This window comes from Chelonoidis abingdonii, chromosome 2, assembly GCF_003597395.2.
Source record: "Chelonoidis abingdonii isolate Lonesome George chromosome 2, CheloAbing_2.0, whole genome shotgun sequence".
In the NCBI taxonomy this organism is placed as follows: Eukaryota; Metazoa; Chordata; order Testudines; family Testudinidae; genus Chelonoidis; species Chelonoidis abingdonii.
In genome coordinates, this window is record NC_133770.1 from 223,375,273 (window position 1) to 223,499,286 (window position 124,014).

The 124,014-nt window shown below is 41.0% G+C and overlaps 1 protein-coding gene across 1 annotated transcript; it reads right to left on the bottom strand.

The window, feature by feature from the left end:
- Positions 1 to 16,204: 16,204 nt before the first annotated feature.
- Positions 16,205 to 93,366, bottom strand: KLHL14 (kelch like family member 14). The gene is made up of 8 exons (XM_032765265.1): positions 92,438 to 93,366; positions 76,885 to 77,006; positions 38,902 to 38,991; positions 34,592 to 34,670; positions 26,252 to 26,442; positions 25,983 to 26,141; positions 18,136 to 18,293; positions 16,205 to 16,345 (listed from the first exon to the last, which is right to left on the bottom strand). Exons 1-8 carry the CDS (start codon positions 93,364 to 93,366, stop codon positions 16,205 to 16,207), a joined length of 1,869 nt encoding a protein of 622 aa, XP_032621156.1.
- Positions 93,367 to 124,014: the final 30,648 nt, after the last annotated feature.

The window sequence follows — 124,014 nt, forward strand, 5'->3', positions numbered from 1 at the left end:
TTTTGCATGGTAACTTCACGAACTGGACAAGACTTCTTACCTGGGCTGCAACTTCTTATCCCAACTCTTGTTGGTCAACCAATTAGCTGTAGCTGGGGAGGCAGCTACTTTGTCCCACAATCCCTTAGTGGCTATTTATACACCCCATCACACATGCCTTTGGCCAGGTGGAGTTGAGAAAATCCCCTCCCCCCCCCAAAAAAAATTCATAGGATACAATAAGCGCTATCATATATGACTCTATTTTCTGAAGAACTATAGCCTGGCCTTCCTTTTTGTGAGCAGTGTGACTCCCTTACAATTACATCAGTAATTAATTTGGCCCAGTGTGTTTCTACCCACTGTTACAGCTCTCACTGCAAGTGAAATTAAGTATCCTGTTGATAGGTCTCATGACAAAGATTGCAGGCTGCCCTGGATTGCACCTAATCAGTGCTTGTCTTCTTTCTTCAAAATGACAGTTACAATACTGATCACTATGGTAATCTCCAATCACCTTATAAATCAATTAGAAATTAATCTTATCTGGGAAAAGCAGAGGACAGTTCATTCTCTAATTAGACCCAAACAAGTAAGGCGACCAAATTAAGATTCTTTTTCAGAATGAGTTCCAGATATCAAGATGAAATTCTTCAGCTCTCCGCCCAGCAGTAAATGATGAAACTGTCATTGGTGAAATCTGAAACCCAGGTTCTGAAATGCAAGGTGGAATTCAGGAATGAACTGACAACATAAACTGATCTTAAGTAAAATTCTGGAAAGGTATAAGAGAAAACACTTGTGAATTCCCTCATCCTCAATAGATTAGCTGAACTATCAATTTATGTTGATGAGAACCTATGTTAGTTTGAGACTTCATTCTTCATCATTTTGGGGCTAGGATGTGTTAATGTGATATATGACTTATTTTTGCATGGCCCCCTTTCAGGCCTTGAACCCTAGTACCATATTAGCCTCACACTTCTGGGCCATAATCTTTTGGGTTGCAAGAGAAAAGGAGCTCATAGGTTCACCTTAGCTCCACTTCCAAATGCCTAGCCAACACTTCAGGCATTCTTTGCTCAAGAGAGGGTAAAGGCTGCAATAGAAGAATTTTGCGATTGAACGCTGGGCTGCAGAGGCACTGATGTGTAGAAAGCTTGCACAGCCTGTAGCTTCATTAAACCTGTGGTAATTAACCAATGGCACTGTCTCTCCCTTTCCTGGGCATGAAGCCCACCCTCCAGTTTTTGCAAAGGAAGAGAAAATACAAATAAAGGTATTCCCCACATGATGAGAACACGATGTAGAAAATGGAAAAAACTGATACATTATGGTTGGGAGACAAGAAATTCAGTTTTAATTCCCCCTGAAACTATAACACAGCAGTATGGGCCTGATTCAGCTCCTATTGAAGTCAATGGGCAAACTCCCTCTGACTGCAATGGTGCAGAATCATGCTCTATATTAACATAATAGGTTAGATTTACCCCTGAGCCAGAGACCCACTATATCCTGAGTGGCTCCACTCCTAGAGAGGCAAGCAGTGTTCCTGTCACTGCTCTCACTAAGGGAAGGAAGGTCAGTGTAAGGTTTTGCTGGGGGCTGTATAGGGAGGTGTGCCAGGGAAGGCTGCAGAATCAGCACATCTCCTGGCTACACATCCTTCCTGGCTAATATTTCCCACTTTGTAGGCTGTGCTGGTCCCTGGTAGGCTAGCCCCTATGTAGAAGGAAGGTTGTGGATGCCTTGTGCCATTATCTTTTCCACTCTAGTGTAAACCAAGGCTGAACCTAGCCCAGGCCCTTCATCTATATACGTGGAATATGGTTTATAGCCGGACAGCCACATTTTGGTCTATTGTTAAAAGCAAGAGAGCACATGGTTTTCAAATACATATATTATTATTTCCCAGCCAATTTTTTGATACCTTAAAAAAACATAAATTCCTCACTGAGAGCTGAGCTGCTCACATGCCAGGTCCAGAACCTTTAAAATGAAACGTTTCAGTGTCATTGGAGTACAAATATTTTTGAAAACTTTGAACATCTTTTTTTAACATGCACAAACCACTTTTTTTTTTTTTTTTTTTTTTGCATTTGGCTACTTCACGAACTGCAAGACAGACTTCTTCAGACTTTTCTAAAAATGCTTTCCTAGGGTGGAGAATCAACATGTGACCCTTCCTCCAATATTTATTTTGGAATGTTGCAAGCTCTTGATAATACAGAGGGCCCCAGCCTGCAAACTTTTACTACCAGGGATAGTGCTTCCTACCAGGAATAGCTGCATTAGATTCAAGAGATAATACTGGATAGCGCCAATGCCTGAAATGAAAAGACAAAAATCATGACATTTATTTGTCTTATCATTTCAGGTATTGGCACAATCCAGTAGCTCTTGAAATCACTGGAATATGTGATGGCAAAGCAAAAGCGAATGCCCAGAGCACATTTCAGGATGGTAATACTGTGACAGACATAACTATTCACAAATGTGCTTCATCTTACCCTAGTAAGAGAAGCAAAAGAGCTTAAACGAAAGATGGCTTTTCTAAATGCCCATCCACGGAAAAAACTGTCACTTTCTGACAACAGACCTGATCCTTATTCGTGTGAGTAAACACTACTGACGTAAGTAAAGTTTGCGGGTCTGAGAATACTGAATATCTGGATTTTAGCTTTATTCCTCACCTTTGATGGGGAATCTGACACGACTATTAAGAAGTGAATATATCACTTATTGAAAAATGCTGAAATATCTGTCCCAATCAGCTCTAGACTGGGCAAGTTATATGAAGACCTAAATATGATGGAAATAAAGAACTTTAAATCTCTTGAGTCTGAGGATTTACTTCTTCCCTTAAGCTAATCATTCTATCATGATTTCGACCTGCAGTGTAATGTGCTCTCCTACTATGGTTATATACAGCCTCCTTGTGGTTATGCTCCCAGCTGTGACTAATAGGATCTTCAGAAGCTAGAGGTGTGATTTCTTAGAAAGAGTTTCAAAGAACTTCACTATTACCCATAAGTTTACAGTAGTGAAAAAAAGTGGGAACAGTGACCTTACGAACCTTATATATACAAAATAAAGCTCTATGCATTTTCACTTGGTTATTCATAGACCTGTATTTGGCATGTATGTAACTACAGTAGGACAGCACGAAAGCACACACACATACAAAATTTGGATGCACATAATTACATCACAAGCAACAAGAAAATTTGTTCCTTGAGCCAAGTGATACAGCTCAGCAGTCTAAGGAGTCAATGTTCACAATCTGAACAAGTTTGGTATATATTTATTTAGTTAATGTGAAATATCCTTAATCGGCCAAAGGTTTTTTTGGGAAAAGAGTTCTATGGAATTACTTTGCACAAATATAAACGAAAACTGAAGCAAATGGCAAACTGCTAGAAACTGCATGTCATAACTATAAAGGGAAGGGTAACAACCCTCCTGTACACAATACTATAAAAACCTTCCTGGCCAGAGGCACCAAAATCCTTTTACCTGTAAAGGGTTAAGAAGCTGAGGTAACCGGCTGACACCTGACCCAAAGGACCAACAAGGGGACAAGATACTTTCAAATCTTGAAGGAGGGGGAGGCTTTTGTTTGTGCTTTTTGTTTTGGTGCATGTTTGCTCTTGGGACTAAGAGGGACTGGAGATCAATCCATGTTCTCCACATCTTGTAAGTAACAGCCAGGCAAGGCGTGTTAGTTTTATCAACTTGTAATTGTTCCTTTGCTAGAGGGTTTAACTCTGTTTGCTGTAACTTTGAACCTAAGGCTAGAGGGGGTTCCTCTGGGCTCTTTGAATCTGATTACCCTGTAAAGTTATTTCCATCCTGATTTTACAGAGATGAACTTTACTTTTTCTTTTAATAGAATTCTTTTTTTAAGAACCTGATTGATTTTTCCATTGTCCAAAGATCCAGGGCTTTGGGTCTTTGATCACTTTGTAACCAATTGGTTGGGATATTAGTCTCAAATCTGCCCAGGAAAGGAGGGGTTAGGGACTTGGGAAATATTTGGCGGAAGGCAGAGTTCCAAGTGGCTCTCCCCTAAGATTTGGAACATGCTTGTGGGTGGCAGCTTACTGTTCACCTAAACTGGTAAATAAGCTTAGGGGGTCTTTCATGTGGGTCCCCACATCTGTACCCTAAACTTCAGAGTGGGGAAGGAACCCTGACTGCATAAAACACATGGGAATGAGATGCAAAGCAAGAGAGCCATGAGTGTAATTCTTCCAGTATGTTTATTCTAGATTATATTTGTTTTTATTTTTTTTGCTGTGAATTTAGTGCTAATGAAATGGATTGACACCCTGAAGGAGAAGTTGTGTTGTCCACTGAATATGCAAACGTGGGCAGTTGGAGCTGCCCTATGCTGCATCACCAGTGTTCCTCAGCACTGTTTAGAAGAAATCATTTCTAGAGGAGAAGAGAGTGATCCGTCTCTATGCCCATTCAAACCTTGGCTGTGATGGTTGATTATTAGTACTAGCAATGATGGTGGTGTCTGTGAGGTGTCTGTGAGGTGTCTACCTCTCCCCTGGAAACTGAATGGAGAACACTAAACTCAATGTCCATTGTCCACCGAACAGCTACTAGATAAGAACGTTGTTACTGCCAATCTGTTTGGGGACAGGGGTGTTGGAACAATTTGTACAGTGGGGATGCTGAAAGCCATTGAACAAAACTGCAAACCCTATATAATATGGAAACCACTTCAAGCCGGGGGTGCTGCTTCAGCCCCCAGCATCCATAGTTCCAGAACCTATGTTTGGGGACCTAAGGTGCTACTGCAATAACCACCACCAGCTGGGCTGAAATTTGAACCAGTGTCTTAGAAGCAAAAGGCTCCATCGTCCATTACCAATCTGATGTAGACTGTTCTATGTAAATTGTAATGATGATATGGATTACATGGGAAATTTTTTGGTGCAAGTACCTCTAGATTTGCACAATCCTGAATACACTGACAGTGCTTAATAACAACTACCTCTTGAATCAAGGAGTTTCTGGTTTTCCAGGTTTTTGCTTTACTTATGGGGACTACAGATAATTACTGCTGTAATTGCCTTAAGAAACGTAAACATGTATTTCCTTTGAATTCTTGCATTTTGAAAGCCACAGTTACTGTGAACTCCTCAAACAGGTAAAAATAACTTTGGAAGTGCCCCATATTAGATTTGTGGGATTTTGACACATTTATAACACCATTGGAAAGAAAAGAAGGCAACTCAAAATTGAAGGAGTTATAGAGGAATTTGCAAGATACTTGTAGCTAATTCACCTCAGCCATTAATAAACATTTCTTCTGTTACCATTGTGATGATTAATTGCAGTTTTCTGAACTGAGACCAGAATCCCAGGTCTGATGATGCTACTTTCCATAAATCCAACTGATTACTTTTTCAATGTTGGTGGAGAACATTAATTTGGGAGAAAGCAAAATTTGTTAAACAACTAAGTAGTTTCCCCTGTATCTGTTCACATCCATTTGGTTTTATTTCTAGGGCCATTTAAATACAAGAGCAACGAATCCTAAGTTGACGGTGCTACTAGAACAAGAATTCTAATTTGGGTCTACGGGGAGGCAGACTGTACTAACAACAAAGAGAGCTGGGTTAGCTAAGGGTTAGGCTCCTGCATTTGTTGTCAGTGATGCCATGCAGGTGATGAGTGGAGTTACTGTGGGAAGCGTGCCAGTAACTCAGTACTTACTCACCATATTGGCGGGTAAGATGGTGACTTTCTTTGTTCTTCAAAGAAGCAGTAAAGTGATACAATAACAGATTGCAATTGAAGGGGAAAACAAAACAATTAGGAAATCAGTATTTGTATTCAGTCACTTACAATTAAAATAACACAATGGTTGACCACATCTCTAAGTGTACACACTTGTCTTTCGCTTCAGTAAGGGATACAAATATAACAGCCCCACAAGACTCCTCTAGTTTTATTTTGTAATTCATTGATGCTTTATTAATCAACGGAAGATGCATTCATTGAACTGGATTAATCCTGCATAAGTAATTTTGATATTTCCTGCTGAAGTTATTTTTCATTTCTGTGAACAAATCATTTATTTGGATTTTCATATATCAGGATCACAGAGATTCGCCACAGTCAGATTTTAATTTTAGCTACATCTGAGCTGGCTTATATATTAAGGCACATAGTTTTGCATGAGAGCATCTTCTAAAATCTGTAATTGGTGTGGAACGCCGACATGCACAGAATACATCTGACAAGGTCCAGGGAGTTAGGTTCAGTTCCACTGATCAACATCTATGCTGCAGATTAACTGAATCTTTTATGGCATTACAAGCCCTCTAGAATTCATTAGTGTAGTTTCCTTTACCACTAACCACCCTGACCTCCAGCACTACCATTGCTATTTCTTTGGTCTGACTGTTAAAGGCCTAAACAAACCAAAGGGCAAAACATCTCCTCTTTTATTGCTGGTATATAATTGAAAACAGGATCTGTATCTTCAATTGTACAGCAGAATATATTTTGATAACTTAAGGCTAGTGCTCTTGTATTGCCACTTGTCTGGGGTTTCTGTCTCCACTCACATACACCCAGCATACTCAGTTTAAGGAGGATCTGTAAAATGAGATGACCCTTTCAACAAAGATAACTACAGTACTACATTGGTGAGTCAGTCAGATTCAATCCTTTGTGAGGTATTGCATGAGTTTTCCTCATAGGTTGCCCTGAGAGGCAAGGAGACCATGCACGCCTGCATTTTAGTAGCCGGAAAACACAAAATAAATACATGCTAATAATAGCCTTACATTTGGTTGCCTACACAAAACTTCAGGGCTTCATTTTTCAGTGGAAATTGTGGGTGCTTAGCACCTTTCAGGATGGCAATTAGCTGGTGGAAGACATGTCCCGAAAGAGCAGACCATGTCCCCTTTCAGGGCATGTGTGTGGGCTGACAGGTTAGCAAGGCTCTCTCTTCTCTTGTGCTTCCTGAGCACTATGGAGGGATACTACCCTGCTTGCATATAGAGGGGAAAATGTCTCATCTTCCCTTCTCCCCTCTCCCTTCCCACTGTGACACCAGCAGACACGATTTTGTCCTTTTTGTGACTCATAGCTATAACATTTTAAATGAATTGGCTTTGGAAAGCAGAACGGCAGTTGTCACAAATCTGCTCACATTACTTCATTTCTCTCCTCTTCTGGTATTTCCCTTTGCTTCTCCTCCACTCTGCTCTTCATTCCTCCTGTCCTCCAGTTTGTATCTTGGAACCACCTCTCCTTCTTTTCTTGTCATCTCGTCTCATTAGTTTCTCCTCTGACCCTGATCCAGGAGACGTTGTCCCCTTCTAAACCTCCCTTCTTACTTTTCCTCTGACTAGTGTCTTTCTCCTCTCTCAGGACTTGCTCCTATTTCTTCCTTTCATTTCCATGTGCTCCTCCTAGCCCCTGTTCCTTCTTTTCTGTATCTGTCCCATCTCTCCTCTTTGTTTCCAGTTTCTCTTATGTTTTGCTTTTTCTCCTACATAAAATATAAGAATAAAATCCTCTCCTCACTCTCCTTTTTCTTCCCTTCTCCTGTCACATTCTGTACTCAACATATACACTTAAAAAAATCCTCCTCATTGTGTCTCTCAATCCATTTTCTTATCTGCCACCACTCTTCCCTTCTGTGCTGAAGATTTTTACAGGCTTCCATGTCCTCTTTAGAACAGGGATTTTAAAAACTTCACTGTGCCCCTCAGCCCTCTAACAACACCACTATTGCTGCTGATCGGATAGCACACCTGGTAACATCCATCCCTTTCCTCCTCCTACAGCCCAAGGCTACCACCTGTCCCAGCTCCTTAACCTCTCACCTGCATTAGTGCTTCTAAGCTAATGAATGAAATACACATAATCAGAAGTGTTAATCACAGTTTTAGGGAAATTTTGAAGAGGGACAAAAAAAATCCCCATGAGTACAAATGAGCGTTTGGATTTAATTTAATGAGGATCCTTTTCATTTAATTTATTATGAAATGGATGAAATTAATTTTTCCTTTCCCAATGGGCAGAGTAAATGACACTCAGACCCGAAGAAGTGTATTTCAGAAGTGTGCAATGGAATTAGTATTTTCCTGGGGTCAAATTCTGCCCTCAGACATGCATGTGGGGGCTTTCTCTGATTTAAACATAGGCCAAGCATGTGCATTCAAGGTAAGAATTTGATTAATTACATTTAGAGCATAGAGTATATCACTCTTGGAGAACAGTGAAACGGTTATGCATATCTGCAAAATAAAAATGTTTACACATCTGCATGATAAAAAACTTCCAAAGAATTTAATGTAGATATTATTTATACATACACTTTATAAGTAGGAATATGGCAGACAGTTGAATTAGTACATAAAGTTTTATTTAAAGTTTTCGCCCTACAAGCAAGCTTCATTTACACATTCTAATACTGTACAAAATTTACATTCTTTTGACTTATTCAGTTAGCAATTTCCTTGGTCATGCCTTTCTGAAACATAAAGATTTACATACAAGCCTCATAAATCTTTAAATTATCTTGGTAAAAAAAGAACCATTTAAAAGGACAACAAATACCCTTTTAAAATGGTACATTTTAGTAGAGACAGGTAACAGTCACTGGTTTATGGCAGACCTTATCCTGATCTTAAATGTCATTCTAGGTTTCCTCATTTAATACTGTAACATGTTTCCTTTTCATATATATTTATATACTTTAAACAGAAATGAAAAAAGTCATGATTGCACCAAATATATTTTACAAGGGATCCCTTGGATATGAACAATACAAATAAATACAAAACCAACTAAAATTGCACTCTATAGCAGAAATGGATTGAGATTTCAGGATATACACTCCACCTTTATGAGTTCCTTAGTGTGATGCTATCTGTGGCTTTGGAAAATAATTTGTTTAAACAACTTTGTCTGCATGGGCAGCTGCCTCACCAATTCCTTTATTGCATTTGTACAGCCTCAGTCTCTACTGAATGACTCCAGTTTTACTTCAGAGTAATTCTGCTGCATGCAAGAGAGCTACATTGTCATAAAGCTGGAGTGATGCCATGGAGAAATGGCCCCACAATATTTATTCTCCATTGTTTATATCACTCTCTCGGAAGCCTGAATGTTTAGTTTAATTTCCAACCAAATTTGTCCTTTTTCTATTTCTATATATGTAAAAAACACAATGATTTCCCCCCTCTGCCTATTCCTACTGCAGCAGAAGCTAACGTACAGTAGCTGTTCGCTTCTTGTTTATGTACCATCATCAATTTATATAGACAAATATTCACAGCTTTGCAAATTCTCAGCCTGATCCCTACTGCCTTTCACAGTGTAAGCATTTACAACTTTACAAATGAAGGGCCAGATCATGAACTGGTGTAAACTGGAGTGCCTTTACTGATTTTCATGGAGCTATGCCAATTTACATCGGCCGAGGAGCTGGCCTGAGTGCAAAGTAGATGTAAAACACCAGTGATTCAGAATGGAAAAAGTGGTTACTAACCTTCCATAACTGTTGTTCTTCGCCATGCATTGCTAATGTCCATTCCATTGTAGGTGTGTGTGCTTGCCACATGCACTGGTGCTGGAAGTTTCCCCCCTCAGTGGTATCCGTAGGGGACTGGCTCTGGCGGCCTCTGGAGTGGTGTGCATATGCACCAGTATAAGGGGCACCGCCACGCCCCTTTTCAGTTCCTTCTTGTTGGATCTCCAAAAGAGAGGAAGGAGGGTGGGTCATGGAATGGACATGAGCAACATATCTCAAAGAACAGTTATGAAAGGATAGTAACTGTTTTTTCTCCTTTGAGTGCTTGCTCATGTCCGTTCAATGTTAGGTGACTCCCAAGCAGTATCTCCGGAGGCAGGTAGGAGTTCATGGATATGTTAATTGCAACACAGTTCTGCCAAAGCCAGCATCATCTCTGGCCCGCTGGGTGATGGCATAGCGGATTGTTAAGGTGTACACTGATGACCACGTTGTGGCCCTGCAGATATCCTGGACAGGGACTTGTGCCAGGAAGGCTGCTGACAATGCCTGAGCTTTAGTTGAATGGACCGTCACTATTGGTGGAGGTACGACCTGCGCCAACTCATAGCAAGTACGGATTCAGGCAGTAATCCAAGAGGAAAGCCTCTGAAAAGACACTGGGAGGCCTTTCATCCTGTCAGCTACTGCAACGAAGAGTTGAGTTGATCTGAGAAAGGGCTTTGTATGCTCTCAGTAGAACACCAGAGCCCATCAGACACCCAGGATGTGAAAACGCTTCTCCTCATTGGACGCGTGAGGCTTCAGACAGACCACCAGGAGGAAAATATCCTGGTTAACATGGAAAGGTGACACCACCTTTGGCAGGAAAGCAGGACGGGGACGCAACTGAACCTTGTCCTCGTAGGACACTGTATATGGGAGCTCTGACGTAAGGGCTTTAATTTCGGTGTCAGAGAGTTATCTGCTGTCGAGCCCTTGGAGGGAGCAGAATTGATGACACTTCCTGTTCCATCTGGTGGCAAACAGGTCCACTTGGGGAGTTCACTGCCTCTGGAAGATCATTCTGGCAATCTCCAAGTGGAGGGACCACTCATGGTGAGAACAGAATGACCTGCTGAGGTGATTTGCCAGTCTGTTTCGGACTCCAGGAAAATGTAGAGCCTCGATGTGTATGACATGCTGGGTACAGAATTCCCACAGTTGGAGGACTTCCCGACAGCGGGCTGAGGACCATGCTCCTCCTTGCCTGATGACATAGAACATGGAGACCATATTGTCCATCAACAGCTGAACTGCTTGATGGGATAGTTGCAGGAGGAACACTTCGCATGCCAAACAGATGGCCCCGAGCTCCCTGATGTTGATGTGCAGTGCCAACTCTTCCTGGGACAACTTTTGGGTCCTTAGCAATTCGAGGTGGGCTCCCCAGCCAAGGTCTGACACTAGCACCAATGTGGTTTTTGGGGTTGCAAAAGGTACTCCTTCAGACAAGTTTACTGGGTTGGACCACCATTTCAGAGCAGTAAGTACTCGCTGCAGAATTGTTAAGGACTTTGTCCGAGTGGTGCCTGGCTGGGGTGTAGACTGACGCCAGCTACATCTGATGGGGTCTGAGCCTCAGTTGCGCATGTCAAAGTACATAAGTGCCCTACATAAATACACACTGCCATGTGCCCTAGCAGTCTGAGGCATACCCTGGCTGTGGTGATAGGGTGACTCGTCAGTTGGGTGATGAGACCAGACATTGTCTTGAATCTGGGTTCCGGGAGAAAGGCCCTGACTCAGGTAGAGTCCGGAACTGCCCCGATGAACTCTATTCTTTGCACTGGGACCAATGTGGATTTTTGTTCATTTATCAAGAGACCCAGTGCTTGGCATGTGGCTTGCACCAACTGAACGCTGCAACAGACTTTAATCGCGAATGACCCTTGATAAGCCAATCATTGAGGTATGGGTAGATTTGAATGCCCTGGCACCTGAGGTAGGCTGTGACCACTGACATGCACTTTGTGAACACTCATGGCGCTATAGCCAGGCCAAATGGAAGCACCCACTCAAACCGCAGGAATCTTCTGTGTCCTTGGAAAATGGTAATACGTGTCCTTCAAGTCGAGGGCGGCATGCCAGTCTCCAGGATCCAGGGAGGGGACAATGGAGGCCAGAGAGACCATTTGGAACTTCAACTTCTTGAGATACTTGTTGAGGCCTTGCAAGTCCAGTATGGGGCACAGCCCCCCTTTGGGCTTCAGAATGAGAAAACACCAAGAATAAAACCCTTTCCCTCTTAGGTGCAAGGGGACTTCTTCTATGGCCCCAACTCGCAGGAGGGCTTGCACCTCTTGGGTGAGAAGTTGCTCGTGAGAAGGGTCCCTGAAGAAGGACAGGGAAGGGTGGTGGTAGTGGGGAGTAGAAATAAATTGTAGGATATACTCCACTGCCACAGTGCTAAGGACCCACTAGTCCAATGTTATAGCGGCCCAAGTGGGGAGGAAAGGAAAAAGGCAGTTTGAAAACAAGAGGGGTACAGGATCCTAGCTGCAGACTGGGAGGTGGCCCTCAGGCATACCCTCAAACGCCCGCTTGTTACCAGGCGGGTAGCGGGAGGAGCCTGAGTGGGAAGAAAGAGCTGGTTGTTGGCCTCGTCTGCACTTATGGCCCTTGCCCTTCCTGTGGTAGGGCTCCAGACGGGGCCTGACTGGCTAGTCTTTGAGGTTGCTGCGGTCTGAATCTCTTTCTAGTGGGGGTCGGTGTATAGAGACCCAGGGAACGTAGAGTAGCCCCAGAGTCCTTGAGCCCATGTAAACTTGCGTCTTGTGTCCTGGATTGATTGCTGAGCCTTCGTCGATAGCCCGGAAGACATCAGCCACGACACTTGTCTCATTGACACGGCTATTGTGATGGACCTGGCAGCTGAGTCCACCGTGTCGGAGGTGGCCTGAAGGGCTGCCCTTGCCACATTTCTCCCTTCATCCAAAATGGCCAGGAACTCTTGACTGGTGTCTTCCGACAGCGAGTCTGCAAACTTGGCCACAGACTGCCACACATTGAAATCATACCTTCCGAGTAAGGCCTGATGGTTTGCCATTCATAATTGGAGGTTGGCAGATGAATAATTTTTTCTGCCAAATAAGTCCAATCTCTTGCCATCCTTGTTTTTGGTAACTGGGCTGGGTTGCCCTTGTCTGTCCCTCTCGTTGGCCGCAGAGACCACTAAAGAGTTTGGGGCTGGGTGAGAATACAGGTATTCAAACCCTTTTGCAGGAAATGGGCAGGAGAGAAGATGGGGTCTTCCATAAGGCTTTTACCAGCTTTACTACCCTTCATGTACCTGGAGCACCATGCTAGATGGGGCTACCCCAGCCAGAATGTCGAATAAAGTGTCAGAGAGTTCCACCAACTCCTCTGCTTCCAATCCCAAGTTTGCCGCCACTCTCTTCAGCAGCTGCTGGTGTGTCTTGGCATCATCCTGCCGCACTGTCTTGGACAGTCCTGTCACCGCCTCATTGGGTGAGGATGATGAGGAGCCGAAGGAGGGGGAGGGGCTGGCTCAGCGTCCCTTGCACGGTTGGTCTTCACCGAGGCCAGAGGGTGCTTCTGGGCCCCTTGATCAGATCCCTCTTCTAATTCCAGGGGAGGGCGGGAGATTGTTGCCAACCTCCTCCCTGACGCCCCTGACACTGAGTGCTGCATCTGTGTCTCCGATACCTGGGGAAACCCCCATGGGTTCCAAAAGTACGATGGGGTTGGCCATTGGCCCTGGGGCCATGCACTGGCTGGTGGCCCTGGAGGAGCCCTCCCAGATCTGGTTGCGTGTGGCTGGACAGAGGGACTTGCTATCTCCTAAGCCTCTAAGCCTGAGGAGGAAAGTTTCTGCCGGGGGGAACAATGCGGTGCCGATGCTGCACCCCTGGCCCCTCCATGCCTGCTATCCCAGTGACTGTGGCTGGGGGACAGGTCCTGGTGCCATCTGTCCGGGGACTGACAGCAGAGCTTGGCAGATTGGCCATGGTACACCGGCAATCGACATCTAGAGCTCAGGGACCCCAGAGATTGTTGCTGTGAGTCCGGCGATCTGTGTCTTGGTGCCAGGGACCAGCTTGTGGTCCCAGCAATTGGTGTCATGGTCCTGGTGGACTTTGTTGCCCCAAGGAGTGATGCCTCCTCTCCAGCAACTGGTGCCATGATTCCAGGTACCAGTGGCATGCTACGGATCTGCATTGACCATAGGGCAAGCGATGCCACACCTCAGAGGACCGATGCCAAGAGTACAGCGAACAGTGCCAGGAACTCTGGTCGGTATGGGCAGGTCAGAAGCACCTCTCGGAGGATCCTGCTTCGACATCAACTCCTGCAGTGCCAGGGAGCAATGCTGCACAGACAGAGACTGTTGCACAGACCCCGGTGTCGGCTTCACTCTAGAGACAACTATGCCTTGATGGGGCGTCGGTAGCACCAGCAAAGATGTGATGCCTTTTGTAGCCTGGAAGGCCTCCAGCATGGATGGAACCTACAGGTGCTGGGAACCTCTGCCACTACCAGGGGTGGCTGGTGGGTCCCTTGGAGGGCTGGGTTGCCTAGCTGGCGATGCAGGTGCCTGGCTGGGCTCCGGAGACATGCTGTCTCACATGGGCCTATGCTCCTCTTCGGACTTTTCCTTTTCAGTACGGGATGTCACAGAACGCCCTGTCCCAGTGTGCTTCCTTTGCATTTTAGCAGGTACTGGGGACTGGGACCAGCACTGGGAGGCCAGTGCTGGTGGCACACTTCATGCTGATGCCACTGGAGTGGAGTCTGATCTCAGCGGTTTGGAGACCGGCACGAGGGCCGACTCCATGAGGAGCGGTCTCAGTCTTATGTCCTGCTCCTTTTTAGTTCTTGGTTTGAAGCTCTTGCAGATGTGACACATCGCTAACACGGGTTTCCCCCCGACATTTCAAGCAGCTTTGATGAGGGTCGCTGATCGGCATAGGCTTTTTGCAGTGATCACAAAGCTTGAGGCCCGGGGACTGAGGCATGCCCCGTCCCTAGGCTAAGTCCCATAGGGGACTATCTAACTTAGTTAGTTAATAGTATTACAGTTATTAAGAGAACAAAAGAACTACTCATCTAAGAACTATTTACACAATAAATAATAGGAAGAACACTGGGTAAGAGTACTTGCCGAAGCAAGGAGATGTTCCAGTACCATCACTGGCAGTAAGAAGGAATTGAGGGGGCCAGTGCTGCCTCTTATACTGGCGCATATGCATGCCACTCCAGAGGGTGTCAGAGCCGGTCCCCTACAGATACTACTCAAGGAAAAATTTCCGGCACTGGTGCATGTGGTGAGCACACACATCTAACATGGAATGGACATGAACAAGCACTTGAAGAAGTATTTTATGTGCACTGTGTACAGGTCAAAATCCTTACGCAAGCCAAGAGGCAGTGGAGAACCAGGCACAGTGTTTGTTAGTCAATTACTGCTGCAAAAGGAAGATATAAGCATAAAAACACATAGGGCCTGATTTGCTACTGCCTTGCACCCTATGTAATCAAGTACAACTGTGTAAAGTGGGTGTAACTGCAACTTTTCTGATCTGGTAGCATTTTGACTCATTTTACCAGATGTAAATAACTAAACAAGGTATAAGGTAGTGGAGAATCCAGCCCTGTATTTTTCTGGATCAATAGAGAAAACCCTTCAAATTATGAACATCTGAAGGTAAACCAGAGATGAGGATTTTAGCCACTTACCAGAGACCCTTCAATTCTATGCATACTAATTTAAAAGTCTAAAGAGGTATCATCATGCTCAAATTCAGTGTTCTTGTCTTTGAAAGCAAATAGTAAGTGTGTTCACTTCTAATGTTAGTGAAAATGAAGATAAATTCTTGTATGTTTACTGTATTAATGTGTTGTCTTTTAACTGCTTATGAGAAAAACTTACTTTGTAAACCCAGAATTTGAGGTTTAGGCCAAGATTTCAGTCACACTAGCTATAAAAACATTCATTCCATTGATTTTAGTGGAGTGGTTCTGCATTTATACCAGTGTAACTAAGAGCAGAATTTGTTCCTAATCCTTAAAATCACTATTGCAAGAAGTGCTCTTCACTACACTTACACATGGGGACTTTGAAGGCAGAGTGTATGAGAAGCCAAGTTGTGCAAAAATGGAATGACATTTCTTTACCTTTTATGATCTTTTGATGCTGTGCAGCTTGCAGAGCATATGAAGTAGCTGTAGGTTAGGATTACAGAGGGGAAGACAGTTCTGTAATGCAGAGTGAGCTTTTCAGTGTCTGAGTTTTGAAGCATTCATGACACAATATCTTCATGACTTCACATAGATCACATGCAGGTAGAATATAATGCATAAAACTGATCTTGTCTTTTCAGGCTGTATTTGCACATTTAGCCTCATTTTTAAAAGTTAAAATCCATGTGAAGAATATTTCTGTAGTGAGAAAAAAGTTAAAATCAGTCTGAAATGGCAGTCTGTCAGCATGTAATGTTCGGTGTGTTCTAGCTACTTGCTTCACAAGACACCGGCATCTATCTGAGATGAGACTTTTTGTTTCCAGTTTGCTTTTAAAGCATAAATCTGAAGTAAGGGGTCAATTATAGTAGTTTTGTTTTGCCAGGAATTCTGTTCTATTAAAATATTTACGTCACCCGTTATTACTTTCCAGAATGTAATATTGTTCATTTCAGTGCTTCTCGAATATTATTTGTTGTACGGTACACAGGCTGGCAGTATGACAGTCGAACATGCAGGACCTGCAAGTGGCTCAGCTACATCTCCTTCTAGTTCTGTCCAGGTTCCTTTCTCAGGACTGTAGCAAATAGTAGAAGATTTGTAGGCTCCCTATGACAGAACAAAATCTTATTGAAACATTGTGAGAGCAAAACTTGAGACACATTAAAGAGGCTCAATTGTCATAAAGTGTTGAACACTCACCCTCTCAAAATCAAGTCAGTCTGTATCCACAAAAGAATGAGGAATCTGGTGGCACCTTAAAGACTAACAGCTTTATTTGGGCATAAGCTTTCTGCTAATGCCCTAATAAATCTGTTAGTCTTTAAGGTGCCACCGAACTCCTCATTGTTGCTCTAAAAGTGTCTTTAGTGAGGTATACAAGTATTGAGGGACCCAAAATCACTACTCAATTTTGCCAAATTACACCCCTCTTTTGTATCACTGCACCTTGTACAAATTAAAATAATGTATTCTAAAATATCTTATCTTAAAAGGAAATTGAAATACTGAAAAAATGCTAAAAGTTCCCTACAAGTGACTGATGCTCAGATTAAAAAAAACTCTGAAGCTGTCTTAAATCAATCCACGTCCTCTTCCCCAACTTCATTAGCGCATATACTCATATACATCATGCAAATAACATTACCAAAGCTTTGCTTCTTTTTTCTAAAGTCAACTATAAAGGGGCTGATCTTTCTCTTATCTGGTAGTAAATCGAAGGTCAATAGAGCTACCATGCTGTACAACTAGTGTAAGTTTGAGGAGAACCTGGCTCAATGTGTCTGAAAAAATATTTCAGTCCAAGTCAATGGGACTATTCATGTAAGTAAGGGAAGCAAGATCTCAAACATACATTAAAATTACACTTGTTTAATAACAACAAAATGTACATGTAGGACTACATTTTCCAAAAAATTGCAAGTATTCTAACCTATAAAAACGTACATAGGTGCCAAAAGGCAATTGTGCAGGCAGATACACACTTGCAAATAGGCACTTTACACAGAAAGTTCCATCAAGTTTAAGTTCCACTTAATTTTATGTAGTACTTTATGGGCCCAATCATGTACCACTGACGTCAATCCTGACTTCAAAGCACTGTATGACATCAACTAAACCTCACAATAACAGAATAAAACAGGTAGGTAAGTACTAGTAGTCTCCTTTAGGGAAATTAGAATGTGAAGTGACTTGTGCCAGGCCATGCAGGGAGCCAGCGGAAGAGCTGGGATTATAATCCCAGAGCTTTTGATACCCAACTATGTGCTAAATCCTTTAGACGACAACATTTCACAGCACCTGTTTTGCATGCCCAATCCCCAGGGTTCAGTGCAACTTCTTGTTTTACATATATGTGTGTATTTTATGGATGTAACTTAAGCAACAGTGTTTGCAGGCTAAGGCCCAGAGTTGTAATGCTATTTAAGCACTGCAGCTCTCAGCATTGCAATGCTTAATTGATTTAGGAGCTTAAGTCCCATTTTCAAAAGTGTGTTAGGCACTTTAAATCTCACTGTCAGTTGATGTCCTAATTGCCTATATCACTTCTGTAAATGAGATTTAGGCTCCTAAATCACTTTGGCAGTGCAACACTAAGTGGAGCATGCCTATATAGTTTTAAAAATCTGTAACTTAGCCCTTAATCTATATTTTTATAATAAAATAAATTTGGAAATGAAATAAGATTATTTCCATCAGAAAATCAATAGGTAATGTCAGCTTTACAAACCAAGCTGTAAATCAGCCTCAAGAACATTTTCAATGCATCCAAGATTTTGACGGCCCTTGATTTATATTTTCAGCATTCCTTAGAAGGAAAAAAAAGAACAGGCACAACTTTTTTTCAGACAGTAACTAAAAATTGTATGAGGAGCCATTTTCAGAAAACAGGTACACACCATACTCCAACTGTAGCCTCCAACAAGGTAAATACTATCATCAAGAACTGTGCATCCAGGGCCACTGCGACCTTCCAAAATAGGAGTCTGAAGAATATTCCACTGGTCACCTTTTGGATCATAGCATTCCACAAGCATCACATCAAGATGGGAGAAACCTAAACAAAATATTTAGAAAATAACTTAAAGCAGGCATCTTTAAGTTTCTAGATCCTTTTTAAAAGCCACATTTATTTCAAAAGTACAACTGCGGCCACCTCTAATAGTTCCTGATGAATGATAATAGTAATAGGAATAGGAATTTTCTAAAAAATATGAAAGTCAGGAGCTGCAAAGTCTGGATCTGAAATTCTGTGGTGAATTTGTATGCAGCGTTTTGGTTTGGGCCCATACCTATTTAAACAAAGTGAAAATACACAGTAACTGTTCCAATACCAACCTCAACTCCCCAACCACTATCCTGCATTTAACTTCCACAATCACCTGCTATCCAGGAATAAAGATATCGTACTGGCCTGTCAGCTGCAAAACTATCCACTCCCCATTACAGAGATCTCCCACAGGCCAGTGACCACATTGTCTTATATTAACCTCCAAAAATGGGCCACACACAACAACTATATATGGAGCCCAATTTTATGCTATTAACCTTACTTATATAGTTCAGAAGTCCAATGCCACCAAAACCAGTGGTCAACTTTTTCCACATCCACCCTGATCATATGATGAAAGACTCCCAAATAGCCTACCCTTACAATAAAGGCCTAAAATATTCCTGTACTTGATACAAGCCAGCAGGATAGCTGCAGATGTTATCATAATGCAAAAATCTAAGTTAGTCAGGGAAAACTGGCATTTATTTCATTCAGCCACTAGTGAGGGTCTTCCACCTGTAACTGGAGGAGAGGTGAGAGTAAATGGACAGAAAGATAAAAGCTAGTGATGGGAAAAGTTCTGAGTATTTCGAGACTTTCCAATGTTTAAGGTTTTGAAAAACTAAAATTTCTTTATGTTCAATTGTTTGTTTTTTAACTTTAACTTAGAACTTCCTGACTTCAAATGTTTGGGGTTTTGCTTTTTACAAATATTTTATTTACAACAATGTTTTAAATTAATAAATATTAAGACAGAACCGTAGCACTTTCTCAATGAATCTTTTTTATAAGGAAATTTCTCTATCTTTCAAAAAAATAAAAATAAAATTATTCTATTTCTTCCTAACACTAGTAAGTTTAGAAGAAAGTCATTTTAGAAACGAATGATGAAAAATCTTATCCAATGTACAGATATGTAAGCCAGCTCCTCTAATGTTTATTTCTTTAACTATTTCAATTTATATTAACTCTTTAAAAAGCACCTAACCCAAGGTCCCTGTAATGAATCAAAAATACAACCGCATAACAAACCTAACCAAACCAGAGGCTTCTCTTCATCCCAAACTAGAAAATAACTAAGAAATGATGAAAGCAGACCCCAAGTTAAGAAATGATGAAAGCAGATCCCAAACAATATTCCTCCTCACCAACCAATTATTCCATCCTAGAAGTGGGGGCAGTGTTCCCTGAAGATCAACAGATCCAAGCTATTCTGGACAAACATGGGATGGGGAGTAAGTTTCAAAATTTAGGTTGCCTCAAGTAGAATGTCTTGCTAGTAGCTACTATTTTATACAGATGGGGTTCCAGCTTGAGCACCAATGCTGACTTCTGCAGCAATAATGCACGGCGAGAAGCTGTTCCTAAAGTAGACAGGTTCCAAGCCATTTAGGATTCTATCATTCAAAACCAACATCTTAAACCTCACCCAGAAACCACAGATAGGCAATGCAGAAGCACTGGTGTCATATGCTTCCAGAAAAATACTCTGCTTAATAAGCAGGCTGCCATATTCTGAACAAGCTTCAGTTTTCAGCTGATTTAAGGTGTGGCCTCATTAGTGTGCATTGCAGCAGTCGTGAAGGAGCAAAGACTTGGATTATGGTGACACAGACTATATCCACAAAAAGAATGGTCACTCTCTCCTGATGGAGATGAAAAAAAGCCTTCCTGGTCACTGCTGCTTTGTAATCATTAAACAGCAGCTGGGGTGCAACGATGCCCCCAGATTGTGAAAAGGTGGGTACAAGTCTTCCAAGCAAGAGATAGATATAATGCTCTCTCTCTCTCTCTGGTTGCTTCCTGCAACCAAATCAGTATCACCCCAGTTTTACTGGCATTGATCTCAGCCAGCTAGACCTCGTCCATGCCCCAATCTCCCCCAGACATTGAGTAAAGCATTCAACAGCACTGACTGGATCAGATAAGATAGTGAAGGAGAGATGGGTATCAACAAAATGAACATACTGAAGCCCATGCCTCCCCACTAATGCTCCTACTGGCCTCATGTACACAAGGATGGAAACAGGGAGGGAGACAAGATGGAGCCCTATGGAACACCACATATGAGCTCCCTTAGAGGTGATGAGTGATTACTTGAAGCCACCATCAGGGAATGCTCAGCAAGGAAAGAATGAAGAAACCACATAAGAAAAGCCTTATGATACCACTCTTGTCAGGAGAAGGGCACCTACTAATGCCACCACCACTGTTGTACTTGTACCATTTGGAGGTCTGTATCCAGATTGTCAAGGAGATCTGAGGTATCTAGGTCTCTGAGATTGATTCTCCGCTGCCATGTACCTTGTGGAATCATTTACAATTGTGCAAAGTAAGTGCAAAGATATTGTAAAACTATATAAAATTGGAATGATAGCACTTATGCCCACTTTGCACAAATGTAAATGACTACACAAGATACAAGCAAAATGGGAGAATCAAGATCTGAATGTGGAAGCCTACAGACAATATATATGTAAACAAAGAATTAGGTACTCAAAAAAGGCAAAACTAGATCTGTGCTGCAGCTTTCATTGGGGATCAATGCATCACACAATTCTGAGATCTTCACGTGAAGCCATTTTGAGTTAAGAGTGGACAAAAGAAGTCAGAATGATTTTTTTAAAGTGTAAATCCACTCTTTTTTGATAACAGCTTGTTAGATTGGCAACAATAATGTCTCTTCTTTCAGTGATCAAGTCTGCAAATTTTTTAGAAGGGGTCAAAATGTGGTTTAGAATTGGCATCATCTTACAGTCTAGACTGTGGAATCTACTATGGTTCTATAATACTTATAATGTCCCTCTGAGGTAAATTGTATACTGTCGCTTTACGGATGAGTAAATTGAGGCTCAGGGACATTAAATGATTTGCCCAAGTTCACACAGGAATTGAGTTGATCAGCTAGAAATAGATAACAGGAGTACATGCTCCCATTACATGCTCTATTCTTTAGACAACATTTCCTCTTATCAAATATCTTAAATCTCAAGAGAGCCCAAACAATTTTAGGAACACTGCAATAAAATTACAGTCTTAGTAATACACCAATATGATTTGTTTTATATTGCTATCTTCTTTCTCATCAAAGGGAACAGAAAACAGAAAAGAGAAGGAGAATATAAGACTTTCTGCGAAAGGGCACTTGGTGATATAGTAGCCCATAACAATGACGCTTGCAAAATTATTAGTTTATGTCAGGAATGAACAGGTGTGATGAAATGATTTTGCATCACAGCAGAATTTTCAAGGGACCATAATGAGGCCAACCCAGTGTGATAGATTCATAGATTCTAGGATTGGAAGGGACCTCATGGCAGGATCAAATACTGTCTAGACCATCCCAGATAGACATTTATCTAACCTACTCTTAAATATCTCCAGAGATGGAGATTCCACAATCTTACCTAGGCAATTTATTCCAGTGTTTAACCACCCTGCAGTTAGGAACTTTTTCCTAATGTCCAACGTAAACTTCCCTTGCTGCAGTTTAAGCCCATTGCGTCTTGTTCTATCCTTAGGGCTAAGATGAACAAGTTTTCTCCCTCCTCCTTAGACATCCTTTAGATACTGAAAACTGCATCATGTCCCCTCTCAGTCTTCTCTTTTCCAGACTAAACAAACCCAGTTCTTTCAGCCTTCCTTCATAGGTCATGTCTCTAGACCTTTAATCATTCTTGTTGCTCTTCTCTGGACCCTCTCCAATTTCTCCACATCTTTCTTGAAATGGTGCCCAGAACTGGACACAATACTCCAGTTGAGGCCTAACAGCGCAGGGTAGAGCGAAGGAATGACTTCTCCTGTCTTGCTCACAACACACCGGTTAATGCATCCCAGAATCATGTTGTTTTTTTTTTGCCACAGCATCACACTGTTGACTCATATTTAGCCTGTGGTGCACTATAACCCCCAAATCCCTCTCTGCTGTACTCCTTCCTAGACAGTCTCTTCCCATTCTGTATGTGTGAAACTGATTGTTACTTCCTAAGTGGAGCACTTTGCATTTATCTTTATTTAACTTCACCTTGTTTACCTCAGACCATTTCTTCAATTTGTCCAGATCATTTTGAATTATGACCCTATCCTCCAAAGCAGCTGCAATTCCTCCCAGTTTGGTATCATCTGCAAACTTAAAAAGTGTACTTTCTATGCCAATATCTAAGGCAGTGGTTCTCAAACTTTTGTACTGGTGATCCCTTTCACACAGCAAGTCTCTGAGTGCGATCTCCCTTATAAATTAAAAATACTTTTTAATATATTTAACGCCATTATAAATGCTGGGGGAAAAGTGGGGTTTGGGGTGGAGGCTGACAGCTCACGACCCCCCCACATAATAAACTCACGACCCCCTGAGGGGTGACGATCCCCAGTTTAAGAACCCCTGATCTAAGTTGTTGATGAAGATATTGAATAGGGCCCGTCCCAGTGTGCCCTGAATCTGTCAGAGACCCCGCTCAACATTATAGTACACCCACAATTAGTTATGATGAGATAAAGACACTGACACTAGCAGAGATCCAGCTTCACAAATGAGTGCTTTGCCATTGAGCTATCAGAGCATCTTTACTACCCCAAGTATTTGTTGCAGAATCAACACTATAATCCACTCTCCCTTCACTTACAGTTCTTCTTTGAGCTCCTCATCACTGGGCAAATAAGAAGAAATGTTTTCCAAAGAACTCTTTCTCAAAACAACAGACTGCATTTTGGAAGCAAAGATGGCAAATATCCCACAACAGAGAGCAACTCAGCCATAGCTGAAGCACAGAAGGCAACAACATGGTACAGCAGAAAATACGATTGTAACATGTTCCATTTTATTTGTCTGATGAAATTGAGAGATGCCACCAGGGAGATCAGAACTGTGGTCACAACTTCCTGAGTAAAGAGACCTTACTAAAGTGTGTATTACAGTTCCATTTAATTGTAATCAACACACATTCAAATATACTTTAATCAACATTTTGCTATTCTATGGAATATATGAGTCAAGGAACACAAAGCACTTTGTTTACAACCCTCACATTGAGTAGGCCAGATCTTAAGGCCGAATCCTCAGCTGGCATATATCAGTGATATTCCAATGGAGTGATGCTCTCTATTTATTAAACTGAGGATCTGACCCTCTATTTATAAAACATTAAGAGTCCAATGCTGAAACCCTTCTGGGAGCAATATTAAAAATATGGAACTGCACTCTCTTTAGTTAAATGTACATAGTGTTGCAACTCTGTTCTTTACTTATTGCTTTCCTCTATTGCAGGGAAGGACAAAATAGAGCCTAAAAGAAGAAATGAAGAGGGGAACAGTTCCAGTTTTTACATACCTCTTAATTTTGTTATTCCAATAGAAAATAGAATGGTGGAGCTCTGTAGAAATAACACTAGAATGACACTTAAACTGCTACAGCTGTGCAGCTTGTGTAGACATGACAGTGACAGCACAGGTAGTTAATCACTCCCATCACTGTAGTTAATCCATCTCCCCGAGAGGCAGTAGCTAGATTGACAGATGACTTCTTCCGTCAATTTAGCACCGTCTACACTAGGGGTTAGAGTGGCTTAACTACATCACTCAGAAGTGTGGATTTTCCACATCTCTGAGCAACGTAGCTGGGTCAACCTCACTTTTTAGTATAGAACTGTTTTAAAGATCAACATTTCAAAGTACTCAAAGACCAGTATTTTCAAAAAGTGGGCCTGATTTTCAGGTGTGTGGTATATAGAGAGCTTCCACTCCTTCTTTTGGCCTGTCCCACCTCAGAATGCGCCTGTAGGCTGCACAGAACTGGCTAATCTAGTTCTGTACTTGGCATAGAGGCACAATCTAATAACACAGTGGTATTTACTGAGGAGACTTTATGCTTCCCTGTGGTCCCTATATGTGCTTAGTGAGCTAAGGTGCTTCAGCCAACTATGAATATAGGGGAAAATTTTCCAAAGTGCATGAGGCTATGTTTACAAACAAAGATATGATTGTATCACAGGTAGTCATAATCTTGTTGACATTAATCCAGCTAGTATAGGTAACAATAGCAGTGTAAATGTAGTGGCACAGGCTTTAGCACAGACTAGCAACCAGAGTACATACCCAAGCTCCCTACAGGGATTGTGCTCTGGTTGCTAGCACATGCTGAAGTTGTGTCTTCATAACAGGGTCGTCCATAACAGGGTCATAGCAGTACAGCAAAGGGACATATTCTCAATCATGAACACCTCTTACAAAGGAAATATACTTTCATTAATGAAATGTAAATGAAGATGTCACCTTGCAACAGCAATTTGCCTGTGAAATTTTGTATGTCTACACTGTTACGCTACATTTACACTACAAGCTAGTGGTGCAATTCCCCTGCTCGTATACACATACTAAAACTGGTAGGTATGGACTCGGCATGGCTCAGCCTGCTTCTGCGGCCTGTGCTATTGTGGCTACATTGCTATTTTATACTTGCGTTATTTCAATGAGAAGTAGCTTGAGTATGTGTAAACAAGCAGGCCAATCCCACCCTTTGCTCATAGTGTACACGTAGCCCTATTTTCCCCATATTAGTTTGATTAAAGCTAAGCATGCTACAATCATACCTTCACTTGTAATGTAGACATACCCAAAGTGACTTAAGGTCTCATTGGGACTTAGGCTCGTAAGTTATTTAGGCACTTTTGAAAATTTTACCCATAGTCATTTTTACTGCTTCTTTTGCACTGTCAGTTAGTTTCCCCTTTTGTCTGTGTGGCTCTTTCATGCTGCAATGGGGGAGACAAAACAAACAAATTTGATTATAAAATGACAGACACTGTCAGGGAGACAGGAGCAGGAGAGGTGCATGAAACTTCTTTAAACTCATTTTTTAAACTGTCTAGATTACACAGCATCCTTTTAACATTAATGGGAGTGGCATGCACATATTCAAAAAAGAACACTGGATGCCTATACACTAGTCATTAAAGAAAAGCTTTTAAAAGATGAAAACAAGAGACCTTTAAGCAGAATTAATAAAGAATTTAAATTCACAGGCTACATTTAATATTAAAAAGAGATTTTAATTCTCTAGTCCTAATATTTAATGGATGGTTTTTCATTAAATCAGGGGGTTGTTTCTCTGTGAGGCTGTGAATAAAACTCTTACTTCACATCTTGGAAAATGATTTAGAGGAAAATATTGCTGTTACATTTGGGTCAAAGAATAATCTCTTTGTTTCACTGAATTCATGGTAATGACAAATTGTCCATGCTTTTGAGTAATAGAAGTTCCTGTTTTTTTATTATCTAAAGCATTCATTACTCATATATTTAATGTACTGTTATAATGTTGAAATAATTTGCATAAGATGTTTTTAAAACTGCTGGTTCAAGCATCCTGTTAAATTGTGTTTCAGGGTTTTTAAACTTAGTTTAACAATGACTACCTAACAGAAATATCCTCTGTCCAGAGACAGGCATTGAAATGTTGTTTTGCTATAAAAAGGTGACCTTTCAAATGGTTTCCTCCAATTGCATACAGTCGATCATTCATTACAGCCAAAGTGTGGATAGCTCGCTTTGTGTTCATGTCCTGTTTTCGGGCCCAGACGTCCATTACAGGATCGTAGCAGTACAGCCAGGGGACATATTCTCCATTATGAACACCCCCTATAAAGGAAATGTACCTTCATTAATTAAATGTAAATGAAGATGTTGCCTTGCAACAGGAATTTGCCTATGAAGTTTTGTATGTAGCAGTAATACGAAAAGAGACTTGCCCGAAATATATATCTTGCCATTGTGCACTGCTCCTGCATGCGCTGCCAGAGGTTGCGGTAAAGAAGATACATAACGCCATTCATTTGTCTCTAAATTATAGCATTCCACACTGGATAAGTAGCCAGTTTCATTTCTTCCACCAATCACATACAAGTTCTTATCAAGCCGACATGCATAGAAACTGGCTCTCCTAGAGTAAATAAATAAATACAAATGATCCAATTAGTTACTAAGACAATTCTTTCATTCTGTTCTTTGAACTAAATTAGCTGTTACTTTAAGTTCTACTTCAAAAAGGAGTGTCTGTGGGTTTCAAACATTTAGAGCCATTTAAAAATTGGATCTGGTTTGCTAATGAAATATGTGCTCTGTGTCAAATGAATACTTTGTTTTTCATGTCAAAACAATTAACACACATATATCTGGCAATGAATACCTTTTTTTTCCAAAGCTGTTTGTTGCTTTAAATACCACTGAAGGATAAAAAGGTGCTTATTAATGTTTGGGGCATTTGGTACTTTGTACGGGTATAACAACTTAGTAAGACAAAGTGAAAAATGAGGTAGATAATGTAACAATAATAAATTATCTTGACATTCACTTTCTTTATGGTCCTTCAAGGGTCATTGTTCCCAATTTACTAAGAGAACCACATCATCAAAATTTTTCTTCAATTATCATTTTTTTCTTCCTTCTGCAGTACTGCAAATAGAACAACTTTCCTTATGCCAGGCATAGTATTACATTTCTGCCCTTTAACTCACAAAGGTCCAACTAACTAACTCTGATCAAAGTTTTAGCCATCTGCCTGGTTTCACATGCAACTCAGGTACACAGGAAACTAATTACTGTTTCTGGTCAGGGCTATGTGCTGACAGAACTTCTCCTACATTTTGCTTTCCTGGCTCCTTCAAAATTAATGTTAAGTGTTTACCACAGGAATAAAAATACAGTATTGGGGGTGTTTTGAGACTTTCCTAGTTTGGGCCAATCCTTACTTATGGAAGACTCCCCAGATGTTAATGGGAGATTTCCCAGAGTAAGAATGGCAGCATCAGGCCCTTTAGTTGTAAAAAGCATCAGTATGAGGAAGAAAACAGCAGTGCTGAATAGCTGTACACTAGGACTAGTATATAGTTTAAGCTGACAAGACTTAGAGGGCCCAATCCTCCAGTCCTTACTTTTGCAACACTCCCAAGGGAGTCACAGCCCAGACTGACACTGGCGTTTTAGACACTAAGCGGTACAGTTCTAATTACTCAGTGTAACTGAAACACTATATCCAATTAATAAATTGTGAGTGTAGCATATAAAGAAAGCAATTGGACAAATTTTTCAAACTTGCGTAGCTAATATAAGACACCTAAATTGAATCTAAGCACCCAAGTTTGAAAAGGGGTGCCTTAGTCTACTACACAGCCAGTCTTTAGAATCACAAAATAAAGTTCCTTAAGGCATCACACAGATTGTCAAGTTTTACTTAGGCCTCGATTCTGCAAGTCTTTGCAAGGAACAACGCAATGAGCACAAGGTGAGCTGAGGCTATGTGTAGTGTTAGTAAGGCTAAACAGTACGCATAATCCTCCACACTAAACTGAAACTTCAAATCCTGTGTGTTGCCACGCCCTTGCAAAGTCTGTCAAGGGAGTAGAATGACCAAGTCTGATGTGGTCTAGCTGCTCCCAACTATGACCTGATTCTTACTATGAGGCAGGAGAGATTTGATGCCCATGAAGCAGTGCTCTTGCTTATGAGTAATTGGGTTGTTCTGAATTTTCTGTGCTGCCTTTTATTTTTAACTTGTGGGTACCGGGGGCGGCTCCAGGCCCCAGCACACCAAGCGCGTGCTTGGGGCAGCAAGCTGCGGGGGCCGCTCTGCCAGTTGTCGCGAGGGCGGCAGGCAGGCTGCCTTTGGCGGCTTGCCTGCGGGAGGTCCGCTGAAGCCGCGGGACCAGCGGATCCTCCGCAGGCAAGCCGTCGAAGGCAGGCAGCCTGCCTGCCGTGCTTGGGGTGGCAAAATGCCTAGAGCCGCACCTGTTGGGTACATGGGCAACCTCAAACATACAGGATTAAGCCCTTAGGTGCAAGACCAAAATAACACAGGAATGGCGATGCTATCAGAGCTAACAAGTTTTACGCCAACTACCAAAAGAGAACACGGCAGAAGATGGCTGAGGAATGGCTCTGGACATAGCTCCTGGCCTCAACAAGAGCTGTTAAAATAAATTATGACCATTTTATCCATCAATCAGTGGTCAGCTTAAAGTTGCGGCCATGTATTCTCTGCATTATCAGGTAGCACATTACACACATTTTGTACCCTATCAATTTATTCTCAGACAGGTTAACTAAACATTTATAAACTTGACTCTTCCATCTTTTCTTAGTACTGGCTATTTACAGGACATTTTAATAAAATCTATGTCCCCTATTGTTTTCCTGCATAGCTATGTTCAGCTAAGTCACTTTTTTTCTGAATATGGTTGGACTGTATGGTGGGGGGTGGGATATAGAGGGTTTGTTGCTAGTTTTGGAGTTTATGGAAATTTATTGTGCCATGCTGCCTTTTGATATATATATATATATTTATATTTTGTCAATAACCATGGCCATTTTAGTATGTGGCAACTCATAAATTATGTGGTTTTGTTGCCAAAATATTGTACATCCTCCTTCCATATGATAGCTTTGGAGGCCTGTACAATATTTACTAGATTTAGGAGGCATGTGATTGTCCAATAAAATGTAAAGTATATTTTAATGAACAACTTTGTGCAAAACTGCATATGTGAATTAGTTATTTACATAGTGTCAGCAATGCACCATATGCTTAGACATTACAACCTGACATCAATAATATAAACATCTACATAACTGGCAGTCTCTTTAACTTTTGTTCAGTCTCAATATACAGCACTTGTTACAACAGATCTTACTATTTTAACAAAAAAAAAAAAAAAATCTTAATACTGTCCTGTATGTGTACTCCTGGTTTCATCCACAGAGTGTCACTGTTAGGAGCAAAAATGAAAAACCGTGCTTCAGTCTTCTGATTAAATGTGTGTGTATATATATCTGCAGAAACTTCAACAGCAAGGATTTCAAGTTTCCCTCATCTTTTTTCTCCATGAAATACTTTATAGGAGCACTGTGTAAAAACAGTGCATAGGTAAAAGTCTTTTAATTGCTGTAAAATGTGCTCCAGACTATAATATAGTATGAAAAGTCTCAGCTTAGGAATTTCCCCCCAACAAAACTGGGAAGAGACTGTCCACTCTAGTAAGAAAAAATTATACTGGACTGTTATTGTGGATTAGAATATTGGTCCTGCATTTTGCCTCCAGCAGTAGCCAATACTTGATGCTTCAGGAAATAGTGAAAAAGACCCCATAATGAACTTAGCTAAATTTTACAATGCTGTACATAGGAAAGGGGGACAAAATTCCTTTCTGATTCTCAGAGGCTATGAATTTATGCCCTGAAACATTAAATTTGATTACCAATCTTAGGTTGAATAGCTACCAATGTTATTAGTGGTCATAACAAAGTCTGGATCTTTTAAAAAAATATGATCAGATTATTTTTTAAGGAAAAGGTTATTTTTACTTATGTTTATGTTATTAGTGGTCATAACAAAGTCTGGATCTTTTAAAAAAATATGATCAGATTATTTTTTAAGGAAAAGGTTATTTTTACTTATGTTTAGTTTACTTACTAATAAATCCATAGATTAAAATGATTGTAAATTAATTTATTTGTCCTCATTGTATTGTTTACTTTCTCATTTCACTTGGCTTCGGACAGTGAAACAAGGCTGGCAGTTTCCAGACAGCTTCACTTTCCGTTTCTCATGCACTGGTACAATGCTATACTTTTTAGGTTACAAACAATGCAGAGGAAACTTTAAATAAAAACTTTTAACTGAAAAAAAATTAAATATCATGGAACTGTTTTGAATGATACTAAGATTTGTAACCTGCAATTCTGGGCTGAAACTACCTGATGGTTTCTCTTCAGATCTAGAAATATCATTTGAGTCTGATATTTAGTAGCAGTGAATTCCATAGGTTGGGCAATATCGCTGCTATAACAATATTTCCTTTTATTGGACTTATTAGTTTAAATGCACTTCTCTTCAAAAAGTATCCCATTGTGCTTGGATCAGAATATTGGTCCATCTACTATTACGAAGAAGGCAGGACTGATCAATTTTTACTATGCCTTTCTTAATGCAATATCTAACAAGTTTTTTAATATTCACATAAAGTGTTATACACCAGTAAATATTAAGTATTAACTCAAGCAAACAGCACAAAATAATTGGCTTTAAAGATAAGGCAAACATGCTGCTGTGGCACTGAGTCCATAATGGGGATTAGATGTTTGAATATTTTTTTATAACTCAAAAATGAGATCAGTCTAATATGGATTTCAGCATACAAGATAAAAATTCATCATCATTTATCCATCACAGGTTTTACATAGATTTTTAACTTAAGAATTTACTGCATGTGCACAAGACCCCTATTTACCTGACAGGCATTTAAAAGGAGCCATTATAGTTTATCTGGTTCATTATTCTCAGACTAAAATCCATACGTGGACCATATTGAGCCAAAAGGACCCATTAAACAGACTGTATTGTCAACGCTGCCTGAATTGTGCCAACAGATATAGGGCTTAATCCTGCACTCCTTACTTGGAAAAAAAACCTTATTGACTTTGAAGAAGAGCTCTGTGTAAGCTTGAAAGCTCTCTCACCAGCAGAAGTTGGTCCAATAAAAGGTATTACCTCACCCACCTAGTCTCTCTATTGACTTTACCAGGCATTTTGCTTGAGTAAGAAGTGGAGGCGGGATTGCTTTGCAGTTCTGTAATCAGATATATTGTCTTCTAAAAACTGTTATGTTAGACCTCGACGCAAAAGGGTGTAACACCTCTGAGGATGTTATTACAGGCTAGCAAGTAACAATACACATTTTAAGAAATTCCTAATCACATTTTTCAGTAAATTCTCCATCCTTCGAGAGAGGCTCTATCCAGAGGTAACTGACCCACTGCCTGAGTTATGTATCCTAAGTGGAAGGGGAGAAGATTAATTGTCTCACTCTAAAGCCCCCAGCAAAAGGGACTATTATGATTAGAACATTACATTTAAACAAAATTTTGTAACATTTTAAGTTACTAACCATTTTGAACAATGATTTATCACCAAGCAGAGTAATGGGGAAATGTTGAGCAGTCAGAAGGCTCTAGAGGATTTCTAGTTCTTGGTAGAAACTCACCAGAAACTAAAGCTGACTTTCACTAGGGGTTTTGATCCAATGCCCATTGAAGCTAATGGCAGTCTTCCAAATGATTTCCATGTGTGCTGTATCAGGCCCTAAAAGCATCTATAGTATGTTAAGTATCAGAGGGATAGCCGTGTTAGTCTGAATCTGTAAAAGCAGCAGAGAATCCTGTGGCACCTTATAGGCTAACAGATGTTTTGAAGCATGAGCTTTCGTGGGTGAATACCCACTTCGTCAGATGAAGTGGTATTCACCCACGAAAGCTCATGCTCCAAAACGTCTGTTAGTCTATAAGGTGCCACAGGATTCTCTGCTGCTTTTATAGTATGTTAGTAACTACTTTGATGACTCTTATGGATTTGCTACACTCTACCACTGGGGTAACTAGCAAAGAAAATACTATCCAGGTTTGTTCAAGAGATGGGTCAAATCCAGAATCTTGAGGCCCAGGGACAGCTTCAAGTTTTCAGATGGTTCAAACTTCTATTATTTTGGTTCTCTGGTCACACTCACACCAGGCAGGAGCCTCCTGGTTCTGGTTCAGATGTCGCTAAAATCCCACAAGATTTACAACATTTCTGAGCGAAATTTCTACAGGAACAACTCATGATATTTCATCACTACTGACTCCAAACACAAATTTTAGCTCAAGCTCAGATTCTGCCTCAAATCTGAAACCCATACCTAATCGAGATCCAAACATCACCTCCTCTGATCATTTGTAGTTTATTTCCCTCTCTTCTAAATCACAAATAAAGTGAGTATAGCACAGACCCACCAGCCATATTGTTTGACACAACACACAAAGTTAAAGTCAAACTAATACATACACAAATTTAAACTTTCTCCACTGTTTCTAGTGCTACTAAGCTGGCCATCACATGTCTTAATATTGTCTCCCTTCCCCCCCCTCCACCCTTCTCCTTTCTGAGTTGTGAGGAGCCTCTTTTCTAATCCAAATAAGCCTTGCTTGCTGACATTCCTTAAGTCTGGATGAACATGTAAGAGAGGACATCCTGTCCATCCTCTTTGCAGGACTTTTGCTCCCATAAGATCTAGTGAGGATTTAGATCAGAGTTATTTCAAATTCCCTAAGAATAGTGGCCAATTTCTAAGTTCACTGGCTGATTTACATACACCCAAGCACTTCTTACATGACTATTATGGAGTTAGCCCCAGTGTATGAGGAGTTTCTGTCAAAAAAAGTATTCTTTCTGATCTCCTAAAATGTTTATACACCCCATCATATAACTGTTAGTTTTTTGTATCAGATCTCATACAATTCCCAGAAACAAAGCCCTTATTAAAGTAGAGTTAAGGTTGAAAATACAGTATGTGTAAAAATAGCTTAAGAGGAAAGTCCTTAATAGAACACTGCTGTTCTAATTATTTTAAAGGCAGAAAAAAGAATCCCAGATATTTGTAAGCATGTAAATGCAGTGTTAAGGTACTCCAAAACAGTCCAAGTTCTGTCCTTACATCCTGACAAACTACAGTGTATTTGGCTATGACAAGTGTGATACTCACTAGAGTTCGGTGAAATTTTTTGACCAAGACGTTTTTCATCAAAAAATGCAGATTCATGTTGATTTAACTTGATTGTTTTGATTGAAAACAAACAAAATTTCCAAAAATACTGAAATGTTTCATTTCAGCCTTTTCAAAACAAAACCTTTTGGTTTTTCAATTAGAGATGACTTTTCATTTTGAAATTTCTTTTTTTTTTATTTTTTAAAAAATTAAAAACATACAATTGCTGGAATTGAGCACAAAATGTTTTGTTCGATCTGAAATGATTCCCTCCACCTGAATTTTCACTTTGCTGAAAATTTTTTAAAGAATTTTGTTTCAGGTAGACCCAAAAAAACATTAAATTTTTATTTTATTTTATTTTTGGAATTTCCAGCAAACCAAACAATCCATTATTCACACAGCTCTAAGAATCACTACTAGCAAATTAGTTAGACGCCCTTTCAGCTGGAGCTCTCTTAAATCCTGTATCATTTGACATTTCTCTTGTGGCTATCTTAAACAATGTCCATAGTGGTATACACTGCCTAGCTGAGTTTAAGGTGTCCATAGAGGCAGGGAGCTCGACTGCAGCAGATAGTTAAGAGTAAACAGAGTTGTAACATTTCCAGCACCTGGAGCTAGGAAATTATCTTAGGAAGGTGGGATGGGAGCTTGTCAGGTCTTGTACAAAGTGTAAGAGGAGAGATTTTGGTGAACTGGAGGATACTTTTTTTAATTTTTTTCATAAAACATAAGTCAAAACTTGGATTTCCTGGCTTTCAAATATTTATTTTAAAACCTACAACATTCCACTGAGGATTTCCCCCCTCGTGATAGGATGCAGGGGTATGGTGCAAAGGTAGCTTTAAGGAACCTTTACATTCCTCTGATCTTGGTGCTGTTCTAGTGCCAGGCCACTCTCCAGTACAAAAGAAGAGTAGCACAAATGCTGCTCTAATTTGTGCAGGCTGCCAGCAACTCCTACAGGCAGACCAAGATCACAGAGGAGTGGGGCTGCTCCTGCCAGCTAAGTCAAGTTTAGGATCTTTTTGCACTGCTGCAGTGGCAAAAAAATATATCCTCACACAGGAGGATTGGGGTCTCAATGTTTCTGTTGTCTATAACTGACACTGTCCTGTCCTGTATCTATTGCACACTTTTTGTGACGTTTGGCACATGCAACATAACTTGGATGTGACAGCCAACCATTAAGAAAACGAAAACAACAAACTCTGCAGAACATTTTGGAGACTTCAGAAAAGGACGCAATCCTGCAGTCCGTACTTAGGCAACTCTCCCCCATGAAGTCAATGGGAATTTTGCAGGAGTTAGCACTGTAGGATTTGGTCCCTCGACTTTTGAATTTGGAATGCTTCAATAAAATTAGAAGCACAAAGAGAAACAACAATACATTGAGATTTTATCATCAACATCTTTACTAATTCTACAGCATTCCCTGTTTCCAGAACTAAGCCAACCCTCAGCTCCTCTTAAGACAAAAAATGAAATAGTGAAAAATTTGGAGCATGTTTTTACCTCTCTTGCATGGGTGGAAGTTGTATCCAGCTGTTAAACCTGGGATCATATCGACTGACAAAGTTTGTACTGTGTTTCCCTGTAAAGATAGATTATTTTGACACTCAACTCTTTATTTCATGTACTTAACATTACCATTTAATATATTAAATATATTTCACATGTTGGCAGTTTTTATGAAGAGTCTCCTTTTTATAACAATGTATGAACTCAGCACATGTTGTTATTCAATAAATGGGGCACTACAGTATTTGAGCTAGCACATATCAATGGTATAAATAAAAACGTAAAGAATATTCTTTCATTCTGTAATAAGAACTTGGAAATTTGTATTTGAAAACAGAAGCCCTGGTATTTTCAAATCCACCATAAATAAAGTTCTCATGACACAACAGAAAATTATTGCTCAAGATGGGGCTTCTTCATGGCATTTTTATGACTAGAGGACTTTGTGGCAGTTTGAAAAACCACAGGAATAACATGTACTTTCCTTCCTTCCCACTTCATTTCTATTTGGAGCAAGGTGAAAAAGATTGTTTAAATAACCAGGAGCTACACAGATCATTAACATGTGTTGTGTGACTGCTACACTATTTTGTTTTTATTCTACTACCTATCTACAGTGTAAGTTAGCAGGAGTTATACATGTGCATTGGGGGGAGAATATACTCTTAGAGTCTTATTCCAAGTGTGTTAACTAAAATGGGAAACATGAGCAACATAAGCCAGTTAACTAGCTTATCCCTGCTGTCAAACCCCAGAATTGTATGCATGCCTTCACGATATTAAGATTGCACCTTATTTTACATACAGATTGACATCAAAACAAGAAGACTGAAGCAAAAGAGTGTATTGCAATTTCTGTGTAACACCTGAGACTTCAACAGATGAGGATCTCTGAAAAAGAAACCTTTGTTTATGTATGTGTGACTAAAAAATTGAATTAGAGGCTCCAAAAGACAGTAGGATAACCCAACCGTATACGTCACAGTTAAATAAATGATCAGAGGGTATTCTGCAAGGTGAATATTTGACATTGTCAAATCATCTAAAGGATTGGTCCCCTTTGCTTCTTCTTTTGTACACAAACCTCAGTATACATTTATAAACATCAAATTCATAGATAAGAACAATGATCCAGCCACAATTTTTAACTCTAATAATCTAAGAACGTGTTCTACAAGGATTTAGAGAAAGGCACATGTTGTCTTCTACTTCTGGAGGTAAATTTATCTTCTGTACTCTGTGAGAGCATGCTTACGAGATGGGATATGGTAGGTGACTGCTAAAAAGTGCAGTATGTTCTGCCAGATCCAGCATGTCCCTAAATCAGGATTGAGGCCCCATTTTGCTGGGTATTACACAAATATATCTGAAAAGAGGGGGTAAGATTCTGCCCTGTTGAAGGCAATAGGAGCTCCGCCACCGACTTCAGTGAGGCCAGGATTTCACCCATGGTCCCTGCCTCAAAGAGATTACAATCTGTAAAAACAATGAAGAGATGAAGGTTGGGGGCAACAGATATAGCATACAAGAAAAACAATTGGGTTGGTAGTAGGCAGGCACACGTCATGTTAATTCCAGGTCTTTTTTAAAAATCTGTTTATATATTTATATTATAAAAAGTAGATTTACAGAACAGTTCATGGGCAGGTACTGAATACAAGCTTGAATTCTGGGATGGTTCTAATGCTGCTATTGATACTACAGACCAAGATCTCAGAGTTTATTATGCCCTCAGAACCCCTTGGCGGTATAACAGCTTTTTAACTGTTGTTACTCTACACGCCTCTGATTTTGTGGTCCTACACTTCATAACACATTATGCATTGGTGCTAGCATAGGAGTTTCCAAACTGCCAAGCACAACATGCTTTAATGTGGATCCTCCAATCTATTCTTGGAATTCAGTTTGAAAGAAAATTGCATGCACCAGTTTGCTTTGCACGTCAGCCTGGAAGTGCATGTTAGGAAGTACTTCTCACTATGAAGAAACCGTGAACTGCATTTGAAAATAAAAAGTCTGCTATTCCTGTCCAGTGAAGTGAGCACAGGGGGAGTCAGATTAGGCAAATCTGTGCAAGGTGAATGGGAGCACTAGCTTGTTCCCTCTCCCTCAAATCCTGCAAGAAAATCTTCTGCCTCAATTCTGCAGTCAGGGCTCTGTGAGGCAGTGCTAGGAGTGTTGCCAGGGAGTAGCTGCATTCTTCAATGTACTCCCTTACAGATCTCACAGATATTCAATGCTGCTCTTAGCAGCATTCACCACCACAGGGTCCCATTTGTGGCTGGTACTGCACAGCCATGAGAGGAGGCTGCAAATGACAAAATGGCTCTCAGGCTGCCAGGCTGAAGAAGGAGTCCAAAATATGTCCTGGAGGGTCCAGGTGCTCTCTCTAGAGGTTCCAAGTTGTATGGGGTTGGGAGCAGAGCTCCTCAAGTGTCTGCCAGTTTGGTGGCTCATACCCACTGCTCCTACCTCTAGTTTCTCCCATCCCAATGGGAACCTCCATCCAATGAACATAGAAGCAGCAATGAAAGCCCAATTTTGATTCACATAAACAAACAAAGAAACGAACAATGAATTCTCATTTACACTACACACCATTTACACTGCTCTGACAGATCAGTTACATTCACACTCATTTTAACACCCCCTCCCGCCCCTTTAGACTGCCAGAGTTGTATAAAAGGCCCTTAATGTAAATGATATTGGGTCTAGTGTGTGTAGTGATGACATGCTTTATTTAGTCTAAATAAAGTATAGAAGAAGTCCAGGAATAAGTGGACAATGTATAGTGTATTATATTCATGTCCAATTTTTTGTAATGTATCAGATCCATCTTTATTGGGGTATACGTGTACAGTGATCATCAGTATCAGTAGTGCTCCTGTCCCAGATCTATTCTGTTCACACATTATGTTTATATGGTATTTACAGAGTTTGAAAAACTTGATCCTGTGAATCAATTTCTTACATGGAAGTTGTTTTACTCCTAGGGAGAGTGTCTTCAACTCACAGAATGAACTTTAGACTCTAGTAGTTGATTTAGATGCCTTTGCACTTAAGATATTAAGAAGGATGGACTGATGGACCATCTGATCAGGAAAGCTGGGTTCAATTCCTGCCACTGACACAGACTTCCTATAGGACCTTGCTCAAATCACTTAATCCCAGTTTCTTCATCTGTTAAATGTGAATACTTATACATCCTTTCTCAAACCTTTAGTCTGTCTTGACTACTTAACTGTAAACACTCTGGTGTAGGGTTTGTTTCTTACTATGTGTATGTACACAATGGAGCACCCCAAACAACAGCCGGGGAGCCTGGGAACTACCGCAATACTAATAATAATTATAATGAAACAACATGTACAGCAAGCTCCTACTTAGAATACAGGAGATTCAACAACAGAGATAAAGGGTTTTTTTCTCAAGACATTTAGTGATGTTTTTAACTGCACCGGTAATATGCTTATAGAGTGGACTGAATTGTTTGTCTCAGATTTTAGGAAGTGAACAGATGTAACAATTTTCTATAATTTGGTTTAGTGCAGATGCTGAAATGGGACATTCACAATAAAATATATGCAGTATGTGTAATTTCAGCTGGATCTTCTGGTGGTTTAAAGTAAAAATGTGTACCTGCAAGCTGTTTTATGGTTTTCTCAGTCATAATCATCTCTGTTACACAGACTGCTACAACTACAACTTGTTCTTCATGTGCAAGCTTTCTAACAATGTCCGGACAATTCTGTGAATTTTGCAAGGCACAGTGTTCTCCTTTTGCTTTGCTCACAAGACTGTTAAATTGTTTTTCTCTTTGCAGTAAATTTATGAAGTAATCAAACCAAAAGAAGGTTGCAGCAGATAATCTATATGGAAAGCTCTTGTACAAGACTAGAAAAAGGACCAGTTTGAGAGTCTTGAGACTCTAGATAATTAACACATTAACATCTTGAGCTGAAAGAGTCTGGTTAAACATTGGAAAGAGAGCATTCATTTACTGCAACAGCATTATTATATTATTACAGGAAGGAAACTGGCAATGAGGGTTAAAATTCTTAACAGCTGCTGCCTGGTGCCTTCACTTGAAGGAGTCTGTTCTGATGCCTCTGGCATTTCCCAAGGGATGGGACCCGAGGAACAGTGGAGAAACTAAAGCTCCAGATATTTATGATGTCATTGGCTGGGACATAAGTGATCTTAACCAGTTCAATAACTCAATCAGGATCGTTCACTGCCTACTGCATCACTTGATGTGATATATTAAAATCTGCACATGCTCTCTTTTAATGTTATGTACATACCATTTGGGTTCCACTGGTCTTCTCCTCCCAAAACGAACAAGAAGTTTTCTACTTCCACAACACAGTGATGGGCACTATTATATGGCATAACTGCAAATAAAACAAAGTATTCTTTATCATTCTCTATCTTAGCACTCTGTTTATTTAAAATTATTTACTTTAGCAAAAGTAAAAACATGACTCTGCAAAATCTGGAACTGGATACGTAGGTAATGCATAGCTCTAAATATGTATGTGCAGTGAATTTACAGCAGCCAAAATCTGATCGATTAACAATAATCTCACATAAGGGAATCCTGCAAATTACTGAAGAATAATCATGTTACATGAATTATGGTTACTAAGACTACTCACACCTGTCTGACTGATATCTACGGGCATTCTAAAAATAAGAGACACATGAAAATGGACCAAGAAGTCTGGTATTTCTCTGAAAATAAGACAGAAAATGCTAGGACACATTTAAAAAACCTCATCCCAGCTTTGTTCTGTTGGCTATGCTTCCACAGCAAGAGTCAGTATGTTCAGTAGCTTTCTATTACACAGCAATGAACAAACTGCATTTCCATACAGTTTTAAGTTTTTAAATTAAGGTCCTGCTGATTTAATGCTTTCTCCAAATGTATACGCTTAATTTCCTGTACAATGTCATTAGCAGCACAAACACACATTTTCTATTCATCTAATCAGGAAGCCCTTCATTAACAAAGATCAAAACTGTGATATTAGGTCTGCAATATCCTTTTTTGGGAAGCATTTTTAGGATTGTTATTATAGGCCTTGGCTAAAACCATTATACTCTATTTTTCTTTTCATTTCCATTTTCCACAGCAAGAGCTAAGGTACAAAAACAGATTGCTTATATACCGTAATGTGTACTGATCTGTGTTATACAGCACTATTGTACTATCATAAGGTAAATGTAAACTAACATGGTATTAGTTATCATTCCACATGCAGTAGTTTTGGCCCAGTGACACCAGTAGGAAAAATGATGTCCTTGTTCAGCTCATCATATGGGCACCTTAAATCTAGGTGAGGACAAATGGGGAGGTGATGTGCATGTACAGGCAGGGAACTTATTGCTTGACACGGATCAACAGAGCACTTAGGAAACCACTGCAGTGGGAAATCAATATGACTCAGGGCCAGCTCTTACTTTGTGCTCTTTTGCCAATGCCAAAAAAAAAGCAGCTTATCTCACACTTGGATTATTTTGGGTGATATATCTCTCATTTCATTTGTTTTATTATCTTTTATTTTTCTCAGAATGCAGTTGTGCAGTATAGCATATGCAAATAATAATAATAAGAAATATGCATAGCTTTGTTATTTAGGACACATTTTCTTAAAGATCAAGTGGGCTCATTTAAGCTTCTTACTGAAGTTTTTGCAAGGCAATGATGAATAAGCAAGGTGCATTTTTAGTTTTTAGTAAAGGTCGAATATTATTTTCATAGTCTGTGCTCTTACAAGCCATATAAGGGAAGCAATTCTTAAATTACACAGCCTGGTTTAGTGGAAATGCATTAATGAAGGTTATTTGCTACTGGTAAATTTTATATAACCATGAAGTAACTGGGACTAGACACTCTATAGGGATTTTTACCATATATAGGTTGCTAGCATGCTGAACGAATTTAAACACCAGAGGTTTTGATATTTTATTAGTCAATGCACAGTGTTTCTCCCAAATGCAAAATATTTTCCGCATTCTTTAAATTTCAGTCACTTTCCCCATTTTGTAAACCTTATCTTATAAACTGGACCTTAGCTATTTTTCATGTAGTTTGAGTTGCAAGATGAGATTGTATTCCATAGGACAATAGTGTTTTTTTCTCTACATGCCAAAAAGGGACTCTCCAGCCCTAGCAAGCAGGGCCACCAACTAATATCTACACAGCTACTCTGTTATTTTGTAAAATTAGGATCAAGCCAATGACTGTATCCATAACCAAGTTCTCTCTTGTTCTCCTTTAGTCAATTCCTGAAAGATCTTGCATTTACCAAAAAACAAAATGCACACAGTACATCACCCGCAAATATTTGTTACCCTTTGTGTTTGAATTACTTTGTTTACTCCCCCACATTAGTAAAAACAGAGAGGGTCAAAGGAGGAAGAAATTATATTTTAAGTTTTTCAGCAATTGACATGCACATAAATGATCATGCATCCAAGAGTCCCACGCTTATGAGGACAACTAAGGGCTGGTCTACACTAGGGGGGGAAATCTATCTAAGACATGCAACTTCAGGTACGTGAATAGCGTAGCTGAAGTCGAAGTATCTTAGATCAAGTTACCTACCGTCCTCACAGCACGGGATCGACGTTCGCGGTTCCCCCTGTCGACTCTACTACCGCCGTTTGCGTTGGTGGAGTTCCGGAGTCGACAGGAGCTCGTTCGGGGATCGATATATCGCGTTTAGATGAGAAGCCATGTATCGATCCCTGAGAAATCGATTGCTACCCACCGATACAACCAGTAGTGAAGACGTATCCTCAACCTGGAAAACTTAACGGCTTAATCCTGCTCCCACTGAACTAAATGGCAAAATTCTCACTGACTTAATTGGTGCAGGATTGGACTTTAATGCCCAAACCTTTAGTTGTTGCTCAGGTAGAACTCCTAATAAAGTTAACGGGAAGTTTACCTAAGTAAGGGCTGCAGGACTGGGCCTTAAGAGAAGAAGTGACTATGACATGAGTCTATACTAGCTTTGCTTAGTTTCCTGTAACATTATAGGCAATATTTTGTGCTCAGCGCTACATGAATTTTGACTGTGATATTGTGCTCTGCAAGCTGTGAAGGAGGCAGAATATCAGTTAGTATCTGAGAGGAACTTCTTGCCCTGAAATTGCAATATACCCACAGCTACATTTTTAACACCTAAGCATTCTCAGTGTCCTTCATAATTCTGAATTAGTTATGAATGAAAACTATGAGAATGTGCAAATTTTATAGCTCTAAAAATGCCCTTTAAAAGAGAAAAAAACCTCTAGTTCTAAAATGTAACTTTTAAAAAACAGGTGTCTTAGTTTTGCACATAGTCTAACTTTTCTTACTGCATAATCAAAACATATGGGCAGGACAAACCAAAAGATAAATTCAGGTTCCAACAGCATTGGTGGAATCTATTGATGTCATTCATGTTACAAGGGTATAACTGGCGCAGAATTTGGCCCACCACATGGTCTGACCATATAGACCAATACTCTCATTAATTTTCTATCTGTCCCTTTGGCTGCTGATTTATTTTAATAACATGAATCTCAGCCTCTCATTTTTAGATTTCAGCTCAGGTGAACACTTGCCTGCCCCACGAAAAAGGTATTTGAAGAGAAGTTTGTATGCCATGCTCAAACACAGCCCAGTGTGAGTTTTTAGCGTGTCAGTCAGTGAGTTAGAGGGAAAGGGTAAAGAGAAGCTAATCAGGATGAAATGAGATTAAAGGCTGTCTAATTTTACAGCAACTGTGATCCATCAGCCACTGTGAAAGTGACAGTGGAAATGAATGATGGAGACAGACAGGTGGGGCTGTACATTTCACTGATTTATCCTCAAATGCACTGGGCCTTATTTTATTGAGTGAACATGACCGCATTTATCATGACTGTCATCTAAACCCACTTCCCTCCATTTAAAAAGGTCACTTTACTAGGAAGAAGTAGGATAGAGGCACTTTCAAAACAGATTTAAAATCCAATAATACATGTTTATAAAGCCCTGTGCAAGAATTCTCAACTTTATTAAACGAACTAGTAGAGTTAAAAGAAAGGGAAAAAGATCACTAAGTAAAAAAAGAGGAAGGGTCTTGGTTATTTGAGGAATGTGCTTAGATCCCAAGGTGATAAATGCCTTAGATTCGGAAATACCCTAGACAGACAGATACAGATTAGATAAAATAAGCAGACATCACCTCTTCCAATCTTCCCTCTCTTCAAAGTTCTTGGAGTCTAAGATCTATCAACTCAGGCTCCAATGGACCAAAAATGGAACCCAGGAGACCTAGCTGGCTTGAAGGGTGAATGGCAACTTCTCAGGTAGGTAGGTACCAAACTTTTTAGAGCTTTTTAGGTTAAAACCAATACCTTGAATTATGACAGAAATCGACTCAGAAATCAGTGGAGATAATTGTGGAATGAGCTGCCTCTGAAACACCCCACTAAACAAACGATCTGCTGCATTCTGCTTGAGCTGATGTTCCTGAATGCTCTTCTGCTATAGTCCCATGTAGAAGACATTCCAGTAATATACACATGTAGTAATGTGTCCCCTGCAGAACTCCTTAGAGTAGGCCATATTTGAGATGACAAAAGGCATAGATAACTATAACGACGCCTACATCCAAAAACAAAGGCAACAACCTTATAGCTAAGGACTAATAGAAATAAAAAGCACTTCTTGGCCAATGCTGCTACATGGCTATCCAGAAGCAGTGGGGATCCAACAGGACATGCAGTCTCCGAACCTGTGTCACAGCGGGCATACTCCCCTGGTACACAGCTGGCCATGCTTTGCACTGCTCCCCCAATTCAGTTTTGTCAGATGAAATCTCAGCCAACTTTCTCTCATCCTAGGCATAATCTCTGATAGGCCCTAGAAACTATTCAGCTATGCAAAAACTCCTCTTGCTCCTCCCACTCCAGATTCCCCTGGCTGGCTTGTCCTCATTTCAGCACCAACCAATGAGCAGGTCGAAAGAACAGGAGTGGCACGTCCCACATCGAGGGGACTACAGTGTGGATCTTTCTTTCTGCTTCCACCAAAGGAGGATAGCTGTGACAGACACACACACACACACATGCACTTGCCTCCCTTGGTTTTACCCCTCAGCTACCAAGAGCTCACACAACACAGCCTGAATCTGAGCAATCTTATCTGCTAAAATTCCCTCAAAAACTATACCTGACTCTGGTCTTTGATGTAAACAAATTAGATAAGTAGATTTGTCACTGCCTAGAACAGTTTATCTGATTGGGATTTTTCAGGTGCTCTGAGGGAGGTAAAGAAAGCTTTCTTCACCTACAGCACAGCCACAGCATAGCATTTCAAAACTCTATATACCCCAGTCATGCTTGTCATCTGTTGTATGTCATCAGTATACCATCATGACCTGTGAAAATGAAGTAGGGCAAGAAAGTGTTTTAATGATCACTACGGGTATGTTTACACTACAAAATTAGGTCGAATTTATAGGAGTCGGGTTTTTAGAAATCGTTTTTATACAGTCTATTGTGTGTGTCCCCACACAAAATGCTGTAAGTGCATTAAGTCGGCGGACTGCATTCACAGTACTGAGGCTAGCGTCGACTTCTGGAGTGTTGCACTATGGGTAGCTGTGAGTAGCTATCCCACAGTTCCCACAGTCTCCGTTGCCCATTGGGATTCTGAGTTGAGATCCCAATGCCTGATGGGGCAAAAACAGTGTTGGGGGTGGTTCTGGGTGCATGTCGTTTCACGCCTTTTTTCCTGGGTTACCTGAGCAGATGCCATACCATGGCAAGCATGGAGCCGGCACCGTCACCGTACGTCTCTTGGGTGCCAGCACACGTGGGACTGCATTGCTACACAGCAGCAGCTCATTGCCTTTTGGCAGCAGACAGTGCATTACAATTGGTAGCCATCGTCATCATAATCCTGGGTGCTCTTTTAGCCGATCTCGGTGACATCAGTCAGAGGCACCTGGGCAGACATGGGAGTGACTCAGCCAGATCACTCCCATTTTCTGCCGAGCACCCAAGAGATGACGATGGCTAGCAGTCCTACTGCACTGTCTTCTGGCAGATGATGATAGCTAGCAATCATAATGCAGCATCTTCTGCCGAGCACCCAGGAGATGACGACAGCTAGCAGTCGTACTGCACTGTCTGCTGCCAGCCTAAGATGAAAAAGATAGATGGATCAAAACAATAAATTGCCCCAATTTGTTTTGTGAAATCAATGGCCTGCTAAACCCAGGGTTTTGAGTTCAATCCTTGAGGGGGCATTTCTGCGTGACAGTTGTTTGTGTTTCTCCTTGATGCAAAGCCACCCCTTTTGTTGATTTTAATTCTCTGTAATCCATGTCATCAGTCGCCCCTCCCTCCATCAGAGCAACGGCAGACAAGTGTTTTGCGCAAAACCAGGCAATGAGGCGACGGCAGCGCGGTGACGAGAGGGACGTGGTCATAGACTTCTCACAAAGTACAGGCCAGGCAATGTGCCCTGGCAATGTGCACATCATGCTGATGAGCTCTGCAAACACGCTGGCCAAACAGGAAATGAAATTCAAAAGTTCGCGGGCCTTTTCCTGTCTACCTGGCCAGTGCATCTGAGTTGAAAGTGCTGTCCAGAGCGGTCACAATGGAGCACTCTGGGATAGCTCCTGGAGGCGAATACCTCTCCAATTCGACCCAGCAAGGCCGATTTCAGTGCTAATCCTCTTGTCGGAGGTGGAGTAAAGAAATCGATTTAAAGAGTCCTTTAAGTCGGAAAAAGGGCTTTGTCGTGTGGATGGGTCCAGGGTTAAATCGAGGTAACGCTGCTAAATTCGACCTAAAGTCATAGTGCAGACCAGGCCTATGTCAATAGGAGAGGATAGTGCATTTCAGGACATCAATATTGTGGTCTCTGGGCTGGATAATATTCATTTCGCGTAACGTGAATCCAGATAGTTCCATTAGCCTTGGGGAAGCAGACCAATAAAGTAGGTCCTTTAGTTCAACAGATCAGGTACCTGCAAACTCAAAAACGCAGGGGACTGTAGTTATCTCGTCGCAAAGGTATAATATTCATCCCCCTGACCTCCAAACCTACCCTCAAAACAAGATCCAGAGTACAGCTGGTTGAATTATTTGTTGTGAATAAATTACCAGATATGGTTAACCTTTTCTTCTGTTCACAAATCATTTACATAAAGACCATTTTTACTAATTTATTTGCGATTTGTTTTTATTCAACAAACAGTTTATACAAATAAATGCCAACCTAGGAATTTTTGGTGAACTGTTCACTTTGAATGTTAACTATTTATTATTTGTGGTGCATGACTGGTCATGTAAAACACCTGGTATAAAATTCTAGCCCCAATGAAGTCTGAAGTCAATGAGGGTTTTTCCATTGACTTCAATGGAGCAAGGATTTCACCCCTTGGTATTTTCAGATCATCATCAGATGAATGAAACTTCAACTAGGAGAATAATGAATGACAAACAGTGAATAACAAAGACCTTTGTTCTCATGTAGGTGTGGTAAAATTGATCAGCTATTCCAAATTTGAGCAAATATTTGTGAACTCTGTTTTTCCAGTATTAGAGCAGCTCCAACATAGAGTGTGGATGAGCTGAGCCAGAAACCACTTGGGACAGTCCAATATTAATTGCACCAGGTCCTAAATTGATCAAGACAAGTCCCTATTCCCATAAATGTTGAAGTCAGCCACTAGAGGAAGTCTCAGAGACTCCACCAACATAGCGGAGAATAACTCTATCAGCTCAGCTAATGACTCAGGAGTCCCTCTGCTACTTGGTGACCTCTACATCATCACCAGCCCTGTCTTAACTCCATATAAGATTCACACACAAGATGGACACATGCTATTAAATGCACATTGGGGTAGAGGTCCTTATTCAATTGAGGTTGGAAGTAACCAACATAACTTCACCTCTCAACACATCCATGAGAACGTAAGAACATAGCATAAGAACATAAGAACGGCCGTTCTGGGTCAGACCAAAGGTCCATGCTAGCTCAGTTCTATTTGCCGACAGTGGGCCAATGCAGGTGCCCCAAAGGAGTAACCTAACAGTAATGATCTCTCTCCTGCCATCCATCTCCACCCTCTGACAAACAGAGTTTAGGGACACATTTCTTACCCATCCTGGCTAATAGCCATCAGTGGACTTAACCTCCATGAATTTATCCAGTTCTCTTTTAAATGCTGTTACAGTCCTAGCCTTCACAACCCCTCAGGTAAGGAGTTCCACAAGTTGACTGTGCACTGTGTGAAGAAGAACTTCCTTTTATTTGTTTAAACTTGCTGCCTATTAATTTCATTTGGTGACCCCTAGTTCTGTATTTATGGGTAAATAACTTTTCCTTATCTACTTTTCCACATCATCATGATTTATATACCTCTCATATCCCCCTTAGTCCACTTTTCCAAGCTGAAAAGCTGCCTCTCTAATTCCTCCTATGGGGCCGTTCCAACCCCTAGATACTTTAGTTGCCCTTCTTGAATCTTTTCTATGTCAGTTATCTATTTGTACACAGTATTCGGAGATGTGGCGTACCATCGATTTATATAAGGACAATAATTATTGTCCCTTCTTATTTCTTCCCCTTTTTATGATTTCTAACATTTCTGTTTGCTTTTTTGACTGCCTCTGCAACACTCTGTGGCACATGCTTTCAGAGAACTAATCCCTGAGGACTCCGAAGATGCTTTTCTGAGTTATTGTCAGTAAAATTTAGCCCCCATCATATTGTATCTATGTTGGGGTTATTTTTTCCAATGTGCATTCATTTACATTTATCCACATTAAATTTCATTTGCCATTTTGTTGCCCAATCACTTAGTTTTGTGAGATCTTTCTGAAGTTCTTCACAGTCTGCTTTGATCCCCTCAATTCAATCTAAACTGAGTATCAAGTAGGCGGGATTTGGGCAAATAAAAGTCATAGGAGTCACCCAACGCATATTATATGTTTTCTATTTAGTAACATACTCTATTTTAATGAAAATATAAATGATAGTCAGTATTTAAAAGTAAGTTATTAACAGTTAATTATTTTGTTTCTCTTTTTGGAATAATACTAGCAAGATTTGTCCAGCACGGTTCTCAGTTTAAAAAAATCTCTAGTGGTTAAATTTTTCAAAAGTGTATGCCTAAAATAAACACCTAAATCCAATTTAAGCACCTAGACAGGCGATTTGATTTTCCAAGTTATCAAGCACCTATAGCTCCCACTGAAAACAAGTACTTTAAAGTGCTTTGAATGTGAGTTCTTCAGGGCAGAGACCTGTTTTCTTACATGGGTGAAATTTATCCTTGTGCAGAAAGCATTAGTGGAAACTTAAGTGGTGTTAAGCCTTGTGCTGTCTGCCTTACCCATATGTTTGTAAAGGTCCTAGCATACTTTTGGGCCCTACATCAATAATAAAATGAAGTTATCCACCTGGACTTACATCTGCAGTGTACAGATATAGCAGGAGGATTCTGAGTTTACATTCTAGTACTTACTGGCTCCTGTGCATCTACATGCTGACATTATTGTAGTCATGTGCTGCTCAGAAAGCACCTTTGGACTTCTCTGCACAACTTAAAGAGATTTTGTTCAGTGCAGCCGAACTGCCACTACATTTTCTGAGATGTGAAGTCTACAGAAATGTGCCAGTCTTACTGTTATGAAGTACAGTAGTGAGATTTAATGTACATTATTATGGAAATGTTAATAGTGACTCTTTTGGGACCCATGAATATTTGTTCTTGTGTTGTTTTTCTCTGCTTACACATGCCACCTGCCATCACTGCCAAAAACTCTTTACTGAATCCACACCATCTAGAGGCCAATAGTTCATCAGGCAACATTTTGTCCACAACAGTGAACTATGCAATATCATATCAGTGATGTTTTGTCCCCAGTAGCATATACTGTATACACACTCAGGCCTGGATTTATGATCTCTAAATTAGAGCCCAACATATATTACTAGGGATGACATCTCGTCACAACTAATAGTCTTATGATGAAACACTCACGCGCAACATTTTGCACAATAAAATCTCATCACAGAAGAAATGATGAATGGACCCTGACGAGATGAAGCCACAGCAAAACCACCACAGCTCCATAAAGAAATACCATGCCATTCCATGAGATGCTGCTGGATCCTTCAAGATAGCTGTTTGAGGACAAACATTCCCTCTTCTAGCGGCACTGAATCAAAAGCAGCCCCCCCCCCCACCCATGACAAGCAATTGATCTCTTTTCTGTGTCTGTTCTTGGCTCCACCTCTGCCTGAGAATAAGATTCACTGACTTCAATGGTTACCATGCTGTTCCCTGAAGCACACCTTTCTGACCCAAACCAACCACAAACTCTATCTTGTGGCTTCCCAGCAATCTCAGATCCCTATCAGATCCTCTCCCAGCCCCACAGTGATTAATAAGTTTCCACCCAAAGGCTAACCTAACAGTCTTTCACTGAGTTCCCGTTTCCCGCCAGGCTTGGTCTTTCATTCGCTTAACTTTCAATCCTGTAGCTTCAAACCCTGGTCTTGACTTACCTTCTGGCTCCTAGTAACAAGTTTTCTCCAGAGGACCCCAGTGCTGCTATTTCTCCCATCAGCACTGAAATCTTTCCAGGAGAGGCCAAAAATGGGACTTTTGCACTAAGCAGGATCTTCATGGGGATGGCAGGTGCCAGAACTCCGTCATACAGTGAAAGCATATTTTGAGAGTAGTCCTTATAAAGATATATTACATTATATATTACAGTATTCTTCTTTTATAATTGTGTTGCTATGAAGTTTTGGACTATTACTGCTGAATACTGTAGTATTTTTAATAAAAGGGAATCTTCCAGCAGGGCTCTACTCCACCAGCAGCAGAAACACAGCAGAGGGGAAAGGAAGAAGCTCAGTAATGGCTTACTTTCTCCTCCAGTAAAGGTGCACCATGGAAGGAAGCCTGATTCAATTTCTGAGTGTCCAAAACTCCCAGTGTGATCAAGAACACTGAGTGGGCCCATGGATGTGTATTCACTGGCATAGTTACTCTGATGTGCCTATAATGGCTCTGAGTTGCTGAGGGTCCCTGACAGTGGAAAGTCCATCAAGGCAAATTTCAGTGGCACAAGATGGCCACAAGTTTCTCTTTTGGGCAGCCCACATGCAGTCAACACAGTCTCCAAAGGGAGTGGTGCTGGCTGAGAAGATGCTGTGGTCAGGGCATCCAGGTGATTCACTGATTTATCACATCTCTACTGCAACCTTTACAGGTTGGGCCCCTAGAGATACCATGGCATGTAACAGGATGGTCTGCCCTGTTAAAGACCACAGGCCTGGGGCCAGCCAGACCTATTCATTAATCTGGCGTATCTGAGGAGAGGACAGATGTTTCCTATAAAAAGCCAGGCTATCAGTAAGGAAGAGGGCCAGGAGCAGTAGTAGCAGTAAGTTGCCTGGGAGAGGCTGCCAGAGTCCCCTGCGAGGAGAGACAGTGGGAACCTGAAGGGGAAAAGTGCCTTCAAGAGCCCTGGGAGGTGATGGCTGGTTAGAAGAGCCAAGAAGAATCCTGCAGTAGACCCTGAAGCAGGAGGGACTGAGGAAGGCAAAGGGGAAAATCTCGTTGGAGCTGTAGAGCAGGATGAGCTATGTTTGGAAAATAAAACTGTGCCTGGAAAGAGACTCCGGATGTGGCAGTGGGTCCTTTGTGGACTGGGCACAAGCCAGCACCTTTCACAGAGCTTGAAACTTCCTCCCCTGGAATTCCTTAGAGGAGTGGTAGCGCTGCAAATAACAGCTACCAGGGCTCTCGTACATGGCATCTCTCTGTGCCTGGCTGAGTGAATCTGACCCAACAGTTTGTTCCCATACAAAATGGACAATAAAAGCAAATTTTGAAAATGTGCTAGCTACAGTGCAAACTCTTATGGAATTCAGTGTTCAGAGTGAGACTTTAGGGCAGGTCTACACTAAAAATGCTGTGTCGGCACAGCTGCATTGATGCAGCTGTGCTGCTACAGTGCTTAAATAAAGATGCTCCTATGACAATGGGAAAGAACTCTCTCATTGGTGTAGTTAAATCACCTCTGCAAGAGATGGTAGCTATGTGGATGGGAGAAGTTCTCCTGCGGACATAGCGCTACCTACACGGTGGGTTAAGGTTGGTAAAACTACATCATTCAGGGGTGTGGATTTTTCACACCCCTGAGCAATGCAGTCTGTAGTGCAGACCTGCCCTTACTCACACATAAGCTAGAGAAGGCAAAATTAAGTTTTCCAAAAAGAAACACCAGAGGAAGGAAGTGGGCAGTTCTCTTAGTACCCATCCTAGAAAGGTGCTCACTGGACAGGGAAATGGACTGTCCCATAGGCACCTCCTCAGGCTTTGGGGAAAGAAATTTGACATGTTCAGCACAATAGCTGAGTTATGCAAAACTTGCCTGAATTACTTACTGAGCTGATCTACACATAGGGGTAATTTGAGGACATTTGTTTGAATAAACAACACAAATCTGTTTTGACAATATTTGCATCCCCTTTTATTTGCTTTTTATGAACAATGGTTATGAGAAAGTGTCACAAACACTCTGGCAAATATGTATTCACATGAGCATTCATGCCAGAAGTTTTGCATTACCATCTTGAAAACTCTTTGTGGGTCTGGGACTCATCCAGCCAGGAAACAAACAATGTCATGTTTCTTAAGTGAGCAATCACACAGTGTAAGCATCAAACTACATATAGTTATTATTTGAAGAAAGAGTGGTGGCAAACTGTTTCTCAGCAATACGCAGGCTGACATACGTCCATATAAAATCATTCATGAATAATTTTAAATAATGAACACATTCATAAACATTAATGTCTGTTCATAGATAACTCACATGCAGAATAAAGAGCTAAATTTATGGAAATCAATGTCCACGGTGGTTCACCCAATTGTTGAGCATGCGCAGTATCTCCCCAAAATTAGTAACGTAAAGTTATCTGTTATATTCATGCACAAACTGGTAACTTCAACAGTTAGCACTATAATATATTTACTATAACTGAAAAACTACTCAACAAATTTAGTCCCACAAAATGAAAAACAACTTTGTCCTTTGAGACAGTTCTGAGTATAGTTGTGTGAATTGTTTTCAAAGAAATTCAACATAAGCAAAATATGAAACTTTCACAATTCATTGTGAATTCCAGTTCAAAACTGGGTCCTGTTTTAGTAAAATGTTGATGCCAAAGCATACCTACATCTGAGCAAATCTGTTTTCATTATAGCAACATGCAACACTGAAATAATAAGACATCGTTTCAAAGCCAGTTAACATTTTTGAGAAATTTCATGAAAACTTAAAATTTCAGGGCATGTAAGTGAATAAAACAAATCTGGAAAATTTCACAAAAAAGGTCACAACTTTATGCAACCCCAACTGTCAATGAATGAAAGTATGAGTTGAGAATGGAAATGTGTTTACAACCTTAACTACAGAATAAGTTTTACTAATAATGGAATTAATTTCATGTGTCTTTAATTTTGATAGATAGCTAGTGATCTTCGTATCCATGTTTGTGGTCACAAACTGCATCTATTTTGGCGTTTCTTGATCAGCCACATAAATGCTGTACAAACTCCAAAGTCCATCAAGTTAATTGCGATAGTTGCAGTAGCCTGTTGTCGCATTCCTGTCTTACCATTCTTCATAAATTGAAGTTCCATACTAAGGCACTAGATGGTGCACATTGTTCTCAGCTCCCTCCCACCCCCTTCTCAGAAAATCATTTAAATTATACCTAAGCTTTTCCTTTTGCAGCCAAGCAAAAACAAAGAGGTGAAATGTAACACAAAAAAGGCATAGCCAGTTTCTTCCCAAGCAGTTCACTTCTGTTTGTTCCTCATGTTCAGTTTGAAAGGAGAGAAATCAAACGTAGTGCACAAAAATCAAAAGCACTAGGCACAAATCCTGAGAGGTACAAAGCCCCTATAATTTCCTTTGAGAGACTGCCCACTAACTGCTATGGGAGTTGCAAGTGCTCAGCAGTGCTCAGGATTTGGCACAGTATCAGTTATACTTGCTTTGTCTTATCTGGTCTCAGTTCCCCGAACCCAAACTGCACAAGAATCAGTCAGTGATTCCTCTGGCAGTCCACACACATCTGCTTTTCTACTCCACACTTCAGTCCCAGGCACAGTTCCCTTCCTTACCAATACATGGCAAAAGCTCTCTCTTATAATAATGTTGAGGAACCTGGATAAAAACAATGTGCCTGTCTTTGTCAAGGAGAGTAGTTCCTCATTATAGGAATCAGGATGGGTAGAGAGGATCTGAGGGAACTGTGGTACAAAACAGAGACTTCCAGAAAAAAATCATTCTAAAACACACACTTCTTTTCAAAGGAAGCACTGTACTTTACTCAATGCTAGTGAAGTTGCTGGATAGAATAAGGTCAGACATATTACAGCTGTCTTCTTTCTCTTTCCCTGAAGAAAGCCATTATGGCTAAGGCAGTAGAGTCTTGGAAACATGCCCAGGCTTTCAGAAATATACAAGGGATTTACTATTGCTTACTCCTCCATTCTGAAACCTTTTCCCTTTTCCCACCACTTTGGTCCCAGGGTCAAAGCCGGAGGAAGGATGCAATGTTAGACCAGTTGGAGCATGAGATTTTGGAGCTGGAAAGGTGACTGACATCTTACCCTGGGGATCCATCCCTCTGCAGAGAGCGTTAGGAGAAGCGGAACATGCTCTGAGTTCTCTATCACCATCAGGCCCAGGGAACCTTCATTCAATCCCGCACCCAGCTCCCTTGGGAGAACGATTGCGGCCCCTCATTCTTCTACATCCAGAGAAAAATAGGAGTGCCAAAAAGTGTATTACCTGTCTCCTAGTGGAGGCTAGCACCCCTCTCATAGATCTGGTGGAGATGTGTGGAAGGGCCAGGGCCTTCTATGCCAGCCTCTTTTCCCTGGATCCGACTGACAATGATTCCTGTGGGGTCATGTGGGACGAACTCATTACAGTCAGCAAAGGCAACCAGGAAAGGTTAGAGCAACCCCTCACTCTGGCTGAGTTCTTGGAAGCCCTCTGTTTGATGCCCACCAACAAATCTCGGGGCATCAAAGGGCTGATCATGGAGTTTCACTGCATTCTGTCCTTAGCCCAGATCGTGCCACTGTGAGCCGGGTCCGTGGGGAGCAGAGTTCTCCCTCTCTCACTCAGGTGGGCAATGCTTGCCCTGCTGCCTAAAAACGGAGACCTCTGTGACCTAAAGAATTGGTGCCCTTGTTTTGCCCTTCAGTATGGACAACAAAGTTGTAGCAAAAGCCATCTCGCTGCAGCCTGTGCTGGTGGATGTGATCCATCCCGATGAGACCACACCATCCAGGGCCAGACCATCTTCGATAATCTCTATCTGGTCCATCTAGCACGTAGGGATGGTCTGTCATTCATCCTTCTGTCCCTGCAGGCAGGAGAAGGTGTTTGACTGGATGGATTACAGGTATCTCATGGGCATCCTGTGGGCTTTTGGCTTCAGGGTTTCTCCAGGTGCTGTACGCCTCTGTGGAGTGGTCAAGCTCACCTGGGGTTTGACCAAACCTATCACCTTCAGTCAAGGGGTTTGTCAGGGCTGCCCTATTGTCTGGATAGCCCTATATAATTGCTATCGAGCCCTTCCTTTGTCTCCTCCACAAGAGGAGGGCTGCTGCTTGAGGAACAGGACTTTTGGATGGTTCCGCTAGTGTACACTGATGACATGTTCCTCATGGCCCAGGACCTGAGAGACCTGGTGCAGGCGAAAGCTTGCCAAGCCCTCTATTTGACGGCCTCTCCCACTGCAGTCAACTGAGTCAAGAGCTCTTGCCTGATGTGAGGTCAGCTGGCAGGCAGACTCCCTCCCACCTGCGATCTGTGTAATCCAGTGGAGTGCAGGTCTATGGCTTTATCTGGGCATGTACCTTTCGCCACTGATCTCTGGAGAATTGCATCAATCTAGAGGCTAGGGTGTCTGACTGGTTGTGGAAGTGGATGGGGCTGCTCCCGTACCCTTACTTTTGTGGCAGGACATTGGTGTCAATCAGCTGGTCCTGTCCATACTGTGGCACTGTTCAACACCCTGAACCTATCCCAGGGACCCTGGACAGCCTCCAGAAGAAGACCCTGGAATTTTTCTGGTCGGGATTGCACTTGGTCTCTGAGGATGTCCTAAGCCACCCCCATGGGAGGCGGGACAGGGACCGGTTCATGCCTTCCACCTTCATGCTCCGCAGAGACTCCTTTACAGTGCAGATAGTCCGGCATGCAGCATGCTAGCACATGTCTTCCTCCGCTGCCTACAATACAAACCAGAAACTCTTTTATTGCCACCTAAGAGGTCTTCCCCAAACCCCTCTGAGCTGCTGTTCTTTTACCAGGACCTCTTCAGAACCTGAAAGGTAGTTTCAGTGACCAGGTCCATAGCAGCCCCTGACTACATAAACCTCCTCGTAGGTGGTGTGCAGGTGGTGGTGGTGCAGGTGGTGGTGTCCCCCTTGTTGCTCCAGAGGTTGATCCTGGCTGGTACTACCAGACTCAGAGACCCCCCCGGACTATGATCAGAGGTACTGGGTGGACGCCACAGTGCTCTGCCCTGTTGTGTCCTCCAGGAGGTGAGGGCAGCCCTGCCTCCCGCTTCTCTCCTCAGCTGCTCCTAACATGTCACCTGAGCTGACTGCACCATGTCCAGCTGGTCTGCCTCCAAACCAGGCCTGGAGAATATCTGTACATTATCATGGTTCAGACCATCTATTTTCTTGCTTTTGTGTCCCACCCTGACACTAAGTGGCAGGACCTGCTGCCACCCCAGGAAAGTGAGGAACTCTGATGGGCCAGCCTGTATTCCACTCTGGCTCCACAGCCCACCAGGAATATTAGCTGGCCACTCCTCCATGGAGCCATGAGCATGGGAATATACCTGGTGTGGCTCACAAACTCCATTTACACCTGTTCCTTTTGTGGTGAGAAGAAGAAGCTGGCGTATATCTATGTAGGGTGCATCACATTGCAACCTCTCTTCCGGATCCTCCAGAACCTCTTACTGAGTTCTGGCTGCACTTCTTCACACACCTTCTCATTTATGCATACCCATCTGTGGCCACACAAAGCCACAGGACCTCCTTGTCAGCCTCCTCCTGGCGCTGGCCAAGATGGCCATCCATCATTCCAGGAGGAGGAAGCTGGATTGGGGGGTGCTCTGCGACCGTTGAGTTTATGTCCATTCCCTTGTTCAGTCATGTCTCCAGGCAAAGCTCCTCTGTGCAGTCCCCACTGACTGCCTAGACACCTTTGAGGAGCATGGGTGCTGTCGGGGTTTCTCTGCTCAGTGTGCCCTTCTGGTTCCCTGATTTTTTTTACCTTTGACCTCACTCCTGCTCTTTTTTTCATTTGTTGTCCACAGAAATCAATTGTAGCCTGGGCTAGTGGTTCTTCCCCCTTAACTGAGGGTACAGGCTTGTAGTTATAAGTGGGCCTAGACCCGCCTGCCCGAGTGCTACGGATAGTGTATAGATAGATAGATACATATAGATACATAAAACAACAATTTTGCACCCTCACCCAAAATGTAGTCTTACCCAGGCTCCCTATTACACACATATCTCACCTGAGACCCACATCCACTAGTCCAGATTGCTCTCTCTGCAGACACTGGGGGATTCTCTTCCTCTCTCAACTGGCCAAGGGAGAGAAGGAGAGTGCGGCAGCAGGGGATCTTTTCCTCTAGTCCCCTTTTCAAGAGCAGGGCTGCTTCCTTTCCTCTTGGCTGGCAGTGAGGAGGAAGCAGTGTCCTCCTGCCTTTTCTGTCCCCCGAAGAGGCGGATTTGGAGGTTCAGCAGGTGCCAGAAAGGGAGCACTTAGTGCAGATGCAGTCTGGGTCTTTCTCTCTCTCTGCCTGAGATCCAGACTTCCCCCTCCCAACTGGTATAATGCTGGGTGGCAAGGAAGAACAACATAGGGTGGGAATTTCAGATGCCCTCTGCTGCTGCTGTGTGGAAACACCAGGAACCGTTTTAAACAGCTGCTCAGGTAGCTCAGTCAGCCAGCTCCTGGCTTTGTTTCCACCTATCCTCCCTGAGCAGCAGCCCTGCCCATGAGACAGAGATGGATGCTCCACTTATGCTGATGCCTAATGTGGTGTGCAAAGGAGGAGTAAGGAGTGGACTAAGCGTATACACTACTCCTCTCCCAGCACAGGGTCTCCTGCCACCATGGTTCCGCAGCCTGTCAGAAATAGTCCTACCCCTTGTATGTACCCATGCACACACTAGTATCTGTGTTGTAGTCCTAGCACAGCTACAGCAACACTGTCAGACATTCCCGTGGAATACTGCACCAACATCAGCAGCTGTGTCAGGGAGGACAAAACCATAACAATGGAGTCGGATCTAGGAATGAACAAAGTAGGATTGCTTAATAACAAACACTCCCACACAGCCTGTATTTGAAAATTTAATAGAAGCTTCCTTGTTACTGAGTTTGAATTCTAGTTAGAAGAGAATAAAAAAGGGCAGAAAGGGAAAGAGAAGAAAAATCTAGTAAAAAGAGGGTGAGAAATGGAATAGAGAAAAACACGGAGAGTGTGATAAAAGCTGCACAGCAGTAGAGAAAATTATTTTCTTTATTATGTGTAAAGCACAATTTGCTCAGCACCCTACAAAACACAAAATACAGACTGTCCCTCCCTGAAGAATTTTACAGTCTTGCACATGGAAAAAATAAACACAGTATACAGATCTTTAACCCAGGGTACTTGGTCAGCACAGATTTATTCTAACACATAGCACAGCTCTGCATGCAGATAGAAGAAAAATGTTTAAAAACAATTAAATTGCCCTTAAAAACAATTTAAGTTTAAATTATAGGGAAATAAAATCTCAAAATTCTAACAAATTCCACAAATGCCAAAAATGCAGTAGTTTGAGATATTTGCAAAGTCAAATTTGCAAGGTTAGATCACTCCTCATATGACTGTACTTTGCATGTGCAACACAGCTACAGTGAGTATTTTGCACTTGCTGTCCATAGCCTAACAGCTGCAGTCTGTTCTGTCTAGTAAAGAAATGCTTCATTAAAAGAACAAACTGTATAAGTAGGGGCATTGCCAGCAGATGGAGGGACATGATCATTCCCCTCCATTCGACATTGTACTGTGTCCAGTTTTGAGCGCCACACTACAAGGATGTGGAAACATTGGAAAGAGTTCAGCAGAGGGCAACAAAAATGATTAGGGGGTTGGAGCACATGACTTATGAAAACAGGCTGAGGGAACTGAGATTGTTTAGTCTGCAGAAGAGAAGAATGAGGGGGGATTTGATAGCTGCTTTCAACTACCTGAAGGGGGGTTCCAAAGAGGTTGGAGCTAGGCTGTTCTCAGTGGTGGCAGATGACAGAATAAGAAGCAATGGTCTCTGGTTGCAGTGGAGGAAGTTTAGGTTGGATATTAGGAAACACTGTTTCACTAGGTGGGTAAGCACTGGAACAGGTTACCTAGGGAGGTGGTGGAATCTCCTTCCTTAGAGGTTTTTAAGGTCAGGCTTGACAAAGCCCTAGCTGGTATGATTTAGTTTGGGATTGGTCCTGCTTTGAGCAGGGGGCTGGACTAGATGACCTCCTGAGGTCACTTCCAACCCTGATATTCTATTATTCAAACTCCTTGTAGCTACACTCTTAGATACATAGTTTGGACAGGTAGCTGCACTATATGCAGGGGTGGCTCCAGGCCCCAGCATGCCAAGTGCGTACTTGGGGCGGCATGCCACAGGGGGCGCTCTGCCGGTCGCCGGGAGGGCGGCAGGCAGGATGCCTTTGGTGTTTGCCTGCGGGAGGTCCACCGGAGCTGCAGGACCGGTGAGCAGCAGAGCACCCCTCGGCATGACGCCGTGCTTGGGGCGGCAAAATGTCTAGAGCCGCCCCTGACTATATGAGAGACCTGGAGTCAATTTCAAATATCTCTTCTGATTTAATGTTTTCTGACATTTAGAAGTAGTTTTTAGTGTTAAAGCATTCCTCACAATAGATAGAATATGTAAATGATCATAAAAATCTGTTTAGAACAATTGTTGAGGTCAGTATTACCTCCAGGTTTCAAAAATATATCCAGTCACATTATATAAGTATGCTGAAAATAGGTTTAATTTTCATAAATATATATACTAACCATTTGTATAGCAGTTTCCGTCTAAATTAAGGGCCTCATTACAGACACTAGAGGCCTAATAATTCACTCACAGTGCACTACTGCCAGCCTCAAACATTCATGAGTCAGACTCCAAAAGATCATCTGACTAGCTTAAAAAAAAAAGATAATAAAAAAAAAGTAGCCTGGGGTTCTTGTATTTGCCTTCTAGCTTTTGAGCCTTTGTGGGTAACAATTTCAACAAGTTTTTCCCTCAACGAGGGCTAGAAACTTATTTTTTTTACAAATGAGAGTAATTACTTGAGCGTAGGAGTGGGAGCTTTAGGTAAAAGGCCAAATGTTGTGAGAGGTGAGATAAAGTCACAACAGCAATCAAAATCAGGCTCAAATTAAGGGCTAAATTGTGAGTTTACTCCCAGACCCATGGCAAGGGGAAGCTTGTAGCTACACTGCCCCAGGGCTTTGAGCAGATCGGGGATGGAACTATGACTCTGACAGACACAATTCTCTTCCTAGCTTTCGCTTTCCTCCAGCATCTACCAGAGTAACTGATTACTTCTTGGGCCACACTGGCTCAGCTGTGATTGCCAGCATGTTGGAAGGGTAGAGCTGAGGGCATTCTCTGCCCCACGTGTCCACTCCTCACTGAAGAAGAGGCTCTCCCCATGACAGTGTCATGTGATGCCAGCAAGTGAGGCACAATCTTACATTAAGTCTCTCATACAATCCTGGGGCACTATTCTCATAAAATAAGAGTAAATCTCATTAATTCCAATGGGAGTTACTTGTATAGTGAGTTCAACTGCAGTAGAGCCCAGAGGCCCCCATAAGGAGCAAGTCCCTGTGCAGATGGGCACTGAGGGATGGTTCTGTAGCAAAATCCTTACAGACAAAATATAAACAAAGGGAGAGTACTGCTCGGAACTGCGTCCCTTTCACTTGCATAAATACACTCTCTCTCTCTTTCCAGGGCCAGAGAAAGGGAGCTAGTAAGGGAGTTTTCCCTACAACAGAAGGACTAAGGTCAAATCTCACTGAAAATAACAAAGAAATGATGTTGGGAAGAAATAGTCAAAACAAACCAGTCTGGTGAAAGTTGGAACAAAGACACAAGGTGCAAGCATGCTTTCAATACTGGACATTTCCTTTGTCATTTTCAGTGAGACAATGAAGTCAGATTCTCTCTCTTTATGCTGGCTAGCAGAGAATGCACTCTTCTCTCCTACCTTCCGGTCACCAGCTGGCTTGTGTGTGTGTGAGTGAGAGAGAAACAAGGCGGGTGAGGTAATATCTTTTATTGGACCAACTTCTGTTGGTGAGAGAGACAAGCTTTCGAGCTTACCCAGAGCTCTTGAGAGACAGAGAGAGATGAGGAACTTCCATGTAGATAAAGGGGAAGTAATTTAGAAAGGCACTTTCTGAGACAGAATGCAGGGCTGCATACAATCTAACTTAATATACTAACACCAGACTCACTTCAGCGCACTACCCTCAGCCTATCAAACTGAACTTCCTTCTCTTCGCTAGTGGCTACTTCATAACAGGGAGATGTTACATTTCCAGGGAGGTTTGAATAAGTTTTCTGGAAGTAAATTAGTATCTACTATCTTTGATTATTAACCCAGTAGGAGTCCCTGGTGCAGTGGAGTTTAATACCCAAAGTGAACTGTGAAAAAACTGAAGAGACTCCTTTGTTACAAAAATTGGTTCATCTGTACTACACAAAAACAGCCCCAAGACTTCCAGAAGATCGATATGAACGTCCATGGTCTACGAAGAGGCAGGCAAAGTGCTAGATCATCAGCTTCAGGACTTCAAGAATGCCACTAATGCAAAGTAGTGTTGAATAGGAACCATTCAGGTTTCTAGTAGACTCAAGTTGCCCATTGCACATTGATTTAAATGCAAGTGACACCAGGGATAACTGTGTCTCATTAAACTGAATATAGTTCCATTGATCCTTTCAGGCACGGGTGGCTGGTGAAGCTTCCCCTGGGGGTGGCTAGCTCCCTGTTCCGCCTCCTCCACCCTTGGCTCCAACCAGACTCCATCCCCACCCTCCTTCTGCTCGGCTCCCTCCCCGCTCAGCCCCCCCGCCACCAAGTCCCTCCTCACACCCCCACCTCCAGCGACACTCCCCTGCCTCATCCCTCCTCGTGCTCCCATGCCACGAGACCCCCTCTTCCTGCCATTTTCCACGTCCCTCCTCACTCCCCTGACAAATACCCCCCCCCCCAACTGCAAGACGCCCTCGCCTGCCACTGGCTCACTGTGTCCCTCTTCACTCTTCCACCAGCTGCGAGACCTCCACCCACCTCCTCAGCCCCCCGCCTGCCTGCTGTTTACTTCCTCACTCTCCCAACAGAGCCCCCCTGCCTGCAGTGAGACACCTGCCAGACCACCACTTGCCCCCTCACCCCCCTGCCCACCCACACTCACCTCTTCACCCTCTGCCTGCCCATTGCTCCCCTCCTCACTCCCGCACCTGCCCACTGCTCCCCTCCTCACACGCCTGCCTGCCCGCCACTCCCCTCCTCATTCCTCCACCCACAGCAAGACCCACGTCCTCGCCTCCTCACCCCCCGCCCGCCACTGGTCTCCTCAGTCTCCCGCCCCACAAGGAAGGGGAGTGAGGAGGGATGCTGCGAGCGGCTAGGACCTCTGGAGAGAAGGGGGTGGAGTGGAGGAGAGGAGGAAGACTTACCAGGCAGGTAGCAGCAGGTGGTATGGGCCTTGGGGGAGGGGTAGAGCAGAGAGGGGAAGAGGTGTCCGGTTGTGAATCAGTGGCAGTTTAGCCTTCCCTGGCCTGTTATACCCGCCACTCATGCTTTCACTGCTTATCAGTAAATGAAGGCTATTTTCAGCACATCAGCCTTCCCAACTGGTAAAGAATACAGCCTTTCTGGGTTTAAACTATGTACTGGCAAAGAATAACTATCTTTTTTTATAATGACTGTGATCAAGACCAGGACTCAGCGATGCTAGGTGCTGTATAAATACACAGCAAGAGACAGTCCCTGCCCTGAAGGCTTTACAAAACCACCTCCAAAACTGTTAGTCAAAGTGGCTCTTTCCAGGCCTCCAGCTATTTATCCCTGGTGAAACGCCCATGAATCATCATAAATCACTGCTAAGTTACATACGGTCAAATGTTTCCCCTCCTTTACCCACTAAGGGCTTTGTTTTACGCCGACTGAAGTAATTGAGAGTCTTGCTCTAATGCAGAATTCGTTAGCTAATATTTTCTACTGTGAGACTCATATTCTGGATCAGCATTTCCTGTCTACTCAGAATTAATTCTAGTTGTCACTTTGCAAAGAAAGGGATAACTTTCACTTCTTTCAGTTTTTCATATCTCCCTTAGACATTCAAAAACAAGACACTAGTTTATTATAACTGAAATGTGTCACGTCCAAAGAGCCCTGTGTAATTCTGAGTCATATTTCGACCCTTTACTGTCTTGGTGTGGTATTACAGCTTTGCTTACACAATACAGGTACCTTGGCCATAGTGGGAGAGATCATGTTCCCCCTGCCCTCACAGCCACAGGTATTGGAGTCAGAGCCACCAATGGCATAGGGTCCTGCATGGACAGCTCCAGCATCCCACTGATCCCATAGGAACTGCACCTCACAACTTCTATGTAATGATAGGGGATCTCTGCAATGCTCCTCCCCTTCCCATGCAATCCAGTTTTTTATATGGCTAAAGCACTCTGTATATGAGAAAGGGTAACTGATAACTTTGCCTGACAAACACAGGCAAATACCCTCAGTGCTATATGATTAAGTGATCAACCCTTAGGGAAAATTTCTATACAAATTACTAGAAGATGAGGATTTTTCTATAGAAAATTGTTCTCTATTAAATTCTATAGGATGATTAAAAATCAGTGGAAAGATTAGCATTATCTAATTAATTCAGTTTTTTAAAAGAACTATTCTAATTTCTATAGAACATTACTGGTTTCATGCCCATGTAATTCTGCAGGACTTTCCCATAAGAGATTACAGATTATCACTGTGTTTCCTATATTAAAAATCTCAAGTGAGAGCTCTTAAACAGCTGCAACCATTTCAAGCAGGCTGTTGCATTGTATTATAGGAAAAAAGCCTACCATAGCAGTCCTTTCTCTGTGAGTGAAGGCCTGGCTGTGGAAATGACGCATCTGGGGTGAAGCCAAACAACTCCCCCAGACAAGGGGACATTAAGGAAGGGCTTTATTGCCATTATAAATCTTTGAGTTAAGAAAAATCAAATTTCGGAACATTCTTGGAATTTCTGTTGCTTGGCTAGAAACATTCTGTGAACAGAGGGGAGAATGATTGCTGCTGCTTCGATTGTGGTGGTTTTCAAGCAGGGGTACATGTACCCTTGGGGGGTATGCAGAGATCTTCCAGGGGGTACATCAACTCATCTATATATTTCCCTAGTTTTAAAAATGTCTACATAAAAATCACTAGTGAAGTCAGTGCAAACAAAAAGGTCATACAGACAATAAGTTGTTTATACTGCTCTATATACTAAGTACAATATTTATATTCCAATTGATTTATAATTATATGGTAAAATGAGTAAGTAAGCAATTTTTCAGTAATAGTGTGTTGTGACACTTTCGGATTTTTATGTTTGATTTTGTAAGCAAGTAGTTTTTAAGTGAGGTGAAACTGAGGATATGCAAGACAAATCAGACTCCTGAAAGGGGAATAGTAGTCTGGAAAGGTTGAGAGATACTGTTTTATCTGTTCTCAATCAATGAAATCCCCCCCGGAATAAGGCCCACAAAACACTAAAGGCTTAAGTGCTACACAGGGCCTTGTATGGAGCTTTTACATGGGGGTGTAGTTCTCTGCTTAGGCAGAGACTGATGGGCGCCAGTCACAGCACTATTTATTCCAACAATTATAATTCAACTGAATAAAATGAAGTTTAAATGATCTTGTGCATACATTAGGCGTAATATAGCTGGGAGACAAGGACTGCTTGTGCACCAGTCTGAAAACTGAGGTTCAGATGCCACAGACAAGTCAGTGCTGTAGTACTGGCTACCATGATTTTTAAAAAAAAAACAATTTCAGTCATCTGGGGGTAAAGCAGATAAACGCTGTCCTATCTAAATGCACAATGGCATACATACATTTATAGACCTCTATTCAGCGAAGTACCATACTTAAGCTATGTTTAACTTAAGTTCTTTGCTGAATAGCCGTGGACTTAGGCACATGCTTACATATATTGCTGAACTTGGGCCATCAACTACAAACATTTTTCTGCTATCACACCTTCTGGTTATATATGGTTTTATGTTTTAGTAATAAAGATACCCTTTCAATTTTACCTCAACCATAGGACAAGCTCATGAGTCAAATTTTGCCATCAGTTACATGCACACAATGCCATTGACTTCAGTGAGGTTGCACAGGTATAACTGAGGTTCCATGGCCTTTGGATACTTTTTCCAATAGTCTTTTGCTATTCAACCAGAAAGCCAATCTTTTTGGATCTGGCAAAGGTCTGAAGTCACTTAAAATGCCTTTTGTGTTATTTCAATAGGAAATGAAAAGCACATGTTAAACAATACCATCCAAATATATTTTAACAAAATATTCCTGGACATCATCCTCTGAACATGCTGATCCAGAAACAGCACTTTTCCAACATCCTCCTTCTTTGCTTGACCCAAATCAGTGCATTTGCAATTCTTTCAGTTAACTTTTTTGAAGAAAAACCATTTGAACATTCAAAATAAAGGCTTAGGTGTAGGAGAGAAGCTATTGGAAGCTGCAGCCACCTCAGTATTTTTACTTAAAATATTCACTTTTTTTCCCTTACAGTACTATAAACCAGACTTATTGAATAGTGCTTTATCCTTACCCCTCTCATGTTTACTTTTTTAATGAAAGCCAAAGCATGTGAATTACATAGTTTATTTGTTACAAAAATGGAAATTTTAGAATGCTGCATTCATAGATAAATGGCTACTGAAAGCTGAAGCCACACAGAAAGTCATAAGTAGTTTATGGCTATTTGGTGGGCTAAGTGAAACATGTTGGTATTCTCAGGCTAATTCCTCTCCCCTCTTGTCTTCCCCACCCGCAAAATACCATAATTATCCTTAATTGGCATTCTTGTTGACAGACTCGGACAAAACCCAAGGACTGATGGCCTAGCCAGGAGTAATCAATTATTTTTTTTGTCAAGGTCCAAATTTCTTGGTCAAGGTACAGTCAAGGTCCAGACTCCAAAGAAACCTTTTTCACACCACAATAACAATAATGTAATAATAAGTAAATAAAAAGATTTTGTGGTTCGTTCAAAAGCATCTGGTGGTCTGCATTTGTCCCATGATCTGCCTATTGACTACCCCTTGCCTAATCCAAAGAACTTCAATGAAGAGATTCCCAAATGACTTCAGTGGGGACTTTGGCCAGCATAGCATGTATGACTTGGGAGGAGCTGGAATAAACTATACTGGCAAAAGCATAGCTTTGCCCATATAAGTTGCATCCACAATAGGAACACTTTACCGGTATAGCTATAACAGCAAAGCACTTCTATTGTAGACCCGACCATATTCACCAAGAAGGTGAGTTATATTACAGGGACAGCATAGGAAGCTTGCACTACAACCACCTTTGCTATTTCTGTTCTGTGAATGACACGAGGACTTCAGTCTCCTAGGCTGTCAGGCTGGCACATTTCCAAAGAAATGAATTCATTTTTAAAAAAGATTGTGATCAGGCAAAGAGCTGAACCTTCTTTTAGTGATCTGGCTGGTTTTAAACAACTAAAGTCTTGAGACTTCTATTATTTCCCAAGGGAAACTATTCCACAATGTAATAGAACTCAGTGTCAGAGAGATTTCCGGATATTCAGATGTAATTCATATGCATGAATTATGAGCTCCTGTTGACATCACATCCATTGCGGCATTCTCATGGCCTGGCTCATTTAAAATTATATGCTCTAGTTACACAGGGTTTCTGTGCACTAGGGCAAAATGCCTTTTTAAGGTTCATACATTATTATTCAATTCATTTACACTTCTCAGTGAGAGTGGACAGCTCTCAGTTACACACCCCACAAGTGCACAATCCCAAATGGAAGTGGAGTCGGAAGAAGGATGAGCGCACAAAAATAAAGCTGCCTTGTGAAAAACACATTAACTCTTTTATGCAGATATTTACATTGGTATTCAGATAAAAGAAAGTAATAATCGATATAACATTTGGTACAACACATTATGTTTATGAAGTCATTCTTCTTATAGAAATAAACCCTCACGTATGTATTTTTAAGGCTTTGTTTTCAGTTTTTACTGATTTTTACAAAAAAATTCTGGGGTTTTACAAAAGCTATTATTCATTTTATACTGATTTTCACCTGAATTTTGGACCACTCAAATACATGAAAATACTGATTATGTTAAGAAAATCCAATATATTAATAGAGAGATGTGTTTATGCTAATAATAAATTAATCTAAGTGCAAATGTGAGACTGTCTGTTAAAGTAGGACAATGTAGTGAAATACACACACATACCAATGCATGTGCATACGTATACATAATGTTAATGTACAGTTAATGAAATAAACCACAGCATTAAATTGCTTTTACTTTCAATACTTTTACTTTTCCCTATTTGTTGCTTTTTTTCTGTCCTCTGGTCTCCCAATAATAATGCTGATATTTACCCAGAAAACTGTGAAGTTAATTTCTGGCACTGATTTTCACCTGTTTTTTAATGTTTGTAACAGACACTGATAAGTTCCCAGGAAATTTTAAAACAAAATGAAAATCAAAAACAAAGGGCCTTGTTTATTTGATAACATTTCAGACCTGACCTAAATAGAAATCAAGAAAATAAAAATATGAATTTTACAAAAGGGATCCTGAACAAGAAAAAGGAGAGAGCTACATTCCACAAATGATGACCCAGCAGAGTCAAACAAGGAACTGAAACAATGAAGACAAGAATGGCGAGGAATTTAATATTTTCATTTTTCACCATTAATGCTATATGTGAAACTAAAAAAAGCTAAGACAATTCATCAAAATCCACTTTGTATTAAAATGACAGTTTCCCAGCTTTCAAAAGGCAGCTGTCTTTTGTTTTATGAAAAAAAATGTTGAAAAAAGTCTGAATAGTGTTTCACTTCCTTGCAAAAATGTGATTATTTTGGTGAGAGTTTCTTGTGATAAGAATATTTTTGCTCAGCTACAGGAACTTCATCATCCTCTCTGTAATCCGTTTGTACAAAATCAAAAATATCACAATATATACAGAAACAAAAGGAATACTTTTTGAAGCAAACAACCAGAAACACGCTAGAGTTCATTTTCATCTCAATACATGCCTCACTCCCATTAATGCTACGTGAATTCCAGTCCAACTAGATGAGAATAAACTCATTAATTTTACCTGAAGTCATGCAACAAACCAAAAACCACGTTTGCAGTGAGGATGCTATTCATTCAACACAACACATACAACACAATTTTGCAAGAAGGCTGTTCCAGAGAGCTGGAACTGCAGAGAAGATTCTCCCACGAGCAGCGTCTGGACTGTTAAAGAGAACCGAGTGCTAGATGAGTAAAGGGAATTGGAAGCATATCAGGTCTGTAAGGCTGGAGATAGTCCAAGACAGATTTTACGACAAGGGTCTTAATCTACTTCCAAGCAGGTAGCAGTACCTCCAGGAGTCAGCAGCTTTAAATTTTGAACAAGGCTCCACAGAAGCCTGCCAACAGAGCCTACTGTGGAAACATGCTAAATAAGCATACCTCCTGATTGTCTAAGACCCATCCTCCTACCAGTTGGATCACCTCACTTTCTGGGCTGTGCCAGTCATCTCTGAGTTCCTTCTCTCTACAGATTAAGGAAATGTCGCAAGCAGTTGTGTCCTTAGCTTTACTCCAGATTGACTTTCCACCACTCAGGGCTTGATAATTCATGGCTGAGTGTAGGCAGTGAATCTGACCCAAGGATAGTCATTTTGAATTATATCTTGAAGTGCTGAGATGGAAGTGGAATTTCTGAGTATGGAGGTGATTCACACATCTTTGTACGTCTGAGAAGGAAAAGCAGCAGCATTCCAGACATGCTGGAGTCTGGAGGGCTAGGAGTTCAGAAGGCCATAGAGAAGGAGGATATAGTAATCAAGAGAAAATGAAACCATAAACAGAGATGGAGTTATGGCAATGGTATGTATAGGCAATGTTGTAGAGGTGGTGAAGCAAGATATGATGCCACATGGAATATGGGAAGAGATGGAAAATCCAGAGTCAAGGACAGTGCCAAGATTATGAGTAGGGGAGGCAAACAGAAGGTCTGAGTCAAGAAGATAAATAGAGGGAACTGAGTAATTGGAGGATGCTTTGTTTGTGTAAGAGAAGTATTTTTGTCTTTGAGGCTTTTAGCTGACAGAAGATGAAATGAAGTCACAAGGTTACTTGGTCAAGCCAGGCACAGAGTCATTAAAGTTATCAAAAGATAAGAACAGTTGAATACCATCAGTGTAAAAGTGGTAGCTAAGGATACTGTAATCAAAAAGAAAAATACCTAAGCTCAAGGAAGAGTGCTGACACTCTTTGGAAATTATTTCAAATGGTACTGCAGGAGAGAATAATATTTAAAACACAAATAGAGCATGCATTTTGACAACTCGCTGTATTTTCACTCATTCTCAGAGCTCCATATTGCTCTTAGATATGCAGGAGTACATCATTAATGAGAGTTACATGGTTGAATTCCCATGCATCATGCTCAGAACGAGAGTTGTGTGGCTAACCTATCACACACAAAAATTACTCCTTATTGACTTCATGCTTCTCACAGCTATATTATCACTTGTCCATGTGGTGTAAACCTCTGGCCTGTTGGAAATTTGCTTGGTCACATCAAATAAGATCCCAAGTTCAGACATACTACTATTTATGTGTTCCCCTCATACGAGCTTTTCTAAGTATTTGCGTCACTTCTTTCATGTTTGTGCTCTGCTGTTTTGAACCTTTTAAAAATGAACTAAATATATGGATGGAACATACAGAAGGAATTTATACTAAAACAGTTACATTTAATGTAATTATTACATTTATTTATTGAGGAGAGACAGTGTGTGTGTGTTTGGGGGGGGGTATGGTCACTACGTCTATAGATCTCCAAAACATTTATTAAATCCATCTAGCAGGGAGTGTCAAGGCTTCTGCCTTTGTAATGTGCCAATGCTTGTTCAAGCTTTTCAATGCAGTGCTGAAACCAACCTCGACACAGCACTAAGCAGAAGCCCTGGAACTTGAGACTACGGAATGAATGGAGTAAGGTATTTGAAATTTATCAGGGCTGCCAAGAATTGCTCAGCAAGCTAAATTTGTGATGTACACGTGTATGATTTACACATGTAAATGATAAATACAAACTTGAGGACATGTCAAGAGGTTTAGTTCAGCCCTGCTCCCCACTTCACCACCATCTTTTATGGTTATTTTTCAATTATAAATCAAGTGTGTGGGGGGGAGGGGGGGCTCTAGCAGAAAGAAATCCTCAAAACTGCTCTAACCTTATTTTTAAAAAAGCAAAACCTCTATAGTGGATGAATTCATTTAGGGGGAGAGTTTTAAAGGCAGAAATGGCATTTAGACACAATTAAAAATGTCTCTCAAGAATCTTAAATGGAGAGACAAAAGCCACAACTGATGTTATAGAAGTGATCAATATGAGCAAGGAAAAACTGAAGAGGAGTTTTCAGGAATGGATAGGAAAAGGTGGCCAAATGTTTACAAATATGTCAAGGGCCAAGAAACTCTTTTAGTGACCCCTCAAATAGAAGGCTTGCCATGGGAATCAGCACTTCCAATCCACTCCAAAAGAGTAGAAGGCTGGAGAATGCTGTGCTTAGTGAGTCGCGGAAGGAAAAAGTATTTCATAAGTGGGAAAAGTTGGTGCAATGAATTTTCTGTAAGCTGCCATGGAACATAGAAGGGAAGAGAAAGCAGCATGGTCCAACGGACATGGCACAGGTTGGGGAGTGAGGGAACCTGGGTTCTTGAATGCTGACTTTGCTATGTGAACTTGGGCAAGTCATTTAACTGCCCTTTGCCTCAGTTTCCCTCTTTGTAAAATGTAGAAATAATAATGCTTGTGCAGCTTTAAAAAGTGCTTTTAGAACTACTGATATAGACTAAAAGTCACTATATAATTACAAAGTATTATTATTTAAGATCCAAGGAGGTTTATAGTAAAGGAGACATATTTAAATTATATTCTGAATGAGCCAGAGTGGCAGATGCAAAAAGTGGCTGGACTGTGGAGGCAAATGGCCAAGGAGAGCCTGCTATATCAAAATATGGTAAAAACACATACCATATTACTCGAAGCATGGGTTACCTCACTGATGACATAACCTGGAGTGGAACTGAAAACACCAGAATGGAATTGGTCTAGTGAAAGATGGACACAAAACGCTACTTTTACATGAGTACACAGAATGAACTAAGTGATTAGTTGTGTATCATTATCAGTGAGTCATAGACACAAAGGAGAACAAATGTAGAACACCCTCTAGACGTTGTGTGATTGGCTGCTGGCATAAGGGAGAGTAAGTTCAGTCAGGACAAAGCAGGATATACAAAAGTTCCCAGTCCATCACTTTTCTCTGTATAATGGTCCAAACACAGCAATCCTAAACAAGTAAGTCTATCAAATGGTCGGGCAGAAAACAGAAAGGTAATTAAAATAAGGATGAGGTAATAAGAAAGAAAGGCCTGGTCCTTTTGAAAGAGAGAGAAAAATAAAACTCTCCAATCCAATGTCTTTCTGAATGCTTCACTGTCATCCTTTCTCATACATCACCTATGTTACTACTCTTTGGTTGGACAAAGGATGTTGGTTTTTAAATTGCTTTAAAACCCAAACTGGCATACGTATTGAGCACAAATGTTTTACTGCCCACAGATGTATTTGCCACTACTTTCAGTGCTCATCAAATCCTCTTTGTGGTTTTAACTGTATGATGTGTTCCTATTTTGAGAGCTTGATGAAAGTTCCAGTTAGCATGTTATTGAATAAAGAAGTACTGATGTGAAAGAAAGACCAGCTGCAGTTTAATACCAAATGGAATATGCCCTCTAAGCTTTCAGAAACATTTCCTAATATTTTATCCATTCATGTTTTAAAGAAGAAAATCCTGCATTGAAAGGGAGGATTCACTGTATATCCAGAAATCTGTAAGATACCATCTTCTCATCACTTCTCATCATGCAGATGAATATATTACAATTCAAGAAATTGCAAAAGTAAAAATAAAAAACAATGAGTGCATCATTTTTTAATCTTGTGTAGTCCATGTTCAGGTAGCAAGAAATTTAAGTCCAGTTGGACCAGATTCTTGTGATCTTTTTTTTCTTTCATCTAAGATTTATTTTAAATGCTAAGAGGTATTACAATAGAAAAGCATGTATTTTTGCCCTGGTTTACACCCATCAGCCTTACCATTACAACAAGACAAAAGCATTAAAGTAAAATTAATCATGTCAAAAGATTTTAGCAAAAACAAGTGAGACCATGCATAAAGCATCGCTTTGTCTAGTGTGAAGTCACGCTCTGATTAAAAACATATAATGAAAGTGAAAGTAATACATCATTGCCTTAGCAGTAGGATTTTTTGGAAGTGCTATGCAAGTCTGAACACAAAAAAATCTTTATAGGTTATGGCTTTTGAAACTTACAATTATTATAGTTTAATTTTAACAAATGAAACATTGGATATTTTTAAAAATTCAATTAATCTTAAATGTTACAGTTACAAAGAAAAAGTAAAGTGGTAGCCTAAAACAGGGGGATTCCTGGTAGGTTTTATTGGTGATAATTAAAATATAAGCAGCAGCAGCAGCAGCAGCAGGCATGGGGATGTGATACTGAAAGAATCATCTTCAATGCCCACCAGGTAGTTTACTCAGTTTAAAGGAGTATTGAGAGGGTATTAAATGATGAAGCACCCAGCGGCAGGGCAATGCTTCTGCTGCTAATTGGGGCCACTGAACACCTGTCAGTTCAAGATTAACTAGTGCTACTGATAGCAGTAGTAGCCTATTGCTGCTATAAGACACAGATGACACCCAATTACTTTAAAGTGTGCGTGTGCGTGCATACATACATGTGAGAATCTGGGTGACTCAGCAAAGAACAGTTTACTGTATTAAATGTGTTCACTACACATTACCATGTACCTTGTAAAATCTTCTAATGTGCAATAACAAATATTTCAAGATATATAGCATTGTGCATCTATTTATCTCAAATTAGAATTGAGCTCATTGAAGGTAAAATTAGATGCCAATAAATTATTTTAAAAGACCACTCTTCCCTCTCTCTCTTTTGTTCCCAGTCTAAGAAACAGCGATTCTGAGAGAAGTACTAGCAGGGAAAAGGGGAAAATACACAATAGTACTGGATTGTAAAAAATCGAATGAGCCCATGAGCCATAACAGTCTTGCTTACAGAGGATGACATTAAAATCGGAAATGGGTGCACGTCTCCCCTCCTTCTCTGGTCCTATGAAAAAGGTGAGTTATTTTCCTGATACCTTCAGAATTACTCCCATTAGTCCTGATGCATTAGTTGCTTTGCGAAGCCAGGAACAGAGAAGGGGGCAGTATCCCTTGCCAACGGATCTAGTCATCTAGCGTGAACAAAGCAAAATTTTTATTTTGCAAAGCTCTCATACTGAACAGCTGCGGTGCTCAACCTGCAAGTCTTTTCATACCCCTGAGTATCATGGTTTTTGTCTGTGGTTTCCACTGGATGATATTCTTGCTCTGCTTCTATCTCACATAAGGCATCTCATGGAGCACTGAGCAAATGGACTGGTGCAAAAGCCACTCTGTCTCTGAGAGGTGAGGGTAATCACCACTCCCTAACAGGTTAACAGGCCCAATTCAAGAATATCAGGGGCTCCTTCCTGAGCCATTTGATATAGTCTCCCAGTTGCAGGATTTTATTTGCTATCTTCTCTTCCCACCCTTACCTGCCGCATGCTCTGATGACACACCACTTGTAAGAGTGAAGGGAGAAGAGGGGAGAATAGATAATATGGACAAACCAGGGTCCAAATTCTGTGCATATTTATACCAGTGTAAATCCTAAGTGACTCTAAGAAGTCAGTGGCACTTGTTAAGATTTACACTGGTGTAAATGAGCATGGAATTTGGCCTCTGGGGAGTGGATGAGGGATGTTAGGAAAACAGCTGGTGAAGGTTTTCTGTTAAGGAAGAACATCCATTGTATCTCAGCCATTGATGAAATAAAGAGGGAGAAATCCTGAATCTCCATGGGGCTTATCATCACAGCACTCTGTCAACATGATGCAGCTCATGCTCCACCCTATGGCTCACTGCAGAATGAGCAGTAAATTTTTCACTTCAGCTAACGGTGTCGTCATGATTTGGGCGTGCTCTGTGGCTTTGGGATGGGCAGCATTGTCTGAACCAGTTCTGCTGTAAGACAGATACAGACGAGGACCCTCTCCACCCTCCCTAGCAGTCAGGAATTGGGGTAAAAATAGGAAAGCTATTCTTTTTTTCAGACACTATGCACTAGGACGGGGTGGGGGAGAACCAGAGAAATATTCCTTTTCTAAGAACCAAAATTGTGGGGTACGAATAAAAGAGATATTACAACAGAAAATAAAGATGGCACAGTGTACTGCAATATTTGTTTCATGTTCTGCAACAAATATAGATTGGCACTGTCTTGTGATAACTAAACACCACTACACATGCTGATGCAATGCCATGATTGCAATGCAATGTCAGGGTGTTGTGCTGTGATTACTTTCTGGTTTTCTCCAAATCCATTAATTTATGATATTCCTCTCCTGCTCTTCAAGTTTATGTACCACTGTTCTGTAGTGTTAGTTTATGTTTTATGGAAAGATTCGGAAGAAAATTCTACTCACTTTTCCTTGTTTCCCTTGGTTCCTGCATTTCTCCGTGGTGGTGGGTTATAGAATTTTAAACAGCTTAATGGCTATTTCAACCTTTCATAAGAGTTTTAAATAGTTACCTTTCATTATTTAGGGGGTATCTGTAATATGTTCTAAGAAGATGTCCCTGTTACATTTGACCTTCTCTACTGTGCAAATATTGATATTTTTTTGTGTTCCCAGTACAACATAAGGTATGTCTTCACAGCACAGTTAGCTTGAATTATAAGTTGAGTGTTACCCCAACTTGACTCGTGTCCACACACACAAATCTCTACCTCAAGTTAAGTAGTGCTTTAAAGCTAAAGGTAGATCACTTGCTGATGAGTGTGGAGGACTGATGCTTGAGCTAGCAATGCAGTGGGGATGCAATAGATGAGTTACAACTCATCAATGGTAATCCAATCACTCTGCTAATCCGATCACTCTGTGCTGCTAACCAAATCACTCTGTGTAACTCCAGTTTATTTTACAGTCTGGTCACTCTCACTCAAGCTAGGTTTCAAAAAGTATTATGCTAGCATGCACTAGGGAACTCTGAATTCACACCAGCAGGGTCTACACAGACCAGTTATTGTGCATCACATTAGTGCGCACTGCAGCCCCGTGCAGACAAGCCCTTAGATAACTGCTTGCTAGAGGGCAACAGAAAGAATATGTTTTATTTTGGTAAGCTGCACAAAAATACTCTTTAAAAACTTCTTGAAATTCAGAATGATACTTTTAAAAAAAATGGACACTAGTCCAAATTCATCCTTTGCATAACTCAAATTCAGTCATTTTAATTACATTGTGTGTGAACTGGAGCCAATTAATTTAGAATCTGAACAATTTTCTTTACCGGAACATACATATAATATTAGCATGGTTCAATTTTTCCCCAAACTAATGGATAGTATCCATTTAAATAATCAGCTGTCAAATTTCATCCTATAAAAGTGTATTTGCAAATATAAGTAGATTCAGGACACTGACTAGGTCCTAGATCAGGGGCGGGTAAACTTTTTGGCCCAAGGGCCACATTGGGGTTGCAAAACTGGATGGAGGGCAGGGTAGGGAAGGCTGTGCCTCCTCAAACAGCCTGGCCCCTGCCCGCTATCACCTCCATCCCACTTCCCGCTCCCAGACTGACCCCCTCAGAACCCCCAACCCATCCAACCCCCCCTGCTCCTTATCCCCTAACTGCCCCCTCCCAGGACCCCCTGCCCCTAACCACCTCCTGGGACCCCATCCCCTATCCAACCCCCCTGCTTCCAGTCCCCTGACTGCCCTGACCCCATCCATATCCTCGCCCCCTGACAGGCCCCCTGGAACCTCACTGCCTGTCCAACCCCCTGTTCCCTTTCCCCTGACTGCTTCCCCCAGAACCTCTGCCCCATTCAACCATCCTCTGCTCCCTGTCCCCTGACTGCCTCTGGGCCCCCCCGCCCCTTATACAACCCTACAGCCCTGGCCCACTTACCACACTGAGCAGAGCATGCAGAGCAGCATGTCTGGTTGCTGTGCCGGCCAGAGCCAGACATGCTGCTTGGCAGGAACATGCAGCTCCACTGCCCAGAGCGCTGCCCATGTGGTGGCGTGGCTCTGTGGGGGTGAAGGGGACAGTGGGGGAGGGGCCAGGGGCTAGCCTCTCCATCTGGGAGCTCAGGGTCCAGGCAGGACGGTCCCGCGAGCCGTAATTTGCCCACCTCCATGCTAGACAGTGAGTATGCAATGAAATAATATCAGTCATTCAGTTGTAGGCCAAGAACTTCAGTCAGGAATCTTCTACTCTATAGAGAGCTCTAGTTCACTTGTGCCTCACTGTGAAGTACTGTATTTTACAAAACAACATCAGAAAAATAGATTACTTCTGTCTTACAAAAAACATTGTTTGTACTGACTATTATTATTCTATGGATTTTTCTTAAAAATAAACTGTCATGATAAAAGGCAATATCATCATAGTTTTGATGGCTGAAATGTCATTATTGACATGTCTACCAGAACGGAGTGATAAATGCAGACTTTTCTAGACTATAGTTCATATCTTCTCTTTGATATTGCTTTTCTTACACAACATCATCTACTACTAATTCAGAGTATTGGTACCTAGGGAGTCTTCTTCTTGTAGTTCGTAGATTATGCCAGTTTAGTTTCACTGTGTAAACCAGCTTGAAGAAGCATAATTTCAAGCACTGCATCTCATCTATCTTTACTTTTGCTTTGTCTTGTGAACAAAATACTCTTTTGGCTTCACCTTATTAAAAGATTTTGTATAAAAGTATACAATTTTGTAAAACATGTTTCACTGTGAAAACTGGAAATCCATTAGGAAATCCAAGTTTTACTAGCTGTCCAGTTTAAGAAGTATGGCTTTGATTTATGGCTCAAAGTTGTTCATTTATTATTTTATCTATACTGCCTTGGTTAAAATTTAGTTTTATTGATCATTGCAGCCAGTCTAACCACTAGGGGGCAAATACACACACAGCCTTTTGCTTTCAAGAAACGGATTTGATTCCATGACCAAGTTAGAGTGGGAATTGTAACCAATATAACAATAAGTTCCAAATCTCAATGCTTGAGGCAAAACACTTGCTGTAAAACACAATCACCCTTTAAGAAAGGAATGGGGTGAAAAATTCTATACATAAAGCCTCTAAGCACTATTTACTGTAACTGATACATACCACTAATATGCTGTGAGCAATGGATGTAGAGGACAATGGGGGAAACTACCTTTAATGACTATGGACAAGACATAAAGGCTGAAGAGGGAAACAAAAGTGCAAAACACAACAGAAAGTGTGTTCTAAAAGGCATTGGTTAGCCAGAGAGCTGAATCTGAGAAATTGCCTTCAACTTGACATTATTTTTAAAAAATACTAGCTTACATATGTTGCGGTATGAAAGCTTTGCAAGTTTACTTTTAAAACTTACTAGAATGATTTTAAGCCAGTTTTAATTTAGGCCTATTCCATTACAAAATTAGCATCTTCTGCAATCTCAATTTATTGCTCCATTGTGAAACCTCTTGTGATACATAAACAAATCTCTGAAGGGAAACAAATCAATAAAATGTCTAATTTAATTAACCATGGTTTTAGATTCATCAAGACAACTCTACAAAAAATAAACCACTTACTTGTCAGTATTTTCCATGTCTTCTTTTCATCATCATAATACTGAACCAAATTGCTGGGTAGCCGGTCAGGTCCGGGAGGCAATCCTCCAACCAGTAACAGCATTTTCTTATTGGAGCGAATTCTTCACCCAAAACAAGAAAAAAGATGAATAATTACATTATTGTAGAGTATTTTTAGTGGCTACAAAATCATAACCATCAAAAGAATGTTCACTGCTTGCAGTTTTCTATTTCATTTTTTGAGTTTCTTTCCCCAATCATGTCTCAACAATTTTTTGAACCAAGCAGAAAAATGATCGGAAAAGCTGCATATCCCTCTACTCATGGAATAATAAGCTTCCTTTATGCAATTTGTTAGAGGTTCATTCTAGAACGACCTTTTTCTTATATTATCCCTTTAAATCATCACTCTTTACAGCTGAATACACATGAAATGCTCTGGAGTTGTACTAAGGTTAAGCATTAAAGTTGCATGTCAAAAATCGTATTAGTCAAAATCGTTATTATAAGCCATTCTACACTCAAAGAACCTTGAAAAAATTAAGGTTATTCAGAGAGTTTGTGAGCCAACTCTTTAATCACACACTGAACTTCCAGTTCTATAGTTTAGTACAATTAGTAGCACCAGGCAAACAGTTATGGGTTAAACACTAACTTACAAGTACTTTTTTGTTTGTTTAATTTAGCCCAGACTCCTGCTTTTCCATGCCCTCACACCCCCCATTTTCTTTGCCCTCCCCCTGTGCACCACCGGCTATAGCAACACCAATTGGTAAAAATGAGACTGTGATGTTGTTGTGAGCCTCCCCAGAGTGGAGCCCTGCCAATGCTTGCTACTGATCCAGCGGCATGAACCTGCTCAACTGTGCAAAGTCACTCTAATTCCCTCTCTCTGTTTTTCTACCTTCTCCCCCAGGGGGCAACCACTGAAAGGAGTGACTACCCACCCATCAAGAGCTGGCAATTCGCTGCTATTAACCGTGACCGTGATTCCCAATCTGCTTGGCAGTTCTTAAGAATAGGACTGCAATGTCTCATATGCAGTAAAAGTGGTTATATGCACCCTGGCCTCCACCACTATACCTGATCAACGTACATTTCTTTGCAACATTAATGGATTTAGCACAATTGTACATGAAAAGAGGAAGGAAGTCCTAGACCCCGAGATGGGTCCTGATGCTTTAATAGTCACTTAACATATAATTGAATTTCTATCAGTCACCCTAAGACTGAAAATGATAAATAAAGAACCCTGATAAAACAATTCATTCTATATATGATGGTGATACAGCATTTTAAAATATATCCATACTATTTATTGTCTGTAAGGGACAGCATGTTTGCCATAACATACCCTTGTGATACACCACTGCTTTGTTGAGCAGAATGGTGCTATTGGCACTAATTTAGATATTTTTAATGAACATTTCTTGCATGGAAAGCCAGAGAACTCCATTAATCAAGCTCCATTATCACTAAATTGTGTACTCACATCAACAGGGGGAACTCTGTGCACAGAAACTTCATTATTAGTAATACACTCCAGTAGAGGGAGCCTTATCACTGATGTCCATACATTGTTTTTTCAAAATACAGTTTATATTATTATTTGGCAAGATTGTGATTGTCTGACAGACTAATTTACATTTATGTTCATACTGTATCCCATTAAAAAACTGTGCAAAATAAACTCTAGCAAGTTTTGATTTTCTTTCAATATTGGCTGCCTTTAGATATGTGCTATCCCACCTGATTTTAATCAGAGGGGGAATTACAATGGGAGATTCCATCCACGTTAAGCTTAGGAATCAATCCTTCTGGATGGTACTGTGAGACGTTGCTACACAGAGTACAATTACAGTTCTAGATATTTGGGAAATAAGACAACATATCAGAAAGACAGATAGGGGATGCTATCACAGATACCTTTATTTATTCTGAAATTAATTTAAGGCTTTTGTAAGTTGTCAAATTGACAGCACAGGAAATGGAAACCCACAGAATGTATACAGCATGGACAGTGACAGAGCAAGATTCTCCACTGTCATACCAATGTGCTTGAATCGTGATTTGGAAGGAGTTGTTCATGGACAATTCAGTCTTTGGCCTATGCACCAAAACTTCTATTTATTGTCAAATGATGGTTGTTACCAGTCTACTAGACTCCACATGTAAGTGAGATCAGAAATTGTCTCACAGTCATTGCCAGAAGGGTCCAGATTCAAACTATGACTTAGCTGTCAAAGCTTCATATATGTTACCAATTCCCTGAGATGTTCAGTTCTTCCAAATAAAGACTTTTAATGAAAGCATGGTAGATAGAAAATATGCAACATAAGTGAATGCAAAACTCTTTTTTGTGACTGCACACGTAACTAGAGGCACAGCAAACTGGAGACATGTTAGTTATGCATGATCATCCCTAATGATAGAGAATAAATTGTTTATTCCAACCCTCTTGTGTTACATGTTATAGTTATATCACAATCAATTCTACCTATATTATAAAAATTTGAATGCTTTTGTAAGATCTAGTTGATAAAGGAACATATTTCAGTTTTCAGCTTTATCTAATAAACCCCTTTCTCTTCACAGCATAGTGAAAAACCAATGAACAAATAAGGCTTAATGGCTAAGGTGCAAAATGGAATGTCAGACTTAACTTTGAAGTTCAAGACTTCGGCAGCATGCAATCCACCCTCAATTTTATTTAAACAAAACCCAATTTGTGTATATACAGTATTCTGAAGAGGGAGTGACACATCTATAAAAGAAATATTTATTTTTTAAATGTTTTAGTCAATGAGGTAAATAAGAATAGTTTTATAAAAGTTCATATGAATTCAACAGCCAGGATCACTTTGAGGAAAAGCATCTGGATCGTCCAGATAATTACTATATGTTTTTTATCTAAAATATGCACTATTAATTGATTTATGTTCAGAAACATTCCAATGTATTGGGTAAATACAAATGTCTATATTTCTTTATAAAGCATGTTTTATTGGGTTGGTAGACTAGATTCAAAGGTGCTTTTCTGATCTTTGGAGTAAATGCATCTATTCTAGGTTTTGAAATATGTATTTTTATTTACTAGATCATACTATATCCATGTTTGATATTATATCCAGTAATAGTGAGTATTACAGCAGAATTTTAACCTATATGCACATATTAAAACATGATACATGTGAAAAATCTCACAGTTCATAGGCAGTTCATAGTAAATTAAATAAAAACAGTATGATAAAAGCATAGTCTAAAGCTCATGTGATTTGCTAGCAGATCTCTAAGTGAGATATTTTCCCTATTACATTGCTACTTATTTGTTATTTTGGTAATATGCAATGATCATCTGAAACACTTCAGATTACAACAGAAAAACTTTCTTTTTATATTCTATATTTCATAGCATTGTATGTCACATGACATATTAATAGGATCATGATTCACATTCACACTAATATGGCTATTTATATTCCCTGATACTCAGTTAATACTAGTAGATCCCAACCTGGGGAGGTTGAAATGTTGTTGACTGTAGCAGGCATACTTGTGTAGTATTAAAAGCTGATATATGCTACTCTAAGTATCCTTTCCTGTAAACGGTTTTTGATACCCAAGCTCCAAGGGGTCTATTCTCCCCGATGCAGACACATACTTCTGTTAATTATTATTATTATTTCCATGATAGCTGCTTCGATATGAAAATCTCAAAACACTTAATAAACCTTAATTAAGCCTCAGAGAACTCCAAGCCATGAGGAATTTATTTTACCTATTTCAGAGTGTGTAAAGTGGAACAAAGGTATTTTAAGGCCAAAATTTTAAAACTTGGATGTCTCAAGCCAGGCACAAAAGCCTATATATTTAAACACCTATATGAGTGGCCTGATTTTCAAAGATGCTGAATTCCCACAACTCCTACTGACTTCAAAGGAAGCTGCAAGTGCTCAGAATCTCTGAAAACCTGGCCACTTATTTAGAAGTCTAAGCTAACTTTACATTCACAGATTGAAAATTTTAGCCCAAACGCATGCCTATATGGCATTCTTCTTTTGGCGTCGTGTTCAGTACACAAGTTTAGACATCCTAGCACTGGTATAACTGCAGTGGAGCCGGTGACGCACAGCTTAGGCGAGTACAATGAAGACAAGCCTGATGGGTGTGGGTATGTAGTCATGTACAATTAAGCCATACTTCCCCATCTCCACTGCTAAAAATAGCAGTGTAGTGTCCTGCTGCCTCCTTGCTGCTGGAACCTTTCTGCTCTGCAGGAACAGACTTCACCAATAGTGAAATGCTGTGGCAGGAGGAAGACAGGGAGAAAGACTCAGGCAGCTCCCTGCTATTGAGCTTTTCCCTGATGCAAGTAAAGACTCTGGCAGCAGTGAAACCCTTTGGCAGGGGGGTTTCCCCAGTGCCTCCCCCTGCCAGACCCTTTCCTTGCTGCAGTGAAAGATTTTGGCAGCAGGGAGCTACTGAAGCCTTTCCCTGATGCCTAAGTATTTCACCAACAAGTGTAGCTATCTATCACACTGTGGACTCTTCTTGCTTTTCAGAACGGCATGAAGTTACACATATCCTACATACTGCCCTGCCAGTCGTGTGTAAAATAAATGTAGTCTAAGTGACTTGCTCATGGTTATGCAGTGAGTCAGTGGTAGAGACAGGCACAGAACTCAGAAGTCCTGACACTCAGTCCCCATCTAAAGCAATTATTCAGTCCTGCCATCTCCATGTTAAAGTAAAACAATACCAGGGAAAATATCTTCCTTGCTGATTTATTTTTTCTGATTAACCACCCCCTGTTGGGCTTTCCTCATCTCTGTAGCTACTGATAGCAGTTCAGAATTCTCTCTGTTGGGGAAGGAAGGAAAATCCCACCTATTCCAGGTCTGAAAGATTTCAAACTGAATAAGAAAACATCATATTAATTAATGTTTAAAGAATAGATTGGAATAAAATACAGAAATATCAGTCTAACAACTCTTTATACATATTGTGTATGCTATTAAAAGTAATGAAGAAAACTGCATTTTAGGGGGGATCCAGATTGGTGATTATGTTAATCAAAGAACAGAAATTAGTAGATAAAAATGTGACCCCAGTTCAGTAAGCCATGATCTTTATGAACATGTTTAAATCCCATTGAAGTAAATTAAGTACTTTGCTGAATGGGACCTATATAGGCCAACCTAGCACTATTCAAAATAATAAGTAGTAAGAGTCCTAAGAAAATGATACTAGCAGAATGAACTGAGTTAGTTACCAGTATAAACAATTATTTTAAGGCTTAGATTTGACCTAAAAGTTAAAAATACATTTAAATATACAGCCTCATTCAGCCGTGGTGTTAGTCCATTAGTTTAAATGAAGTCGCTCAGGGATTAGTTTGGCCCACAGTGTCCATCACAGTTCTTGGAAAACTTTTTTCCCCCAAAGATGCATCTGAATGGAACAGTGGCCAGTTCATAATGCCCAACAAAGGTCCGAACAGAGAATCAGATTGCCGCACTGCAAATCTCTTCTGCTGCTGTGGCCATCCTGCCCAGATTGAGGGTATTGGTCTTGCAGAATTTGCAATAAATCTCTAAAGAACCACCTTGCCAAGTTCTATACAGCCCCTTTTAATGCAAGATATGAGCCATCTGAAGATTGTTTACTTTGATGCTTTTTGTCTTCTGCAGTTTAGATGGAAAGACAAAATAAGTTCTGAGGCTTCATCAATCTCTTTTTACTCTTTATGGGCACTTTGAGAACTCTTTTCATAGCACGTTTACATCACAGCTTTCCTTTTTCATACTCTGGTTTAGGGCTGAGATTTGGGAAGATAGTCTCCTGTGGCTGGTAAAATGACATTGGACATAAGTGGCAGGGATGTTTAAGAACTACCTTAATGCTGGGGGAGTGCAATATAAGGTCTTCTAAGGCTTCTAAGACCTCTCATTTCGCAAGTAACCATGACTAGAAACATTCATTTAACAGACAGAAGATACCAGGATACAGAGGTTCAAATGTGGGCATGCTGACAGTTTGGAACATCAAATTTAAGTTTCGGTTTGGATACAAATTTCTGGATAGGCTTTATTAGATTCAGACACCAGTTGGGGAAGTATACGTATCTGGGATCTTTTATCTGACCCTAAGATAACTGAGAGACAAGGTGGGCGAGGTAATATCTTTTATTGGATCAACTTCTGTTGGTAAGATAGACAAGCTTTGTAGCTACACAGAGCTCTTCTTCAACTGGAAGAACAAAGGTCTAAACTTCTAGAGTACTCAAAGTGTGCCCTAAGGACACACCCTTCTGTAGGAAGCCTGGGATGTGGGGAATAATTTTTTCTTAGGGTCACAGTTTTTGTCTCAATGCCAATATATGAATTTTAGCCAAATCTTGGAGTTCCCTACATAACAATATCCTAGAAATGATTTAGTTAGAGCAACTTTTTTCCCCAGCATATTCCTTTCCTTAGGAGGAGGCATCTGTGAGGAACTGAAGGAGAGTCTTCTCATTCAGTTTGATGCCACGCAGATGGCATATACTCTTTCTGTTTTTATTCTCTGTATAGGTCTGCTTAGCAGAGAACCCAGAGACAATGTATATATTGTAGTAGAATTAATAGCTACATCTGTCTAAGCCTTCATTTGGTGACTCCAGGAAATACCTTTTTTCCCCATTCATTTTCTAAGGAGAGGAAGGGATGATTGGGGATTAACATGCAGACTATTTGAGGGATTGGGGATCTGGGACAGGAAATGATGTATGATGTTAGGTAGAGGTTGGGGGAAGTTAACAAGTGGGGGAGTGACCTGTTGTGGGGATTGACGTCTGTTTGTAATCCTCTTGATCTATTGAAATGTTTTATTTTTTGTCCACCACACAGAGCACTGGATAAGTACTTCATAAATAAATAAGATACTCATTCCTAGAATATTTTTTAAATCTCTGTCTTGTGATTGACCTTGGAAGCAGATGTCTAGCTTGAGGTTGACTGTATCAATGAGAAATATGATTGAAGATTTCATGATTAAAGCACTATGGTGACTGTTGATGAGGTTGCCTGCTAACCACTATGCTTTTTTTATGTTTGTTTCCTTTTATGTACATTGCCTATATGATTGTCAAGGGAATTTCCACTCATGCTATTAAGACTAATGATTCCTGAGGTGACCCAGAGTACCTTTCAGACTTTTTTACTTGGTTTTATGTTGTTACTAACATGTGATGGTTTCTGAGTTTATTCTGAAAAGTTAAGATAGCAGGCTTTTCTGTTCTTAGTTCCAGGACACTCAGATTGAATATCTTCTTATTTGGTGGTTAGATCCCCTGTGTTGTTATATGGACTAAGTATGGGCTGCTATCCTTGAATGTTGTCCTCCATTATTACTGTTTCTCTTGGAGGAACATCCAATAATATCCTTTTCATCACTGTCTCCTTACATTGCTAGCTTATTATTCATGCTGACTAGAGATTAGTACCAGTTCTTCATAAAGAATCTCTGCAGCTATCGCATATGGAATCCTGCCAAGCTTGTTATATCAATACATGAAACCACTGTTTCTTGTAGCTTGAGTTAGACACTAATATGTGCTTTTTTTTGCCAGTGTTCCATTGTGAATAGCCAGCCAAACTTATCTTCTTGAATCTTTTCTCTGTCAAAGGCATCTCTCATCTTGTGTCACTATGTTGAAACAAGCTTTTTTTTGTGGAAATTTATTATGAATCCATGTTTCTGTATTTCTGTTGCTGCAGAGTTAGTTGCTTCCTATACTTGCTCCTATACTCCTATGATTATATCCACACTAGAAAGTCATCCAAGCACAAGTATTTGTAAATTCACTGAGACCTGAGCTTTGCAACCATATCTATTAATAACTCAATGAATCCCTGAGGCACTCAATGTGATCTCAATTGAATGAACTTATACTCACAATGTTTAGCTTGGTAGTGAGAAATAGAAACCTTCCATGCCAGTTTTAGTGGCATGTAGACCTCTGAAAGATCTATGAATGTTATTAAGTTTCTTGATGATATGGGCCTTTGCTTGATTACAATTTTGGAAGTATGTGTCAGGGTCCTCACAGCTGAACCCAAACCCAGAGCATTGCCTTCAGACACATCCTTAAACCCTGCAGCAGGGGAGAGTTCCTGGCTGCTTAATAGGGTTCCATGCCTGCAGCTATTTTCTGGTCCTGCTCCCTACTCTCAGCTTCTTCCCTGCTTCTGCCTCTTGCACTGTGTTCCTAGATTCACCCCTTGTTTTTTCCCCCGGCTCAGAGTTCCAGATTTCTGCGCCTGCCCCTGCTCCGGCTAATAATCTGGTTCTGATGCTTGAATTTTGATTCCTGGCTCTTGATAATGGTTCACTACCTGGACTTGGTATCTCCAGTCCTGATTTGGGCTCTTGCCACTAGGCCTGGTCACCTCTGCCCCACTAAGCCACTTTCCTGCCCTGATCATTAGGTAAGACTGACTACAGCCTGGTCCGTAACAGTATGTGGCTGTATGGCGTACTCTACCTCAATTTATTCTTTCCTGCTACCTGTGCTTCCTTTTCATTAGGAAACTGAACTTAGGAAATGAGAAATGCTGCTATCTCAGTAGAAGTGATCTTGGCTTGATTTGTCTCCTCCATTGCCTCTGTTCCTAAACATGTTTCTTTTATATCCTGAATTCTTTCTAAAATTTCTCCCTGAGTCCCACAGGAGCTCTAAAAGGGCTGTCTGTTCCTTTAAGGTTGATTATCTTCTTTTCCTCTTGGGTTTCTGAAGGAAAGACATTTTTATTTATTTATATTTTTTTGTCTGCTGCATCAGCTTCTACTTTTCACAGCTTCTCCCTGAACAGTCTGCTTCTTTCAAACTTGGCAGGTGATAATAGTTCTTCAAAGTTGGCTGTCTGCCTTCCAAGGACACAGCAAGAGATATCTACTAGCAACAATACTGGGTGCCATGGTCCTTAAGGGAAGTTTCAGGAACCAGTGATTATCTCAACTATGAAAAATGATGCCAAGAAGTATTCTGGATGATAGATTTTAACTTCCTGTCCTTTGAAACTTCTATATATTTTACTTTGTTACACTAAGCAGGAGCTGGATGGCAAAGCCAGTGATGAGTAGCGCTAGATGGGAAATGGTTTACCAGACAGATTTCAAAATTGTTCCCACCCTGAATATGGACAAAAAGTCAAACTCAAAAAATTTTAGTGAACCATAAATAATAATACAAAAAAATCAGTTCAGGTCAATTGAAATTTCATTTTGATCATTTTGAAATCTTTGTTTAGAGACTATCAAAATATTTTATTTTGATTTTAAGTGAAGTGGAGTGGATTTCTGAGTAGAGAAATTAATTGAAACAAAACCATTCCTGCCAAAAGTTTTGGTTTCAACAAATTAGCATTTTCCAGAGAAAAAACCATTTTGCTGAAAAACTCCCAACCACCTCTACAGTGGACTACAGCCCAAAATTTCTCCTAACTTCCCATATGTTTCTTCTTTTGAAAAGACATCTTGTTGTGCAATAATAATCATGGCCTTTGTCAGGGATGAAGCTGCATTTACTTTTTGGAATAGAGAGGAACTTCGCTGCATTTTCTAAGACTTATCTGAACTATCAAATAGTGATCTTATTTTTACTGGGATTTTCCCTCAAAGTGTGTTTAACAGAACTCAGATCTCTTTCTTGGGGACAAACATTAGCTGTTGATTTTATTTTCTATCTTCAGCTTTTCCTCAGAAATATCCAGGTTGGTTATCACTCTTCTGAATACAGAATTGAATGATTCTACTGAGGCAGACATTCATCTGACGAAGTGGGTATTCACCCACGAAAGCTCATGATCCAAAACGTCTGTTAGTCTATAAGGTGCCACAGGATTCTCTGCTGCTTTTTCATTTACAATAGCCGGTAATTTACACATTCAGAATTTCAGCATTATCCTTCCTCCATTGAGGAACTTTTCTGCCTTCAAGATCCATGTACGGAAGGAAACGTACATGAGGCTATCCTCATTCAGCCATCCTTACCTCTGCCCTCCAGGGGATCGGGATGCATGTTGGGGAAAGGGCAGCAGAAGAATGGATTGGGGGTGAGCAATCCCACTCAGAACATCAGTACAGTTGGGGAACATGCACATCTCCTCCCTCTGGCTCCATAGTACTAACATGTAAAAGATAATACAGCCTGCCTCGGCTTGTTCCACGAAGCCTCCTCACTGATGGGGCTCCTCCTTTAGGTGAATTTCTGGGGCAACTGCAACTAGAGCAGTGTTCTCAAGGAGCGGGTCACTGTGGGGAGAAGAGCTCACTGAATGACTCAGGTGGACCTCCTAAGAATCCTCAAAGTTTGTGAGTGGGCCCCACAGCAGGTTTCATGTGGTAGAAGGTAAAGGCACATCCAGCCCCTTCCAGACTGAATGACTGAGGATTAACCCTGTGAAGAGATTTCCACTCTCATTAGTGCCTTCCCAGGGAAATATTTTATTTTTCTGCTAAAATAATGGGATCAGAGGATCTGGTTAAAAACTCTCTTTAGCAGAGGACTTGATAAGAGATTCAGAAAAGGGCTTTTTTAAAATAAATAGCCTATACTTCGTTGATGGTCCCCACACTGAAGACCATCAAAACAGTCCTTGGAATGCTATAGGAGATGATGTGTTTCTCCTTGCTCACAGTACAGTTGGGCCTAGAAACTGGATAGCACTTAACCCCACTGTAGTTGTGAAGCATCTCATCATCTCGTCTGTCTAATAAGGATCCCGCTGAAGAATTGTCCTGACCCACTGTTTAAGTAGCAGTCCCGCTGGAGTCTCAGTATCCCCTTCCGCAATGGTCAGATCTTTAATCCTCCCTCTCTGTCTTGGATATATTAACATATTTATGCTTACACTTTGGATGCACAAATGGATGCACATAAGGCCACTGAAACTAATTAGGATTAAACTGACTACAGTTCTTTGGTTCATTTCCCTGCAGCCTCCAATGTCAGTCTCTATTCGGCAGATCAGTTGAGAGAGTCCTGTTGCAGGTACAATTTACAGATATTAATTCAGGCACGTAAGGCATGTAGCCTACTGAAGTCAATGGAAAGCCATGATCCAATTCCACTAAAATCAGTATGAGTCTTTCCACTGATTTCAATGGCAGAAAATTGGGCCCTGTATTACCAGACCTCTGGGTATTTGTATAGAGATTATTACAGCAACCTATGTACTATCCTCTTTATCATATGGTACAAACACACGTATACACATAGTTCCAGAAAAAAGAGTTGGATTGATTCTGCTCTCACTTATGCCAGAGAAAGGCCCTGATTCAGTAAGAAAAGCCAATGGTGAAATTCCCATTGACTTCAGTGGATCCAAAATTTCTCCCATGTGACTAACTTTAAGCATGTGAGTGATCCCACTGGGCATATAGTTAAGTACCTACCTGAAGCAGGATCTATATCAGGAGCAAAGAAATCAAAGAAGTGACCAGTGCAAAATTAGTAAAAGGGATATCAGAATAAAGTTAAGTATGTGCTTAAGTGGTCTGCTGAATCAGAGCCCAATTATTCAGCACCGAGAAGGATCAAGCTGCTAGCTTACCACTGTGTTTAATGGGAAAATTACTCTTAAACTTTCTTAAAAATTACAGTTTAGTTGTAGTCTGAAAGGTAACTTTGCAAAAAAATAGTCATTATGGGGTTCCATCTTTATTGTCTCTGTGGCTTCCAGAAAGAATCTGCTTGGTTTATAGGTGGAAATCTGTTTTCTTTTACTAACTGAGACTCCTGAAAATCCAACATGAAAGTCAAATTGGACTCTTTCTAGCTCACGCTTCAGCAACAATACAGATTTTGCATTTGGAACTCAGTAAATAGTTCTGTTCCTTCTGCGTGAACCAGAATAAAACCCAGTTCCCTCTCTCATAGCTATATTGGCTTTGCAGTGCTGAAAAGAGTGAAAACTTATTTTAGGCAGTAAAGTAAATAGATATGTCTCAGAACACACTCAAGGGACATCTCTACTAAGTAAGATGGTACCATTTTTATGTAGTTACTTTTGAAAGCAAAACAACCATATGTTAAGCTTTCTAATATTTACTCTTCCTACTTGGTGAGAATTTAAGAAATGTGAGTAGGTCAAATCCCAAAGTAGTTGTGCGCTATAATTTTCAAGTAGTACATTAGAGACAAAGGTGTTGTTTTAAGTAAGGAAGCAAGTTATCAGGTGAATTTTTAGTTTGTGTGTGATCTTCCCAATTTCTTCTATGCTTACCAAGCAGATGTCTATGTCACTGTGCTGTTTACTTCTCAGTGATTAAAAACTTTAGTGTACAAAGGGAGTAACTTATCTCTTAAAGACCCATGAATCCTTTTTGAATAACCTTTTATTATTATTTTTTGAAGTTCTAATCTATTAAGGTTATTATTGCTCCCAGGAAACCAATAGGGAACTTTTCATCCATTTATTTTACTGTTCAGTAATTTTTAGATATTATTTTTCAAATTCATAATTCCAGAAAATGTTGCCATATCCTTTTTCTTAAAAATAACATTTTTACTGAATGTTAAGTCTATCAGAGATCATAGTTTTAGCAAATATATACATAGCAAACAGCAAAAGCTTGTCTGGATAGGTGTATAAGTTTGCCTTTATTTCTTTCTTTCATTTCACTATGTAAAACAGTTCTTCTTACTCAATAGACTAGTGCTTTGTACGTATTCTGAGTCATATTTAGTCAGTAAAGTAAGTAGATAAGTTTTCACTCTTGTCAGAACTTCATAGCCAGTATAGCTAAGAGAGAGGGATCTGGATTTTTAAAGGCATGTGCAGATTAGTACAATCTGATGGAACAATGAGGTGACCTTAAGATCATTAAGACACAATAATGGATCTTGAATGAGTATTATCAATTCTGTGCTCTGAAATCCAGACCCAAATATGAAAATACACAAAATGCATTCTGTATCCTAGTTTGTTTTGGTACTTTAACATTTTAACACTTCATGGAAGGTTGCATGTATGTTTGTACAACTAGATTTAAAATGTTTTTGACCAATCACTTGTGATGCTCAAAACAAAACAGAAGCTAGTTACAACATTGTTTCTACACATATGTTAAAGTTGAGAAGGTGACAGTGTGTTATTCACCTTTTAAAGTTAATAAAAGGATGTCTGGAATATTTTCAATAATACCCAGACCTATTCGAAATAAAAATATGATTTTCTTAGTCTCTCTTAGCCAATTAAACAACTGCCATTTAGGAGCCAATTTAAGTCTATTAAGTACAATCCTTTATGTACTTTTCTGCTTGAAGGAAAAGACTGCTTCCAGCAGCAGGAGTATCAGATTCTTACAGCATCCATGACACTTGTAAGCATTCAGTGGTCAGAACACCACTACATATCCTTCAAATGATATGGACCAGTGAAGCTGGAAGGTATCTTCACTGAACCAAACAGCCTGGTATCTCAGCAATCCACCAGGACATGAGCCCCAGCATGCCCCATGGTGTGCGGAATCCAGACTGAAACAGGTAGTGGGTTTTGCATTTTGTCAACTGTTCTGAATGTTGAAATCTAAGGATATTTACCAGAAATACTTTTTGCTGCAAATGTTTGTATTCATTTTTTATTCCAGTATCTAGCAATAGGAATCATTTAGATACTTTGGTGATGAGTGCAAACAAAACTCTAAAACAGAAAGAGATCATAAACGAAGGCACTTATAATATTTCTAAAGCTAAATCATCTTAAAAATAGATTTTCAAAAAATATTCTGCATTAACAGTAAAATATCATGTCATTTAAAATCTTAATATTATTCCACTCTTTCCTATTAATACCAGGTATTAATAATAGCCCACTTAATGTTAATAATAGATAAAATGCAGAGCAAAATCTTCTAAACATGCATTGATTTTTGTAATACTGTGTCTCCACATTTGCTTTATATCATTTCATTTTTTGAACAAAATGAAGTACATGCCTATTGTAAGAGAAGAAAAATTAAACCCTTCAAATATCCTTTTAATTTAGTTTCCATTTACTAACTACTCATTAAACTATATGGTATGCTTTCACCTCCTGACACTAACCTCACATTGTCAATCTTCTACATCACGATTCATTACCTCATTAACATGAAAATAACTGAGATGTCATAGATATAAACATTATGAAGTCAGAAGTTTTGATGCATAATATGTAATTTATCTGAACATCAATAATATTAGAACAAGTATGACTGCAATTCTTCTTACAAAAATCAATTAATGGGATTTAAGTATATGTATTATAGTTTAAAATGTATTGTATTGAAGATGTATCCCCTTTTTTAAAGAGAGAAAATTGGGGGGAAATGGCCTATACAGTAATAATTACAAGAACTTCTCAAGTCATGAATCTTTACATGCACAGTCAAATCTAACGCTTACACTTTAATGCTATGGATTAGGTGTGATATCTTATGGAGTTATGATGATTACCACAACAGAAAGATGGGAAGCTCACAAGATACTAACTCCTAATGCAAACAGCCCAGGGAGCTCATAATAGGATTTAAAACTGACGCTAATAAACCATGCCTGTTTCCCATACAGTCTTCTTTCCACATTATATTTTAAGAGGTAGCTACTAAACTGTAATCCTCTTTGCAATACACACCTCTAAAAACAGTTTTGTAAATGGATAGCTACACATATACGAAACTATACGGTGTTGTAGTGTCTGGGAAACAGCGTAGAATCTTTTCCACTTTGCTGTATTTGCAGCCACCCGCACTGACAGTGGTGTGCAGTAGGAAATTACCCCTCCCCCTCTTTACTCTAGTCAGTTTCCCGTTAAACGTGTCCTAGCGTCATACATTTATGGAGAGATTTGAAAAGACAGAAGGGTTTTTCTCTCAAATATTAGACAGATCAGCATCAACTTCGGCATCAGCAACTTCTCTGATCACTGAGAAAAGGGGAGGGAACAAGAAAAGTTTGTTTGGCAGGGCTGGGGGAAAAGGGGAGCACTGCAATCCTTCATTTCCATCTTTGTCTTTTTTGTACTGAACAAGATGACACTGAAGAGATATGATACTTCATTATCCAAAGTCCATTCCCGGAGACGAAGGTAGGTTAAAATATTACAAAGATGTACAACTAGCTAGGGCTACAGCAAAACCTTCCAGAAACGTTAGCTGCATAGCACAATCACTCCATATCAAACTGACCGCACAGATCACAACTATTGGATCCCCAACACTACCCACGTTTTTGCTCCTTTGGGGTGTAATACGCTTGGTATTCCTCTGATGCGATTGTGGGTTTTATATCTGATACCTGTGGATGTGTCTGCCCCCCACCCGCAGCTCAGTGTGTGGGTGTGCGAGAGGGGGCTCCTTCCTCCCCTCTGCATGCTCCTAGCCCCAGCTCTCGTCCTTTGTTGGATCTTCTCAGGTTGAACTCAACTTTTACCCCTCCAGGCATTTATTGAAAATCACTAAGTTTGTGGCTGAATCACCCCCACCCCCTCCCACTTGCCAGCCACTGTCCTCCATTCAGCTCCCCCCTTACCTGCTGGCCAGGCTCTGCCTGCAGTGCTGCCTGAAGGGCATCAGGTGGTAGTTCATGGCGTCCAGCAGCAGCTTCTGGCAGACCGGGTCGGTGCGCATGAAATCCACCGACTGGACCCGCTCCACCAGCTCCGGGGCCGGAATGAGGGCGAAGCGGAGGCGCTTCATGAGGTCCGGGGCGTATTGCATGCGGGTCTCCCGGTCGTGCTCCAGCCAGAGCACGGACATTTGGAAGAGCGCCAGCTCCGATTCCACAGGGGGAGGCAGCGAGTCGAGCAGGGCGCGCATCTCCTCGAAGTTGAGCAGCAGCACGTCTTCCACCAGGTACTTGTTGGCCAGCTTCTTGGTCTCCTCCAGGCCGTGCAGGGCGGCGATCTTGCACACCTGCTTGTAGTTCTGCACCGAGATCTGGTCGTTGAGGAACTGCACGCACAGCTTGGTGACCTGCGGGATGTGCAGGATCTTGCTGACCGACAGCACCTCCTCCACCGTGTCCAGGGACAGGGTCACGTTGGCCGTGTACAGGTACTCCAGCACCAGGCGCAGCCCGATGGACGAGCAGCCTTGCAACACCAGGTTGTTGATGGCTCTGGGGCTGGCCAGCAGCTTGTCCTCTGGGGAGGAAGAAGGGGTGCCTGGCTCCTCCTGCTGCTGCTCCTTGGGGGGTCCTCCCAGGCCCAGCCCGTCCTGAGCGCCAGGCCCCAGCGCCAGGGGTTGGGGGTGGCCGCCACTGCCACTGCTGGAGAAGAGGGATCGGAAGTACTGGGAGCAGGAGGCCAGCACGGCCTTGTGGCAGTGGAACTGCTGGCCCTGGGCCGTCAGGGTCACGTCGCAGAAGAGCTGCTTCCTCCACAGCAGGTTGAGGCCATGCAGCAGGTTGTCGCTGTGGCTTGGGTCGAAGGTGGAGGTCCTGTCCCCGGATCTGGACATGGCGAGCAGCCTCAACGCACCTGCCTTTAAACCCTCCTCCAACCTGGGCAAAGGGGGCAGGGGAGGGAAGGGGACAACAATAAACACAGAGCTTTACAGCAGGCCTGGAGCACTCATCATTGCTAGATGTGCATGTTTGCAGCGATAGACTCTCCACTCAGCCCTAAAGCCATGCACAGCAGCAGCAAGCTGGCGCCGGGTGCACCTGGGGGCTGGACGCTGCACAAGCTCCTGGAGCTGGTGCCTGGCGCGGGGGCTTTGTCCTCCATGCACAGGTCTTGTGTAACGAGGGAGCAGAAGGAAGCAGAGGGGCAAGGCTTGGAAAAGCCCCCCTCCCCCCCATTTGCAAATCGTGCTTGTTTCCAGGGGAGGAGCGAGAAGTTGGGGGCTGTTTTCAAATGTGAAAACTCTGCGATGCCCCGAGAAACTAGCGATGCCCCGAGAAAAACCACAACCCCCTCCCCCGTCAGCCCAGCCCCCGCCCAGCCTGTTGCTCTCCCTCCCTTCTGCTGCTGGCGGCTCTACAGCGCCGGACTCCGCTGCAGGCCGCGCGCGTTTGTGTGGCCCCCGGCGGGGGAGTGGGGGGCAGGAGTTGGCAGCCTGGCGCTGGGCAGGCGGAGGAGGAAGCCCCTGGGACTGGGGGGGGGGCGCTGGGCCTTGTCCTGCCCTCTGGTTTCTTCGCCCTGGGCAGCGGCCCGCCGGCTTTTAACTCCGCGACTGTGGGAAGTCTGTCGGGGGAGCGGGGGGCGCCGCTGGCATCTGCCTTCCCGCCACTTCCCGGAGACCCCCTTGCTGCGCCGGATGGCGCCGTCTGGGGCCGGGTCAGGGCGCCGCGTGGTTCCCTATACGGCACCTTCGCGGGCTGGAAGAGACGGGGCCGGGGTGGCCACATCCCCCTCCGAGAGAAGCTGAGCCCCACTGCTCTTCCCCATCTCGCGGACCCTCCCGCGGCCCGGCTCCTCCATTGCGCGCCGGCCGCTCATCCACGAGCACTGGCTTTCCTTATATTCCTTATTTACTGGCGGGGCAGCGGGGGGGTCTCCCGAGGCCACTTCTCCTGCCCCGCTCCGGCTGAACCCCATCCCCCACTGTGCCTTTTCCAGCAGGGTTTTAAGAAATCTCCACGAGCCTCTCCCTTTAAGTGGCCCGGTCAATTCTCCCCCTCCGCCCGTCCCTCCCCCCCCCCCACCCCCCCCCCCCCCCCCACACTCTCTCTCTCCTCCTCCTCCTTCTCCCTCCCCTTCTTTCTTTCTCGTTTGCCCATTTCTTGCAATTGGAGTTTATTCTCCAAAGGCGTTTGTTACACAACTCCCCCCTTCCCCGCCAGCAGACACACAAATACACCCTGCTCCTCCCCAACAACAAACAAACCAGAAGACACAAGAAAATACACACAGACGGCTAGACACAAGGCCAGAAACTTACCTGCTCCACAACCAGCGGCCAAAGTAAAGGTTCACTTAAGCTCCCCCCCCAAAAATCAATTGTCCTTCCTTTTTAAAGGTTTGATCGCTCCTTCCAAAAAACCCCAACCTTCTGGTTCCCAACTCGGAGCAGTCACTCTCTACAATTTATTTTGTCGTACATCATTTGATCACCATGAATTAGCAACAGCAAGAAAATGTAGGAGAGGGAGAAGGAGAGAGAGAGAGAGAAAGAGAGAGAGCGCAGAGCTTTCTGCAAGAGAAGAAGAAGAAAAAATGTACGTGTGACAAATTATGCTACCAAGAAACAACACATCATTATCCTTGGGCCTGGGGCTCAGTGAGTCGTAACGAGAGTAATAGGAAATCCACGGTTGGGGAGAGAAACGGTCGTGCATGGCCAGTGGAGAGAGACCATACAGGGGGATGGATGCTGGAGAGACTCGCAAAATTATGGCTCAAGGCTATTGTAAAAATTGTCGAGCGTAAATGACTGCGATTTCAAACATCTTTGGAAGAAAGAAGGGGAAAAAGCTACTCCCCCCCGTCCTCTCTGCCTCCCTCCCTCCCTCTCTCCCTCTCTCTCTATAAAGAACCGTCAAGTTTTAGTGCGCATTGCTAATTAGTCAATTTCTCTCTGCCTTCACAGGCTGGCGACTTTGCTGCTGAGCTGAAACTGCTAATTTCTGTGACCAGCTTTTTTCTTAGCTGTGATCTGGATGAATGAGTAGCTGTCTCACAGAGATGACAAAAATAAACTCTAATCCCCCCCAAAATTTCCACTACATCTTTCTCATGCATAGATTTATAATCTTCAAGCGCCTTGTGCAATATGCAAACTTTTTGTGTGTGTCTGTTTATATACCGTTCAATTCAGGTTGCACTATATTTGTATTCTGCCTTCCCTCTGGATGGGAAGGAAATAACGTCTGATCTTAATACACAATATATTGTCACTTTTTTTCTCCCCCAACGTTGCATTTATGTTATTGGTTTGACAGGTTACATCCTCCCTCCTTGCATATGTGATGGGGCTGGGGGTGAGGTAGACAGGAGACGAGGAAAGTGAGGCTAGTAAATGGTATTAATGGTAAATCTTTCCCTTTACATTTGTTCCCCTGCACTATTCAAGATTTATGATCTTGTTTGAAGGCATATTTTCTCTATCCTTTTATGTGGTTAGACAACCGTCTCTGAACTTCACTGTCAGCTCTTCAACAGATAAGGGTTCAGAAGTCACAATTTTTTTTATTGGAAGATTAGCATATTGTCAGATTTGTCTTTCGGTTTGGAGACTTTGCAATGCAGAAACCTGAATCAAATGGCAGGAAAGCAGCTGCTATTTCACAAACATAACCTTTCAACTTTCTGCCAGATCTGATGCCTTAGGAACATGCACAGCTCATGGTTTTTTGACTCCTTTGTAGAATTAACAATTGGAGGGAGTTCTCTTTTAGGCATTTTGGCTTTTTTCTTACACCAAGGGGTATTTTGGTAGAGGACATGTTCTTCACACTTTATCTCATGACATACTACACCCTCACATTTATAGCTCTGTTCTTCTGTTGTCAAGTCTCCATTCAAGGCGTGTGTGTGTACAGGAAGGTATGCCCTTGAATGAAATGTACATGAAAGGAGGTTGAAGAGCACTTACAGAAAGTTTTAGCTGGTGTGAAATCCATAAGCACCACTCTTTCCAGCTAATAACAGGATTCTTATCATTAAAATAAACACTAAGGGTGTTTTCTTAAAAGGCAGCCCTCATTGTCTTTCTCCTTAACTTGCAAAAAGATACCAAGATCTTGAAATGCTGGAACTGAAAGAAGCTGGATTGTAACTCCCAGGACAGTTCTCACTTTAACTTGCTTTTCTGGTGACCCAAAAGAAAAATCTACTTTGCCATATCTTTTCTTTTTTTTTTCTTATAAAAAAGCCCCCTCCTTTTAGAGCAAGAATCTCCTTCCTACTCTGTAGTGCTGCTTTCCCTGGATGTGAACTGTCACTAAATTGTGGTAGATGGGAAGAGCAATTTTTATATCATCTTTATGCTATTAAACTTTACTATATTACTGCTGTAATGGCTGTAAATAATCCCAGTAGTTTTTTGTACAGTTCTTCATTAAATGATGTGTCACATACTCTTACACGCTATACGTTGCAAAAAGATGTCTTTGAAGGTTTTGACTGACCCAGCCAACATCTTGCAGATTTCTAGCACTAACACATTGAAATGCTTTGCTCAGATTTAAAAAGGTAATATAAGCATCTGTAATAAGCAGCTCTGTATATCCTTTAGGATACAAAGAATGGGGATCTCTTGCTTATGTTTAGGACTCTTTGCCCCGGTTTCCCCTTGTTAAGAATTTTTATTCGCTTCACCTTAGAATCCAAACTGATGGGATGAGTTCAGGCAGGCCTCTTCTTCCTGGAGAGAGTGAGGAATGCAGTCAACAAGGTCTCTGTCTTTTGATGCTATACAATGCTTCATTTGCCTTCAGTGGACCATCTTGTATGCAGGACAAACACTTTCCCTTAATTAATGTTTCTTTTCCTGTTTGGTGAGTTACACAATTAAAGAAGTTTACAGTGCAAACACTCAAAACAACTATACCATGCAAGTATCAGAGGGGTAGCCGTGTTAGTCTGGATCTGTAAAAGCAGCAAAGAGTCCTATGGCACCTTATAGACTAACAGATGTATTGGAGCATGAGCTTTCATGGGTGAATGCTCCAATATGTCTGTTAGTCTATAAGGTGCCACAGGACTCTTTGCCGTTATACCATGCAATGCAGCTATTGTAAGTAGAATTAATACATGAAGCGTCCTACTAGCATCCCATAAAATCTAAACATTGAACATATTCTTAGAACATGAATATCTATTTTTAACTATACTAGCCCACAGAAAAGCCAGACTAATTTCCAGATATGCATTTGTCAGTGTTCAGTGAAGCCATGGCATCAACTGGCACCAGGTCTGCCAGTATCATACCTTCAGCAATCAGAGTCTTTGCAAGAGAAAAAACTGAGTTAAACGAAATCGGATAACATTTTCAGAAGTCCAGAGGATTTAGGCTCCTAAATGGTGCAGGACTTTTTAAAGTTTTACCTCTCATGTCTATGAAATATAAAGTTATTGTTTATCTCTTTGGGCAAAACTGCCTCCTCCCATGGAAAACAAGCCAAACTGCTCACTTGTTCCAAAAAGGCAGGAGGAGGTGTTCTCCTTACCCACTGGAATGAGCAGGGGAGTGGCTATGCAGAGCTTACAGATCTCCTGAGAACATCACAGACTTCAGTGAATTTACTGAAGATCAAGCTCATCTACTTGCAGGCTCTGAGCTTCCACACTAGCTTCTGAGCCTTCATTCCAACAACTGGGCAGTGCCCGGACCCCACATGGGAGTTGCACAGAATGGAGGGCTCTGCCTCAGGCTGTTACCTTTTCAGCAGAATTGCTGCTGTCTGCTGAAGTGAGGTTAATACATGTTGTCCACCAACCTCTGTTCCTTCATTTCACCACATTCCTCACATGTGGGTTCCTGAACCCATGGAGGGTTCTTTGACAGTCTTGTGAAAGAGAACATTGTGCTGCAGATGCAGCTGAACTCCGCATCACCACCACCACCACCACTTCCCACCAACTGTATAGGAAGGAGGAGATAGATCTTCATGAGCATTAACATGACAAAATAGAGTCCTGTCTTTAAACTCCCAATTAACAATAAACTCAGTAACTGACCAGGGTAAATATTTTCAATACAAATTCATTTAAAAAGGATTATGGTTTTTAAAATTCCCTGTAACATGCATGTATGTAAACTGAATCATAGCTCTATATTCAATTTGTGCTCATTTTTTTTTAATTTTTACATATTTTGTTGCTGTAGTAGACTCATGCTGCGATAGACACCATCATACAGATCAAAAATCAGCAGGTGCTCTTTGCACAGGATCTTAATAAAGAACAAAGGTGAGTATCAATCTGAAACACCTATCTTTTTGTTGTAAAACGTGCTGGTGGTAACTGAATTTTAGCTTACTTCATTGTTTGAGTTTGTGGCCTGATTTAATGTGTATTAATAATATTAATTTAATTTCACAATATAATGTTTATTTTATTTAATTAATTAATATTACTAATAGTAATTAATTATTAATATTAATAGTATGGGTTTTAGGCTTGCCAATCTGTTTGATCAGCAGATAAAAGTTCTTGTCCCAAATCAGGCTCCACAGAATTTACAAAGGACCCTCAGGGGTCACACTGAGACAGATATGGTTGTAAAGACTTTTTTATTAAAATCAATTAAATAGTAAGTAAATGGTAAAATAACCAGAGTTACAAAGTTACAATTGCATTGCTGCTATTCAAAAGATACATATGATAATATAGTATTATATGCAGGGCCGGCTCTAGCCATTTCGCCGCCCCAAGCACGGCGGCACACCACGGGGGGGCGCTCTGCCGCTCGCCGGTCCCGCGGCTCCAGTGGACCTCCCGCAGGCTTTCCTGCGGGGGGTCCGGTGGTCCCGCGGCTCTGGTGGACCTCCTGCAGGCCTGCCTGCAGGAAGTCCACCGGAGCTGCCTGCCGCCCTCCCAGCAACTGGCAGAGCGCCCCCCGCGGCATGCAACCCCAAGCACGTGCTTGGCGCACTGGGGCCTGGAACCGGCCCTGATTATATGCTACAAAGCTTTAGTTAATATACTCACACCCTTCCTCAATAACCTGGTGGTAAGAGACACAGGACCAGCCTTGCAGTTCAGGTTTCTCAATTCTTGAGTGAGAGATGCAGTGCTTAAAGAATCTAATGCTAAGAACTATCAAATCTAATTTAGGGTTTACTTGAGTAACTTAAACTTAAAATCAAAATCTAATAAATTAAGACTAAAACGTAGAGAACCCAAGCTTGGCTTACTTCCCTTGAAACGTAAAGTTTAAGAAGAACAATACAGCCTACTAATAGTAGCAGTCATTGTAGATAGATATAATAGAGAGAGCGGAGGAAGTAAGTGAGAATAAGTAAGAATACTCTAGCGAGGTGGGTCACCTCTTTTATAGGGTACAAGTGCTGGTAATCCTTCCTCCTATGCCCAAATTTCATTCCTCACCCACAAAATGTTAAGGTATGCTTACTCCATAGGCTAATATATATGTGCGTATTGATGACATAAGTTTCCTTATGCTGTGTCTGTTAAGTCTGTGGGTACAAACTGAAAACCCCCCTATGCCGTTCTTCATTGTCTATTGGTCTAGATAAAAGATCCTCGACATATGTGTGGATACTTATCTATTTAGGTAACAAGTTATAGGTCAACTTTACTTTTCTGGGTAAAAGGTCTTAATATAGATATGCTAACTTTGCCTTAGCTTAACATACAGGATATGACCTGTAGGTCTCTTGCATTACAGCCAAACTTATTTTAATATAAATCTATAAACCTATTACATTAAACCAAATACTTAAACTATAAGAAAAGATATATAGATATAGATAGATAGATATAGATATGCAAGCAACCAGGTTAATCCTATAGGCTACAATGTACAGAACTTGCCTTTGTGTGATTGATTCGGGCTGCTGAGCACAATCAGCAACTTGCATCTCTGCCACTATTGCTTTGAAAATGGCAGGACAGACATGACTAGTTGGTAGCACTCAGAAGTATCAACCCCACGTAGATGTGATTTCTCATTATAGCAAACTAAAATTCACCCCCTCCAATCTTAAATAAACAGACAAGATATATCAGTTCTTCAGGGCAGGCATAGTGTCATATCGTATATTTGGACAGCACCTAGCACTACATCATGGAAGACGTATTCTTGTTAATATTACCACTTATTCCAGATAACTTTATATAATACACCATTTTGTGCATTTTTACAGGTGAGTTAAATTGTGACTGTGAAAATATATCTGGTATGACACTCCTCACCTGTCTATCTGTATAGACATATTTGTATATGTCTATACACAGACAAACCTTGTTAATCCACTTTCAAATAACTGCACCTTAAAAATGTATGGAAGGAAGAAGTGGTTAGAGCAGAGGACTGTCAGTTAGGATATCTGGATTCTATTCTTGACACTGACTCATTGCCTGACCAAAGGTGAATCATTTAATTTTTAGCAGCTTTGTGCTTAGTTTACTTGTGTTTAAAATGGGTATAATAATACTCTACAGCATTTTACAGGGATATTATAAGGCTTAGTTAATTAATGTTTGTCAAGTGCTTTGAGATCCTCCAGGAAAAGGTGCGGAACATTATAAATACATATTTAAGTAGAAAAGTATTGTTACTATAATTGAATATATAGAGAGCAGAAATTTATTGATAACATATTACAAAGAATCATGATCTCATCAAGTACTCAGTCTTGTATTTCTGTGTCTCCAAAGCTTGAATTGAAGTCTAGGGGAGCTGTGGGTGCACCAGAAGGACCACTTTTGACCCTAAAAGCAATGAATTGCGCAAAAGTCAACCACAAATTTCCACCCAGTAACCTTTACAGCAAGTCAGACAAACATTAGTCACTCATGTGAGATTACACTGATGTGCAATCAAAATAGAGCAAATAAAGTGTTTTAAGTGAATAAAGCGTTTAGAAAACCAATAGTTTTTGAAAAAACAATTTAGATTTATTGCATCTAAAAGAGTTGTCACAAAAAGTTTTTGGGGCAGAACTCAGAACTGTTAAGGGAAGCAGCTAAACTTGGGAAAATTACAGTCAAAAGGCAAGGTAGGTTAAGCAAGTCCTTTTGAACAGAGCCATGCTGTAAATAAAAACCCTCTAACCATTGCTCCTTTACATGTTGTGTACCAGATGACTGGGAGCTCATACACTCAGGTACATAATATAAGTTTTAGTAATTGCGTCTGTGCTATGGCATTTCAGGGAAACATGAGTGTGCTTAAGTCTCTTTCTATTCTGAAAAACATTTAAGTACATGCCTAACTTTAAGTACATTCTTAAGTGCTTTCCTGAATAGGCTACTTTCCTGAACTGGAGTCTGTATGTGCATTTACCCAGGACTTATTAAAACTTGCACTGGGCTCATCGTAAAACTGGGGAAGGAATTCTTTAGTGATATGTGGCAGACAGTCTCTTAATTGGTTGTCCTAAAGTCCCACCAGGAATCCTGGACATATCCCCAGAATATTACAATGTTCTTTCTCAGTTGCTTCATTTCCTGATGCAACTTCATGATAGGACAGTGCCTATGATACATGATGAAGGAGGTGCTTGTAGACCAAGGGTAGGCTCTAGAAGTTGTGAAAACAGCTGGATTGCAGTAGCTGTACTTGGAATGAGTCTTCCTACTCGGATAGTATTTATTTCTTAGATTTAAAGTGGTTCTCAGTCTATTGATCACAACCCCCAAAGGAATGCTAATAGTTATTTGTGAGAGGATTGCAAATCTGTTTCCATTCCTTATCTCCCAAACTCACAATGATTTTCAGAGTCAGATGGCAGGAACACCACATAAACAATTGCACCACTTCCCTCAGTGTCTCATTTGAATTGCCTGGCCCCTCCTCTGAGATCTAGCACAGAGAATTGGTGACTGTTGATTGACTTTTGAGGATATCATGATATAAAATAAAATGTAATGTTAACTTTGACCACTAAGCTATTTATTCATTAACACAGTGATGGGGGCATAAGATAAACATAAGCATAAAAAGCAAAATAAAGAAAATGCAAGTTAAGGCTTATACTCTATCTGACTGCCTTTCCACAGGACTGTGTTTAAATAACACAACCTCTTTCCATTGGCAGAAGGAGGAGCTCTGTTGACTGAGATTATATGTCATTACTTTCCCAGCAGTCTTGAAGCACTGTTAGGCTATGTCTTTATTGCCAATGCTTGTTGAGGTCAACACTATAACTTCACCTGGAGTTCACCTTGACTAGCTATAGCGAGGTAAAAACTACCTGGGCCTTGTCTCCACTAGGGGTTTTACAGTGAGATTGGTAACTCGAGTTAGCTATTTCACTTCAAAAATGCACCTTTTTGTCAATGAAGACATAGTCTTAGTCAGTGGCGCACTGAATGAGGGGAGAATATGAGTGGGAGGAGGAAAATAAGTCGCTAGTTTGTTAAGGTTTTTGTGCCGTTCTCAGAAATGTGAGGGATTAACAAGGAAATTAGCCTTTTTTTCATCCTGGTGGAGCATTCCACTTTAGGTAGAATGTTCTGTCTTAAAAAAAAAAAAATAGAGAGAAACAAAATTGCATGGGGGAGTGGATGTTTTACGTGATTGATGGTGGATACAGAGCCTTTCAAGCTAAGTGGCTGGTTCAAATCTGGCCCATGTCAGTAGAGACTAAAAGCAATTACAGTCTGATGGCTGACCGGAGCCTAGTTTCTAGTTCACGTAACAGAAAACATGATCACATTTGGCACTAATTGACATCCTGCTGGAGTATAAATAGGGAGCCCAAGGTCTGATTTGGCATGGAGAATCTCTTACCCTCTCATCTTTAGAAGTGTCCTATCAGATCAGATCTTTCCAATGGTTCCTCACAGGATTCAGTGGGGAATGGAGAATATTTTATACGGCTCTGCTTGTGTTATACCACTGGATACACTTTAGTCTTCAGCATTGCCAGCAATCTGGCATCATTCATAAGCAATGAATTCAGCTAAAAATGAGAACAAAAGCAAACAAAAATTTAAATATTTTAGAATGTAAATTCTGAAAAACATAGATGATGTATAATAAAATTATACATGTTGTCAAGGGCTCTCACTAATAGTGCCAGAGTGTCATCTCATTTTTGATTTGGGTGCCGGAACCACTCAAGTGCACTTGGTGCAGGTTTTCTGACCCACTCCACCTATGAGACAATATTCTTGATCCACAAGACCTTCCCTGATGGCATGTATTTATTTATATATAACAGTAAGTAAAACTTCCAAATGCCTTAGGGCTGAGAACTGACACTGGACAAAATGAATTGACTTGTATCAGAGGGGTAGCCATGTCAGTCTGGATCTGTAAAAGCAGCAAAGAGTCCTGTGGCACCTTATAGACTAACAGACGTTTTGGAGCATGTAGTGGAAATTTCCAGGGGCAGGTGTGTATATATATGCAAGCAAGAAGCAGGCTAGAGATAATGAGGTTAACTGAGAGACAATGTGTAAGTTCACTGTTGGTGTACGGGTTACAACCCTATTGACTTACATGGAGTTGTGCCCACTCCCAGCAGCTATGAATCTAGCCAATCATATTTTATTGACAGTATAATGGAGAGATAAGAAGAATGAAGAACAGCCCTTTGCTAGGGAATTTCATTTTCTAAATTAGACATATTTTAGTTATAGGCACCTGTAAAAGTGTTTAAAATGATAAAACGTAAGGATATCTGTCCTTTATCTTAAGAACAGCTACAAGGATTTACAATGAATATGATTAAAAGCAAATATATATGTTGCAGCTGGTTTCAGACTTTGGTCTCAGACCTGAATGGATTTAACTGCTGAGAGACAAACCCTTGAAAATGGAATTAATAATGGAAATTCTGGCATGTTTTTAACTTAAGTGGTACTGCTATAACACTTATGGCTCTGTATTGCCCTAGGTCTACTTACAGATCTCCTAGTGACAGTTATAGGCTAAAGATACAGCAGTGACCCAAGTTGGAAGTTACAGTTCAACATATCATAAGATTTCATGCAGTAGCTCCATGGACTAAAATGAATTTACCACATGGAATCGCACAACATATTGTGTGGTAACTCAGAAAATAACTTGGATCACCACTGCACATATATATATAATATGCATTAACAGCATTTATAGACACTGATCTGTTAAGCCGTTTTCGTACAATACCTTCAGACCTTTGGTATGAATCAGAAAAAAAACATCATTAAAGCTATGGTTTGCCAGACAATTACTTTGTCAAATGTCAAGAAATTGCATAATAAATTGTATACATGCATCAAACATGAACAGCAGAGGGGTATAACAAGCTGTGTATTTCCAGTCCACTTGTTCTTTCATCTAAACAGTAGCTTTTGTTTTGAAGAGCAAACCCACATTCTTTTCAAAGCCATGCATAAAATGTGCATATACATTTATCTATTAAACTAAGTAGAAATAATTGAAACACTTAATATGCACAGTAATAAAGAAACGCACGAACAACTTCATTATTAATGTCTATTGATTATTTATGTTTTCAAATAAGCAAATGTAGCTACTAATATTTTATCATGTTAGTCTATATGTTCATTTTGGCTTTACCTGTTTATTGGCAAATTTACTATACACATTATAGGGTGTTTTTATTGCTGTACACTCATTTGCTATGTGCCTAACTGAGGTCAGTTTACGAACTGACTAGTGTTTACTCAATTTGATTACTATGTAGCCCTGCTGAGACTATTCCCCCTTTGGAAAATTAGCTGTACAAGGAAGCCCAGTAAATCTTTACTTAAAAATTCCAAACTTTAGATTGATTTCAGCAGTGGGTCTGTATTGATCTAGAAAGCTTTGCGTTCCTAACTAAAAACTAATCTTTATTTCACCCTTTAGTGACTGCAGCCATAAATATGTTCACTTGTAGTGGAGTTTAGTGGATTAATGGTTATTGGAGATTGTGGCTTCCAACTGAGGTTGGTAAACCTTAACCTTTGGAGGACAACATGAAGGCATTTACCCCATGTCATCTATAATAGCTAGGTCCATTTTTGACAGTTACCTGAATGTTAAAGAGGAGACAGAGCAGGAGATAGGAAATAGAGTGCCAGCAGCTCACTTTAGCTATTAATCACTTATTAGACTGACTACTGTATCTGACTTTTTCTGATGCAAAATTATTGAAATGAATCAGTTTGTTACTTTCATGATACCAGGTAGGAATTTTAAATTTTTTTGAGCACAATATCTTGTAGCCGAATTAGTTAGGTCTTAAAATTAAGACACAACTAATGTGTCTTTTTTTCTCATATTTTCACACTATTTGTGAGAGATGCTTTATGTTAGTTAATGCAGCTTCTCTCACTGTGCCTAATAGAGAATTTTTGAAGGCAGCTTGTAGTGAGCTTTACATTATAGTCAACTACAATAAATTATCACTGAAAACAGAATTCTATCAGTTGTTACAAAAACATTAATTGCATTAAAGCTTTAAAGTAAGGTTTATTCCTCAACATCATTTTCAGCAATGGATGTCAATGAGAATATGTTTAAGCTATGAAGGATCTGGTCCTGCAAACCCTCATTCAAACAACTTATTCTTACTCAAGAAAGTAATTCAATTGAAATCATGTGAGTAGCAATTATTCCTATGAGTAAGGTTTGCTAACTTAATTTTTCATTAAATGTAATAGTGATAATTGAAAACATAAAATGTTTGTTCACAAGCAAGAAAGAGAAGGTTTCAGTGGAATATGGAATGCACAAAATGGTAGATATCCATGACAAAAGTAATGGGCACAATTCAATATTCCTTGCTCAAAAAATATCAATTGACTTCAGTGGGAGATTTTCTTGGGAAAGAAGTACTGAACTGGGCCCAAATTCAGTGCAGTGATATAATTTAAATTTAAGTTGTGCAATCTTATAACACTTGCTCCTGCAAGTATTCCCATTTGGATCCTTAGTTTGAAGATGAGTCTTAGACCAGGTCTACACTACTGCGGTAAATCCATCTAAGTTATGCTTCTTCAGCTACATGAATAATGTACCTGAGGTTGATGTAACTAGATCCATTTACCGCGGTGTCTACACCACGCTGTGTCGATGGGAGGCGCTCTCCCACCAACTTACATTACGCTTCTTGGGGAGGTGGAGTACAGAAATTGATGGGAGCAGTGCCAATTTAGCTCCGTAGAGAAGACATGCCCCTAATTTAATGTCATTCTTCCTATCTTCGTGAGTTCTTTTATTTTTGTAAATCATGTTCCTGGGAAGGGAGATTGCTTTTGTAATACTAAAGAATTGTAGTTATTGGCAGCTGTTGCAAACAATTCTAGTCAATATAAGTCCCCCAGGACATTTCCCAATATCAAGGTAATCAGTGCTGGTGGGATATGATCTGGGAAGAATTCCTACAACAGATTTCTAATCGTGGACCAAAAATCACAATGCCAGAAGACATACTGATGGCTTACTATGCCTTGAAATTCTCTCCTAATATCTTCTTGTAAATTTTGCATTTGTTTGGTTTCTTGAACTATGTGTAGTGGTTCAAACAAACAAAGATAAGGGGATTATAGGAATACAGAATATCTGGTAGGGGCATCTAGGCTACCCTTATTCAGCAATTTCATTTGTTTTGTGTTTATCCTCACAACATCATGCCTCTCTCCCTTATTTCCTCATTTAAAATTGCTGAATAAATCACCAAGACAGATTAATAAAACATACATATATGTTGTCACAGGTGTGACCAGAATTCAATTGTCCTCACTGAGGGGATTTGTGGAGGCTCACACAAGCCCCTTGTTAACAGAGCCAACTCTAGGGCTCTATAAAGGATAGTTTCAGTTTTAATAATAGAGGAAGCCTCTAGCTCTTTCCTTCACAAATTTAGCCTTTAAGATGCAAACCGACTGCAGAGAGTGGAAGGAACATGCTGCTGCACTCCACTTCTATAGCAGGAGGCTGTGGGCACTAAATCTCTCTCTCACGCACATTTTAGGTACGAGCCAGCTAAGTTTCTGGGCTATCCTAAAAAATCAGCTCACTAATCTTCACTTAAAGCCTTATGCCCAGTGTATAGTGGTGTGATAATCAGAACAGACAGAAATTGGTTACATTTGGGAGTGAGACAGAGAAAAACTATTTTACAACTCACCCCAAAGTGCTGAGGCCAACCCTACTTGTTAAAATGTTCAGCCCCTCTCTGAATGCACGTTATTGATAAAACTGTACAAGACACTGGATGGGGAACTCTCTTCTTGCCTCTCCCGCTACTACCTCCAGGTATGCATGTGGGGGAGATACCTCATAAGATATGTCTGCACTTATGGTGGTGTGTAGCACATATACACTGCCCATTCCCCTAGCATGGGTACAAAAAGCACTGCAGACGGTGAGGCACTGCTTAGGTGAGTGGAGTAAAGACACGTTGGAACCTTGCTAGTCCTCTCAACACCTCCTGTGCAGCCCTCCCACTCCAGTAGCACACAAGGAGCAGCTGGAGAAGAAATGGGACCAAGTTGTTGCTGCAGTAGCCCATCTATACTTCCACCAGAATTTGTCTGCTTTGTCTACAGAAAGAAAAGCCTGTCCTCCTATGCACCACTCAGGAGAGATCCCCTAGCATGATCCTGAGAATACCCAGTCCTCACTTTTGACATCAGTTGGAGAAAGCTTCAGCACTCAAGTGAAAACTGCCAAACTCATGAATCCAAGGTGACCTGTTCTCACTCTTCACTTGACCATCACACAGCCAGAGTCTTCAGCATGACTAGCCTGCCACCACTGCTTATTGCAAAAGTCACAAGACACTTGCATGCTAATTCTGCTCAGGCACCTCTGAAGAACAGCTGCCTAGAAGGAAAGTCAGTTCACAGACTCATACATTTTAAGGCCAGGAGAGACCATCATGATCATCTATTCTGATGTCCCGCACACTGAAGGCTACAAAATCTCACCCACTCACTCCTGTAATAGACTGACTGACTTTGGCTGAATTACTGAAGTCCTCAAATCATGATTTAAAGACTTCAGAGAATCCACTTTACACTAGGTTAAACCTGGAAGTGACCTTTGCCCCATGCTGCAGAGGAAGGAGAAACATCCCAAGAGTCTTTGACAATCTGATCCGGGGAGAAAATCCTTCCTAACCCCAAATGTGGCAATCAGTTAGACCCTGAGCATGTGGACAAGACCTATCAGCCAGACACCTGGGAGCCTGAGTGAGTTACTGGGGATGGGAAAGCACAATGGATCAGAGGTGGATCACAGGTGGGTTAGGGGAAGAGCGTGAAATTGATTTTTTTTTAGGGAAAAGAGTATGGAATTGATACATTTTTAGAGTATGGAGAAAAAGGAGGAGAGAATTTTGGTCAGGTAACATCATGTGTATCACTGAGTGAGGCAGAAAATTTTGTGGGAGCCTCTTGTTAAAATTCTGGCAGCACATCACTCATATTGTAGCCAAGATCTAAGTGATGTCATGTACAGTAATAATGCCACCTCCTTTGAGAATGCAACACAGCATAGAGTATTATAGGCAAAATACAAAGAAATTAAAAATGACCAAATTATTTCACATGGGCTTGATGTGCATTGAGCGGCAACAAAATTGATTTGATCAACAGAAATAGCTGCTTCTAAGCTAATATGATTTATTGAGTTAAAAATCCTCTTTTTCACATTGCTTTAATCTGGATCTACATGATGACAAATCCAAACATGCCATTTAAGTCTATCATGTAAATAATAATGAGTTTTCAAAATTAGAATGCAGATCAAAATAGGTGTTTAAATTGCAATGATCTCTTGGGTCAAAAATGCACTTATTGAATAGTTCACAAATATGAACTGTTTTGATTGTGAGCTCCTATTTATTAAGGTCCATGTGAGTAACTTACATATTTGAGTAGTACTGTTGAACTCAGTGGGACTAGTCAGATGTGTAAAGTTACTTACAGGCATAAGTGCTTGCAGTGCTTAGCTTGTTAAACTCTTAGTCCAGGGAATAATTCTTCTTGTACAGTACCAAGCAGTTTATCAACACTTAGACTATACTATTTATTATCAGGAAAATAATATTTCTACCAAAACCACATGCAATATGATATTTTTTTATTTTGTTTTGTAATGCAGTATTTTACTGCAGAAAATGTAAGCAAAATGATTAGGGACAAATTTTTAGGTGTGGGCTGGTGAGTGCACCTTTAAAAATGATGGGCCCCACTCTCTGCACCTGCATTTGCACCCCTAAATCAGCAAATAACAACTTGCCAATTTGTATGGACAAAATTTGCATGCAGAAATGTGGGATTTTGTGGGAGTACTGGTTGCTCCCAGGCTTGACATTTTGGCCTTTAATATTTAAACAGCTAAGTTATTCTTCTAATTGTTCAGCAGAAGGGAAATGTTTTCCTCTTTGACACAGTTCTCACAAACAAAAGGACTGAACCTGCAGTGATTCCATGGGTAAAACTCAGCCCTGTGCAGAGGGCCAACACAAAATCTCTGTACCATTTAAGTCCCACTTAACCTCTCAAAAAAGCCAAATAGCCCTATTTTGAGGGCGTAAGTGGGGTTCAAGTGGCCCATAGGCTTTGTACTGGCCCTCTGCAACACGACAAGGTGTAAAAATAATCAAAGTCCAAGTATTTGAAGGACAAAAGAAATAATCAAAGGCAGATTAGGTAAAATCAGCATCTTTTCTCACTCTGCACCCATCTCATTCCATATAGACAGAATCCATCTCTTCCTACTTCCTCTGAGTTAATTGTAACTTGCATTGAGTAGTATCATGGAGAGAGGCATAAAAAGCAGTGACAGTAATAGTGCTCAAGGGGAATTAGCAGCTCTACTGCAGAACAGAAATCTCTGAGTAAATGTCCTGGCAATAACTGAGCCAGTTTGATACCAGTCAAAGTCCGCACACAAAATACCCCTCTTATAGTACTGTCAAGAATTTGAGTTTGGTAAGCCTCAGGGCACTCTGGGAGTCTATTTACAGTGTTCAGCATTTATCTGATTTTTTCCTTTATTTAGGTTTTGAATAGTTACTTTTTGTTTTGGCAGATAAATACTCATGGCCAAATAGTGCGCTTGCAGCACTGGCACCTGTAGGGGGGAATGTAAAGTCCCCCATCTACACCCCTGGGGGCACCAGCAGGTATTATGCTTCAAACAGAAGAGTGGGCATTATGTCTTTCAGATGGAGATCTGAAATTGTAGTAAAAACATCTTTCAGTGATTTACTTGAACTTTATTCAAGACTTCTCTTTCCTGATGGCTAAAGTGCTGCTTGTAAAATGCACTGCAACATCATCAGTCATTTCATGCTGTACCCTATATTTTTTCTCCTCTAGGCAAATGAAAGTGATGCTATCATAATTAGGACAATATCATGGCAATTATCTCAGTGACAGAACCTGTGTTTTTGAGGGTTTTATTTCTCACAAGACACATTTATATAAATATGGGTCTGAACCAAAACCCTAGATCCAAACAGCTCACAGTTATAGGGAAAATCAGAGCTGAGTATGAATGATGTGCCTGGCCCCTAGCACAATAATAGGCTGACAGTAAATATTGGATCCAACCATTGGAGAAGTTAAGATTCAGAACCAAATTTTACAGCTCAAGGTCTGAATTAATTTGGTCAGACTGACTGTGTTCAGGGTACCTCACCTTTGCAATGCAGTGGAGATGCTATCTGGCTCCTTGGAAAGGCTATATTTTGTGCTCTTGAACACAGCAAAGATATTGGCAGGCTTTGTAGACCCATTGGAGCGTCTGTGCCCATTTGTCTGTGTTTCCTTTCCCCCATGTAAGGAGGTGAAGACATTCTGCTGATCCCCACAGGTCTCCCCTGTGAGAATGAAGACATCCAAGCCAGTCCCTGCAAGGCAATGTAGACATCCCACAGTGAAGATGGGTTTACCCAAAGAAAGGGAGGCCCAAGAATCAGTACTGAACATGTATACTAGAAAAGGTAGGGAGAAAAAAATCCCAGGATCTGTCACAAATGTTAGTTAAATTCATGACTTAATCAAAATTTACTCTGATTCACCATTAACATTTTTCCGAACCAGCTCAAATTGTTGCTCACTGGTTGGTCTTCTCCAAAATGTTTATGGAAAATAAACAGACTTTCTCTAAGATTCCATTGAGCAGGTATCAGATGTGGAAAGCTCCCTTCCCCCCATCACCCTTCTGCACCACAGCAAAGACTTAATGATTTACATTGTTTGAAGAGTCATTCAAGCAATTCCACCTGGTCAGTAGCACAGGGTACTTCTTATATGAGCTGGTGCAAGAGACATTTCACAGCTAAAGCTCTCAGGTTGTGTTAAGAGCTACACAGGAATGACCGAGGTGACTGCAGACTCTTAGTGCAATGACCTGCATGTTTTGTGCATTTTTTGTGACTGTCTGGAAAATTATATAGAATTAAATTAAGGCAGCATGCAAAATGAACATGCAGCACATCACCACAGTCTCCATCCTTAACGGCATATGCTACGTAACTCTCCATTATCAGATGAAAAAACCTCAGGAGACAGAGATCAAAGGCTTTGCTTTCAAGTGATCTTGTCCTGCAGCTTCTTAAATGATAATGTAAAGGTTTTAAAAAACATTTAGCATAATTTCTACTAAGTGTCACAGCCTAGTGAACCATTAAAAGTGAACTAGTTCATTGAACCGAACTGAAGGGAACAGATGGAATTCCACCCTCAGTATGCTTGAGAGACTCCATGAACAATACAAAGTCTTCTTTTAAATCTCCTCCTCTGAACTCGTTACCAGTGCAAATATGTGGTGGGCTCTACAGTCACAAAGGCTGTGGCTCTCTCCTCTAGTAAGCCAGGCTGTACTGTATGATTTTTTAAAAAAAATGTACCTTAATTTAGTTTTGCTTTTTCTCTTTGTTTCTCACATAATGTGATGGCTGGAAAAGAGGGTGGGCACCCTGATTTCAGCTTGCCATAGCTTTTTGCCTTACCATCAATCCCATTTTCTCCAGATTTCACTTAAAAACAAAACAAAACAAAACATTGTCCTTAGGAGCAGATATTTGTGCCCCTGCAGTTATGAAATTCTGCAGGAGTTTGTGCTTAGTTACAGTTGCTGCGTTTGTGCTCTTGTGCTCTCTTCTTTACATTCTCTTTCCTGCTACCCTGCCTAATAGACAAATAATACTGCACAGGTATGCGTGACCTTGCTCACCCCTCTTTTTAAAGAGCTGTTTACAAGTTAATCTTCATGGAAATTTGGATCTTTATCGCAGGGCTGAAATTTCCACAGAGTTCGTGATTTTGTGAACAGAGTGTGAGCCATCTCCTCAGGCCAGTTTACAGTAAAGGCCAGTAGGGTGCCTCTAAGCTTCAGCAAGCCATGTAAATCAGTTATGCAGCAGTCCTAAGGATAATCAGCCTGGTGTAGAGGAGAGAATCTGTACCCACTCTGTAGTTGGGAGGTGCGGAGTTGCTCAGGGGACAGATAAATCATGCAATATGCTCCTGTTCCCCCAGAAGCAGCCCTCTCCCCACAATCCAGCCTGGATCACAGGGGTTACTCCAGGACTAGGGCTTCAGTTACAGCTTCACAGGTGACTCACAAGGGAAAGACATAGCATCCTTTCCCCCTCAGACAACAGGTACCTTTACTGGAGTGCTGTGGTTGCAGGGGGTTGTCTTCTCCCATTTCCATTCCTCAGGGCCAGAGGTGGATTTTCAGCTTGATGAGCTCTATGCTTCCCCTGAGGTCATCTTAAGGGGCTTGACTGCCATATGTAAAGTGGCCAGGCTAGCTGGAATGATGGATTCTGCCCTGAGAAGAGACTGGGTGGCTGATACATGGCCACATGAGAAGAAAATTACTCCTCCTCAGGATGTGTGCTGCCTTCCAAAGCCCAGACTAGAAGCATAGAATACCAGGGTTGGAAGGGACCTCAGGAGGTCATCTAGTCCAACCCCCTGCTCAAAGCAGGACCAATCCCCAGACAGATTTTTTGCCCCAGATCCCTAAATGGGCCTCTCAAGGATTAAACTCACAACTCTGGTTTTAGCAGGCCAACCACTGAGCTATCCCTCCCCCCACTGAAAAGGTTCTCAGGTCTCCTTGCTGAGGACAGTAGTAAACCTAATTTTTGCCCAGATTCATTTTCACAGCACACAGTTTGAAGAACAACAGCTTTTCACCTTTCTCCTCAGAACCATACACTCTAGCTAATTATGCTTCTGAGGATTGATATGTTAGTGGTCTGAGTCTTCTCTCACCTTTACCAGGTTTATGTGGGTGCAACTCTGCTGACTTCAGTGTTATTCCCAATTCACACCAGTGCAAGTGAGATCAGAATCTGGCATTTTGAATCTGTTCCTTTGCATTTAAAGTATTACTCACCCATTAGAGATCTTTCCCAAAGCCCATTAAATTGTGAAAATGTAAACTAACCTTCTTCGGTGTCCATCTCCACATCATTTCAGCATTTCAGGCATGTGTTCTTTAGTTACAGAGTCTGCTACATTTTCAAAGAGCATGCTAGCCATTTTCATCAGCTTGGTGGCATTCTGAAAGTGTATGGTAAGAACCAACATTTATAAACTGATAACTGTAGTTGTAAAGAAAGGTTTTTAATTACAATGGATAATTTCAAGTCTTCTGTTATGCTGTCTGTGAACCACTAGTACAGGAATCTAGTGTACGAAAATCAAGCCCAGTTTCTCTCCAGCTTTAATACTGGTTGAAAATCAGGAGAAGAATTTTACATAAATGGTAGCAGTAGGCTCAAACTGAAATTTGGGATACAAACTCCTCAGGACTGTGGGGCAATCTGAAGCTGAAATTTGCAACTCTGGCCCATTTCTATAATGGACTGAACTGGACCCCAAATGTAAACACCTCTGAACTTCGGGGAAGTTTGGACCCAAGCTTCATTGCCCAAGGCTAAATGCTGCCACATGCTGCCCCAGGGCAATGCTGAAGGAGGTAGGGTTGGGGGTAGGTAAGGAGGGGTGAGGAACCTCTTTCCCCCACACAAACAGCAAGACAGAATCTTTCTCATATAGTTTGGGGCGTTAGCAGAGACGGCCAACAAGACAGCACATTCCTAAGGGGGCAGGAGCTGCTGGTTAGGCGTGCTTAGCCCTTCCCCATTTGGCTACAGCGTGTGCTGCAGTCAGCAGCAATCTCTAACCAAGGGCACACGGCTTCTCAAAAAAGCAGCAAAATGCTCTCCTCAGCACATTCTCCTTGCCCACCATAAGATGGCTTGCCTTTGCTGACAGAAATCTCATCCTTTGCAAAAGATTCATTTGGCAGTACTTTGACTGCCAGGGTACGATTTAGCCCTACAGTTCTTCTGGCTGTCAAACCAGTAGTAAAGCAGAATGGAAATTGGGCTCCCAAGTGTCTTTCTAGTCAGGGCCGGCTCCAGGCCCCAGCGTGCCAAGCGCGTGCTTGGGACGGCATGCCATGGGGGGCACTGTGCCGGTTACTGGGAGGGTGGCAGGGGCTCCGGTGGACCTCCCACAGGCATGCCTGCGGAAGGTCCGCTGGTCCCGCGGCTCTGGTGAAGCATCCGCAGGCACGCCTGCGGGAGGTCCACCAGAGCTGCGGGACCAGCGGACCCTCCGCAGGGACGCCTGCGGGAGGTGCACCGGAACTGCGGGACCGGCGAGTGGCAGAGCGCCCCCCGCGGCGTGCCGCCGTGCTTGGGGCAGCAAAATGGCTAGAGCCAGCCCTGTTTCTGGTATCACAAATTGTGTCATTTTGGAGAAAGATGGCTTGCACCAACAGTCAGCCCAGAAATGACACTTGCAATTAAAAGTCTGAATAGTTTATATGCAGCAAGACATGCTTCTCACCTAGGGGACTTCCAGATTGCTACAATGAACAGAAATAGCCACAGTCTACCACTGAGTCTCATACACTCTTATCCAGCCATTTCTAAACATTCTAAATACTTCCTCCATGAGATGGTGGTTAGCTTCCAATGGCAAAGGTGGTGTTGCCCTGGTTACTCGCAGATGCTTGTCTCATTAAGTGCCCAGTCCTGTAACCCTAGTCATGTGAAAGTAACAATGGTTCAAGGATTGGTTCCTTCATTTGTAGACACAGACAGGAAAGAGTGTTCTCTGATTCATTATCATCTTCCTTTCTTTTTTTCCTTTCACCATTTACATTGCATGCATATACTTCAGAAACTTGGCTTCAGTCATGATTGAAATATTTAATGAATATTATTCATTGTTGATATTCTCATGATGTTGTTTTCATTCATTTTAAATCTGCCAAGCCTTCCCATTTTTCAAGGATGCCTGGCCTTTTAAATAAGGGAAGCCTTCTGATATTTTTATTGTATCTTTTTTGGATCCCTCATTGGCTTGTTGCTGTTATCATTTTGACTTTGATTAAGGCAAAATGAATAACATCAGACTCTCCATTTCTTAAATACCTCGTACTTTGTCATTATTGTCCCTATACAGTTGATACCAATCAACTTTCTTCAACTCATTCCACGCATAATATTGGTGTGCGTCTATAACCATTCACAAATATTCCCAGAAGTGTTTCCAATCTGGTAATATTATGATAACTTAGCCCCAAGGGCTTATTAGCTTCCATGTTATTCATTTCACCTAGTTTCATTTCCTTGGACTAAGTCCAGAATAGCCCCTGGTCTTGTTGTTTACTCCTCAAACTGAAGATGCAGTTCTGTATACCACACTTAGAAACATGCATCCATCCTTAATGACTTCACTACTGCTATACCCATCAGTGTCAGGGTAATTGAAATTCTACTATAGTCACTGCCTCTGTCTGTTTACAGCTTATTCCTTATCTATATAAGCATTTCCCGATCAACTATTTTGTTTTAACCACATTCCGGGTCCAGCTCAGTTTCTTTGTGTTTGTTTTATACCATGTTAAAATGTCCTTATTCATGCTCTTCCTCTCTCAGATTTTTGGTAAGTTAAATGAAAAAATAGCATTATGAGGCTCATATTATCTGATGTTTTCCCCACAGTTAGGATTAGAGTAAGTGCTCATCTTAGGACACTTGCCAAGTATACAACGAGTGGTTGCTCATGTCTAAAAGAAAATGGAGAAAAAAAAATAAGGGGGCAAAGGGAGGGAAGCTGTTCCAAATATACAAGTCATATGTGGTCTCTTTTCTACATAGTTTTCTTAGAAAATTAGGTGGGTAGTGCAACTTGGGTTGCTTTAAATCACACAACCTGCATTTGCTGAGGACGGCTCCAGGAGTCTTACTGACTCTGGGAGCATTACAGGGTCATATTTTCACATAGCATAACTGATCTTGAACAATTTCTCCAATTTATTAGGCACAAACAGGCTTTAAGAAGCCAGTGTGTCATTTTTAACCTAAGCAGTTTTTCCTTAAATAAAACTTTGAGTTAGATTCTCCTCCTTGTATTGTAACTCTGGGTATGGTTGTAGTGTTTTTTTGTATTCATTTTAAAAAAGTCCTGTCAAGATTTTAGTGTTCGAGAGCAGCGACTCTCAGCTTTTACCATACTAGGACCCAACTGGGACTTGCCTCTTCTTGAGCAAGTTGGGAAAGACAGAATGGTCACAAGCTCCTGACACCTGTTCTTGTGTTTCAGTTAAGAAGCCCTTCTTTAGAGCAAGGGTTGAGACAGTTGGACAGATTATTTGGCCTTTATTTGAAGATCCAAAACATATCTTTGCCCCTTGTCTTAAAAATGTGCATCAGCATCAGCAGCTGTGGTGATTACTTCTTTTGGGGACAGAAGTTACAGAACTGAAAGTATCCACACAAGTGGTTTGTGGCAGCTTAACCACCCATTTCTCATTGAAAAAATCCAAAAGGTTCTTGTGAATCACACGTTAGGGAGGGTACAGCACCCTGTACAAGCAGTTGCAAAGGCATCAGTTACTGTACTATCCAGGGTAGATTTTCAAAGCAGCCTAAAAGATTTAAACACATGGAATTTCAACCAAGGCATTTAAACCAAACAGCGAGTAACAAGCGCAAATTCCAAACTCGTACACAGAGAGGCAACTCTCATTACATTCAGAGACAGTTTAACTCATGTATTGGAGGGCAAACATGGGCCCTTAATTGCAGTTAATAAATGAATTAGCACTGCACTCCTTGTCTGGATTCAAAGTACTATTCGCTAATGTGGGATGCATATTGAGTCCTTGGATTATTGGGCAATGAGTGGTCAGTATGTCACAGTAAATGTGTGTTGAAGCTCTGAATTCTGCAACTACTGAATCCCATAGAGATTTAGTCTCCACAACTTCTGGTGCTGATTCTATTTTGCCCTCTTCAGAGATTTCAGAGGGACCTGTATATATGGATAAGAGGGCAGAACTGGGCATATAAGATGTACATCTCCCATACTCATTTCAAAACCTGTACGGTCACAGTCCTTGAGATCCCTTGAGCTCAGACTGCTTCAACAGATGGGCCTGGGAAGCACACGCACAGGTAGCTTGCAGATCGGGCCTTTCAGCCTTAGTGTTAGGATTTATATATTGTAAATCCAAAAACTATGTTCAAGACCTTGTAGAAACACTAACATGCATTGTGGTAGTGAACAAAAATGACCTTTTGTATGGCCAAGATAACAGACAGATTTGCCATGATAACAACTAATAAAAATATTGATACAGGAAGAACTTGTTTAGTCTTCCAAATGGAATAGCGTTTTGATTCTGTGAGGTGCCGAACCTCTATCTTCCATTCACTTAATTGGATACGAGGATGCCCATTACTACAAGACTGAGCCCTTACAGCTTGTGAAATGTTTCTTTTGTTTCAGATTTTTTCCTAGTACTCCATGAAGTAAAATGTACCTGGCAGATATTTCCAGTAAATAGCTAATGCCACTGTATTTTCTTCATGCCTCAGCATCACTTGAAGTTATTCGTGAAAGAATTACAACATCCATTCATTTTCCATATGTTTTCCAGTAAAATATAATATTGTACATAACCTTGCAGTTTAGGCATCGCCCGTTCTGCAGTGCATGTCTAGTGTTTATTTCAGTGTCTGTGAGAGACCCAGGGTTAAAACTATTGGAGGTCCAGATGACATCTGGCTTCTCAGCTCCTCCAGAATATTGGCTGCAGTGTTTATCAGTGCATTATTCATCAAAACTGATGATGCAAAGTACAACATGCTGTCTGCAGCTCAGGGTATGAGTGGAAAGAAGTTGGCAGAAATGCCTAGTGTTCTGTGAGCAGCATGTAATCAATAGTCTGGGTGCTTGTTCACTTTATGTTGATGACTATTCCCTCTGGTACATCTTTGTATGTTTTTGGGTTCACTGTACTACCAGCTGTGTGATTTTTTGCTCTCTCTTCTTGCTACAGCCATGATAGATAGAGCAGAATGGGGGCAACCTTTTGTCAGGGGGTGTTATATCAAAGGAAGTAGTTACACAGAACGTGGCAATGATAATGGAGGAAAAATATTTAGTCAAGACTTTCTAAGGGTAGTTGATATTTAAAATAAAAATCAAAGAAAGAAAATAAATGTAATGCTGGCTAAAATATTATTGTCTTTCAGCTAAATTCTGCTCTGAGACTAACATAAATCCAGCATGACTCCACAGACTTCAGTAAAGTTACTCCCAATTTACACCAGTGTAACAGATCAGAATTTGAACTTTTATAGTTACATTTTAACTGAAATACCAGAACTTGCAAAACATGTCAGATTGTGAGCTGGGGTAAAATGGCATGCTTCCATTAAAGTCAATGGAGCCATGCTGATATACACCAGCTGATGATCTGGCCCATTATCTCCCACCCTACACACACACAAAATGAGGCGTTGCTTATTTTTTTCACCCTTAAATCTGATGTGAATTTGATGCTTATGAAACTGAAGAATTATGCTAGCCGGGACTTATTAGCAATGCATATTGCAAACAATGACTTTGTACTAGCTTTTTTGCCAGTGTACTCTGTTGATTCACAGACTCATGTTATTCCAGTTCTATGCAAACATGGACAAAAGCAGGCAAGAATGGGTCCAAAAGACCCTTTTGTTTGTGACTAAAGCTGAGCATCACCCTCCAAAATCATTAATTTGAAACATGAACCAGGAAGTTTGTGTGAGCAAATATGCTTATTCTCAGACAAGAAAAAATGAGTAAGTCAACATTTTTTTCGCCCTCTACTGGGCATGTCCTCTGCTCCCTTATCATTGGGAAGAGATCTGCTGTAGGAAAAATAAAGAGGGTGGAAAGAAAGGAGTAATAGAGATTTTGAAGTAAAAAAATCTAAAACAATAGAGTTAGTGTGAGCTACAGAAGTATCCCAGATAGGGAGGCCACATTTGCCAAAATCCACACCAGTGGACATCTGAAGATCAAACTTCTACTGCTTCATAAAGTATGTTAGACTGAGTAGCCAACTTACATATCTCTGCTGCCAAAGTGTGTACTTTTTCTGACTGCAGAATCACAGTTGATTTAGAGAACTGCTCTCATCACTTCAGTCAAAGCAGTCCTTTGCTTTGTATAGTTCATTGATCTAGTTACATATTCAGGTCAAGATGATTACCATATAGGCTTGCTAACCCCACATGCACTAGTTCACAAGGAGAGCTTTCCATTTTCTAATCTGTTCCATTCTTTGCAAGTATATTTTGATTGGCCTGCCTTAAGTCTTTGGTGTGATCATTTTTTTTTCTTTCTGGTGCTTGGGCTTTGGGCAATATTTTGGGATCTGTGAAAAGCTGAATACTTGGTCATGAATTCTTTCAATGTTGTCACTTCATCCTCGATACATACACAATACTGGAGTTTATTTTTACTGACTAAACTCCCAGCTTGAAAGCCCTGAGCTGATGCAATAACCACTAGGAAGTTACCTTAGAGGTCAAGAAATACATAAATATAGACCTGAAGGCCTGCAGTAACAGACTGATGTCCTGGATTGGGCACCTGAAGATTTTTCACGTGCTGCAGTTTCTCCTGTGCTTTGAGGAAACAAACCAGCATGAGCTGGTTGGATAAGAAACCTTCTTATCCAATTCTGAGAACAGAGTATTGAGATTAGGGTGGAGATTTCTACTTTTGAAGGGTCTGTATAATAGGCTAATGGACAGGGTGCTTCTCTGAGGAGTAATGAAATTGATGAATAAGAGGCAAGAAAAAAAGGCAGTCTCACTCCCTTCTCAAAATAGAAATCCAGGACACTTTACAGTAAATGACAAAGTGGGAAAAACAGCATTTATCCTTCCCTGACCCTCCTGCTGTTCTCTCCTAGTCTCAGCCTCTCTCCATCTAATTTAGTTTTTACCATAGCATCACCCTCAGACACATCTAATCAATTCACCCACAATCTCCTTCACAGTCTGTACTCGATCTGATGCAACCCATCCTCACCTCCTGGCTTGGAATCTCCCCAAGCCCTCTCAGTTTCCTCTAGCCAACAACCCCCACTTGCTAAGAAACACATCCTCACCTGAGACCTAGGCTCCAGGTGGAGAATCCCTCCTCCTCCCTAACATCCCCACAGCTCACAATCACTCTCATCTCTGAATCTTCTCTCAGCTGACACTTCTCCACACACAAGCCCTGCAAGCTAAAAAAGCCTAAGTGAAAACTGAGCAAGGATTTAGCCCTTAGGATATATTGGTATTGTCATAAACAGATAGTTAAGGATTAATGTCTCTTTTACCTGTAAGAGGTTAACAAATAGTGAACCTGGAACACCTGACCAGAGGACCAATCAGGAGACAAGATACGTTCAAATCTCGGTGGAGGGAAGTCTTTGTTTGTGTGTTCTTTTCTTGTCTATGTTCTCTCTGGGTTCTGAGAGTGACCAGACATACCTACAGGCTCTCTAATTATATATTCAAAATAGTGAGTATTGAGTAAAAGGCAGGTTAGTCTTTTTGATTGTTTTCTTTATTTGCAAATGTGTATTTTGCTGAAGGATTCTAATTTGTAATTGTATACTTAGGCTGGGAGGGTATTCCCAGTGGTTATAAGCTGAAAGACCCTGTAATATTCCATCTTGAATTTACAGAGAATTCTTATTAAAAGCTTTCTTTTTTAAAGACCTGATTATTTTTTTCCCCTTGGTAAGGCTCTAAGAAATGGAGTCTGTACCCACCAAGGAATTGGTGGGAGAAGGGAAAAAGGAAAGAGGGGGGAAAGGTGCATTCCCTCTTTGTTTTAGATTCACAGAGTTTGAATCAGTATCGCCTCTTGGTGAGGGAAAAAGAAAAGGAGCAGGGGAAGGGACATTCCTCTCTGTATTGTGATTCAAGGAGTCTGAATCACAGTGATCTCCTACTGTACCCAGGGCGGGAAAGATCTGGGAGGAAGAAAGGAAGGGGAAGGGAAATGGTTTATTCCCTTTGTTGTGAAACTCAAGGAATTTGGGTCTTGGGGTCCCCAGGGAAGGTTTTTGGGGGGATCAGAGTGCCCCAAAACACTATACTTTTGGGTGGTGGCAGCTATCAGATCTAAGCTGGTAATTAAGCTTAGGGAGATTCATGCTGGTACCCCATCTTTTGGACTCTAAGGTTCAGAGTGGGGTTTTATGCCATGACAAGTATATAATACAGTATATCCTGTGTGGAATGCCTGTAAAAACAACATAAACCAGAATGATTTCATATAAACATGTTAGTATTGATGTGCCTTATTATCAATACTAACATAAGTATTTTGGACAGTAAAACAGAATGATTCTCACTATCACAAACCCTTAAAGACTATTAAGTAATATAATATGTGGATATAATGCCACATCAGGACCAAGATTTTCATAAGTGATTCTGAGTGCCTCAATTATTGAAAATGCTGAGCATTCACCCTCTGAAAATCAGGCCCCTTTAAGGTGTCTGAAGATGGGCATCAAAAAATTTGAGGTACTCAAAATCACTAGTTACTTTTGAAAATCTTGGCCTAGGATTTTGAGGAGAAATTACTTAATTTCCACACTTGTATATGATGTTTCCAGAACCCCTTAATATGGTTAGACAGCCTAATATAGAAGACTGGGTACCTAAAAGATTATGACAAGAAGGAGTGAGAAAAATTGTTCTTAATGGCTGAGGATAGGACAAGAAGCAATGGTCTGAAATTGCAGTAAGGGAAGTTTACGTTGGACATCAGGAAAAACTTCCTAACTGTCAGGGTCATTAAGCACTGGAATAAATTGCCTAGTGAGGTTGTGGAATCTCCATCATTGGAGATTTTTAAGGGCGGGTTAGACAAATACCTGTCAAGGATGGTCTAGATAATACTTAGTCCTGCCATGAGTGCAAGGGACTGGACTAGATGACCTCTCGAGTCCTAAGATTCTATGATTAATACTGCTACATAGTTAAAGTGCCAATATCAATCCGCAAAAATGATACTTTTGAAAGGCTGGTATTTTGCTGTCATAGCCATGAAATGAGTCAGTTTTAAAGCTGGAAGAAAACTGAGCTTGTGATATTCTTAACCAATAAGACTGGATTATACAATTTAAAAAATCAGTTGTACACTGATTGGCTAAGTCATTTTAGTGTCACAATCCCACCAGGTGACAAAGACCTGAAATCCAATTGTAAGATCTTATGGGTTTGTTTGTTTTTCTATAACATCATCTCTAAAAAATAGGTGTTTATACAAATATATGCAAAAGCAAAAAGATATAACCCAATCTATATTGTGATTCACCAGATATAAATACCAGGACATGGTGACTGAATAATCAGGGAATTGGTAAGGGAATATTGAGCCTCCTATTTTCAGGGTCAAACACAAATTCCCCTGGGGACAAATAGCTGCTATGGATGTAATGTCTCACAGACATGGACAAGCAGTTAGAATATTTAAAGTGCATGCACAGGTATTTGCAGGGGCATGTACAAGTGTGCACAGTTTCATGTATACACAAGCTGGGACGAGAGGCCCAGCTAAAACTTTAGCCCTAAATATTGGTTATTTTCATGGTTGTAAAATCATTATTAAAGCAGGCTAGAAGCAGGTTTGTATTCTATTGACTGCTAGCACTGCCCATGTCACAAATTATATCATTTTCTAGCAATATAGCTGTTTCCAGCACAAGATTCAGCAAAGCCAAATGGAATTGGCAACTTTAAAAAAATACCTTTCACTGTTTAATCCTGGTGACAAGTTCTTCTTGACCTGTATTTTTTTGCTCCTGGGCTCACGAATATGGCTACAGTTTTCTTTTAACCTAGAGACATAGGTAGCTCAAAGAAAGCGTGGCATTGTACAGGTTGTTCAAGCATACACAGGGTTGAATTCCACCCTTTCAAAGTGATTCAGTCCAGTGAGCTGGTTCCCTTTTAATGTTTCACTAATGCTATGATGACCACTGTGTGCACCCGCATGGCCCTACAATATGCCAATATTTTTATGGCTGACCTGGAACAACGCTTCCTCAGCTCTCGTCCACTCACGCCCCTTCTCTACCTATGCTACATTGATGACATCTTCATCATCTGGACCCATGGGAAGGAGACTCTGGAAAAATTCCACCACGATTTCAACAACTTCCACCCCACCATCAACCTCAGCCTGGACCAATCTACAC

What these genes read in the sequence shown, in the direction of transcription:
- KLHL14 (XM_032765265.1), bottom strand. Translation starts at nt 93,366, where the DNA reads ATGTCCAGATCCGGGGACAGGACCTCCACCTTCGACCCAAGCCACAGC. An exon ending in AGACCAGTGGAACCCAAATG is followed by an intron (nt 34,671 to 38,901) that starts GTATGTACATAA and finishes CTATCTTTACAG; the next exon opens with GGAAACACAGTACAAACTTT. An exon ending in TGGAGGAAACCATTTGAAAG is followed by an intron (nt 18,294 to 25,982) that starts GTCACCTTTTTA and finishes TATTTTGTTTAG; the next exon opens with GTTTCTCCCATCTTGATGTG.